At 43.0% G+C, this 144179-nt stretch overlaps 1 protein-coding gene across 1 annotated transcript; it reads right to left on the bottom strand.

The window, feature by feature from the left end:
• Window positions 1-29163: 29163 nt before the first annotated feature.
• Window positions 29164-135005, bottom strand: LOC124561379. Its single transcript, XM_047130936.1, has 11 exons — window positions 134982-135005; window positions 134558-134597; window positions 128476-128610; window positions 88262-88398; window positions 66698-66898; window positions 59503-59582; window positions 59188-59451; window positions 56457-56676; window positions 46861-48512; window positions 36851-37072; window positions 29164-29245 (listed from the first exon to the last, which is right to left on the bottom strand). The coding sequence occupies exons 1-11, from the start codon at window positions 135003-135005 to the stop codon at window positions 29164-29166; spliced, it is 3057 nt and encodes a 1018-aa protein (XP_046986892.1).
• Window positions 135006-144179: the final 9174 nt, after the last annotated feature.

Here is a 144179-nt window from a genome sequence, read left to right as displayed (position 1 = left end):
GGTGGCCTGTATAAGACGTCGTTTAGCAGCCTGCCGTCAGTTCTGAGTGGGACTCATCAGCAGAAGCAGTATTCTCCTGATGATGGCGACCAGTTGGATCGCCGAAATTTCGAATCGAGTTTCTCTCAGGATCCGGCAGCAAACACGACGACACTATCAGGAAGGGAAACTAACCAGAAGAAGGATGATTGCAATAAGACAGGTATCATCATTTCAATGAATATGAAGCTGTAGAGGATAAATCTGTAGGACAGGCAGAGATTGGTATACATCCAATAAACTTAAGGGCTCGCAGGATGGAAGTGTGCTCTGGTATGAAATGATTGGTGCAAAAGAGCTGAATTCGTGGCGGGCCGCCTCGAAACATTCAGAGTACAAATGATTCTAATTAATTAACTAATATGCTTAGTCGGTGTAGGCGGTCTTTGGGAACCCAGGGCCCCGTGGCTGGCGTCGCAGCTGGTCGTGTCAGCAGGCTGTCCCAGCGCGGACCGAGCCGGTCCGCAGCAGTCGAGGCAGGCCGTGTTGACACAGCGGCGCGTACCGTCACCCGCCGCTCGATGGACCGCAGTGTCCTCATCAATCACGCGGCCAACAGCGCCAGAAAAACCTGTCCACGCACTCCGCCTGTTTGTTCGCGCCCGTCGCGACCGACGTCTGAGCCACTCCACAGCGCCAGAGATCTCGGAGTTCCTGTTTACGTCCACAACTGAAGCCATGTTGAGTTCCCTGCTCCAGAAACAGCCCATCCCCACTCCTTTACCCACAGAGTGCCTGCATCCGAAGCCGCCATAGCCGCTGTCTTTCTAGCAGTCACATTGTTCGAACGGTGGGCCTTTATTTTCTGTTACGTCACATCACCTTTTCTTCCTTCATATGCTTATGAGGGCAAGGAGAGAATTTCTTGGCCTGGCAGAAAAAGGCAATATTCTTCTTTGGTCAACTGCTCAAATATTTGTCGATATAGACCACGCTGCCTACTTTACTCTATGTTTTGCGAGGGCCGAGGTGATCATAATTATGACCGACTAGCCTCTTCGTTTCTTTCTATCGAGTGTGTTGTTCAGGCTAGTTGTTTTATCTCACATACATTCTAACATTTGAAACCTACTTCCCCATTTATTTGATATACGTATTTCAATCTCTGTCTTCCTCTACACATCCCGCTACTACCATGGAAGTTATTCTGTGACGTCTTAACAAATGTCCTACCGTCCTGCCCCTTTTTCCTGTCAAGGTTTTCCATATATTACTTCCATCATCGATTCTGTGGAGACGCTCGTCATTCCTTACTTTATCAGTTCACCTAATTTTCAACATTCTTCTGTAAGACCACATCTCAAACACTTCAATTCTCCTCTGTTCCGGTTTTCCCTCAGTCCATGTTTCACTACCAAACAATGCTGTGCTCCAAATGAAATTTCTTCCTCAAATTAAGGCCTATGTCTGATACTAGTAGTCTTCTCTTGGCGAGGAATGTCCATTTTGCCAGTGTTAGTCTGCTTTTTATGTCCTCCTTCCTCCGTCCGTCATCGGTTATTTTGTAGCCTATGTACCAGAATCTTTAACTTCATCTAGTTCGTGATCACCAATTTTGATGTTAAGAGTTTTTCTGTTCTCATTTCTACTGCTTCTCATTACTTTTGTCTTTCTTAGATTTATTCTTCCATGTTCTGCACTCATTACTCTGTTCGCTCCATTCGGCAGATCCTGTAGTTCCTCTTCACATTCGCTGAGGATAGCAATTTCACTAGGGAATCTTACAAAGAAATCTTTTCACCTTGAATGTCAATTTCACTATGAAATTTAATTTTTATTCCCTTGTTATATTATGTATCCGCCACTGTGCCACTTATCTGTTAGAAAGAATAAGAATACGCAATGAAATTAATGTGCCCCCAATCCGTAATAATGTAGTTTGAACTTTGCTCAATGAATTCTGAGTAAGTGGATTCCATTCCAAAAGTGGGACCGTGGAAGGGTTGCAAAATTTCCGCCCATATTCGCCATACCTCTCAAATGCAATCCAGATTTTGTCTAGCTAGAAATTACTTTACATTTGGGAATTGCCAGTAGGAAGATAGGTGGCTTAATGAAATATGATTTTTGTATCTTCTGCTCTCAAGTTCTCTTCGCATACATTTTCACATCCATATGGACTACATGATTTGTGTAATATTCGCCTGTCATGGTTTTACAACCGTTATTTTGTAAGAACCACTCAATTTGAATGCTAGAATCACTCACCATAGCTCTCTGAGCCCAACCTGGCGCAATGCCACCAGATTGCACCAAACGGTTTCATAACAAGTACTAATTCTCTACCGATGGCTTTGTCATACAAGAAGTTATCGGTGAATTGGTCACTGTCATTGCTGTTTGGTTACTGAAGTGAGGTTATCAATCTACTCCAAAACCACAGTAATACACTCCTGGAAATTGAAATAAGAACACCGTGAATTCATTGTCCCAGGAAGGGGAAACTTTATTGACACATTCCTGGGGTCAGATACATCACATGATCACACTGACAGAACCACAGGCACGTAGACACAGGCAACAGAGCATGCACAATGTCGGCACTAGTACAGTGTATATCCACCTTTCGCAGCAATGCAGGGTGCTATTCTCCCATGGAGACGATCGTAGAGATGCTGGATGTAGTCCTGTGGAACGGCTTGCCATGCCATTTCCACCTAGCGCCTCAGTTGGACCAGCGTTCGTGCTGGACGTGCAGACCGCGTGAGACGACGCTTCATCCAGTCCCAAACATGCTCAATGGGGGACAGATCCGGAGATCTTGCTGGCCAGGGTAGTTGACTCACACCTTCTAGAGCACGTTGGGTGGCACGGGATACATGCGGACGTGCATTGTCCTGTTGGAACAGCAAGTTCCCTTGCCGGTCTAGGAATGGTAGAACGATGGGTTCGATGACGGTTTGGATGTACCGTGCACTATTCAGTGTCCCCTCGACGATCACCAGTGGTGTACGGCCAGTGTAGGAGATCGCTCCCCACACCATGATGCCGGGTGTTGGCCCTGTGTGCCTCGGTCGTATGCAGTCCTGATTGTGGCGCTCACCTGCACGGCGCCAAACACACATACGACCATCATTGGCACCAAGGCAGAAGCGACTCTCATCGCTGAAGACGACACGTCTCCATTCGTCCCTCCATTCACGCCTGTCGCGACACCACTGGAGGCGGGCTGCACGATGTTGGGGCGTGAGCGGAAGACGGCCTAACGGTGTGCGGGACCGTAGCCCAGCTTCATGGAGACGGTTGCGAATGGTCCTCGCCGATACCCCAGGAGCAACAGTGTCCCTAATTTGCTGGGAAGTGGCGGTGCGGTCCCCTACGGCACTGCGTGGGATCCTACGGTCTTGGCGTGCATCCGTGCGTCGCTGCGGTCCGGTCCCAGGTCGACGGGCACGTGCACCTTCCGCCGACCACTGGCGACAACATCGATGTACTGTGGAGACCTCACGCCCCACGTGTTGAGCAATTCGGCGGTACGTCCACCCGGCCTCCCGCATGCCCACTATACGCCTCAAAGTCCGTCAACTGCACATACGGTTCACGTCCACGCTGTCGCGGCATGCTACCAGTGTTAAAGACTGCGATGGAGCTCCGTATGCAACGGCAAACTGGCTTACACTGACGGCGGCGGTGCACAAATGCTGCCCAGCTAGCGCCATTCGACGGCCAACACCGCGGTTCCTGGTGTGTCCGCTGTGCCGTGCGTGTGATCATTGCTTGTACAGCCCTCTCGCAGTGTCCGGAGCAAGTATGGTGGGTCTGACACACCGGTGTCAATGTGTTCTTTTTTCCATTTCCAGGAGTGTACATTAGGGAACGAACAATGTTACGTTGCTTATAAAGCAGTCCCATTAAATTTGGTGATATGATTCTGACGTTTGGTTTTGTTGAACGCACAACTTACGCAACGGACATCTTGCACAAAACCTTCTCATAATTTATTCTTTAGATGAATTTCAACATTCTTTTATACCTGAGTTATGAACTTATTAGACGCCATTGTCCGACAACCATCGATCGTGAAAATGTTCTTATCTTCGCGTTTTCGTATGGCTTACCGTTTTTCAACGTCCTTAACTTGAATGATATTCAAGAGGGGTTCATCGACATACACTTTGGCTGCTCATATTTTAACCATTCGAATGTTAAACTAGTCAACATAGCCACCTGTGAATGAAATTTCCTTGGCGAATTATAGAGCTCTATGATGATATTTCATTACAATTTGGACACGCGAAATAAACATCCGGAACACAACGGCTTTCAACTGCCATATGAACAAAGCAACGCCGCATGTGACGTTAATGCTTGAATTATTGTATTGTGATCAAGTACGAGGGTGAGTCAAATGAAAACCTAAATTTTAATAACAAATCGAAATTTCGCGCCGTTATCCTGTAAGTTGGTAAGCGAGTTACAAACAGCGTGAAGAATGGCCTGTAGGTGGCAGCATAGCGCACATGCACACATACTGCCGCAGTATTAGTATAAAGACGGTCGCCCCACTTGCGACTTGCACCAGGGAAGAATAGCATTCTGTTATTCGGTTTTTGCGTAGTGAAGGTGTGAGACCGATTGAAATTCATCGACGAATGAAGGTTCAGTACGGTGATGCATGTTCGTCACAGCAGCAAGTCTACGAATGTAGTAGGAAGTTCGCAAATGGTGTGAATTCAGTGGAAGTTGCTCCTCGTCTAGGTCAGGAACAAAGAGTTGTGATTCCACAGAACATTGCGGCAGTTGAAGCCATAGTGAAGGAAAACCGCCGAGTGACACTGAATAATGCGGCAGCATGTTTACAGATTAGTCATGGGTCAGCACACCAAAATGTGCATGACGTGCTCCAGTTTCACAAAGTGTCTGTATGATGGGTGTCACGGCAGCTGACTCCTGAAATGAGAGAATGATATGTTGATGCTTGTGAAGAACTTCTTCGGCGCTTTGAACGAGAAGGTGATGGCTTCTTTGCAAGAATCGTTACTGGGGACGAAACCTGGTTTCACTCCCACCAACCGGAAACGAAGAGAGCGATCAAGAAATGGCGCCATTCCTCATCACCAAAACCAAAGAAGTTTCGAACAGAACCATCAGCAGGGATGGTTATGCTGGGTCTCTTTTGGGGCGAAAAAGGCGTCATTTTGGAGCGTTACATGCCTAGAGGGATCACAGTCACCAGTGCATCATACACAGAACTCCAAAAAATCATCTGCGGCCTGCAATCAAATTAAAGAGACGTGGATTGCTGTCAGTAGGTGTCCTTTTGCAACATGACAATGCAAGGCCCCACACTGCCCGTACAACAGTTGCAACAATCACAGACCTGCATTTTGAGTCTCTTTCTCATCCACCATACTCACCCGACCTTGCCCCAAGTGATTTCGATATGTTTGGACCACTCAAAGGCGCAATGGGGGGAAAGAAGTTCGGTTCTGATGAAGAGGTGCGCCACGCGCGGATTACCAAAGGAATTTTTTCTAAAGTAATTCATCCACTTTGTAAGCGCTGGAGGACTCGCATTGAGCGGGGGGGAGATTATGTTGAAAAGTGATACAGCTTTGTACCACTTCTGCACAATAAAAAATATTTAAAAAAAATTAAGGTTTTCATTTGACTGACCCTCGTATCTACTGATATTTTCTCGTTATAGTTTCTACTAGTTTTACCTCTGTTTACTAGTAATCCTTAATTCATTACTACTGCAATTATAGTCATTGATGGAGTCTGACAACCTTACGGAACGTTATTGTGTCTGACCTGTGCACTCGAAATCGCTCACAAGATATAAATTAAACATTATGCTACAGTAATTCATCTCCATAGAGCAGAATCGCAAAAGCTTAAAACAAATCCGTTTCAATTCCTTATGGGAAGGATATGTTTAGCGATAATGTTTATTTAAAGTTGAAAAAATGTGAAGCAATCGGCAGCTAATAATGAGTTTATTACAAACATAGATTTCAACAACTGTGTGGTTATCATGAGTGAGATAAGACGTAAGCCAATCATCATCATTGCTTCTCTACACAAATGTGCCTTACTTTAATGTACACGTCAGTGTTCCACTTCACACGAGTGGAACCGCAAACTAATGGAGCACACGAGAGGAAATCACATTCACCAATTCTATTGCTGTTACAAAGTATGTTCTTATTGAAAGATTTTGTAGCAACCCGACATGAAAGAGAGACTATATTACTGACATATCGAAGCCTTGCGAAGAATGGAGCCAACGGTTGAGACAAAAGTGTATCTTGTACTGTGACGTTGTAAAATGAAGTGGCAGAAGTCATAGGAAAGCGATGTGCACATATGCAGATAGCGGTAGTATCGCCTACTCAAGGTATGTTGTTGTTGCTGTTGTCTTCAGTCCTGAGACTGGTTCGATGCAGCTCTCCATGCTATTCTATCCTGTGCAAGCTTCTTCATCTCCCAGTACTTACTGCAACCAACATCCTTCTGATTGTGCTTAGTGTATTCACCTCTTGGTCTCCCTCTACGATTTTTACCCTCCACGCTGCCCTCCAGTGCTAAATTTGTGATCCCTTGATGCCTCAGAACATGTCCTACCAACCGGTCCCTTCTTCTTGTCAAGTTGTGCCACAAACTTCTCTTCTCCCCAATTCTATTGAATACCTCCTCATAAGTTATGTGATCTATCCATCTAATCTTCAGCATTCTTCTGTAGCACCACATTTCGAAAGCTTCCATTCTCTTCTTGTCCAAACTATTTATCGTCCACGTTTCACTTCCATACTTGTCTACATGGGCAATACCTTGGCAGAGCTGTCATTTATACTCAGGTGAATCACTTGGAAAGGTCTCCGAAGGTATTATCACTGCACGACGGGATTTATCAACCTTTGAACGTCGAGTGGTTGGTGGAGCTAGACGTATGGGACATGCCATTTCGGAAATCGTTAGGGCATTCAACATTCCGAGATCCACAGTGTCAAGAGCGTGCCGAGAATACCAAATTCCAGGCATCTCACTACTGGCAAGCAGTGGCCGACGGGCTTCACTTAACGATCAAGAGCAGCAGAGTTCGCATAGAATTGTCAGTGCTAACAGAAAAGCAACGGCGCGTGAAATAACCGCAGAAATCAATGTGGGATGTACGACGAACGTATCCATGGACAGCGCGGCAGAAGTAATGTGCTATGTCACCAGACGACTGAAGCAAGTACCTTGCAAACTGCACGACATAGCCTGCAGCGCCTCTTTGTGGTCGTGACCGTATTGGTTGGCCCCTAGACAATCGGAAAGTCGTGGCAAGATCAGATGAGTCCCGATATGGAACGGTTCGAGTGTGGTGCAGCCTCCACGAATCTATGGACCTAGGTAGTCAACAAGGCACTGAACAAGCTGAGGGTATCTCTATAACGGTGAGGACTGTGTTAACAGATCGTTGACTGTAAATGATTATGTTCGGCACCTTGGAGACCATTTTCAGCCATTCATGGACGTCATCTTCCCAAACAAGGATGGAATTTTTATGAGTGACAACCCGCCTTGTCACCGGGTCACGGATGTTGCTTTGAAGAACAATTGGAAATCTGTCGTAATCTAACATCAACAAACTTGTGCTAAGGACGACACACACACATACACACACACACACACACACACACACACACACACACACACACGCACACCAATCCCCGAGGGAGGACTCGAACTGTCGACGGAGGGAGCCCCGTTTGAAGAACATTCTGGATAATTCGAGCGAATGATTTTTTCATCCAGATCACCCGAAATATGGTCAGTTCGTGCAAAAAATCGTGCACTTGCATCACTTTCGCAACTGTCGACGGCTATAGAGGCCGAACGCTCGATATTTTGACAGGGGACTTCCAGCGACTTCTTGAGTCCGTGCCTCGTGGAGCTGCTGTATAACCCTCGCCAAAAGAAGGTGCGACAGGGTATTAGTAGGTATCCCATGACTCTTGTCATCTTAGCCTCCGAAGAGGATGAGGAGGAGGAGATTAGTGTTTAACGTCCCATCGACAACGAGTACATTAGAGACGGAGGACGTGCTAGGATTAGGGAAGGGTTTGGAAAGGAATGCGGCAGTGGCCTGTAGAAGGAACCGTCCGGGCATTTTCTTAGTTATTGAAAACCTACATCAGGATTGCCGGACGCGGCTTTGAGGCATCGTCCTCCCGAAAACCAGCCTTGGCTGCTAACTTCTGCCCTAAGCCACTCGGTCTTAGTCTAAGTATCCTGATTGGTTATTAAATACTGAAACGAAAATAATTCTTCATTTTTACGTAAGATACCCTTTAATCCATGCAAAGCGTTATTTGTGTAAAGTGTTTCTTTTGATACATGCAGTATGCGTAATACAAGAACGACGGGACAAGTGAGCATATCTTTTGTATCTGGATGTTTGGTTTCTTATTAGGACAGTGTTAACAAGTACAGATAAACAGAATTATTACTCAAGTGGTGTAAGCTTGAACAGATGGGCATAAGTATTTTGTAACATGTGACAAGAGTGAGGAAAAACGATCTTAATTTTCGATATAACATTAATTTGATTAGACAGAATATTTGTGAAGTGATATGACATGTTGCGATTGATCTAGGAACCATATTGAGTTGATAAAAGATCGCCACTTGTTGTAAATGTACTGAGTTCTAATGACCTGATCGTACAACATGTGACGAGCTACAGTCTGTAACGATATTTTATGATGTGAAGATAATTGTCAGCACAATCAAAACCGCTCATATGATCTTATAATCTCGAAATATAGTCCAATAATTTTTTCTGATTAACATTTTGGTTATGCATTTCCTGTAAGGAGTCATCAAATAGACGCCTGGTAGGTACTGAAGTTGAAAATAACACGCTTGCTTTCTGTGTCGAGTGAGGGCGTCAGGCCTGTCACACATTTTAGCTGAGAGATATCGTTGGCTCCCCACCATGAAAAGGTAAAACCACTCTTGTTTTCACCCCGTGATAAGTTCACTAATCTCGCACGCCGACGCATCCACAAACTTGGCAGGACCGCGTGCAAAATTTATTGGATCGTAAATTACCGTACGCGTTTTCCGGGCGTGTCACCGCTTAATCACTGGTGATTGTCGGGGCCTGTTTGCCGCGTACGACTGCATGCAAATCAATAGCTGCAAGCGAACGGGTGCGTGCGTTCCATTACGTTTTAGCACCCAAATGCGTGCATGGCGACGACTGAAAAACGACGGCGCCGAAGCAGAGCGCCACGAATAGGCTGTAATCGGGTGACTCACATTACAACCGTCAATCGATGCCTATGGATAGCGAGTTTTGTATCTTGGTGGAGGCGGCTTTATAATAGTCTCCAAAGAGTCGACGTGTCCTAGAATGGCTTACCTTACTAACCACAAAACATGTTAGTGGTTTTGATGTCGTTCATACACGGAGACAAATTATATTTTCAATGTAAACTCTAAGTTTCCAGAATGAACTTCCTCTCTGCAGTACATTGTAACCTGATTTGAAACTTTCAGGCAGATTAAAACTGGGTCATGGAATGGGAATCTGAAATATCGCCCTTCGCAGGCAGAACTACTAACGTCAGTTGAAATGTAGGGAGGATTCCCTTGCAAAGGTAGAACTGTGAGTGCGGATCGTCATTCTTGCCTGGCTAGCTCTTTCAGAAGAGCATTTGCTGTGAAAGGCGTTGCTTCCTGACTCGAATCTCTGTACGGCAGAGATTTAAAATGCAAGGATATTTCAAATAGTGACCTGGTTATGGGTTGTTGTACTTACGCTATGACAACGCACCTGATGTTTCCAGCCACCTTCGCTAATAGGAGCATTTCATGTCAGAATATCAAAGTGAGTTCCGTATTTATCAGTCAGCTTTGCCTACGATGCGAAAATCCTGTTTTGCCATGTTGGGCCATGGCCTGGTGATGGTGATTAGTCGCAACATTAACCAGCGTTATGTTCATGACAGATGAGTTCTTCTGTACTATAGTGCTAAACGTGTGATGTTACGGACTAGTATCGACTAAAATGTACACCATCGAGAATCGTTTTCATCATGTGCGTTACCACAGCCGTTTATTTTGAGAAGGATATTGTAATAGTTCCAACCTGGCTATTGCTAACACGTATTTATTTTATTTTATTGGCCACTTTCGGCGTTACAGATCATTCTCAAGTGCTATAGTTGCAAAAATGTCTTAATATATCGAATTTGTAGTCCAAATTCCGACAGACGTGTCCTCAACAGCAGCATCAAAAACGAAACGAAACTCATTTCATATGTAGTCACAGGTCGAATAGGAAAGACACACAATCAGTTTCGAATACAGTAAATTCATATGAAAACACAATTGAGCTTCTAATAAACACGTTGTTACGAATCGAGTTCAAAAACCGATATATTTGATTGAAAAGCGGCATTCTGACGCAGTAGTCAGTTATCTCTTTTATTATTCAATGAACGAAACAGATTAGATTAAGCTTTATTATCTGTTACAATCCGTTTCAGCCGAATTAGACCATCTTCAGATTTGTAACTTCATTACATGACGGTCTGTACAGTTTCTTAAACACTTCTGGTAGTCGCAAATCTATTTGTATTATAGACTTATCAATGCAGTGCACACAGTTCATGACGAGTCGATCTTGGTACATTGCAACTGAATGAAGTATCGTTTCCACGATTCCCTGAAAGACATTTTCTCTCATTAACCTTATTCTTATCGCCATCCCATTGTTGTCTTCAAATGACTAATTATAAGATGTACATTATTTTCTGTATTAAATATTCATTCGTGGCACTGAGCGCATTATAATAAGACTGAATCCACGTTTTCATTTAATTAAGTATGGGAGAGTTGTCCATAATGTAATTTAGGTTCCCGAATTTGCTTCGCTGTTTAAGTTTTTATGACGATAGATTCGTTAAATACGGAAAAATACTTCGAATGTGGCAACGTGTTTTAAATATGGAAAGAACGTAAACAGTAAGCAACGCTGCAGGTCAGTGTGTTACCACAACTCTAAATTTGTCATTCATGTTCGTCGGCTTGCCTACTCACAGCATGACTATCACACACTTTATTCAGACGAATACGGTCTAAGGGGACATTGGCTACCTCTCCAGTTTGCTGTGAATATTGCGAATTATCTTTATTTCGAATGAATGAAAATGTAGTTCAGATACTTGTCAGCAGCATAAAGCAGTTAGAATTTCATTTTGTTTTGCCTTTGTCTCGCACCGGCATAGAGTCGGCGTAGTATTTAGAGGATTTTTCAGGGTCATCTGTAACGGTTGGCTGTATGCCATTCTTGGCGCTGCCCCGTTATCCCACTGGATGGGATATGTGCACTCCAGGGACCTGCGCTTAGTGTAATCCGTGTGAAAGTGAGCGAAAGTTTTCTAACGTCTGGTATTCATATACTGCGATGTGGAAAACCACCTAAAAACCACATCCCGCTTGGACGACACTGCAACACACGTTAATCCACCCAGTTGATTCGATTCGTCCCATCTCCCAGTGCCGGAAGCGGTGCTTTGAAACTCTGGGATATGTAGGTGGGAAAGCAGATAGAATCTGCATTCTGAACAAGACTTAACTCTGTACGTGCCACAGTTTACGGTATCATTCTCAATATTACAGCATAAATATTTTCGCAGAATCGAAGTGTGTTTTTGTCATTAAATTTTCTTTGTGCACAAGCGTGTCCCATCCTCGAGTTATTTTTGTTGATCAAGTAGCAACTAAGGAAGGATAGTTGCAGCTATCAACAATACCATCTCACGTAACGTTTCGTCCACTGGGGTAATAAAGAAGCTAACCTTGGGTATTGTCTTGTAATCGCCTATAGAGGGGAGAATATGTGACTGCCATAGCAGTGACACAGTTTACCTCGCCAGTTATACCAGTTAGCAGATATATTTATCACTGCCTGCTAGTTGTTATTTGTGACTAATCAGAATTTAACAGCTACACTGATAAATAGCACAAGGAAAAGTTTAACGATGGAGGAGTGCTGAATAGTTATATATCTATTTTGTCATCGATCTTCTCACTGGTTAGATGCAGACCGCCACGAATTACTCTCCTATGTTAACCTTCTCATCTCAGAGTAGCGCTCTCAATTGTTTGCTGGATGTATTCCAAGCTCGCCTTCCTCTACAGTTTTTACCATCTACAGCTCCCTCTAGTACCATGATTCTCTGATGTCGTAATAGATCTCCTGTCAGCCTGTCCCTTCTTCTTGCCAATGTTTTCCATACATTCTTTTCCGTCTGGTCCCGGCGGAGGTTCGAGTCCTCCCTCGGGCATGGGTTTGTGTGTTTGTCCTTAGGATAATTTAGCCTAAGTAGTGTGTAAGCTTCGGGACTGATGACCTTAGCAGTTAAGTCCCATAAGATTTCACACACACATTCTTTTCCTCGACGATTCGGCGCACAGTCTCTTCAGTTCATGGTTTGTTTATCCACCTCATTTTCAACATTTTTCTGTACAAACACATATCAAATGCTTCGATTCTCTTCTGTTGTGGTATACCCAAAATCCATGTTCCACTAGTATGCAAGGCTCCGCTCTAGACGAACATTCTACGAAATTTCTTCCTACAGTTAAGCTAATAGACATCTCTTAGCCAGGAACGTTAGTTAAGCCAGTGCGAGCCTGCTTTTTATGTCCTCCTTACTATGTCCGTCATGGGTTATTTTGGTGCTTAGGTAGAAATTTTTAGAAATTTGTGGTAATGTCTTAAGCGACCAAACTGCTGAGGGCATCGGTCCCTAAGCTTACACAGTACTTAACCAAACTTAAACGAACTTACGCTAAGGACGACACACACACACACACACACACACACACACACACACACACACACACACACATGTGCGTGGGGGGACTCGAACCTCGGACAGGGGGAGCCGTACGGGCCGTGACAAGACGCCCCAGACCGCGCGGCTACCCTGCGTGGCTGCTTGGGTAGAAGGATGTCTAAACTTCGTCTACTTCGTGAGCCAAAATTCTGATGTTATTTTTCTTGCTATTATCATTATTGCTACTTCTCATTACCTTCCACTTCCTTCAATTGTCTCTCAGTCCATATTCTGTACTCATTTGACTGCTCAATACATTAAGCCAGTCCTGTTATCACTATCACTGAGGTCAGCAATGCCATTAGTAAATCTTTCCATTGATATTCTTTCACCAAGAATTTTAAACCCACTCTTGAAACTTACTTTCATTTTGGTCATTAGTTCTTCGTGCTATAGGTTAAATATTAGGGGCGAAAGACTACGTGTTCTTCCAGTCCAATGGTTCTCTCTTAATTTTTGTACATATTGTATATTACCTCTTCTCTATAGATTACCGCTACTTTTCGCAGAATTTCGAACATCTTTAACCATTTCACATTCTGGAACATTTTTCTCACGTGGTCACATCCTATTAATGCGTCTTGATTTTTCTTGTGCGTGACATCAAGAATGGATCTGTTGTGTCTTTACCTCTCCTAAAGCCAAACTGATCGTCATCTAACAGTTGCACAATTATCATTTCCTTTCTTCTGTAGATTATTCTTGTCAGAAACTTCTATGCATCAGATGTTAAGTTGATTGTGCTGTAACTCTCGTACTTGTCGGCACTTGCAGCCCTCGGCACTGTGGGATGACTTTTTTTCCCAAAGTCTGGTGGCATATCGCCACACTCAAACACGCTGCTTACCAACTTGAATCGCCGTTTTGTTGCCACTTACCCTAGTGATTTCAGAAATTCAGATAGAATGTTATCTATCCCCTCTACCTTATTCGATCTCAAGTCGTCCACAGTTATTTTAAATTCTGATTCTAATAATGGATCCGCTACCTCTTCCACGTCGACTCCTCTTTCTTCTTTTACCATGCCATCAGACAAGTAATCCACCTCATAGAGGCATTCAGTGTACTCACTCCACCTATCTGCTCTCTCTCTCTCTCCACTGCATTTAATAGTGGAGTTCCAATTGGACTCTTATTGGTTCTGGCATTCCTTTTAATTTCACCGAATTTTGTTTTGACATTTCTGTATACTGACTCAGTCCTTTCTGACATATTTCATGTAGCCTTTTCACCTTAGCTCACTGCACTTCCTATTTATTTTATTCCTAAGTGACTAGTATTTCTGTATTCCTGAATTTACCTGGACATTTGTGCACTTCCTCTTTTCGTCGACCAACTGAAGTATTTCTTCTGTTACCCATGGTTCCTTCGCAAATACCTTCATAGTATCCATGTTCTTCTTTCAGATATCAGTGATTGCCTTTTTAAGAGATGTCCACTCTTCTTTAACCGGATTGCCTAGTCTGGTGTTCCTTATTTCAGTATCCATAATCTTAGCAAAGTTCAAACGCATCTCGTCATTCATCAGTACATCAGAGTCCCACATCCCCCCACATTGAATTTTTCGGACGACTCTCTTAAACCTCAGTGTACTTTTCATCATTGTTAAACTGTGAACTGATCTATATCTCCTCCTGTGAGCGTTTTACATTTCAGTATCTGAATTCGGAGTTTCTGAAGTCTTCCAGTAACTCTCTGCCTTTTCCTAGTGTACCTCCTCCACTTGTGATCACTGAACACAGTACTCATTGTTATTAGCTGAAGTTTACTGCAGAACTGAATTAGACTTTCTTCTCCCTCATTCCCACTAACAAACCAATATTCTCTCGTATACTCCTTGCTGATCCTTCCCCGACAACCGCATTCAAACACCCATTGCTGTTTCATTTTCATCTCCCTTTACGTACTGAATTACTTGTCAATACCCTCACATACTTCCCCTATCGCTTCATACTCAGCCTGCGACGTCGGCATGTATACCTGACCTACCGTTTTCGGTGTTGGTTAGCTGATTCTTATGAAAACAAACCTATCACTGAACTGCTCACAGCAGTTCACTATTTGTCCTACCTTCCTACTCATAAGGAATTCTACTCCCATTATACCATTTTCTGCTGCTGTTGATATTACTCCATACCCCTACGACCACAAATCCTCGTCTTCTTCCCATTTTACTTCACTAACCTCCGGTATATCTATGTTGAGCCTTCGCATTTCCATTTTCTAATTTTCTAGCCTCCCAACCATGTGCAAACGTCTGACATTCCACTCCCCGACTCGTAGAACGTAACCCTTTCGTTTGTTATTCAATCTTTTCCTCATGTTCACCTGCCCTTGGCAGTCCCGTCCCGGAGATCAGAAACCTTCGCCAGTGGAGATATCCTCACTAAACTTTTTCAAAAAAGCGTACCACATGTCCTGTGGATACACAGTGGTTTCCGCTGCCTACTGCATCCTCATCCCGTTGAAAGTTGCCGAATGTTCCTTCATTTAGGGGAAGTTTCTCACTCCAAGAGAGTTCCCTAAATCCTTGACTGATCGTCAGTCCTCTTTGACAAGACCGTTGGCAGAATGATGGTAGTTCTTATGCCAGAAGTCTTCGACCACCATTTCCCATGATTTTCATTCAAAATGTATGCTGGGACCTAGTTCTAACCGGGCGCCGACGACGTTGTAATTAGTAGTCAAGGACGCTACATGTAGACCATGGGTCAAGGGGTGCAGGTTGTAAATTCTTAAATGTGATTGGAAACTATAACGAATCACAAATAAAAATGCCTTTTACAGAAACACAGAATTCGCAGAAGCCACTGTTATCGCAGAGTTGTAGTTTAATACGTCCGTAATAGGTATGATGGTGGTTGGACGGTGGATGCTGCGATTTTCCTGAGACCCGAATGTACGAACTTGCTGAAGGATCGCAATGACTCAGTGGACGATAGGAAAGATGAATATTATATTTTCAACGAAACTACATTACGTTCTCTACAAATATGAGGCAGATAAACCAAGCCAATCACAAAAATGCCAGTAACGGGATGACATAGCGATTTCAAACATGATGATATGATTAACATAAAAAAAAATTCAGCTGCTTTTATTTTTGACAGATTATAAAATGATTAAAGGCAGGACCACTAGAGATATCTGATTATTTGAGGTATCAAATAAAATCTGATGATGTTAGTAAACACCCAGAGAAACATCGTTTCAAATATAAGGCACATCCTTACCTCATCTTCCTAGTTGGCGCGTATACACGATTTGCCATTTGATATGTTAACAGTAAACAGTTCTATAAATAACCATTAATGAAACAGTGTAGAAGCGCCAAGGAGCCACGAATTATGTTAGATAGTAGAAGGACACTCATTGTTCAAACCGACCATATGTGTCATTAATTTTATTAATTTCTAATCATGTTGTGATACCTGATGTAAATATGATTTATGAATTTTGTTAACAACTTGTTTGATACTGTGTTTTGATTTTTCATTGAAATGTTGCACAATAGCTTCCGTTATTTTAACAGTATTTTAATGCCTCTTGTCTATGTTCAGTTGGCCTTACAACAGAATAGTGATCATCATTTAAGCATCTAACGTGGATTCAATATTGTGTGTGACGTTACGAAAGTATTTCAATACGAGCTGTAAGACGCACCCGGGTGTTACGCTGGTCCTTAGTAATTATGATTTGGTCGGACATTGTTGGTTAGTCCGTCCTGAGGGCTTTGTTATCGAGTACTCATGTGAATCATGCACTCTAACGTTTTATAAGATTAATTTGGCGAGCGCACGTTTCATACTATAACTTTTCGTTGGATGATTCGCAACTCATCTTCAGTATGTTAAATAAGCTGGCCCAAAAACACATCAACAAAAATATTTAGAACAACAAGTGACCAGTTTATTTCAAAGCGATCCATTTATCATTTACATAAGTGCTGTCTGTCATGATCGAATATTTCACGAAAATACCTTGAAACGGGCAGACAGACAGTAGAAACATAGTTTCCGAACATTAGGGACAGGAATATAAAACACTATGCACGACGCCTGTAAGTGAGCTAGAGTAACTGAAAAGTAAAGCTGTCAGACTTTCTTAGTTGTCATGTTGTCACGGGTACGTTTCGCGTTCGCTCCTCTCGCCATGCAAGGGTTCCTCCAGTATTGTAAAACACAATCGTTTTGGTGGTACAGCTGTTACTGTGTAACCGCCAAGTTTTTTTAACACGGTACACCCACCGGTCAATGTTACTGTGACGTTATACTCCTTCCCCATATGCACCTTTTCAATGATGCATTCGGCCCTGCCGTCATTTTTATAGATGATGAAACGCGTATGTAATCTATAGCAGCGATGGCGAGGCATTGCAGAGTCTCTGACCAGAGAGCTATTTGTCGTTCCTAGTCTGCGCTTGACCGCGCGAGAGTTCAGTTCTGTGGCAGTCGAGTTACGAGACAGTTCAGTTGCGGGTTAGCAGTTGTGTGTGAGGAGTCGGCGGGCGTCGACATGGCATTCTGGTCAAGATTCAGGACGAGGTATATTATTTTTAAATAAGGTAATGAAGCAGCATTGCGCTCAGCTAATGATGTAAATTAACTGTAACTAATTTGTCCAAGAATCGCCCCAATAATAATTTTGTTTTCAAAGTAATTTTTTTACAAAGAATCCATTAATGAAAGAAATATTTCCCTTGCTATTCCTTAAAGAAAAGTTTCCCTTAAATTCAAAATTTTTGCGACGAATTTCCTCCAAGCTAAGGCGAAAAATAAGAGCAGATGCAGTTTGACTAAGGTAAGAATTACAGTTTAATTAGTGAAGAGGGCCTAAGATCGACATTTCGGTCTATTTGCATTTTCATTGTGACTGAGATTTCATTATCATTGAATTGTGTTATAATTTTTTTGTGGGCAGCTTACATTAGGGTCAGATTGCTAATTTTTATTTAATTGCCATTGTCAATAAATCATTTTATTTTGCGGGGAGGTTACACTTAGCTCTATGCCTATTCTCATTTAAAATGTTATTATAAAATTTCTCTGGGGAGGTTACAATGATAATGCACGACCGCATCGAATAGTGCTGGTGGAGGAGCGCTTGGAACGAGAGGATATTCGTGTCATTAGTGTACATCTCATTCTGTACGTGATCTACTTATTTTCTGTACTGTATTACACTATAACAAATCTTTCTTGGTATGGTTCATGTTTCATCCAACTGTGTCACTTGACAGTGTCACATCGTGCGAAAGGTATTTTTGTACTCTAGTTTTTCACACCAGCGTGTTCCGCAGAGCAGCTTCCGTTGACAAACGATTTGATGCCAATGTTCATCAACAGTGCAAGGAAAAAAATCTGAGCCGACAGTATTATATTGCCAGTTCATAAAATTAACAGCTGACTTTTGTGGTACAGCAGAGATAAATCACTTGTGTTGAGTCCTTGTCGCGAAATGTGAGGTCCTGTCCACTCATCTCGAATAGGGTGCCTGAAGGATACCGCGATCTCGGAATACTATACAACAATTCAAGCAAATAACATTAACAGCTCTATTTGAATAAAGCAGGTCGATAATACTTAACTTGAATGTACAAAGGTGTCGCAAGCGATGGATGACATGCAACAAAAATCTGAGTCCTTGCTATACACGATGTTCAAACAAGCAATGAATATAAATCACTAAAATCTGATATTGAAGCACTCTCTACTAAGCTGTGCTAATACTCTGCGCATCCTGTGCACTAAGGTCCGGCCGACGCTGGCAGGAGCGGCGCTTATATTCACTCCTTGCAGAGGTCGCTCCTGTCGTGGAGCGGTCCTTGTCAGGGGTCTATTGGCTGACGTCGCCTCAACACTTTCTCTGGTCTTTCGTTCTTTGTCTTCGTTCCGGGTTTTTGTGGTTACGCCAGAACAAGTTGATCCCATGTGAACTACGTAAAACATGGTCTAATACGGTGAAAGAGACGGAAGAAACAGTTAAGACAATGTACCATTTAAAAGCTGGAAAATACAAACCTCTCAAAGACCTTGATATGCTCGACCCAGTACTTCACAATTACTGCATCATAATGCGCACATAATCCTAAACAGTGTAAAATAATAACTGGTAGCCCAGATCACAGGAATTCTTTTTATTCCATGATTACCGGTTTCAGCGGAACTAAAGCCTTCCTCATCGGATCTTAGGACACATACAGTTTACAGCATCAATGCAAACAATGGTGAAATTAATAGTTGCCTATAACACGCAGGCCTTACAAAATTGTCGTAAGTAGCACATAGGCGTCCAAGACAGCTGACTTTATAAGTGTTAAGTGTCTCCATCACATACAATCACAAGGTAGTACTGTCAGTTTAAAAAATTACTGCTGATACGCAGCGCTTAAAGAAGAGTCGGCGTTAGACATGAACCGTACGGTACTCTCGTGATCAAGATGTTGTGGTTGCACTCACTATTAACTATGACATAAATGGTCAAGGAAAGAAGCTGCTCCGAGAAAGCCGGTCACCAGTGTAAAGTGACGGAAACGATTCTATTAACTCAAAAATTTAGTTATACACAGCACACATAGTCAAAAAAAGCCGCGAGAACTGTTGGCATATGTATCGCATTGCGACACTACCCGATCGATTCCGTACTTGAAGAATGTAGTAGGTTGCTGTCGGATTCAGGCCTGGACCCAACCACACACTTCGTCGTCCGTTGCAAATCGATGTCCACGAATAGCTTGTTTTAGTGTTCCAAAAACATGTAAGTCACACCGTGAAACGTCGCGACTGTAAGGTGGATGTTCCAGCGTTTCCCACAGAAACTGCTGCAATCTCGTCTTCAAATGGTTCAAATGGCTCTAAGCACTTTGTGACTTAACATCTGAGGTCATCAGTCCCCTAGACTTAGAACTATTTAAACCTACATAGCCTAAGGACATCACACACATCCATGCGTGAGGCAGAATTCGAACCTGCAACCGTAGCAGCAGCGCGGCTCGGACTTAAGCGCCTAGAACCGCTGGGCCACAGCGGCCCGCTCGTCTTCAACGCACTGGCTGGGTGTAGGCGGGCATTATCATTCAGGAGGACAACGCCACTGGACAACCAACATGCCTCGGCGTTTCGACTTGATGGCTCATCTAAGGTTCTGTAAAGTGGCTTGATAACGCTGGGCATTGGTGGTGGTTCCCCGTTCCAGGAACTCGACAAGCAGAGGGCCCTTGTGGTCAAGCAAGAAGGGCCTCATGACCTGACCATAACAGGTGTGCACGGCCTTTGATTTCTTTGGAGGTGATGAAGTCGCGTGTTTCTACTACTTGCTCTGACTCTTGCTTTCTGGTTCAAAATGGTGTCACCATGGCAATATGCAACAGAAAGCCGTATTTCTCCTAATGATGACATTGTAGATGAATCAAAGACGGCACTATTCGAGTGTAGCGCTGTTCGGCTATCACTTGGTGGGAACCCACTGCGCACACATTTTTCGAAAGTTCAAGTGTTGATGCATTATGATGCGGGCGGTGCCCACGCTAATACCCATTTACCGATGGACATGTCCACGGTGATTCTGTGGTTGTCCAAGGCTAAGGCATTCACTTCCGTAACCAATTCCGGTGTGAAGACACGATGAGCCTGTCCTGGACGAGCATCTTCTTCCAGTGACTCGCGTCCCTCAAGGAACCGTTTGCGCCATTCCACAACACTGAACGACTCAGACTCTATTCACCGTACACAGCCTTCATCCGTCGATACATTTCACGACCTCCAAATCCCTCCGCCGATAACAATCGAAACACTCCTCGTTGTTCCTGCTTACTAGCCTGTATGTCGGTAGTGGACGATGTGTGACCACCTTCTCTTCGGCGTGAAACCACAATAGCGCTACGCAACATCAAACGGTACACATGCGTCAGTCTCTCTATCAATAGATGTGCTCCACCATACCCACAGTTACCTGGTGCCACGTTACGTTTAAGGCAATGGTAGACGCACTGACCACGTTTTGTTTAATTGAACCTCATAGTATTATTAAGTTCAAATGGTTCAAATGGCTCTGAGCACTATGGGACTTAACATCTATGGTCATCAGTCCCCTAGAACTTAGAACTACTTAAACCTAACTAACCTAAGGACATCACACAACACCCAGCCATCACGAGGCAGAGAAAATCCCTGACCACGCCGGGAATCGAACCCGGGAACCCGGGCGCGGGAAGCGAGAACGCTATTATCAAGTAGCGTGAAAGCCTAAGGACCGATGACGTCAGCAGTTTGGTCCCATAGGAACATACAGAAAAAAGTAGTGACTGCGTTGACTGCGTATCACGTCCTCATGTTTCACTTCCTCAATGAGCTTACTTTTTTTCTCCCTTTAGATGTAACAGGTCCATGATGTATCACAGATTTTGAAATATTCTACTTGTATTTCCATCATGTCTATCCGAGGACAGCTGTGAAGGTCTGATTCTTTATCTGGAATTCCTCGATTTATTCACAAATCAGTGTACCAAGTTTCCTCCAAAGGTCAGAGGAATATAATTTCAAGTACTAACGATGTATACGATGATGAGCCAAAACCTTAAAACCGGCTTAATAACGCACAGATCCACCTTTGGAACCCATTGAAGCAGCGATTTTGTGTGGCATGCTTACAACAATTCCTTGGTAGATTTCCGGAGGTCTGTGGCACCAGACGTCTATGCAATAAATCACGCAGTTCGCAAAATTTACCTTTCAGTGGGTGGGTGTTTAGTGGCTAAGACCACAGCGTGAGTTCACTATCACGGTCCTCAAACTGGTATAGTACGATCCTGGGCTTCTGAGAAGGAAAGTTATCCTGCTATAAGACGCCATACTCGTCAAGGAAGGCATAAAGCGTGAACGGATGCAGGTGGTCCACATAAGGTTTACGTTGTCTACTGCTGTTACGGAGCTTTCGATGTTGTTGTTGTTGTGGTCTTCAGTCCTGAGACTGGTTTGATGCAGCTCTCCATGCTACTCTATCCTGTGCAAGCTTCTTCATCTCCCAGTACCTACTGCAACCTACATCCTTCTCAATCTGCTTAGTGTATTCATCTCTTGGTCTCCCTCTACGATTTTTACCCTCCACGCTGTCCTCCAAGCTAAATTGGTGATCCCTTAATGCCTCAAAACATGTCCTACCAACCGATCCCCTCTTCTAGTCAAGTTGTGCCACAAACTTCTTTCTCCCCAATCCTATTCAATACCTCCTCATTAGTTACGTGATCTACCCACCTTATCTTCAGCATTCTTCTGTAGCACCACATTTAAAAAGCTTCTATTCTCTTCTTGTCCATACTAGTTATCGTCCATGTTTCACTTCCATACATGGCTACACTCCATACAAAAACTTTCAGAAACGACTTCCTGACACTTAAATCTATACTCGATGTTAACAAATTTCTCTTCTTCAGAAACTATTTCCTTGCCATTGCCAGTCTACATTTTATATCCTCTCTACTTCGACAATCATCAGTTATTTTACTCCCTAAATAGCAAAACTCCTTTACTACTTTAAGTGTCTCATTTCCTAATCTGATTCATTCACCATCACCCGACTTAATTCGACTACATTCCATTATCCTCGTTTTGCTTTTGTTGATGTTCATCTTATATCCTCCTTTCTAGACACTGTCCATTCCGTTCAACTGCTCTTCCAAGTCCTTTGCTGTCTCTGACAGAATTACAATTTCATCGGCGTACCTCATAGTTTTTACTTCTTCTCCATGAATTTTAATACCTACTCCGAATTTTTCTTTTGTTTCCTTTACTGCTTGCTCAATATACAGATTGAATAACATCGAGGAGAGGCTACAACCCTGTCTCACTCCTTTCCCAACCACTGCTTCCCTTTCATGCCCCTCGACTCTTATAACTGCCATCTGGTTTCTGTACAAATTGTAAATAGTCTTTCGCTCCCTGTATTTTACCCCTGCCACCTTCTGAATGTGAAAGAGAGTATTCCAGTCAATATTGTCAAAAGCTTTCTCCAAGTCTACAAATGCTAGAAACGTAGGTTTGCCTTTTCTTAATCTTTCTTCCAAGATAAGTCGTAAGGTTAGTATTGCCTCACGTGTTCCAACATTTCTACGGAATCCAAACTGATCTTCCCCGAGGTGCGCTTCTACCAGTTTTTCCATTCGTCTGTAAAGAATTCGCGTTAGTATTTTGCAGCTGTGACTTATTAAACTGATAGTTCGGTAATTTTCACATCTGTCAACACCTGCTTTCTTTGGGATTGGAATTATTATATACTTCTTGAAGTCTGTGGGTATTTCACCTGTCTCATACATCTTGCTCACCAGATGGTAGAGTTTTTTCAGGACTGGCTCTCCCAAGACCGTCAGTAGCTCTAATGGAATGTTGTCTACTCCCGGGGCCTTGTTTCGACTCAGGTCTTTCAGTGCTCTGTCAAACTCTTCACGCAGTATCGTATCTCCCATTTCATCTTCACCTACATCCTCTTTCATTTCCATAATATTGTCCTCAAGTACATCGCCCTTGTATAAACCCTCTATATACTCCTTCCACCTTTCTGCCTTCCCTTCTTTGCTTAGAACTGGGTTGCCATCTGAGCTCTTGATATTCATACAAGTGGTTCTCTTCTCTCCAAAGGTCTCTTTAATTTTCCTGTAGGCAGTAGTCTATCTTACCCCTAGTGAGACAAGCCTCTACATCCTTACATTTGTCCTCTAGCCATCCCTGCTTAGCCATTTTGCACTTCCTGTCGATGTCATTTTTGAGACGTTTGTATTCCTTTTTGTCTGATTCATTTACCGCATTTTTATATTTTCTCCTTTCACCAATTAAATTCAATATTTCTTCTGTTACCCAAGGATTTCTATTAGCCCTCGTCTTTTTACCTACTTAATCGTCTGCTGCTTTCACTACTTCATCCGTCAGAGCTACCAATTCTTCTTCTACTGTATTTCTTTCCCCCATTCCTGTCAAATGTTCCCTTATGCTCTCCCTGAAACTCTCTACAACCTCTCGTTCTTTCAGTTTATCCAGGTCCCATCTCCATAAATTCCCACCTTTTTGCAGTTTCTTCAGTTTCAATCTGCAGTCCATAACCAAGAGATTGTGGTCAGAATCCATATCTGCCCCTGGAAATGTCTTACAATTTAAAACCTGGTTCCTAAATCTCTGTCTTACCATTATATAATCTATCTGATACCTTTTAGTATCTCCAGGATTCTTCCAGGTATACAACCTTCTTTTATGATTCTTGAACCAAGTGTTAGCTATGATTAATTTATGCTCTGTGCAAAATTCTACAAGGTGGCTTCCTCTTTCATTTCTTCCCCCCAATCCATATTCACCTACTATGTTTCCTTCTCTCCCTTTTCCTACAGACGAATTCCAGTCACCCATGACTATTAAATTTTCGTCTCCCTTCACTACCTGAATAATTTCTTTTATCTCGTCATACATTTCATCAATTTCTTCATCATCTGCAGAGCTAGTTGGCATATAAACTTGTACTATTGTAGTAGGCATGGGCTTTGTGTCTATCTTGGCCACAATAATGCGTTCACTATTCTGTTTGTAGTAGGTAACCCGCACTCCTGTTTTTTTTTATTCATTATTAAACCTGCTCCTGCATTACCTCTACTTCATTTTGTATTTATAACCCTGTAATCACCTGAACAAAAGTCTTTTTCCTCCTGCCACCGAACTTCACTAATTCCCACTATATCTAACTTTAACTTATCCATTTCCCTTTTTAAATTTTCTGACCTACCTGCCCGGTTAAGGGATCTGACATTCCACGCTCCGATCCGTAGAACGCCAGTTTTCTTTCTCCTGATAACGACGTCCTCTTGAGTAGTCCCCTCCCGGAGATCCGAATGGGGGACTATTTTACCTCCGGAATATTTTACCCAAGAGGACGCCATCATCATTTAATCACACAGTACAGCTGCATGTCCTCGGGAAAAATTACGGCTGTAGTTTCCCCTTGCTTTCAGCCGTTCGCAGTACCAGCACAGCAAGGCCGTTTTGGTTAATGTTACAAGGCCAGATCAGTCAATCATCCAGACTGTTGCCCCTGCAACTACTGAAAAGGCTGCTGCTCCTCTTCAGGAACCACATGTTTGTCTGGCCTCTCAACAGATACCCCTCCGTTGTGGTTGCACCTACGGTACAGCCATCTGTATCGCTGAGGCACGCAAGCCTTCCCACCAACGGCAAGGTCCATGGTTCATGGGGGGGGGGGGGGGGGGGGGGGCTTTCGATACTACCACAGTTTTCTAGACGATTCAGTCTGGAACCGTATGACCGCTACGGTCGCAGGTTCGAATCCTGACTCGGTCATGGATGTGTGTGATGTCCTTCGGTTAGTTAGGTTTAAGCAGTTCTTAGTCTAGGGGACTGATGACCTCAGATGTTAAGTCCCTAGTACTCAGAGCCATTTGAACCATGTTTTGACTACCACAGCTCTGATGGAAAACTAGAAGAATATCCCCCACAGCACATTATAGCCTCCACCAGTTCACGTCAATGGCGCAGTAGATGTTCCGAACAGCCGTCCGTCTAGGTAATACCGGATCCGGACACGAGTGTCGACCTCGCGCAACGAGAAACGTTATTTATCCGATCAGGCGACACGTTTCCTATGATACACCCCGCTGCCAAGACTGGTCGACTAAATAAGATAACTTCAGAAAACATACGGCCGTTTGTCAATTTCTCTTTGGTTAAAAGCCAAATTGAAGTTCTTTTTCACTTATGCACAATGCCTGACAAAAAAAATCAAAGAAAACAGATGATATGGTAAGATTTCAACGTAACCTCATACACGTAGAAGCTATTAGCAGCTATTTAAATAACAGCTGCGATTTTCTGTGAAAGACAGAACGATCACTAAAGTGCATCAGTATACTTCGTGTTTAGTGCTGTTTTCAGGTTGGGTCAGGCATTATTTATTTCATTATTTGTTGATGAAAGTATTTTCTCTTGAGTCTTCGGTATCCTGACTGATTTCATGCGACTCACCATGAATGCTTGTTCCCAGCTTTTCATCTCAGAGTACCACTTGCGATCTACGTTCTTAATATTATTTGTTTGACGAGTTACAGTCACTGTCTTCCTCTACCGTTTTCATCGTTTCCAGCTTCCTCTAGAGCCTTGGAGGTTACTCCCTAATGTCTTAACACATGTTTTATTATAGTGTCTCTTCTTCTAGTCAGTATTTACAACGTGTTCCTTTCTTCGTCAGTTTTGCAAAGGACCACCTGGGTCTTCATGTTATCTCTTCATGTCGTCGTAGTCGTCGGCTGATACTCGTATCCGAGTTTGTGTTTCTCTTCTGAGATTTTCTGTGTCATGGTTCAGGCGTTGAAATGTCTCTAATGGCTTAGTAGATCAATCCTAACATGGAACATGCGACCAAAGAAGTAACAAATGATGGAAGGTTGAGGAAGTTGCTAGGCCTGAAGGAGTTTATATCTCCGGCTATGTCATTCTCCAGTATTCGACGTTCACGCTCAAAGTTCTGAAGAGCATTTGAGGTAGTTGAGTGCCAGCGACTGCGATCTTCTGCTCTGGTGGACCAGTTACTCGGATCGATGTTCAAGGTTTTTAGATTTTTCCTATGCTGATCCTTATGGCTTTTAAGAGAGGCTCCTCGCGGTCTTTTACCTGTGCTCACTTCACTGTACAGCATTTGACATGGAAGTCTGTCATCTGTCATCCGCTGAACATGGCCAATCCATCTTCCTTGGTGCCAATAATGAGAGCTTGTATCCTGTTCATTTTCACCTTCTCAGGAACGGTGGTATTTTATACAAGGTCATCCTATTTCATGTTCATGATGTATCTTACCTTCTGTTGGTTGAAGCGTTCGAGTTTCTTCAGATCGCGGGTGTATAATGTCCTAGTTTAGCAACAATAGACCAGCGTTGAGATGCCAATTTACTTACTTTACTTACTTTTTCATGTCCAGAAACCAGGTCACAATCATTCAGCCCAGTATAGGGTCATGTGCAAGGCTTCTTTCTTGTCCAGCCATAAATCATCGGGGTTGCACCTGCAAGGGGAGTTTGGGCTGGCGAGCAGATGCTCCATGTCCTAAACAGCGCCACATTTACGCTTATTTCGTGGTTCCGAGACCCCAGTGGCCACCCCTGTACTTATTCGGTTCAGTATTCTCCATGTCTTTCAGTTTGTGCTAAATTCGAACAACTGGTGGATCTTCTACTGTCTTGGCTCGAAACCTTTTACGGGGTTCCAATCGCCCGTGTTTACTCTCACCGCCAAAAAGGGGGATGCCGATTGTCAATAGTTTGTCTGAGCCTCTCTGAATTCATGTGATGTTCTCCGAGAGTTGGAATTCGCAAGCCCGGCAGCTCTATATAGTTTTAGTAGGGAAGTAGGTCTCATGCGTCCCGTTGTTAATCGACATTTCTCATTAAGATATATGTCGATCTTCTTTGCATGGGTTGATATGGACCACACTGGGCAGGTATACCCGGCTGTTGAAAAGGAAGGTGCAGCATTCCATTTGCTGTTAGTTAGTTTCCAAGGAATATTATTTCCGGCAGTACCTTTTGTCGCGTCTTTTCACAGTGGTCCCTGTATGTCAGAGATCTGCCAGCCAGGCTAGCCGAGAATGCTAATGCGCTGCTTCCTGAACTCGGGTAGGGGCGCCGGCACTGGATCGAGTGCGCCCAGCGGATTAACGACGACGGCCTCTGTGCCGGCCAGCCTGGATGTGGTTTTTAGGCGGTTTTCCACATCCCCATAGGTGAATACTGGGCTGGTTCACACGTTCTGCCTCAGTTACACGACTCATAGACATCTGAACACGTTCGCACTTTTCCAGGGATTACACTAGACACATACAGCTGGGGTACACTAATTCCATCCCTGGGAATACAAGGTGGTGGCAGGAAGGGCATCCGGCTACCTCTTAACATTAACCTTGCCAAATCCGTACCTAACGGTGCCGAATCTTCCAACCACGGGATACACGCGCAAGCAAAAGAAGAATATGACCTGTATCTCAGAATTCTGTAGAGCATAAGTCCCTGGTAAGTTGGTTTGTCGGTATGCTCCAATGTCTTATTATATCAAGGTTAAGGTTAGATTGCGAAGATCGAAAGTGGAAGGCGCTGGTTTGGACGGGTTTGGCTTGAGAAAGTTGTTTTCATAATACTCTGATATTTCTCTAATAGCTTTCTCCAGCTTCTGATCTACATCCGCAAATCTCCTTCCCTACCTGTGCTGTAATTGCCAGATCATCCGCATACAGAAAACGTTTTGTAAGCTTAGGCATCGGTTGGTCGTTGGTGTACTGATTAAATAGGGAGGGCGCCAAAACGATACCTTCGGTAAGACCATTTTTATGGTTTCTACGTCTACTCTTTTTGTCATTGAGGACAACATAAAATTGTCTATTTTGTAATAGGGACTCGATAATCTTAAGAAATTGATAGTCTCTTAGTTCATTATAGAGCTTCTGGAGCAGCAGCCTGTGGTAAATTTTATCATTTGCAGAGCTAATGTCGACCAGGGTTAGCCCCGTTATCATTGTATTTTCGTATCCTTTTTCTATGTGTTTTGTTAAGCACAGAATTTGGCTAGTACATGATTTTTCAAGCCTAAAACCAGGTTGTTGAAGAATAACTGTCATCTCAATAGAGTGTATCATACGATTTGAAATAAGTCTCTCATACAGTTTATAAAGATGACACAGGAGAGATATTGGGCGATAGTTCTTTGGTGAATCAGGTACCTTCCCGGGTTTCAAAAGTGTCACTATCCTTGCCTTCCTCCACATCTTGGGGATTTTACATGTTTCGCGACATTGATTGAAAAGTTGCAGGATCTTTGTGCCCAGTCCAAAGCGTTTGATCAGCTCTGTGGACATGTCATTCTCCCCAGCGGCTTTGCCGCTTTTCATATTCCTGAGACCGTGTTGAAATCCTTGATTGTAAAGGGTGTTAAAATATTTTTAGTTTCTGATGCTAAAATCGTGTTAATTTTTACTTTCTGTTGTTTTGTATTAGTCTTTCCATTCAGGAGCAGTTGATCAGCCACTTGATTAGGTGTTACCGTGGCAGACTATTTGGGACCATTTGGCTCTCCGTCTAGTTTTTTAATAAGGTTCCAGTCTATTTTGCTGCTATGTGTCATATCTATCCTCTCCAGAGTCTCCATCCATCTAATTTGCCGAGCTTCACTTGGCATTTCCATCAAAGCTGTACCACATGCTACTGTTTCTTATCTAAAGGGGTCCTTTTGGTATAATTCCTCGTACTCGGCTAGGAGATGCCTTGAGTCATGTGAGAGACCTGGGATGTACTGCTGTCGGCATCCTTGTGATATATCTTGTCCGCAGATTCTCTGTAGCATTGACACAAAAGTCACGTTGTTCTCTGGCGTTGGGTCGATGTTTACTACGACTTTATCCAGTTCCTCTGCGAATGTTTCCAAATTGACCTTGTTAAAATTAAATCTTCTGCGAAGCGGTACTGTATTGGTCTTGACTGCTGCGTACGCCTACGCTGTGTTCGAGGTATAGGTTGGTATACTACTTTAGTACAGTAGTCTTTTATGTTTGAGCTGGGCTGGTAATGCAGTTATCGAGGTTGTAACTTAGCGAATGATGTTTTTCCTCTTTCCCTGTATGCTGCATAAATGACCGTTACGGTGCCTCTTGAAACACCATCACTTCGAATTCCTTCTTTAAGGATGTATCAATCGTTCGAACACCAACAATTTACCCACCTTCCAATTCAGTTAACTGTGACATAATGCAGACAATAACGCATAAGCTCAAGACATAATGCACACCACAGTGCACAAGCACTCGGCTCTACCTCTTTGAACACCCCCCCTCCGGGAGAAACACTTTCCTCCAGCAGATTTCACCCCGGCTGAGCTGGCTTTTTATCTGTTCACAGTAAGTGCTCCGTTGCAGAAGCTCACCTCACGCACTGGATGACCTCGGGAAGGTCGCTACAGTAGGTAGAGACTGGCTTCAGCAGAACGTGTAGAGCACTTTGTGGACGGAATGGGCAGGTGGATTCTGATAAGCAAAAGGGCGTGTTAACTTTGTACTCTTATGCAGTATGTGAATGTTTGCACATGAAACAGTGAGCCGGCCTTGGTGACTGACCGGTTCTAGGCGCTTCAGTCCGGAACCGTGCAACTGCTACGGTCGCAGGTTCGAATGCTGCCTCGGGCATGGATGTGTATGATGTTCTTAGGTTAGTTAGGTTTAAGTAGTTGTAAGTTCTAGGGGACTGATGACCTCAGATGTTAAGTCCCACAGTGCTCAGAGCCATTTGAACCATTTGAAACAGTGGACTTTGTGTTTTTCCTATCTATAGAACATGAAATAGGATCGAGACTTTCCGAAACAAACTGTGTCCCTAAATTAAATGAATCACACTTTTGGACAGCTGGTGCGCCACAGTGTCCGTAATGATATCGTCATACAGGTGCACTATGGCTTCACAACAGTTGTTGAGTAAGAGCCCAAGAATGGAAGTCTAAAATGGTACGAGGGCCGGAACTTAAATAGTGGCAACTACTTGTTCACAACAGGTACAAAAGAGTTGTAAGTTTGCTTCTGTTACTGTCCTTCAAAGTAGTCACCAGCGTTGTGTAGAATCCGTTGCCAGCGATGTGGAAGGCGTAGTATACCATTAGTAGAACCCGTTATGTTGATGGAGGAAATGGAGTGGTCTTGTCTGTCGAATCTCTGGAACATTTCTGAAGCGAATGCCACCAAGTCGTTCCTTCATCTTTGGAATAAAATCAAAGTCTCAAGGACTTAAGTCCGGGGAGTATGGCGGATGGTACCAGTACTTCTAAGTCCCATCAACCGAAAAGAGCAGCCACGGCTTGCGCTATATGCGCCCGTGCATTGTCGTGCAAATTGATGGGTGAGTTGCACAGAAAGTGTCACCGCTTCTTTCGCAAAGCTGGTAGCAGATAACGCTCCAAAAACGAACAGTAATACTGTGCATTGACGGTCTGCCGTGGAAGAACGTAATGTGTTAGGATAACACCATCACATTCGTACACGAGAATCACCATAACTTTCACCATACTGGGGCTCTGATGCACTTTCGACCTTCGCCGCGACCCATAATGACACCATTCGTTGGATTGGCTTTTCAGTTTTGGCTTGATGGCATTCACTTCGGAACTGTTCCAGGGATTCGACAAGTAGTAGATCGTTCCATTAGCACCACCAACAAAACAGGCTCTGCTAACGGTACACTACGCCCTCCATATCGCTGGTGGCTACTTTTAAGGACAGTAACAGGTGCAAGCATACAACTCTTTTGTGTCGCTTGTGAATAAATAGTTGCCACTATTTAAGTTCCAACCCTCGTACGAAGAAATACACTATGTGATATAAAGTATCCGGGCACCCCCGAGAACATACGTTTCTCATATTAAGTTCATTGTGCTGCCACCTACTGCCAGGTACTCCATATCAGCGACCTCAGTAGTCATTAGACATCATGAGGGGGAAGCAGAATGGGGCGCTCAGCGGAACTTGTGGACTTCCAACGTGGTCAGGTGACTGGGTGTCACTTGTTTCATACGTCTGTACGTGAGATTCCCACACTCCTAAACATCCCTAGGTCCACTGTTTCAGTCATGGACTGTGCGGTTGGTCCCGACGGAGGTTCGAGTCCTCCCTCGGGCACTGGTGTGTGCGTTTGTCCTTAGTATAATTTAGGTTAAGTAGTGTGTAAGCTTAGGGACTGATGACCATAGCAGTTAAGTCCCACGAGATTTCACACACATTAGAACATCCGCTGTTTCAGATGTGACAGTGAAGTAGAAACGTGAATGGACACGCACCGCACAAAACCATACATGTCGACCTCGTCTGTTGACTGACAGAGACCACAGACAGTTGAAGAGGGTTGTAATGTGTAATAGGCAGACATTTATCCAGACCATTACACAGGAATTCCAAACTGCATCAGGATCCACTTCGAATAGCATGACAGGCGGGAGGTGAGAAAACTTGGATTTCATGGTCGATCGGCTGCTCATATGCCACACATCACGCTGGTAAATGCCAAACGACGCCTCACTTGGTAAGGTGCGTAAACATTGGGCGATTGAACAGTGGAAGAACGTAGCGTAGAGTGACGAATCACGTTACGAAATTTAGTGATCAGATGGCAGGCTGTGGGTGTGGCGAATGCCCGGTGAACGTCATCTATCAGAGTGTGTAGTGCCAACAGTAAAATTCGGAGGCGGTGGTGTTATGGTGTGGTCGTATTTTTCATGGACAGGGCTTGCACCCCTTGTTGTTTTGCGTGGCACTATCACAGCACAGGCCTACATTGATGTTTTAAGCACCTTCTTGCTTCTCAGCGTAGAAGAGCAATACGGGGATGGCGATTGCAACACGATGGAAGAACTGATTCTAATGTACGACGTATGTTGGTTACTCGACAATAACATCCCTGTAGTGGACTGGCCTGGACAAAGTCCTTACCTCAGTCCTATAGAAGACCTTTGGGATGTTTTGGAACGCGACTTCGTGCCAGCCCTCACCGACCCACATCAATACATATCCTCAATGCAGCACTCGGTGAAGAATGGGCAGCCATTCCTCTAGAAATCTTACAGCAGGTGATTAAACGTATGCCTGCGAAAGGGGATGCTATCATCAAGGCTAAGGGTGGGCCAACTTAATATTGAATTCCAATTTTAGCGATGGAGGACGCCACGAACTTGTAAGTCATTTTCAGCAGGTGTCCAGATACTTTGATCACATAGTGTACCAATAAAGTATAGGGTTAAAACGGAAGTGTCAGCAAATACCAAACTTATAAGAGGAAAACACGAACTAATAGCTGATATTTTGAAGTGTGTTTGATTATAGTTCCTTGGAGAAGGAAGTCTGCCTTCTTTCCAAAAAGTTGAATAAAAATGAGAACTCGTTTGCAGTTATGAAACCTTTGGCTTCTTAAAGATACTGAATGTGATTCATGTTAGATTTACTTTTTCTTTTACAAGGTAAAGTATGAAATTCAAGACACATTTTTCAAGCTATTTATTCTTTCTTTTTATAAACTTCAATTACACATTAAACAATAGTAAATTATTGAAACAGTTTTTTATCTATTCATGATTGGCACAGATCATCAGTCTACACAGAAAGAAGAAGGCAAAGTCGTTGTATTCTTAGCTGTTGGGAATGCTGTCAATCGTTTCTCCACAGCGTAACAATATCGATTAGCCATACACGTATACCAACAACGAAGCGTTCAGACGTCACAGATCAGCCAAGAATCATCACAGTGGCTTTGTATGGCTGCAGAAGCCATGTTTAAAATCGATGCAGAACCTGATTTGTTGGTCTAGCGCATATCAGTCGGTGCTTGCTAATCACCAAACACTTCGTATCCAGACTCGTTTCGTAACAGTTTCAATGGAAAGGCGGGACGCACACAAAGGAAGCACAGCGACTGTTCAAAGCTGTTTGTATACTGGCTGATGGTTCAGTCTCTATATGTAAGAGTCACTATGTGAACTTGCAAATAGCTGTGATAATCAGTTGTAGAGGAGAGCGGATAGTACACGAACTTGTGACAATCAGGCGTGTAGTTGCTTTCAGAAAGGTGTTCAAATTGTGGAAGGGGTGGACAATATTATAATCTTAGTTACACCCTTTCCTGTTTTGATGTCTTTATTTTACAATATTACTATATGTCGAAGGAGTTCGGGCTCGCATTAATGTCACCATGGTTAGAGAATCTCTGAAACAACATTATAGGCCGCCGGTAGATCAGGTTTCACTGTCGAAACATATCCTACCTGTTTATATTGTTGCTTGTATCATCTTTTCAGAGAGAACGAACTGGGACAAAAAATACACTGTCTATCTTCCATTATGCTTCACACTGACTGTAAGAAATTGGTCCAGTTTTACAGCTTAAATATCAGCGTCATGACTGATTTTGTGGACAGAGGTTCTCACAACTTTCAGTAGTGAAAGTGCTTATCTATGCCTTCACATAGAGTGCAGTCGTGCCAACCAAGCCCTGTACGTATTGGAAGTTTCGGTAGTTGAAAAAGTTCTTCTTTATAGGGTGACCTTACAATGTGTAGGGAAATCTCAGCTGCAGAAATGACAGACAGTCAAATGACGAATGTTATTCTTAAATTGTTTGATTTCGTTAACGGCTTACTAAGCAATTAACATAATTTTTATTTGAGAGAAAAGACATCTGGAACCCGCCTGTACCACATAATGCAGCCATTAGGAGGAACAAGTAACTTGTGTGAGAGTTCCCAGTTTATTTTCATCACGAAGCGGATAAGTATAAAAATTTGCTTGGCAATGTTCACCACCTTGGTCAGCCAGCCAATGGAGAGAAATTATAGTGATTCCAAATTTATGACATTGTATCGCTTGGTTCAATACTGAAATTTGCTACCAATGTGATGTGTTCAGACACGCAACTGCATGAACTATTCCTGTATGAAGTCCCAACGTACTGATGGAGGACAGGACTAGTATCTTGATATTAAACACTTTCATTTTCTTCCAGCTTCCATCATACTTGTGTTAACAGTAATTTCCTTGCGGCGACTAGTATTGAACCATCACGTCCATTTTGAAACTAGAGCTTGATAAATATTTTATGATGTTAAAAACGTAAAAATTACAGTGTATTTCCATAGTTGTACATGTAAGTGGAACGTTACGTATAGCATCACAAAATTTTTCAACACGTGTTTGTTCATACCTTAGATGTAAGTGTAGTCATCAGTCCATCAGTGCACATGTGAGTAAGCAAATGTTCATTATTCTTCAGCAGAAATCAGAATACAAAATTTGAAACTTCATGCGAGTATATAAATCGATTTCTTGGCAACTGAATGAAGCAAATTGAAACACTACGTTGTCCTAATCGCCTCTTAACCTCCGTAGAGGCTACTACAGACCACTGACGTTTGGTCAGTGGTAACAAACTACATTTAATGCCACAATCCTTCATTACTGTTTCTAAAATTAGTTACAATCATTTACATGTTTTACGAGCATAATTATGATACCTCATGCATTTTAATAAAACCAACGCAACGCCGAACACGTCGTGCCCAAAACAAGCGTCTGTCATCTGCCATTTTGCATTGATGTAATGATATCTAGCGACGTGTAATGAAAATCTGGTTACTCACATGTACATCAAAGTATGTAAAAGCATGTACTGCTTTGATAGAAGCAAATGTATAATGCTTGATGTGACGTTCAACTTGTATGTACAACTGTGGAAGTACATTGTAATTTTTACCTTTCTTAACACCACAAAATATTTTGCTTGCTATGGTTTCTAAAAAATGGATGTGATGGTTGGACACTAGTAGCCACAAAGAAATTATTAACGCAACTGTGATGGATAGTGGAAGAAAATAAAAATACGGGGCGTGTTTGGCAAGTAAGGTCCGATTGGGCACGAAATGAAAACCACTGTGAAAATTCGATGGAGCTTTGCACTGATGTGTTGGGGAGTGTCCTTAGTGTACCTGTCGATCGCTTCACGTCACTGTTTTCAGTTCAGAGCGCAGAGTAACCTCGTATAAATGTGTAAAACAACAGTGCCTCCCGCCAAGTATGTGGATCTGGTCGATCTGGTATGAGATTTTGCCTGAAGCTATGTAGCCCACATAACATAGATGTCATGTGGTTCTTTCTTCAAGACAATTGTCAGCCGCATTCTGCAGTGGCAATGAAGACGCTCCTGCAGCGTTTTCTATGGCAAGTGTTTGAGCACCCGAAATAATGCCCTTAATTGGCTCTCTTGGTTGTTTATCTCTGCTCACATGATCCGCTGGGCACGAAGACATTTGGGCACAAACAACAAATGGCATATCAGAGAAGAAAATTGACGGAAAGCATAAGCGGCTGCTTTCTTTGACGAGGGGTTGGGGGTTAGTTGGGAAAGGAGACCAGACAGAGAGGTCATCGGTCTCATTGGATTGGGGAAGGACGGGGAAGGAAGTCGTCCGTGCCCTTTCAAAGGAACCATCCCAGCATTTGCCTGGAGCGATTTAGGGAAATCACGGAAAACTAAATCAGGATGGCTGGACGCGGGATTCAACCGTCGTCCTCCAGAATGCGAGTCCAGTGTCTAACCACTGCGCCACCTTTCTCGGTTTTGTATGACGAGGTTACTGGAAAGTTTCTATAAGGTCACGACAGATGTCTCAGTCGAAGTGGCGGCTATTTAGAAAGGTAGCTGGAAGGTGTGGGTAACTGTTGCGAATAAAGTAAATTTTGATTTCAGTGTGGTTTTCATTTCGCAACTGACCGGAACTTACTTTCGGAAAAGCCATCGTATTTCTTTATTGATTTCACATATGAATTACTACTTTTTATAACTTTGCAACGTGTTGATTGTGAGCAACAGAATAGTGGAAAGAGCTGTGTAAATATTGGTTTGCGTGGATTAAAGGTACGTATCTCTTCGGCTTATTGGCACTTCATTCCATTTTCCATACACGTCGAAAAGTCACCCTACGTTGGATAAAGATTCCGTGGTTGTTCCCAACTTCAACAATCGTCTCCTGAGTAAGCCAGTGCCACATCGAGTAAAGTGTCACCCGAGTAAAGATGCTCTGCAGCGCTGACGAAATTAAATTCGTTTACAACCTCACACACACAGAACACTTGGCCTGCAAAGAGCGTGGCAATATTCGTAACACCAGCACAATAGATCACCAACTTTGACGGTCTCCACTTTAAGAGCATTGTATGTTATCAGCGTTTTGTGTAATGTACCGTATTTGAACAGGTTTCTCCTTTGCACGAAGTTTGGCACTCGGTGTTACGTCACGGGTCGGGAGACGGGGAAAACTCAGCAGAGGCCGGCGTCCTTGGCGTCGAGGAAGAGCGGGTCGGTGTGGAAGTGCCTGCCGTTGGGGCGGCGGCCGGCGGCGGAGACGAGCTGCGGGGGCGGCTTGTGGGAGCGCGCGCGGCGCCGCCTCCAGACGCGCACCAGCAGCGTCGCCGTGACGAGCAGCACGAGCGCCGCCAGCGCCGCGCCGCCGATGGCCGCGTACAGCACCGGCACCGCCGCCTGGTACGCGCAGTTGGCGTCGTCCTCGTCGAAGCCGGACGGGCAGTGGCGCGCGCCGTCGCACCACAGCGCCGCGCTGATGCAGGCGTTCAGCTCCGGACACCTGTCGCAAGAGCAGCAGCTTGCACTGTAGCGACTTAAAACGCTTTTTAATGCGAGACAAATGTGACGATCGAATTGTTTGAATAGCGAACGGTTTTCCAGCTTTCGTCTCTGAAGGGTCATCATCAAAACCAGTCTCTCATACCGAGAGTGACATTGTCACAAGATTACGCTGAACTCACCGCTCTGCTAATAAATCTATGTTTGATTGCGGCCAATCACTGTCTGATAAGAAGTACCCTGACAGTCTTCTGGTCCAGATTGTGAGCCCTTTTGGCTCGTATCAAATGGTTCAAATGGCTCCGAGCACAATGCGACTTAACTTCTGAGGTCATCAGTCGCCTAGAACTTAGAACTAATTAAACCCAACTAACCTAAGAACATCACACACATCCATGCCTGAGGCAGGATTGGAACCTGCGACCGTAGCGGTCACTCGGCTCCAGACTGTGGCGCCCAGAACCGCACGGCCACTCCGGCCGGCGGCTCGTATCCATTGATCGATCGGGTCGGCATGTTGTGATCTTTGGGCTCGGCCGTTTGACGTGGTTTTTGGCCGCGACGGGTGTGGGGGCTATTTCTAGCCGGAGAGCCGCGCGGCGCGCGAGAATCGGAGGCGAGCGTGGCTGACACGTTTGCAAGACCGAACCTAGTTTGTAGTGTGGGAACTGGATTCGGCCACATTAGCCGAATCGAGTCGTGCGGACCTGATTTGGATCTGTAAAGGCTTTTATAAAAGATTTGGTGAGAATTGCTTGTCATGTTCTCGGTGCGCATATTATACTGATCCTTGCTTCCCAAGTATCGGCACCACGACTAGAACTGTTGTCTTGCCAACCAAAAGGTCCCCTCTATTTAGTGCTGTATAAGTAAACACATGTTATTGTGTGTGGTTAAAGGTTTATCTGGATTTTGTGATTTGATACAGTCCGAGTAAGCGAGGTGTATTAATTGTTACTATTGCTGTTCGGAGTGATGGACGGCATAAGACAGTGTGGTGAAACTGTAATATTTTTGCCGGCCGATGTGGCCGAGCGGTTCTAGGCGCGTCAGTCTTGAATCGGGCGACTGCTACGGTCACAGGTTAAAATTCTGCCTCCGGCATGGATGTGTGTGAGCATATGTTAACCTACTAGTGTAGTTTAAATTTCTAAGCTGACTTGGTGTTGTGCTATTCGCCCTCGTCCTTTAATATTACGTCAAGGGCATTAGTTATTGATTCACCCTTACTATTTTATTTCAATGTTCGTGAAATAGGCTGTTATTATATACATCAAAGTTATTTTACGTTTGAGGAATTAATGTTTGCCGTTTTCTCCCCCCCCCCCCCCCCCACACCTTTCTCTGATGTTGCATAGTAGCACGGGCTCTAATACCTTTTTTCCAGTGTGTTGTAGTGTACTGTGTGCGGCACCCTGTCCAGTTCGCCCGCCTGCTGTGGTTTCTGGGCCTAGCCGCCTCGGGTCTGGGTCCAATGGGCCCCCCTTCTGCAACTTGAATTTGCCCGTGCCTATGTTACGTCACCTGTTTTGAAAATGTGTCACGAAGGGGTGTATCTGTTTGTATTTTCTTTTATGTTACAAAAGAAATTGTGATATCCATTACTGGTTAAACTTTATCTCATTATTGTAGTCTCTTTTTGGTAGCTTCACTGTGTATAGAATTTAATTAACTTGCAAGTCACTTAATGCTTGGTTAAAGATTAATGTTGTTGTTTGAATAGGGCGGAAGCCTGTGCTTGTAAGGATTTTGAATTTTAAAGATAAAATTTTATTTGGCCAAAGAAATGTTTAATAAAAGTCTTGTGGTTATAGACTGAGAATGTTGCTTGCGTGGCCCGGCCCTCCAGCTCAACAGCACTTGGCTAATTAGGGTGAATTAACCACCACAGACTGTATACCAATTTGGTTCCTTTTCGAGTATGCTGAAGCATTAGCTCCATACATAACAATCATATACAACCGTTCGCTCGACGAAAGATCCGTACCCAAAGACTGGAAAGTTGCACAGGTCACGCCAATATTCAAGAAGGGTAATAGGAGAAATCCAGTAAATTACAGGCCCATATCGTTAACGTCGATATGCAGCAGGATTTTAAAATATATATTGTGTTCAAACATTATGAATTACCTCAAAGGAAAAGGTCTGTTGACACACAGTCAACACGGGCTTAGAAAACATCGTTCCTGTGAAACACAACTAGCTATTTATTCACATGAAGTGCTGAGTGCTATTGACAAGGGATTTCAGATCGATTCCGTATTCCTGGATTTCTGGAAGGCTTTTGACACTGTACCACACAAGCGGCTCGTAGTGAAATTGCGTGCTTATGGAATATCATCTCACTTATGTGATTAGATTTGCGATTTCCTGTCAGAGAGGTCACAGTTCGTAGTAATTGACGGGAAGTGATCGAGTAAAATAGAAGTGATTTCTGGCGTTCCCCAAGGTAGTTTTATAGGCCCTTTGCTGTTCCTTATCTATATAAATGATTTGGGAGACAATCTGAGCAGCCGTCTTCGGTTGTTTGCAGATGACGCTATCGTTTATCGACTAATAAAGTCATCAGAAGATCAAAACAAACTGCAAAACCATAAAAATATCTGAGTGGTGCGAAAAATGGCAGCTGACTCTAAATAACGAAAAGTGTGAGGTCATACACATGAGTGCTAAAAGGAACTCCTTAAACTTCGGTTACACGATAAATGAGTCTATTCTAAAAGCCGTAAATTCAACTAAATTCCTACGTATTACAATTATGAACAACTTAAATTGGAAAAAAAACATAGAAAATGTTGTGGCGGAAGGCTAACCAAAGGTTGCGTTTTATTGGCAGGACACTTATAAAATGTAACAGCCCTACGAAGGAGACTGCCTACACTACGCTTGTCCGACCTCTTTTGGAATACTACTGCGCGGTGTGGGATCCTTACCAGGTAGGACTGACGGAGAACATGGAAAAAGTTCAAAGAAATGCAGCACGTTTTGTATTATCCCGAAATATGGGAGAGAGTGTCACAGAAATGATACAGGATTTGGGCTGGAAATCATTAAAATAAAGGAGTTTTTCGTTTCTCACCAAATTCCAATCACCAATTTTCTCCTTCGAAAGCGAAAACCTTTTGTTGACACCGACCTACTTAGGGAGGAACGATCACCTCGATAAAATAAGGGAAATCAGAGTCCGTACGGAAAGGTATAGGTGTTCGTTCTTACCGCGTGCTATACGAATTGGAATAATAGAGATTTGTGAAGGTGGTTCGATGGACCCTCTGCCAGGCACTTAAATGTGGTTTGAAGAGTATCCATGTAGACGTAGATGTAGACAGTTAAATGTGTTGCGGATTTGGTCTGATGTAATTACTTCTTACTGGAGATACGTTAAGTCTCAGCTTTATCTTCAATATGGATAAAAGCTAAAGCAATGAATTAAATTTTGTAGTAATGCCTGGATTTTAACATGAACTACTTAGCTATATTGTCCAGTAAATGACCACAGCATTATTGCTAACATAACTGCATGGATTTCCCTAGTCCAGTGCCCTCCCAAACACAAACTTCTGCTCACGCTGCATCCCATCTTGAATTTCCCTTTCTTAAATCGCTAATACTGCTAGGCTATATGATATAGAAATAACACCCCAGCTTTCTATGTAATGGGTAAATCGTGCCTATACCTCAGGCGTAGGGACCTACTGACTTGACGTAACTACAATTTCCTGGAAACGCAAATTTTAATTGATAACTTCAGCTTCTATCCTTTTCAAATAAAAAGCTGAGACTCTATTTGTATCTAGGAAAATTACAACAACAACATCATCTCAATAGATCACTTACAGCTCGGTTGCAGACAGGATTTCCCCATTACGCACAAAGTTGGGGTACTATTCCAATATCGGAGAGCCTCGGCAATGCTGACCATTTAAGAAAAGGAATATTATGGTGGCTGAGGTTCGAACTGAAGTTTTGGTTAGAGATGGCGGTGGAGTAGGATATTCCGTGCAGCTGCAGGGTAGCACATACCCATAATAAACACGAGACCTCGGTTCAAGTCCAGCGCTTGGCACAAATTTTAATTCATTACCTCAGCTACTATCTTTACTGCGGAATTGACCTCTAGATGTCACAAAAGGTGGACTCACCAATATAAATCTTTCATTTTGTATTTTGTGAATCTTGGTACACCTGCACTCCAACCTGAGTCCTTTCCCATTCACAGGTAATTTCTCTGCAGACTGAGCTACCCAAGCACGACTCATGACCCGCCTTCACATATTTCCTCCAGTACCTCATCTGCAATACGTTGTCAGTAGAAAAGCAGAACCAGCAGAATGGGTCGGTCTGGAATGATTTTAGACTTTCAACGTGGACTAGACGACACCTGACCAACAAATCCATTACGGACGTTTCAGCCTTCCCAAATCTGCCATGTCGACAATTTGGTGAAGCAAATGTGAAGTGAAAACGCGAAGAATGGGATAAAATGATCCTAATTGAAACGAGTGACTGCAGAAAGACTCACGCTACATCCTGTGATAATCCGATGGAAGGCTCTGGGTTTGACGAATTACTGCAGAATGTTACCTGCCACCACATGTAGTGCAAAAAATGAAGCACGGTAGATGTGGTGTTACGGAAAAGGGTGCTTTTCGCGACTCATGATTGGGCCAATTATTGCACTGAAGAAACCACAAATTCTGCAACGGTATGAAAACATTTTACAGCACTAAGTTCTACTTACTGTGGGGGAACAGGGGAGACGATGATCTTATCAGCATAACGATGCACCCACTCACTAAATAGGATCTGTGAGGCGATGGTTTGTGGCCAATAGCTTTCCTACAGTAGACCTGCCTGCCGTTAGTCTAGACCTAGAACGAATGGAACTCCTTTGGAATGACTTAGAACGTCCACTTAGCCCAAGAATCCAGCGTCCAACATCATTATATTGTATGCTTTCGGTTACTGAGCAAGAATGGGTTGCCATTCCTCCACCGACATTGAGACTCCAGTTGAAAATGTCTTTTTGCAGACCCTAAATTATCATAAAGGCGAAGGATGGACACACCCCATATTAATGACAACTAATAGCTGTCCGGATGCTTTTGATAAGATAGTGTACTCTAAATCGATAGTTCCAGATAAAAACTGCTTTGCAATGTAGCCTAAAATTGTATGTACTAAGACTCTAATGTAACATAACAGACACTCCAGGCCCCTAGATAAAAAAAAATGGTTCAAATGGCTCTGAGCACCATGGGACTTAACATCTCTGGTCATCAGTCCCCTAGAACTTAGAACTACTTAAACCTAACTAACCTAAGGACATCATACACATCCATGCTCGAGGCAGGATTCGAACCTGCGGTCGTAGCAGTCGCGCGGTTCCGGACTGAGCGCCTGAACCGCTAGACCACCGCGGCCGGCCCCTAGATAAAATGGCATGAAATTATCCGCCCGTTTCCGTATCGATATTTTTACGTATATTCCTTTTATCAGTTATTTTGTGTAGTTAATATTTCGTATCTGGTTCCTATTTTACAAATTATCTTCAGGTTTACTAATTTTAATTGGAAGTCAGGACCAATCAGATTCGCAGTGGCATATTAACTTTTGTGGAAAATAGCAGTCCAGAAGAAATTGGATGTCGTCAATATTTGAATTACACAAAGGATAGGCCTCTGCACTGCTACCCACAAACGTACTTGCTTACAATGGGCGAAGAGACAGTAAGAAGTTATCATGCGGACGCGGAATAGCGCTGTATCATCAAACGAATCTCATATCTCTGTGTAAATTACTCTTACACCTCAGCAGTCTTTCCAGCTGGTCTGCATGCAGGGAATGACTAAACAGGAGGTGTATTTTCCTATGCCTATTTTAATTAGAGATGTTTTCTTCCACTACTAGTAATGTCATCAGGAAGACTGTATCAAATGAATGACTTTCAATTCCCCCATGTGCAAATAAATACTAAATCACTCGCGGTTGCATAATGATAACATTATCCTCCTCCAGCCGTCTAACTACCGCTGTATAGAATCAGCAGAATCTTGGAGCAGTCGCACATCCACTCTGACTCGTCAAGTTCTCGGATTTCAGCGTCATCAAAAATCTGTGGAACCGCCTGGAACAGTTACTTCTGTCTCGAACGATATCCACAGATCTGGCTGATAGCGAGAGTCGGATACTGACGTCTTCCACCTCCACTACTTCGTACTGTCTATGCTATAGTGACTAACAGCTGTTATCAACGCTCATTAAAGCATTACTCGAATTGTGACTTTATTTTTTCGTACGAAGATCACCCAACTCGAGTCATCAGAGGACGGCTTGATGACACATTTAGAAAGACCATTGCGTAATACGTGCAGAAAATGGCTTTAGTATTCGACAGTCAGTACTTTCCGAATCCACTGGTTGCCTCTTCAAAGTAACAGCTCTAGTTTCATCCGCTTTAACGGTAAAAGTTAAATATGTAAAGAGATTTTCGAACGTTCAGAACGTATTATCGATGACATGTATGCATTTGATGTGTCTGACGTTTAAATCACGACCATACGGCATAATTGTCAAAATGACTAGAACGCAGATTCCAGTGGCAGCGATCTTTCATCAGTAACGGTAAGGATGGGCTTGAGAAGCTGGACATTGTAACTTACCCGTTACTATCAAGCAACTTAGCACCCATTTTGTAGAGACATAATGAACTTGGTAATCCCAAAAGACCACTGTGGAGAAGATTCGGGATTCCCAGTGCAAATGTTAGGCGATCTTTGATAATGTTCACGATCTGGCTCAGTACAAAACGTAAGTTACGGGAGTTGTTTGATCATTAATCTGCTACGGTCGCAGGTTAGAATCCTGCCTCGGGCATGGATGTGTGCGATATCCTTAGGTTATTTAGGTTTAAGTAGTTCTGAGTTCTAGGGGACTGATGACCTAAGATGTTAAGTCCCATAGTGCTCAGAGCCATTTGAACCGTTTGATCATTAATCTTGCTTCCGCCAATTTCCGGCTCTAATAACGTGGGACGATATTTCTATCTGACAGAAACACTTGTTCAGTCGACAGGTGGTGGACTTGTGTCTCATAGAAAGACCCCGTGTCTTTCAAACCATATATTTTTGAGCCACTGTGGTGAACACCGGTAGATTCTCCTCAGCGTTTTCTGTAGCTGTTATAACAAATAGCTTCAGAAAATTATGTTTTCTTTCAGAAAATGTACTGTCTGGATGAAAGTAAATTTCTACTCATCCTCATAAGTGGCTTGCACATTACATTGGTTGTATTACAGGGCTGTGATTATAGGGCTGGAATGCCAGGAGGCAGGTTGTGGGATGATGTGCAGAAGCTAGTAACAGTGTAACATAATGTTCCTGCCAGCAGTATCACTCAGCTGCGTCTCTATTGTGAGCTCCATGGTGCGGTTAGAATATTTACAGCTGATGTTCGTGTTGGTGCGCGTGTGGTTGGGGAACTTAGCCACTGTAGTGTCATTATGGATTGCATGAGGCTAACACGGTCAGTATCACTTTTAGAAGCGACAGTGAGAGTTTTCCAAGAATACAATTTTTTGTACGGCGAGTCAGAAGCAGATGATTTGACCTATATGGTGCTCACCCCAGTGTCGACAGTTAACAAAGTAAGCAAGAACTGAAGTGTGAAATGTTGGACAGAGACTGTTAGTACATTGGAAATCCCACGAAGTATTCTCCATACATCTCTCAGTAAAAAGCATGACGCAGCACATCACTGGTCCTACTGAAAGTTTTCCACCTTTTGAACTTGACTTATCCTATCTGTCATCCAGAAGTGAAAATGACAAAATGATAGAGAAAGTGCTAAGGCAAACAGAAGACTGAACCCTAGACCTGTGGATTATGGTTCTGACAGTTATACACAACGTTGAGGAGGCACTTTCTGCACATCCCTTGTCTATGGCAAGTGACCAATTCGGAGGAATATGACAGATTTCTCTGCCACGATATGTAGTTTCATTTCAATATTTTTTGACTGATGTTTGTATTTATTTTTCATGGACTATGTTACAGGTTAATTTACGTGTCACACAGCCATAAGTAGGCAGATTAGGATAACGTGAGTACAAGTTGAATGTACTTTTTCATTTGACAACGTAGCTCATTGGTGCTTTTAGCCTACGGTTTACGACAATGTTTACGACACTGCATCTGTTATGGCTTACTCAGTACTCAAGACGATTTGAGCATGTCCTCTGTTAACTGTATGTCGAGGAACTTGGACGCAGGTCGACTTTTGAAGGTATGCTCTGACCTTTTAAGTATGTGTCGTTAGAACACACCGGATAATTATTTCATTAGACCTATGTTACTTTTTCATGAGGGACACGTATGTCAAACTTCTTTTCTACATCTGCATCTACATCGCTACTCTGGAAATCACACCTAAGTGCCTGGCAGTGGAGTCATCGAACCATCTTCACTCAAATTCTCTGTTATTACACTCGAACAGGGAGCTCCGATTTTTCCTTATTTTATTACGATGATCGTTTCTCCCTCTGTATGTCGACGCCAACGAAATCGGAGGAGAAAGCTGGTGATATAAATTTTGTGAGAAGACTCCGCTTCAAAGAAAAACGTCTTTGTTTTAATTATGTCCACACTAAATCGTGTATCACATCCGTTACTCCTTCTCCCCTATTTCTCGATAATACAAAACGTGCTTCCCTTCTTTGAACAATGTCGATGTATTCCGTTGATCTTATCTGGTAGGGATCCTACACTACGCAGCAGTACTCCGAATTTAACGTATTAAATGTTAGTGACAAGCAAATGTCACTGAAAGCTGTCATTAGAATTATGTTGGTGTAGATTCGTTAATACGAATGTAGCAGTACATATTTTTTACATATTTTGAGTATGTAAGTTTTGATAATGGAGCAAACATTGCCATACGTTATTTTTCATGCAAGGTTTGTGCTATATAAATATGCGCGTTGACAGTTTGGATTTGAGATGCGATTCACCGCTGGCTGTAAGCGCGCGCGTGGGTGCTGAACGAGACACTAGTGACATCAGCTGTTTTCCTCTGGAAGTGAATCTAGCGCCAATACTTTATCTAGTTCAGCATTCTTCATGAATACATTTACACTGTCAAATTGGCCTGACGTTATATGTGACTATGTATCGTGTGTGTTACCACTCTGTCAATCGACTGTCGCATAACCAAGCACTATCTGTGCAGCTACATATGTTACAGTTCAGTGGACAACTATTGAAATTTAAAAAAAAAACTATGTTTCCTAGTTTATTTTTGTTTTGTCATAATTTTTTTGTATTTCGGCTTTAATAGGCCTGGCTTGAAAATTAACTTGGTTGTTCGAAGCCGTCCCCAGCATAATGACACGGAACTGCGACGGAATTAGAATAAGGAATGCATAGAATAGTTTGTGACAGTATTATGAGAAGGACATCGCTAGTCACCGTATAGTGGAAATGTTGAGTCGCAGGCAGGCACAACAGAAAGACTGCTATACAAGTAACATTCGGCCAAAAGACGTTCTTCTGAATTAGACAACACACACACACACACACACACACACACACACACACACACACACACACACACATTCACTCAAACACAACTCATACACACACGACCACTGTCTCTGGCTGGATTCAGCAGTTACAGACTGTGGTCATGTGATGGTTGAGGTGTTTGAGTGAATGTGTGAATGTGTGTAGTTGTTTCGTAACTTTGTTATTATTCCGCCTTAAGTTTTCCATAGAATAGTTTGTGGTATATTACCGATATAAGCATTCCGAAGGCGCTGCAGAGGAGGCAGTGAGCAGGTAGCTGGATGCCGAGAGCAGAGGTCGCCGTGACACCTCCATCCACGTGACGGCATAGCTGGTGCCGGGCCGCCTCTCCAGGAACTCGACCACCAGACTGCGCGCGTGTGGCGACCGCAGCGCAGGAAGGATATCTGCCGGTTGCACTGGACTGCGGTGGTCCCAGCCGTCCGAAAACACGTCCACAACGCCCCCTCCGGACACCTCGTTGTCTGCTGCAGCGCCAGCACTGGCGGGACACACCACTACCGAGGGCCGGTGACCGTCTCCAGAGTGCACGAGTATGCGGTTCGGCGTCGGACAGTCGCGTCTGTCACCAGTGAGCTCCCAGCCTGCGATCTTTACGTACAGGTAGTTATTGAGCGCGTCCTCCGGTTGTATGAGCCACGGGAGGTGTATGCACCGCGATGGCAGGACGTCGTTCGAGTCGCTCTGGACACCCTCCTCCACCTTCAGCTTAGGCAGTTCGGAAGTGGTGGGAGGTTTGACAGCCGCGCCGCCCAAGAGTATTTCGCCACTGGAGCCGCGAAGTACGACGTTTTCCTTGGACTGTCCACAGGCAGGTGTGCTGGCGTCGGAGCTGGAGATGAATTCGTACTCTCCGTCGAAGAAGAAGTCTTTGAAGTCCTGTGTGATGTTCATGAACGTTACGGTGAAGTTGACCTCTACGGTTGATGCGGTCAGTGTGTCGATCACGACCGGTTCGAGCACTGGAGAGCAAAAGCAGTCTCTCTGTATCTTTACGCCCGTCCAGGGGTACTCCGACAGGGAGAGCTCCGCCACCCCGACGCGCTTCCTCCTGGGAAATTTCTTGAGCGGCAGTTTGGGCGGGACGGCGCACGACCAGCGGTCGGTGTCGGCGTCGCGGCGCGTCTGGCACGGCCGGCCACCGAACCTGGCGCGCGCCAGCGTGAGGCGCACGCGCTCGCCCGGCGCCGCCTCGAAGCGCAGCACGCAGCTGAGGTTGTGCGCGCCGCCGCGGCCGTACAGGAAGACGCTGCCCGGCGACTGGAAGCGGCCGGCGCGCGGCGACAGCGGCGACGAGCGGAAGACGCGGTCGCAGGGGCCGGCCTCGGCGCCGGCGGCGGGCGCGCCCTCCAGCGACGTGTCGACGAACTCGTAGCGCAGCAGGAACGACAGCGGGAAGAGCGCGCTAGCCTGGAACGTGTCGAGCGTCAGCTCCGGGCCCGACGACACGTAGCTCTCAGGCAGCGCGCAGGGCCGCGTGTGGCGCGTGCTGTTGCTGAGCAGGCTGTGGTCGCAGAGGCGCGGCGCCTCCTCCTTGCAGAACTCGCCCAGCAGCTGCACCGCCCCCGCGCCGCCCCCGCCGCTGCTGTTGGTCACCGGGTCGAGCCGGCCGTCCCACAGGCGCACGCAGCCCGCCACCGCCGCCCCCGTGTCCCAGTCGGCGCGGTGGAACTTGAGGAACGACAGCCACACCGTCTCGTGGCGCCGGCCCTGGAAGTGGTAGCGGCACGTCGTGTTGGGCGGCAGCGAGTGCTGCGGGCTCTCCACCTCGCCCCACGGCGCGTCGAAGCTCGTCAGCAGGAACTCGCAGTGCCTTCGGTCGCGCACGTAGCTATGCGACCGGGCGTCCACAAACACCACCTGCGGAACAGGTCAAAATCAGCGATCTCCTACGCATGCACGAGGGCTATCCGAAAAGTAAGATCCGAGCGGTCGCGAAATGGGAACCACAATGAACATCCGCTGAAGCTTTGCATAACTGTGTTGGACATTGTCTCTACTATACCAGCCGATCGCTTCACGCCACTCTTTTCAGTTCTGAGCGCACAGTGATCACTTATAGATACCTACAAAATAGTCTCTCCCACCAGGTATCATTGCTGGCAGAGACTTCGCTTGATTTCATGCAGTTCATACAAGTATATTGCATGCAACTGAAAGAAAATTAGCCCTCGGTCACTATTTTTAACAAATTAAACTGGTTTCGACACTGCTAGGAGTGTCTGCCTCAGAATTTAAATGAAAGAATGGTCTATATTCTATAACATATGTATATAGACCATTATTTGATCTAAATCACAGAATGGTCTATATTCTATAACATATATATATATACACTCCTGGAAATGGAAAAAAGAACACATTGACACCGGTGTGTCAGACCCACCAAACTTGCTCCGGACACTGCGAGAGGACTGTACAAGCAATGATCACACGCACGGCACAGCGGACACAGCAGGATCCGCGGTGTTGGCCGTCGAATGGCGCTAGCTGCGCAGCATTTGTGCACCGCCGCCGTCAGTGTCAGCCAGTTTGCCGTGGCATACGGAGCTCCATCGCAGTGTTTAACACTGGTAGCATGCCGCGACAGCGTGGACGTGAACCGTATGTGCAGTTGACGGACTTTGAGCGAGGGCGTATAGTGGGCATGCGGGAGGCCGGGTGGACGTACCGCCGAATTGCTCAACACGTGGGGCGTGAGGTCTCCACAGTACATCGATGTTGTCGCCAGTGGTCGGCAGAAGGTGCACGTGCCCGTCGACCTGGGACCGGACCGCAGCGACGCACAGATGCACGCCAAGACCGTAGGATCCTACGCAGTGCCGTAGGGGACCGCACCGCCACTTCCCAGCAAATTAGGGACACTGTTGCTCCTGGGGTATCGGCGAGGACTATTCGCAACCGTCTCCATGAAGCTGGGCTACGGTCCCGCACACCGATAGGCCGTCTTCCGCTCACGCCCCAACATCGTGCAGCCCGCCTCCAGTGGTGTCGCGACAGGCGTGAATGGAGGGACGAATGGAGACATGTCGTCTTCAGCGATGAGAGTCGCTTCTGCCTTGGTGCCAATGATGGTCGTATGCGTGTTTGGCGCCGTGCAGGTGAGCGCCACAATCAGGACTGCATACGACCGAGACACACAGGGCCAACACCCGGCATCATGGTGTGGGGAGCGATCTCCTACACTGGCCGTACACCACTGGTGATCGTCGAGGGGACACTGAATAGTGCACGGTACATCCAAACCGTCATCGAACCCATCGTTCTACCATTCCTAGACCGGCAATGGAACTTGCTGTTCCAACAGGGCAATGCACGTCCGCATGTATCCCGTGCCACCCAACGTGCTCTAGAAGGTGTAAGTCAACTACCCTGGCCAGCAAGATCTCCGGATCTGTCCCCCATTGAGCATGTTTGGGACTGGATGAAGCGTCGTCTCACGCGGTCTGCACGTCCAGCACGAACGCTGGTCCAACTGAGGCGCCAGGTGGAAATGGCATGGCAAGCCGTTCCACAGGACTACATCCAGCATCTCTACGATCGTCTCCATGGGAGAATAGCAGCCTGCATTGCTGCGAAAGGTGGATATACACTGTACTAGTGCCGACATTGTGCATGCTCTGTTGCCTGTGTCTATGTGCCTGTGGTTCTGTCAGTGTGATCATGTGATGTATCTGACCCCAGGAATGTGTCAATAAAGTTTCCCCTTCCTGGGACAATGAATTCATGGTGTTCTTATTTCAATTTCCAGGAGTGTATATATATATATATATATATATATATATATATAGACCATTCTTTGATTTAAATTCTGAGGAAGACACTCCTAGCAGTGTCGAAACCAGGTTAAGTTATTAAAAATAGAGACCGAGGGCTAATTTTCTTTCAATTGTAACTATTCACGGTCTCAAAATGTGCAGCCATGTACAAGATTTTGATATTGTATGCATTTTCTTCTTCATTACAGGTCTCGGCCGCACCATGCAGGTGCAATGAGAACGTTGCTGCAGCGTTTACGATGTGAAGTGTTTCATCATCCACCATACATTCCGGAATTGGCTCGGTCAAATTTTCTTCTCTGCTCACATGAATCGTTGGCGCAGATAGCAAACTGCAGTCAGTGTAGGGAATTGGCAGAAAATACAAGCGGCTGCCTTCTTTAACGAGGTTATTGAAACTTTGGTACAATCCTACGACAAATGCCCCAGTCGGAGCGGCGATGTGTAAAGATATAGCTGGAAGATGTAGGTAACTGTCACAAATAAAACATGTTTGGTTGTGAAACTTCCTGGCAGATTAAAACTCGAGACCTTTGCCTTTCGCGGGCAAGTGCTCTACCATCTGAGCTACCGAAACACGACTCACGCCCGGTCCTCACAGCTCTACTTCTGCCAGTATCTCGTCTCCTACCCTCCAAACTTTACAGAAGCTCTCCTCCGAACCTTGCAGAGACGAGATACTGCCAGATGTAGAGCTGTGAGGACTGGGCGTGATTCGGGTTTCGGTAGCTCAGATGGTAGAGCACTTGCCCGCGAAAGGCCGAGGTCCCGAGTTCGAGTCTCGGTCGGGTACACAGTTTTAATCTGTCAGGATGTTTCATATCAGCCCACACTCCGCTGCAGAATAAAAATCTCATTCTGGAAACATCCCCCAGGCTGTGGCTAAGCCATGTCTCCGCAGTATCCATTCTTTCAGGAGTGCTAGTTCCGCAAGGTTCGCAGGAGAGCTTCTGTAAAGTTTGGAAGGTAGGAGACGAGATACTGGCAGAAGTAGAGCTGTGAGGACCGGGCGTGAGTCGTGTTTCGGTAGCTCGGATGGTAGATCACTTGCCCGCGAAAAGCAAAGGTCCCGAGTTCGAGTCTCGGTCGGGCACACAGTTTTAATCTGCCAGGATGTTTCATATCAGCGTACACTCCGCTGCAGAGTGAAAATCTCAGCCGGCCGAAGTGGCCGTGCGGTTAAAGGCGCTGCAGTCTGGAACCGCAAGACCGCTACGGTCGCAGGTTCGAATCCTGCCTCGGGCATGGATGTTTGTGATGTCCTTAGGTTAGTTAGGTTTAACTAGTTCTAAGTTCTAGGGGACTAATGACCTCAGCAGTTGAGTCCCATAGTGCTCAGAGCCATTTGAACCATTTGAAAATCTCATTTTGCATGTTTGGTTGTTTCTGTGGTTTCCATTTCGCGATCCATCGGATCTTACGCTCCGAATATCCTTCATGTGTAGTCAATCCTCTCAACATATTGTATGAGAAAAACTACACATACCATTCATTGGGAACTTGCCACTGTGAAAGGCTGCTCTTGTCGATTTGGCAGTGCTGTTGTAACTTTCTTGTAGCCTTGACAGTATGCAGTCACTCACTCAGTTTCGTAGCGAGTAATGTGACGGTTCTTTATTTTATTTTTTCTTTATTTCTTTTTTTTTGTTGCTGAATGCTGAAAACGTTTTTTATTCCCCCGTTGGCAGTGAGACGTACAATGAAACGCATTTTGCCGTAGCAATTTCATTTGAAAATAGCAAACCCCACAGCTGTCCCGTACTATAATACAAAATATAGTAAAGCTTATCTATCTTTCTGACAGTCTACAGTGGGCACAAAAATTGATTTCAGCATTCATAAATGACGTCATGGCTGAGGACGCACACTTGACTCTTATGTGATAGTTCTTCTTCACTTAGTAATACTGTTTAAGGGAAACTGTTATTGTTTACACTGAAGTACCGCCATTTGACTGTATAGATTGTTTTTCTATTGTATAATCATGATTTTGGCCTTTGCCCGTTTTCAAGTACCACAGTGTTAAGCTTGATCAGACTTCTGTTAAACGAATTCATCGTCGAAATATATTTAACATAATTATATAATAAAGATTTCACAGCATATAAATGAAAATATATTCACAAAGGGTCTGACAGATATAGAACTTATATTTCGACGATTACTTCGTTTATGGTAGTATGATGGTGCTTAACATTGTGGTTCTTGAAAACAGCAAAAGGCCGAAATCGTAATTGTGTAACAGCATAAAGATTCTATACAGTAAAATGTCAGAACATCCATTCAGACATTTTTGTTTGACTATGGTCCCAAGCTTCGTGTAGTGAAAATTATTGTTCCTGGTTTCCTAATAATTTCATGTTCCCTAAGAATCAAATATGTGTAACGAAGAGAACAGTGTAATGAAGAGTGGTAAGAGGAATTTCCTTTTGTGGCGAGAGGGTATATACCAGCTTGTCTAGTGTCAAATGACACTGTAACAGTTCGTGGCTAGTAATCTGAAAAGCCATTACGACGTTAACCACAGTGCACAGTGTTTCCGGTAACGGCTGTCCTTATGACTTACACTTCAAGAAGACAGCTGACGTCGCTGAAGGACAATATTGACCATCAGACTAACGTTAATGTTTGCGAAGAAACCACGTTTAGCAACCAAAGCTAGCTTCGCCTTTGCTTTTCATACTATGCAGACAGAGGAAGATTACACCAAGACGAAGTTTACGAAGAAGAATATTGCATAAACTGTTTTTTTACACATCTCTTACTGTGGCAAGTGCCGAATGCATTGTAGGTGTAGTTATTCTCATATAATTTGTTGAGAGGGCTGACAATACAAGAGGGCAATTCGGAAAGAAAAATCCGATCGATCGTGAAATGAGAAAATGTACGTGACGGTTGCACATACGTCAGATACTAGACATACAACAGAGAGGCAATTGAAAATACATACTTCTTCATAAAGAAAAGGATTTATTTGATAATGTAAACTACAGTTTCCAAATAATGTAGCTTCCTTTGAATTGATTCCATAGGTTTTCAGTTTCCGGAGTTACCATTAGTGCAAACATCTGCAATACACTGGGCACATTAGAGCTAATGTACGTGGAGCCCTTACATCAAATTGAAATTAAATGAATCAATAGTGTTTCACACTGAGTCCTTTGAAACTTTTAGCTCAGATGTTCGTCGTGACATGTTTACATAGCCAATAAAGCGTAAAAACCGGACAACAGCAATGCAAAAGCGTAGAAAATGTATGTAAAAAAAGTGACTTTCACAAACGTCCATAACCGATGATTACTTCATTCAACACCAGGCAAATCCACTTTTTCAATTCTTACACACAGATTATTCGTTTGGACGGAAACTATTTTATTTCCAGTTTTTCTTATTGTGCCTCTCGATGTCAACTTCATCACATCAATAACACAAAGATACAAGAAAAATGTTGCATCATTGTGGTTCCCCGAAGAATGCTATGTCCTGCACAGTAAGTGTTAACCCTATTCACGCTTCGCCCCCACCTGTGAAGTTACTGTTCCACATCTAGTACCCTCGGCACCGAACCCACGTCAGCCTCTAACCATTCATTTTTGAACTTAGCTACTAACTAGTAGTTGCCGAGTTATGAGATAATGCCCTTTCAGTATGGCTAATCGTCAATGGTATTACGGGGGTGGATGGGAATACAGACTTAGCAATCTATCTATTTTCAACTCTTTGCAGGGACTAAGATTGCCACTTTTTCCCACTCTAATTGTTTGTGGAGGTTTTGTTCTTTCATGAACACTAGGTGCGTTGTCTGCGTGGAAGAATCCACAAGCCACCAAGGGGTTTCCAAATGCTGTCAACGTTATAGAGGAAAGAACACTTTCCTCTCTTTTGCAAAATGTGATCCTCAGCTCTAATAAATCTGAATGAATTCGGACAGCTCTTAGTGAAAAACGCTTTATTCACGATTAGTTTCGATGGGAAGTGCGATATCAAATATACGTATAAATACATTGAAATTAAAACATCTTGGTAGTATATGTGAACACTGTTCAGGAGTCGGCATATTTATTTAATTAACCCTAAATTAGTGGGAAACGAAGCTTTCCTTCGATCACTCGGCTAAGGCCGTCCAATCCATAATCATGTAGCAGCTCTTACCTAGAATTTGAAACTGGACCTGTTAATCTCTCCTACCACGGTGTTTTTGTTAGAACGTAATTTTTCGTCGGCTTGGAAATATTACTTTCTACAAAACTAGTCCCCAATAAAACATTATTAACTGAACGCAACTTGTAGTTGAAATATAAATTACTTCGAACTCTCTAGACATTTGTGAACAGTTAGTTACATGAATGTCAATTATAATAAACCATATTTTCAATTTGTGTAATATCACAGTGTATGAACATATATGTATAGGAATTTTCTCAAGTTCGCTAAGTTAGAAAATTGTATCAGACTTTTTATCAGCCAATAAATCACCAGTAGGAATAACGAGTTCAGAAAGATGACTTGAAACAGTTCTCCTGTTCATTTTTTTCCATTGGTCTTATAAATCATGACAGGAGAAGCAATGACTATCATCTTCCAGCTGATTTCGTTCGTAATACGAGGGTTGTCCAGAAAGTAAGCTCCGTTCAGCCACGAAATGGACACCACAATGAAAACCCCATGAATCTTTGCACATATGTGTTGGGTGGTGTCTGTAGTATGACCGTCGACGCATCAAGACGCTCTTTTCAGTTGTGAGCGCACTGTGAGCGAGTAAAGGTGCCTAGAACAACGACGTCTCCCGCCAAGTAGGAGGGCCAGCTGAGAGGCTTCGCCTTAATGAATGCAGCCCACCTAACACAACTGCCACGCACTTCTTTCTTCATGGCATTTCTCAGCCGCACTCTGCAGGGGCAGTGAAGATGCTCCTGCAGCTTTTTCGATGAGAAGTATTCGATCACCCACAACACAGTCCAAATTGGCTCGTCCTGAGTATCATCTCTGTTCACATGACACACTGGATACGAAGACAATACTTGTGGCGCAGGCTACGCGCAATAGACAAGCGTAGAGAATTATCGGAAAGCATGGGCAGCGCCGTTTTATGACGATGGTGTTGGAAATTTGGTATAACACCCCGACAAATGTCTAAGTCGGAACGGCGACAATGTAGAGAAATATCTAGAAATTGTAGTTAACTCTTGAAAATAAAATGTTTTTGATTTTCACTGTGGTTTCCATTTAGCGTCCGATCGGAACATACTTTCTGGACAACCCTCGTAGCTTCACTTACGACAGAGCGAATTTCTGAAGTTACCACAGCAGACAACAATATCTGCAGGCAGTGAGATATGGCCAGTTACAGAGAGCTGGGAAATCCGATAGCCCTTATTAGGATCTCGCGCTGTTCGGTTTTGGTGATTGAAACTGGACCAGTCAGCAGCAAGTGGATCGACAACGACATAAAAAGTTACCACGAAGTTATGAGACGGCAGCACGAATGGCAATAAATACTGCCGCCGATATTGCCCAAAGCACACTTCAAAGTCACACTGTGACCAGGACTGAGCGGCCATGGTACCAACTATGGCAACTGTTACTGCATTCGCTTCGTACTTTTTGTCAATAGAGAGAAATAACCTTCTTCAGGTAGTTGAACAATAAAAGTGATGTGAAGCACGAGGTTCCTCGGCGTAATGAATGCTCAAGTAACAATTCCCCGTTTCCTCATAGGCACTAATGAAACTAGATATCGCTATGCATTGTAATTTAAACATTTGGTGCCCAGGTAAGACAACCCAGGAAACAAAAAAAGGAGTATTCAGAAAGATAAGAACCACTGCAGATAACTTACACCGTCTCGCAAACGAAGATGGATTTGTTGTGCCTTAGAAATGAGGGGGCGTTCAGATGACATAATGTCGGCAGTTATCTAGGACGTTGTCCACGGGTTTCCTCGAATTATAAAAGACGTACTGGTTCCTCTTTACTTGTGTACCGATAGCCACAGCTAATAGCAGTGAAACCTGGCGGGACTTGCCTCAACTTGCAGTTCGAAGCCCGGCAGGTAGCTGAGCGGCACGGGGTGGAAGGGGTTGTCGTAGGGCGAGGTGTGGAACTCGAGCAGCATGTTGGGCCCGCTGCTGACGATGTCGGGCACCGCGTCGCCGCCGCACAGCCTCACCAGCACCGGATCCGTCGTCGACGAGCCGTCGTAAATCGTCAGGTAGTCCTGCACCACGTTACACTGCTCCCAGACCCTGTAATGTACACCAGGGTTACCGTTAACGACTCAGGTGAGTTATAGAAGAAAGTGCGTATCGGGAGTGTCATTCATTGCTGCTGACCAGTTTGCTAAGACTGAAACACTCGTTCACAAGATGTGGGAAGTGTGTCACTGCAGCCGTCAGCCACGTGTTCATTTCTCGTGGGCCGATATGAAGAGACCCTGTACGTCTCCCACGTTGCCTCTAACCTCTGACGTACTGTGTAGAGCTCAACTGGATATTTTCAGGGCTTTCGTGCTCCTCTAGAACTGACGTATATGGCGCAATAATTCAGTATCGAAAAACTCGGAGCTGGTGGAGAGGGTCCCTAGAAGAACAAAATTTGTGAAAGAAATCCCTGTTCAATAATGCAACAGAACTATCGACCGCCGAAGTAATAGGAACAAAGGCCTGGCTCATTGTCGCCTCGTCTGCAGCATAAGTGAAATCGTCGAATGGCGGATCGATTCTGTTAATGGGCCTGAAACTATTCGTTACCTTAGACGAGGCTGGAAACGTACCGACTTCCACGACAACAGTGTGGAGCGTAGAAACCCTCGTTTACTCCAGAAGGCGTGACCCTGAAGAGCGCAGGCTTTTGCAACAAGTGGAAGATAACTAACTGATTATAAATAATGCGATATGGACTGACGAATGTTGCTTCATTGTGAAGGTGTTTTTACGTGCACAAGAGCCGTTATTGATCGGAACACAAGCAGCGTACGTGGCTTTTAGGCACGCTTTGGCATAAACCTGTGGGCTAGATTCGTGAGAGGATTGCTTTGGGGACCTTACCTATTGCCGCGCAAATTGAATGAGCCCTTTCGTCTTACGTATCTTTGCAATATATTTAGCCGTGCGGGATTAGCCGAGCGGTCTAGGGCGCTGCAGTCATGGAGTGTGCGGCTGGTCCCGGCGGAGGTTCGAGTCCTCCCTCGGGCATGGGTGTGTGTGTTTGTGTTTAGGATAATTTAGGTTAAGTAGTGTGTAAGCTTAGGGACTGATGACCTTAGCAGTTAAGCCCCAAAAGATTTCACACAGTATTGAACATTTTTTTGCAATATTTTGCCTGACGCATTAGAAAACATTCCACTTGTTGCTCAGTGGCAGCTATGGTTTCAGCGTGATGGTGCACCGCCATGCATCGGAATGAATGTGGGTAACTATTTCAATGAAGCGTTTCCATGGAAATGAACTGGTCGTGGAGGTCGAAATTTCTTGCCTCCATGTTTCACGGAATTTAATCCAGCACACTTTTATTTCCGTAGACACTTAAAGTAAGAAGTTCACAGTATTCTACCCATAGACGTGCATGATTTAATAGCTTGCTTGCATGTTACTTCAGCAACGGTGAATGAAGGTGTGTTGCGTACGATCGAGAAAAGTAAGGTGCACCGAGTGGCGAAGCGTTTACAGATACATGGTGGTCGCTTTGAACATATTCTCAAAAGTGAATTTTCCTTGTACATTTACGTTCAGGCTCTGTGAAGGTAAATATGGACGTCAAATGTACAAAATGGCATTATTGTGCGTATCATAATGTGCAATCTAGTGTAGCCTACCTATTGTGTTATTTTCACCTCATTGGATACAGACGACGTTATTGTATACATTAACATTTTCGGTTGGCTTTATTTGTGTCACGGACGAAATGAAGTTGTCGTTTACGTCTGTAAGAAGTTCGTGTTATGTCTTAATGTCCAAATAAAGGCAACAGTAACAGGGAAGATATACAAAAGTTACCGCACTGTGAAGATGTAAATTGGAAATATTCGAATGCATTTATTGAAAATGTTCGCGCGAAGACGATTCCACCATCAAGCAGTCATCGTTTCCGTCCTTCATGGGGTTGCCTTGACTCACTAAGCAACTGAATCAGCTCTGGCATAGCGCAGAGTTCATGCCACTGTTTTCGGCCACCCTGCGTGGAGTTACGGAGTTGCTAGCGCTCCGTTTTTTAAATCGCATTTGTATTAAAGCTACTGGGAAGACTAGGTTTTGCCAAATACACATTTCTCTTGAACTGGGATGAGAAATTGCATGCCGATCACCAAATGTGGCCTTTTTCTTGAACGTGTATATAAAACCCGTAGCATAGATACAATGAATCATCTCAAAAATTATACTTTAATGTAGAACGCCACACTGTATGTAAATCAACGAACTGCTGTGGGAGATGCAGTAAGAAAGGCACTGTGCATCGAGGAAAGACTAATCTAAACATATATAGAACCAACACTCCAAGTAATACCATTAACTCCACCTTATTTTTGTCGTAATATCCACTGTCACAAAATTCGTTGGACTTGAGCGTATGTAGAATGACACTGATAGCATCTCTTCCATTGGACCTGCCATGAACGGAAAAGGAGGGTTGTGTTGCAGGAGGAGTGAGGGTGATTCAGGTAAGATGTGGCACAATAGTACGGTGGGTGGCGATGTAAAACTATAGATGACAATTCTGCAGGAACGGTAGTGCGTTTTCTGGAACGGCAGCGAGCGTACCTGAGCACGCGCTGCGTGCGGTCGTACTCGGCGACCTGGTCCTTGATGTGCACCTTGTGCGAGTGGCGCTGGCTGACGGCGATGAGCGCGTGCCGGCCGCTGGGCACGGGCCGCTGCTCCACGCGGAAGTAGCAGGTGGCGTTGCGCGGGTACACGCCCGGGTAGTTGGGCGACTGCACGCGGCAGGCGCGCGCGTCGCAGCGCTCCAGCACGCGGTCGCAGTACGAGCCGGGCACCAGGTCGCCGCGCCACGCCGGCACGCCGCTACCGCTGCCACTGGCGCCGCCGCTGCCGCTGCTGTTGGAAGCTGCCGACAGGTTGCCGTAACGCACCCGCGCTTCCTCCTCGCGCAGCACCTTGTACGACAACTTAAAGTTGAAGTTGTAGCCGATTCCCTGCGAAAAATAAAACAACGCGTCTCACTCCAAGCAATAAGGCTGATGCTGTTTTATGAACCAGAAGCACCTAAACTAAAATAGATTTTTGGGCGATTTCAGAAGTTTCTATTTCCATGAGTATTGAATAGAGTTGCTATCTACCAGAAGTATGGTTCGATATTTTGATGCACTACGTAAATGACGTACTAAGTGGTAGGATTACCGGTAGCTTTTTTTTTTTGTTGGTTATTTTGCACATAATTAGAAACGCACGCCATTCACTGTTAGTCCAGCGTGTATTTTATATCCTTACAGATTGTAAATGGCAGTTTATTAATAATAGAAATTACTTGATCCACTAACTTCTAAGCTTTAATGTAAGCAAACAACGGCCGTCCGGAGTGGCCGTGCGGTTCTAGGCGCTACAGTCTGGAGCCGCATGACCGCTACGGTCGCAGGTTCGAATCCTGCCTCGGGCATGGGTGTGTGTGATGTCCTTAGGTTGGTTAGGTTTAAGTAGTTCTAAGTTATAGGGGACTGATGACCACAGTAGTTAAGTCCCATAGTGCTCAGAGCCATTTGAACCATTTTTTATTCGAATCCTGCCTCGGGCATGGACGTGTGTGATGTCCTTAGGTTAGTTAGGTTTAAGTTGTTCGAAGTTCTAGGGGACTGATGACCACAGCAGTTAAGTCCCTTAGTGCTCAGAGCCATTTGAACAATTTTTTAAGCAAACAAAGCAATTACTTTTATTGCAAATAGATCAAATGGTTCAAATGGCTCTGAGCACTAAGGGACTTAACATCTGTGGTCATCAGTCCCCTAGAACTCAGAACTACTTAAACGTAACAAACCTAAGGACATCACACACATCCATGCCCGAGGCAGGATTCGAACCTGCGACCGTAGCGGTCGCGCGGTTCCAAACTCAAGCGCCTAGAACCGCTCGGCCACTCTGGCCGGCTAATAGGAACATATTCCACTTAAATTCGGTGATGTACTGAAGAAATGTTTGATATATTTTCGTTTTTTATTTTGCCTTTTCTACTGCTCTATGCTAAAACTGCATTGTTTTCTTCATTTTTACAGCATCATTCCTCTGTTTCGCTTTACAGATGAACAATTTTTGAAACAAACCGTAATTAAATGTTGACAATTTAATTTTGTTATAAATACTGCTTACTTTAAAGGTTACGTGGATAACCTTGTGGAACAAAAATGTCCCGCAATTAACCAGTTCTTTGTATAAACCCATTAAGTTTCTTGAATGGTTCACACTTACTGGTTTTAGGGGAATCTAGAAAAAAGCTGATTGCACACGTGAAGAAAGCGACCGTTCTGAGGTAACACGACTCACTTAACCTACAGGTAAATGCACTTATGTCCTCAAGTGATCAAAGCTACTTGGAAAATTAGCGAAGTCAACGCTTAGTTACGACATTGTACTGTACGCTATTGTGGTCATACAACTATAGTGTTGAACGTCTTTCCACGACCTCAGATTTGATGACTTAAATAGTTTTCGATCTACTAGAAATGAGTACAGAATGCAAGGTTACAGATTATTACTAGGTAACAATGTTCCCGTCCTGGTCTCCCAAACTCAGTTCTGACGTCGCCAATGGAAATGCAGCCATAAAGATTACATCTTTGGAATCCAAAACAAGTCACCTGTTGTCGAAGACCTGTCAGTTCTGTTGTTGTGATTACAAACCGAGCAACGAAGGTATAGTCTTTGCGTTCCCAAACAAGCCCCCGGTTCTCGAAGACCTGCCAGTTTTGGCGTCTTCACAAGAAATGATGTCATACAAATTTAGTCTTTGATTCATCGTGGAGCAAAAAATAAGCAATGAGAGACTTAGAGAACAGAATGGTTAAACTGAATTATGTGTTCTGTGCATCTGGCATTCATTCGGTACAACGATTTGGCAGGTGTTGCTTCCTCTTTACAAATCTCTCACAAAAAATTCATGCACCACGTGAAGAATATCTTTACTTATCTACACTTGGTCTCTCAACGGGTCCTTGACGACAAATGTACTTATAGCCTTCACATTTTTTTTTGTCGGAATGGCGCCAAAAACGGAATACAATGCTAAAAACTGAGTCTGAATGTGCAACCAACCACAAAAGACAACAAAGTCTCTCATTACTAATTCCAGAAAAAAGACAATTTATAGCTGTTGTCTTCAAATTCTGAAAAAACGCGATGTGTATTTTCCCCGCTTGACAGCATATGAATCAAATACCAAATCAGAAACTCACACTTCCCTCTCTCGATTCTTTGTAAAATAATGTATTTTGGTTACTGTACCCGCAAATGGGGCCTCATTAATCCAGTAGTAATTACAGACAGACCAACGTAATAACTCTCTGGTCATGCATTCACGCACACACTCTATGCGGATATATTAACTAGACTGAGTCCTAAAACGTAATATCATTATGTCACGGCCTTATCTCAATACCCTCTGACATTTGATGGGGCATTATGGATATAATTTTGCTGTAGCTGAGAGCGTAGCTGTAGAACTGAAGCCCACATTTTATTGGGTCATACATCATTATGAGCCGTCTACTGTGAGAGGTACACGAGTTTCCTGGAAAAATACTAATGAAGTTTTCGGAAACTTTCTTCCGTAGTCATGTAATCTTTATTGTGAGTTTCCCGTACAGTCACGGTAATAGGTGGCTGCACTGATTAAAGGTTTGCTGTAAATCATACATGCTGTTTTTGATCAAATCATTCAGAAATTATCCTTCATTTACAGTTTTTGGGAGGACCACGATGATCGGCACATGGAGCACTTTCTGTAATTGACTACATAACAAATTTCCATAATGCGGCAAAACGTGCACCCGGTGCCGAGGGAATTAGAAAATGCTACACTACAGGACATAGATGAGTTTTTATGTTTGGGCGACCATTTAACTAATGACGGCCGAAGCAGAGAGGATACAAAATGCAGAGAGGCTATAGCAACGAAAGCATATCTGAGAAAGAAGAATTCGTTAGAAAGTAATATAAGTTGAAATGCCGGGAAGTCTTTTGAGAAGGTAGTCTTAATCGAAAGTGGAAAATAGACTATAAAAAGAACATACTAGACGAAAATAGAAGCTTTTGAAATGTGCTGCTACAGAAGAATGATCAAGATTAGTAGATTGAATAACTAATGAAGAGGCAATGGATCAAACTGGGAAAATAAGAAGTTTATGGGACGATTTAATCAAACGAACTTGATAGGACAAGCACATCGAGCTGTGGGACAAAGGAATGATCTATCTGAAAATGGAGGGAAGTGTAAGGGTAGAAACTGTAAACAAAGGTACAGATACAGTAAGCAGGATCAAAAGGATGTGGGTTGCAGGTAGTTATTGGGAGACCCATGATCTAGGGGTAGCGTCTTTGAATCATAATCAAAACGTCTTCGGTCCCGGGTTCGATCCCCGCCACTGCCTAAATTTTGATAAATAATCAGCATTGGTGGCCAAAGACATCCGGCATAAGAAGTCAGCCTCATTCTGCCAACGGCCTTGTCAAAGAGGGCGGAGGAGCGGATAGAGGTTCAGGGCACTCTCTTGTCCTAGGGGTGGGAAATTTCCCCTAAAGGCGGAAGAATCAGCAATGATCAACGACATGAGGATGCAGAAGGCAATGGAAACCACTGCATTAAAGACACGTAACGTGTATCCACAGGACATGTGGCCTGTAATTGAAAAAGTGTCATGATGATCTCTCCATAGGCAAAAGATTCCGGAATAGTCCCCCATTGGGATCTCCGGGAGGGGACTGCCAAGGAGGAGGTTACCATGAGAAAAAGATTGAATAATCAACGAAAGGACAACGTTCTACGAGTCGGGGCGTGGAATGTCAGAAGCTTGAACGTGGTAGGAAAACTAGAAAATCTGAAAAGGGAAATGCAAAGGCTCAATCTAGATATAGTAGGGGTCAATGAAGTGAAGTGGAAGGAAGACAAGGATTTCTGGTCAGATATCGGGTAATATCAACAGCAGCAGAAAATGATATAACAGGTGTAGGATTCGTTATGAATAGGAAGGTAGGGCAGAGGGTGTGTTACTGTGAACAGTTCAGTGACCGGGTTGTTCTAATCAGAATCGACAGCAGACCAACACCGACAACGATAGTTCAGGTATACATGTCGACGTCGCAAGCTGAAGATGAACAGACAGAGAAATTGTATGAGGATGTTGAAAGGGTAATGCAGTATGTAAAGGGGGACGAAAATCTAATAGTCATGGGTGACTGGAATGCAGTTGTAGAGGAAGGAGTGGAAGAAAAGGTTACAGGAGAATATGGGCTTGGGACAAGGAATGAAAGAGGAGAAAGACTAATTGAGTTCCGTAACAAGTTTCAGCTAGTAACAGCGAATACCCTGTACAAGAATCACAAGAGGAGGAGGTCTACTTGGAAAAGGCCGAGAGATACGGGAAGATTTCAATTAGATTACATCATGGTCAGACAGAGATCCCGAAATCAGATACTGGATTGTAAGGCGTACCCATGAGCAGATATAGACTCAGATCACAATATAGTAGTGGTGAAGAGTAGGCTGAAGTTCAAGACATTAGTCAGGAAGAATCAATGCGCAAGGAAGTGGGATACAGAAGTACTAAGGAATGACGAGATACGTTTGAAGTTCTCTAACGCTATAGATAGAACAATAAGGAATAGCGCAGTAGGCAGTACAGTTGAAGAGGAATGGACATCTCTAAAAAGGGCCATCACAGAAGTTGGGAAGGAAAACATAGGTACAAAGAAGGTAGCTGCGAAGAAACCACTGGTAACAGAAGAAATACTTCAGTTGATTGATGAAAGGAGGCAGTACAAACACGTTCTGGGAAAATCAGGAATACAGAAATACAAGTCGCTGAGGAAGGAAATAAATAGGAAGTGCAGGGAAGCTAAGACGAAATGGCTGCAGAAAAAATGTGAAGACATCGAAAAAGATGTGATTGTCGGAAGGACAGACTCAGCATACAGGAAAGTCAAAACAACCTTTGGTGACATTAAAAGCAACGGTGGTAACATTAAGAGTGCAACGGGAATTCTATTGTTAAATGCAGAGGAGAGAACAGATCGGCGGAAAGAATACATTGAAAGCCTCTATGAGGCTGAAGACTTCTCTGTTGTGATAGAAGAAGAAACAGGAGTCGATTTAGAAGAGATAAGGGATCCAGTATTAGAATAGGAATTTAAAAGAGCTTTGGAGGACTTACGGTCAAATAAGGCAGACGGGATAGATAACATTCCATCAGAATTTCTAAAATCATTGGGGGAAGTGGAAACAAAACGACTATTGACGTTGGTGTGTAGAATATATGAGTCTGGCGATATACCATCTGACTTTCGGAAAAGCATCATCCACACAATTCCGAAGACGGCAAGAGCTGACAAGTGCGAGAATTGTCGCACAATCAGCCTATCAGCTCATCCATCGAAGCTGCTTACAAGAATAATATACAGAAGAATGGAAAAGAAAATTGTGAATGCGCTAGGTGACGATCAGTTTGGCTTCAAGGAAGGAAAGGGTCGAGAGGGGCAATTCTGACGTTACGGCTAATAATGGAAGCAAGGCTAAAGAAAAATCAAGACACTTACATAGGATTTGTCGACCTGGAAAAATCGTTCGACAATATAAAATGGTGCAAGCTGTTCGAGATTCTGAAAAAAGTAGGGGTAAGCTATAGGGAGAGACGGGTCATATACAATATGTACAACAACCAAGAGGGAATAATAAGAATGGACGATCAAGAACGAAGTGCTCGTATTGAGAAAGGTGTAAGACAAGGCTGTAGCCTTTCGCCCCTACTCTTCAATCTATACATCGAGGAAACAATGATGAAAATAAAAGAAAGGTTCGGGAGTGGAATTAAAATACAAGGTGAAAGGATATCAATGATACGATTCGCTGATGACATTGCTATCCTGAGTGAAAGTGACGAAGAATTAAATGATCTGCTGAACGGAGTGAACAGTCTAATGATTACACAGTATGGTTTGTGAGTAAATCGGAGAAAGACGAAGGTAATGAGAAGTAGTAGAAATGAGAACAGCGAGAAACTTAACATCAGGGTTGATGGTCACGAAGTCAAAGAAGTTAAGGAGTTCTGCTACCTAGGCAGTAAAATAACCAATGACGGACGGAGTAAGGAGGACATCAAAAGCAGACTCGCTATGGCAAAAAAGGCATTTCTGGCCAAGAGAAGTCTACTAATATCAAATACCGGCCGTAATTTGAGGAAGAAATTTCTGAGGATGTACGTCTGGAGTACAGCATTGTATGGTAGTGAAACATGGACTGTGGGAAAACCGGAACAGAAGAGAATCGAAGCATTTGAGATGTGGTGCTATAGACGAATGTTGAAAATTAGGTGGACTGATAAGGTAAGGAATGAGGAGGTCCTACGCAGAATCGGAGAGGAAAGGAATATGTGGAAAACACTGATAAGGAGAAGGGACAGGATGATAGGACATCTGCTAAGACATGAGGGAATGACTTCCATGGTACTAGAGGGAGCTGTAGAGGGCAAAAACTGTAGAGGAAGACAGAGGTTGGAATACGTGAAGCAAATAACTTGGGACGTAGGTTGCAAGTGCTACTCTGAGATGAAGAGGTCAGCACAGGAAAGGAATTCGTGGCAGGCCGCATCATACCAGTCTGTAGACTGACGACCAAAAAAAAAATTCGGAGATGAAGAGGCTTGCAAACTATATACCTGCCTGCAGAGCTTTATCAGAATAGACTGAAGACCATGACAGCAGCAATTACACGCTGCTATAGCTGCCGGATGGAGGAGTCGCCTTGAAGGTTCCAAATCACTTTCATATTTCGTGGCAGAGAATCTCTGAAAGAGAGATATTTGTAGTCTGCTTTGTACGCTTTGTCCTACCTCTGGTGCTCTGACATTCGGCCACATCACTAAGGTATCTTGCATTGCAGACTTTAAATGTCACTTAGCTTTAAGAGCACTACGCGAATTAAAAATGAATTACTTGACCTTCCTCGTTTAATATAAGCTCTTAACAGTTAATTTAGTTTAAAATTTTGGCTGGATGGTTTGCGTATCGATATTTCCTTAGCTTAAGACTGAAAGTTATTGCAGACACTGACCTGCTCGGACAGCTTGTAGAGCAGCAGGGTGAGGTTGATGGAGGGCGTCTCGCTGTAGTAGACGGTGTAGCCCCAGGCGCTGCCGCACCACTGCCCGCCCGTGGAGGGCCGGCCCGCCTCCCGGATGCTCATGTGGCCGTCCGGGCAGCCGTCGCTCGTGAACGACACGAACTTGCCCACCGTGAACGTGTCGAACGTCAGCTGAAAGCCATGCAACTCCGATACAATGCTAGTAGTGGCTACTTCATCCTTAGAGTGTACGCAGGAAACGTTGGTGTTGTCAGCTCTCCCATACGGAGGTTTACAGAAGAGGAAGGTATCTGCCTGGTGCAGTACGACTGCAGCAGAGTCGGGCCTTATTAGTGAATACGCCACCTTCGAGTATATAGGAGAGCCGTTTCTTTTACTGGGAATGTCTTCATTACTGAAGGTGGCTTCAACATATCTCTATTGGTTTCCCTGCACTGTAATACAACTCATTCAACTTTAGCTTTGTAAGACCCGTTAAGGACATTATGCTTAAAATAGTAAAAAACATTGATAGCATCAACATTAATCATAAGAACTGGGTGATACACAGTAAGAAATTTACACGTCAAGAGAAAGGAGAGCACAAAAGTAGGATTAGTGAGAATAGAAGAGGGTTATACATTGCAGCGTAATGAAAATGATGAATGTATTACACAATACCTAAACATATATAAAGTGAATGAGGAAATAGGAGAGTCGTTCAATAAGTAATGCAGCACATTTTTTTCTGTGTCAATTTGGATTTAAAAAATACTAAGTTTGCTGTGGTACGTCGTGGAATGCTTCCGCTTCAGCACCCATAGTTTCATGATGTTCCGATAGTGGTGGCGGAACACGTACGCTTCAAAATGGGAAGCACAACAGAGGTAAATAAGTGTAAATGTCGTGTGACTATGGGCTCCCATCGGGTACACCGATGGTCGGGTGCAAGTCTTTCGATTTGACACCACTTCGGCTACTTGCGTGTCGATAGGGATGATATGATGAAGCTTAAAATACCCAACACCCAGTCCCTGAGCGGAAAAAATCTTCGACCCAGCCTGCAATCGAACCCGGGCCCTTAGGACTGACATTCTGTTGAGCTGACCACTCAGCTACCGAGGGGCAGACACAACAGAGCTGCTTTCTAAGTAGAGACAGTCATTGAGTTTCTTTTGGCGGAATACCGAAGCACCGCAGATATTCACAGACACTTGCACAATGTCTAGGGAGACTTGGTAGTGAAGAAAAGCACGGTGAGTCGTTGGGTGAGTCGTTTGTCACTATCGCAACAGAGTCGCGCAAACCTGTCCCATCTTCCGCGTGCCCGACGGCCACACACAGCTGTGACTCCTGCGGTGTTGGAACGTGGAGACACTCTCACTTCAGGTAATCGATGGATCATTGCTCAAAGAAGGAAGGAAGGAAGATTGGGATTAACGACTCGTCGACATGGAGATCATTAAGAGACGAAGTGTAAGCTCTGTTAGTGTCTAGGATGGCGATGAAAGTCGGCCATGCCCTTTCAAGGGAACCATACCGGCATTTTCTTCGAGCAATCTAGGGGAATGGCGGGAAAACCTAAATCTGGATGGCTGGACGCGGGTTTGAAACGTCATCCTCCCGAATGTGAGTCCAGTGTGTTAACTACTGCGCCATCCCGCTCGGTCACTGCTCAGTTGGAAGTCTCCGTTGGTAGTGCTGACACACTAGTCCGTCAGTTTGGGTTCATCACTTGAAACCGGAATTATACCGGCAACCCACGGAGTGGAGCGCCACACCACCAATCCTTCGAAGAAAATGTTCGAAGCTGCATTCGCAGCCGACAGAGTCATGGGCACGATCTTCTGGAACTAAGAAGCGAATATTCTGATGTCCTCCCTCATGGTGCAACGATCGACTCTGAAGTATATTCTGCTACCCTCAGTAAATCGTGGACACTAACAATGCAAGGCCTCACACAATTCTGCGCACCCGAGAGGAGCTCACAAAACTTCATTGGACTCTCCTTCCTCACCCTACAGCCTGTATGTCGCAACCTCCATCTGTTTGGTCCAATGAAGGATGCACTCCCTGGGGAGCAGTAAGTGGTTGATAGTGGACGATACTGATGGAGCAAGACGTTGGCTCTGACATCGACCAGTAAACTGGTATCATTCGGGCATACAGGCCGTCTCAGGAAGGTGGCGTAAAGCCCTCTCATTGAAAGGAAACTGTGTTGAAAACTAGGCTTTTGTACCCGAAATATGAGGAATAAAATGGTGTATTGCAGTCTTGAATAGAACAAACCCGTTTTCAGAAAAAATATTTGTTGCGTTACTTGTTGAACACCCTTCATAGTAAAGTAAATACGCAAACTTCAAGATCATGTACCTAGAAAGCTTGGAGTCAGAATATTGCATTCGTTGCTACATTACAAGCCAGATTTGTATTGTAAAAAAATTGGATGGTTAACTATTGTTCTCTTTTTAGGGCAGAACAAATTGTTGCTGATGCAGGTGGTGATGACAGTTTCATTGTCATCAACCAATCAGAGGTGACTAACAAAAGCCTACAGGAAGTATGAACTGGTATTCAGGTAGAGTCCAATCATTTGAGTTAATCCCCGAAATTTGTAGGAAATGTAGCAAATTACATGACTAGGTTGAATCCTAGCCGGTTTCCATCCTTAACATGACCCAGGAAGCACTACAAGAAGGTAACTAAACGCTTTCTCCATTTTCTCTCCATTTAGCAAGCGTACCGGTACCGGAACTGTGTACGTCTATTGTCAAGAAACTGATGCTCATAGACACGACGAACATGTCTTCCATTGCCTACGTAAAACGTGATCATGTCACCAAGCTTAAGTACTTCTTACTTTTTACTTTGTCTGGATTCTTACATGTGAAATTGCTAAAGCGATAAAAGTACTTCGCAGCTTGTGAAGAGTCTGCTACTGTGCTTGAAGCTGAGTAATTAATAAGGATGCCTTAAGCATGTCAATCCGTGAAGGCTTCGAGATGATATCGAAAGCGTAATGTAATTTCTCTGTGAATTTCCAGCATGCTGGGTTAGTAACGAGACAGCACGTTGTGTTAAGAAGTTTCGGCTTACCTGAACCCATTTTCAGTTATTTGGAAGTGCGTTTAGGTAACCCAAAACTAGATATCAGTTGAACAACAAAACTGAATCTTGCAACTTTGGCTACTTTTCACGAGAAACTGGTAATCTGTTCGCCTGTCTAATTAAGCAACCGCCTCCTTTGCACACCGCCAGCGGCCGTGTTGCTCTCTACCCTGCCGAGTTAACGGAAATGCGAGTTAGCTCGCTCTCACTCGTTTTCCACCAATAACTGCAGGATAGTCGTCCGAGGACAAGTGCTGCCAGTTGTGTGAACGCGGACACTACGAGCATTTTCTGTGTACTAATTTTACTGTTTGTTGTTTCAGTAGAAGCCTCGTGAGTGTTACTCAATATCATTTAGAGTCTATGTATGATTATCGTCCACTATACCAAATGAAATGCCCTAGAAGAAAGTCGCCATGATTTGGTGGGAGACGGCCGTGGATATCGATCTGATGTTTCTTGCTATAGGATTCATGTGGAAAGTGTGGTCACAGAGCCGATGGCACCGGCGATGGTGACCTCATAGTGTGTAGGTAGCGTGAATTGTAATTCGGATAGATCCACTGTGCCAGAAAGTCATTTATATTCTTTGTGTTCCATTTTAGCTAAACCCGTTTTTAATCAAGTGGTTCGCCGGTTTCTGCTTGGCTGACTTTCACTCCTAAATGTTGCTGTCTATTTTTGTCGTATTAATTCCTGTCTGTTGTATGTGAGCCCGGTCTGCAATTCATGAAACATTTCTTGTGGTCACATTGTGTGATTTCTTTTTGTAATAATTTTACCACTTCTTGTTTTATTTGAAGCATTTTGGGCGTAATTGTGTATATTTTCTACATTCTCTCATAGAACTAGCTTGAGTCATTCGGATCCAACTTAAAGATTGGAGGTAATATCTCTCTGGAATAATATATTCCATATTACTTTATAAGTGTACATTGCTTGTTGTAATTTTCTGGGGATGCAGCTGTAAGTTGACGTGTTGATAGATGTTAAGTGTTGACTGATGAATTCTTCTATGAAATACGTGTTAAGTGAAATCTCTTTGGCTGTTATTCGATTTGATTGACATAGAAACTTTACGTAATATAACGCTGTGAAACCTCGCTGAAAGTTTCTCGATTAAATCATTTACCCCTTTCCTTACATTCCTTTGAAAATGTTAAGTTCCATGTGTTTAAATGTGAAAGAAAAATAATTTCTTACAGTTGTTAAATGATGTCTTTTCTGGGTGACTTGTTACATTTCATCCGTGCCACCTTTCCAATTCCTGCTCCTCGCATGATAAAACATTTCACGCACCTTAAAACGAGACATCCCTTAATATTGCGGCTCTGTTTATGGCCGATAGTCTTTCAAAGTTCGTCTACCTCATGCCAAAGCACCTTATTATATAAATACATTGAGACGATCGTCTCTATTAACCTACAGTTGATTTTATACTATATTAGTAATCGAAGTAAAAATTAAAATACTAGTAATGAGTTACAATTTTTAAGAGGCTAAAATATTTCGAGAAAAACTGCTTGGTCTAAAAGGAATACGCACAAACAGCACTTGAGAAAAAACAAACCTAGCTGTATCTGGACCATTAACAATGTATTTTACAGTACAATTTCATCAAAATTTAAAATAAACAGATATTCAGAATTAAAAATGGATTGATATGCAGTTTTCTTCCAACAAAAACCAATTTACTTCTGTCTTAAGGGGACATGCACGTGAAAATGAACAAAAACTTGAAAAAAATATTCTTGGTGTATAGAAAAGAACTTTTCATGCAGATTTCAAAAATGTCTACTTTATAAGCATTATCATTTTCCATTCGTTCTAAAATTGAGGTTGAACGTAATGTTGTACAGGGGCTACACCCATCTGTCAGTTTGAAGTGCGTCTGAATACGTGATGCATTATTTTGTTCTTCGGTTTCTTCCGTCGTTAATTATGGATCGTTAACACAGGTGTATTGTAGAAGGCACTGATTCCCAGAACCAAAGTACAAGCATGTCTATAAGGCTAGCGTTCGAATGTAAAGAAAGATCTGAGAATGTATGATTTCTGAATATCATACGCGTGTGGTTTTGTAGTTATTGAGTGATGCTTTGTTCGTGTGTGTGTGTGTGTGTGTGTGTGTGTGTGTGTGTTTCCTGTACTACAAATGCCGAGACTAAAGAAATATAGCGCCAAACCAAAGTTTCTCGGCAACCAGTTACAAACACAACCGAATAATACACATCAGTTGCTTCAAAAGTCGCTCGCGGAAATTGTGCCCACAGCCAGTGCATCTAGACGTAAGCTTTCGCTTTCTGAAGGTAATAACAACAAAACTAGTTGTATTGTGAGCAGCAGTAACGACGGAAATGTTATTGTGAACCTAAATATGGTTTCAAGGCTTTTGAAGAGTGCTTTGAGATGTAAGTACTGCAATTGTGAAGATAGTATTGACGTTTCTGAGAACATTTCAGCAACGAAGGGTCTTTCAAGTTGGTTAGTGATTTCCTGTAACTCGTGTAGGATGCACATTGATACTATGACACCGCCAGTAACTGATAGTCGACATTACAGTGTAAATATTCAGTTTGCTTATGCAATGCGAGGTATTGGAAGGGGGAGGAGAGCTGCCCAGACTTTCTGTTCAGTGGTGGATTTGGCTCCACCCCCACTGAGGTTTGACAGATACAGTAGATTAATACTAATGCTTTATGTGATACAAGTGAACATTCAATGAAAAGAGCAGAAGAAGAAGCAGTAGCCTCGTCTGAGGATACAGACATTGTAGCAGCATTTGATAGATCTTGGCAGAAGAGAGGTCATACTGCTCTGTATGGGGTTTTAACTGCCATGTTTATGAAAACAGGTGAGATACTATACTATCAATGTATAGCAAAGAACTGCCAGGGTTGTTTAAGTAAATTTATTGGCATCCATGTTTGTACAAAGAACTTTGATGGCCTAAGTGGAAAGACGGAAACGATAGGAGTTTTAAACATTTTTGGAAGATCAGAGGTCAGTCGTGGTGTTGGGTATGTAGGCTACCTTGGGGATGGAGACTGTAAAGGTCACACTATTGTTGTTAATGACAGACCATATGGGGACACTCTGATAGAAAAGCTTGAATGTGCTGGGCATGTACAAGAAAGAATGGGAGCTCGCCTGAGAAAATAATGTAGTGACTTCAGGGGAAAAAAACGCTCAGACGCAAAACACATAGATGGACCTGGCCGTCTTACAAAGAGTGAAATTGATTCTTTGACTCAATATTAGGGACTAGCAATAAGGAGAAATGTGGGAGATTTGGAGAACATGAGACGAGCTGTTTGGGCAACTTGATTTCACAGAGTGTCAACAGATGAAACTCCACAGCATGGTTGTATCCGAAAGGGAAAGATTTGTGCTGCAAGTACTGGTTGAGCAATGTCACAGGCACACTATATATCCACAAGCATTCCTTACCACTTGCTGTACTGGAGGCAATGAGGCCTATGTATAGGGATCTGGCAAATAAAAATTTAATTAGGAAATGTATCCATGATCTCTCTACGAATGCAAATGAAAGCTTCATCAGCTGTACATGGGAGAGAATACCCAAAACTGTATTTGTTGGGCTGACAGTGCTGAAAATTGGTGTAATGGATGCAGTAATAGCATTCAATGCTGGTGCAATTTCAAGGATCAATCTTATGAAGAAGGAATATGATTTCAGCTCTAACTGCTACTGATAAGCGAAGGCTAACCGAAGCAGAAACAGCTGCAGAAGCTGCTACCAAGGAGTCAAGGATAAAGAAAAGAATGAAGAGAAAGAGTATGGAGGATAAGAAAACAGGAGGACAACCGGAGTTTGCAGCTAGAATGTTCTAAACGAGCATAGTGGTAAGTTAATAAATTTGTAAACCTTGTTTTGCGATTTACTAAAAAACTGAATTTTCATTGTTCAGGTACACTTTTCTCCTAAATGACTGAAGTTAATCTGACTAAAATTGGTACAGATGTACAGAATGACTTCCTGTACTTCCATTTTCTACTATTTCCTGAAAAATTTATAACATAATAATGTCGGTGATATTTGAGCTACATTTTTAAATATTTTTGTAGTAGTAAAATAAATTACTTGTCGTTTCCACAGATCAGCATGAGGGAAGGAAATTGGAGGCATGAAACACCTAAGTGGTTTCAAAATAAACGGCACTCCAGTGAAATAGTGTTCAGTTTTGTATACTATTATAAATATTATTGTCAGCAACAAAATACAATAACATCTCAATGATTTTTTGGGAAATGCTTTGACTAATGACCCTAATAGGGTGTAAGAATTTAGAGCTATCTCTCATTTATAGATCAGTTGCAATATAGTGGTGAAGGGAATGATATAAATGCTGCCCATTCAAAGGCGCGTCCCTTTAAAGCATCTGTAAGGTCAATACACAGAGATAAAGGAAAGTTACGCAACAATACGTATTTTGATTTCTGAAACTACAATAACTATTGTGCACAGATGGATTAAAATCAATTAAACAATGTCTACTCACTATTCTCGAGGATTATCCAGTGTTGGTTCCTCTATTCATGCAGTCACCCATGCCTCATATTCGTATTTTATTTTGAGACTAAAAGGTTTTACACAATTTCTGCTTTTTCTTTAAGTACTGTGTAACTTATATTTCTATTTCTTGCACTTAATTTCGTTTACAACTAGTAGTTAAGATAATTATATGCAACACAGCAGTTCTGGGGAACTAAAATGTTCAACCTTTTCAGATTATTGCCAATTATTGTGTTAGATCTCACATGTACAAGGGAGTGGTGAAAAGTAATGCCTCCGAATTTTTTATTTGAAAACTCTGAAAGTTTTTTTGAATGAAACAGACGTTATTATCATTCTACTTCTTCATGCCTATATATCTATTTGCCAACATAGTCACCCTGGTGACTGACAAATTTCTCACAATGTGAGACCAGCCTGTCGATACCTTCACTGCAGAACATTTGACATTTTTGACGGAGCGATAATCACATCTACGCTTTTCCCGCTTCAACACTATCAAAGTGAAGTCCTTTAAAAGTGCCAATTAAGTTTTCGAAACAGACGGAAGTCAGAGGGAGTTAAGTCTGGCTGTATGGAGGATGATCGATGACAGTCAACTCAAGACGTCGGATCGCCGCAAATGTCGCGGTGCTCGCTTGGGGTCTGGCATTGTCATGCTGAAGTAGAGGGTGTTCCGTGGGGGCGAACTCTTTTGATTCGAAACTCGGTTAGAACACTCTGTTTCTGTCGCACTGACATAACTAGGTTACATTCTGTCATGTTAACCGCTACAATTCCGAGCCCTCTAGTGACTGGAATTTTGTGGACATGAAGAATAAACATGTAGAATATTAACGTTTTATTTGAAATGTGTAGGAGACTTCAAATAAAAAAATTCGTAGGAATTTATTTTCAGCACGCCCTCATATTCGGGCAAATAACATGTTTCAGTAAGTAAGGATTAATTTTAAAAAATTTTAATTTTAGATTTAGCGTTATCTTCCGCCCTTACGTTTGCAGTTTACAGGGTCTCATAACTGATTGGCCTGGAATTGATGGCAATTTCGCAAACCCACTCAGGTGAGGGGGGGAGCGGCCAGGAGGGGACGGGGGGATATTTGCCAGGGAATGGAAAATCAAATGTTTTTTCTAGTTCCTAGTATCACAAGCAATTGACATCAGGAACCTTTACCAATAGAAACAAAATCACTACAGACGTACAATATAAATGCATTCTTATATGAATTAATACTATCTATTTATACTATACATGGGTTGTATAATTTAGGTTTTCTCCTAAGTTCCTAGATACATAGTATTCAATTCAGAACTTTCACTAAAACACAGGGGTGATATTACTTTTGGGGAGAAGGGTAAAACACCATGCTATTCTACCTTTCAAAACAGACTGAAAGGTTACGCCATGTCGAAATTTCTGAAAACAAAGTCTGAGTTCTACAAAAACGTGCAGATGCAGTCTTGGGTATACACGTAGATACTGTAATTTGAATTTCCTTTGAATTCAATAAAGCAATACAAAAGAACTGTTCTTAGTCTATTACAGAAATAGTAGTCTTTATAGGGTCAAGTATAAAAAAAGAGCGCTTGACACGGTAGTATCTTTGAGCAATCTTATTTGTACGAGTCACACCTAAATTGTGTGTACGCGAAATTTTCAGTGCTCGTGTACACGACTGAATTCAGTCACAAATTTCTATATGTCGTTGAAAGACAGTTAACAAAATTCATGACCATCGAAAGAAGTCATTTACTGCCCTGTCGTCAAAAATTAATACTGCTTCCAGATCTATTTCTTTTAATATCGTTTCAGACATTACATTTACTTCCCCTAAGAGAGACAAGAAATAAGAAGAGTTGCAGTCAGACTCTCATTAACATTTTGGTCATCAGAGACTACCTTAGTTGTACGAGGTAGGGGGAGGATGCAACTAAATGAATTATCTGCTGAAATTATGTGAAGAACTTTACTCACGGATTCGGCGAACTGTAATAGTAATGGGGGATTGGATTGTGGTTGTAGATGAAAGAGTAGAAGAAAGGATTGCGAGGGAATACGGTCTTAGTAGCAGAAACGGGAGAGGAGAAAGAAAGAAATTGCAGCTACTTACAGCAAATACTCTATTCAAGAGTCACAATAGGTGGGGCTATACTGAGCGGTTATCGCTACTGCAATAACGAATAACTTAGTGGGTGGTCAATCTGAGAGGAACGGACGTTTCTAAAATGAGTAATCGCAGAAATTGCAAAGAAAACACTAGTACAAAGAAAGTAACTGCGAGAAACCAAGGGTAAAAGAAGAAATACTTCTGTTGATCGATGAAAGAAGGAAGTACAGAAATGTTCTTGGAAGTCCAAGAACATATAAGTAAAGGACTTAGGAATAAAATAAATAGGAAATGCAAGGAAGCTACGGCGAAACGTGTGCTCCAAAAATATGAACAAATCGAAAGTGAAATGACCGTCGGAAACGCTGAAAAGTCTAAACTATCTTCTGTGAAATTAAAATTGCAATAGTAATAGTCCTTTTAAATGCAGAAGAGAGAGAAAGCAGTGGTGGAAAGAACACATCGAAAGCCTCTATGAGAAGGAGGATGTGTCTGATGACGTGAGAGAAGAAGAAACAGGAGTCGACATAGACCAGATAGGAGGGACTGGAATTTAAAAGAGCTTTGGAAGACTTAAGATGATTAAGGTAGAAGGGACTGATAATATTCCTTCACAATTTCTAAAATAATTGGAGGAAGTGGCAACAAAACGATTATTCACGTTGGTGTGTCGAATATATGAGGCTAGCGATATACCATCTGTCTTTCGCAAAAACATGAACACAAGAAGGTACCAAGAACCGACAAGGTTGACAGCACATGCACCCTAATCGCTGACAAGAATAATAAGCAGAAGAACGGAAAAGAAAATTGAGGATGTGTTAGATGACGGTCAGTTTTTCTTTAGGAAAGGTAAGGGAACGAGAGCGACACTTCTGAGATTGCTATTGATAATGGAAGCTAGACTGTAGAAAAATCAATAAATTTTCATAGGGTTTTTCGACCTGAAAAAGTATTCGACAGCATCAAATGATTTACATATACATATACAATATGTACAAAAGCCAAGAGGGAACAACAAGAGGTAGGTCAAGAACAAAGTACTTGGATTAAATAGGAGTAAGACAGGGATGTAGTCTCTCAACACTACTGTTCAACGTAAACATAGAAGCAATAAAGGAAATCAAAGGAAAGTTCAAGAGTGGATTTGAAATTCAAGGTGAAGGGATATCAGTCATAAGATTTGCTGGTACCAACGCTATCCGCAGTGAGAGTAAGGAAGACTTACAGTACCTGCTGAATGGAGTGAACAACCCAATGAGTACAGAATATCGTTTGGGAGTGAGTCTAAGAAAGTCGAAGGTAATGATAACTAGCACAACTGAGAGTGACGAGAAACTTAAGATCGGGATCTGTGGTCACGAAGCAGGTAAAGTTGCTGAATTCTGATACCTAGGCAGCAAAGTAACTGACGACGTATGGAGCAACGAGGACATCAGCAGCAGAATAGCACAGCAAAAAGGGAATTCCTGGCCAAGAGAAGTCTACTAGCATCAAACGCATGCCTTAATCTGAGGAAAAAATTTCTGAGAATGTACGTCTGGAGCGCAGCATTATATAGTAACGAAATATTGACTGTGGGAAACCCGGAAAAGAAGAGAATCGAAGTATTTGAGACATGGTGCTACAGAAGAATGTTGAAAATGAGGTGTCACTATAAGGTAGGAAATGGTGAGGTTCTCCGGCTAATCGGCGAGGAAAGAAATGTGTGGAAAACACTGAAAAGATGAAGTAGCAGGATGTTAGGAAATCTGTTAAGACAGCAAGAAGTAACTTCCATACTTCCTTGGTGCTAGTGGGAGCTATAGAGAGTTAAATACAAAGGAAAACATCACTTTCTTTTGGCGGAGTGCGAGTGCACGAAGGCCTTTGATAGTCTGCTGCAGCTGGCCGTGTTACTGGGGCTGTACAGATAAACTCACGTACTTTTGTCACGCGCTAACCTCAGCTGATCTCAGTAGCTGTGTTTTAAAGCCTTTTCCTTACGCTGTCCAAAGATCATATTTCTATTTAGTGTACTTCACCTGCCTTAGAACAATTAATTAATCGAATTAGATGTCCTATCATACATCTACAAGGGCCACACTTAAAAGTAATGCCTCCGCATTTTTTGTGTGAAAACTCTTAAAATACAGGCATTATTAACATTCTACATCTTTGTAATTCGCGTCTAAATATTTATCTCTTAACGAACGCATTTCTCCTACCGTTAGACCAGTTCGTTGATACCGTCATTGTAGAAGATTTGATGGTGCCATTAGCTTACCTATACTTGTACCGCTTCATCACTTTCCAAGTGCTGTCATCGAAGGTGTTCTTTAACTTATGGGAAAAGATGATAATCAGATTGGTCCATGTCATGTTACCATTAATTACAGTGACCCCAAGGCGTCGGATGGTTGTAGATATTGCAGCGATTGCGTGTGGTGGCATTATCGTGCTGAAGCAGAGGTGCTCCATGTGTGGATGAACTCTTCGAGCTCGAAACTCGATTAGGATACGGTGTTTCTCACGCACCTGCAGTAGTTACGTTAAACACCGTCATGAGAAACGCTACAATTCGAAGCTCTCTAGTGGCAGAGGACAAGTAATATTTAGACATGAAGAATAAAGGCTATTAATGTTAATAACATTTGCTTTATTGAAAAAGTTTCAAGAGTTTTCAGAAAGAAAATTAGGAGGGATTACTTTTCATCACGCTCTCATCTGTGACCAATTGACGTGTTTCTGTCAGTCACGATTTATTCAAAGAAATTTAAGTTTAGATCTATTCTTACCTTCCGCTCTTACATTCGAAATTTACAAGTATTCGTAATTAATTAGGACTAAAATTGATGTCATATTCGTAAATCCTTTCAGGGCTAAAAATATTCGACAGTCAATGGAAAACGAAATGTGTTTTCTAGTTTCCAGGTATCACATGCAATAGACATTGGAGACGTTTACCACAAGAGATGAAATCACGACAAGTGTACAGTATAAATGCATTCTTATATAAGAAAGACTATCCATTTACACCACATGCGGGACTGGTAAATGTTTCTTCAAGTGTGATATGTTAGTTGCACGGTAATTAGATTAGTATTTTCACTAAAACGCAGTTGTGAGACTATTTTTGGGGTGAAGCACCATGTGTTTCCACCTTACCCGCACAAAACCGTTTGAACAGGGTACGTCAGTCAATAAAAGTTTGATATATCAGAACCGAGGTCAACGTAAAGTTACAAATAAGAGTGCCTGCTTCCTACTAGGTTAAAAAGAGTCATTCTTGATCAAGTGTCTAAAACCAATAGACTAGTAATTTAATTCCTTTATTCTGTAAAAATTTCTCTCAACAATGCCTTAGTAACGGAAATTAATTGAGCTCACTAATGGTCCTGGTGACAGCCAGTATGAAGAGTATAACAACGTAAGCCATACTTCAGTGGCAGGTGCCATTCGCTCCTCAAAAGGAAAATGGGCGCATCGTGAGAAACTCCAGGTGCCTGAGAAAACTCATTTCGATATGAATAGGACAGGGCTGAATAGAAAATGGAAGGCTGCGCAGACTATTTCTAGAAAGACGACTAACGAAGGGGAATTCTCTTTATTGAGCTGGAAGATTGAGAGAATCGATTAAATCGCCGTTGGAGGCAGTCGAGCCCTTTCATGAGCTGAAGGGCTTTTATGCCGTTCGACCATTGACAGAGACACGATTATTTCTTGGATGGAATATCATTCGGAGATGGAATCCCTCCACTTGAGCCCTCGTAGTTTCTTTCGTGACCTTGGTATGAGAAAAAACGAACTGCAGATTGTTAAATGTTTGTGCTCCCAAGAAAACGTGTTGACACAGTCGTTAGCAAAAACTGTCAATAACAGGGAAAAGAAAGCTGCCTGAGAGCGGAAATTAGGAAAAAGAATCCTATTGACGTCAAGTTTCCTTCAGCTCTACTTCATCCGTACACAAATTTATGAAAATGTTTGGATCTGTATACTTCGCCTTACACATGATCACCCAAACAGAAACAAGTGTAGTCAGTATTCAAACAGGTTCAACGAAGTACATTAACTTGAAAAAAAGGTCTTAGTTCTCTTCCCTGAGTAGCTGGATACTCAAACGGTGCTTTGGTACCGTAAAATATTGCTAATGTGGAGGTGGTATAACAAATTGACACCAAAATTAGAAAAAAAAATCCTAAAAATATATGAAGTATCGAATAACTCGAACATCAAATATTGCTTAGCTAAAGCTAATGAAGTGATGTTACAGAACGAGGTGACGTCATTTGGGTTTGAGTAAAATTTAAATCCAAATCAGAATATGAAAGGGAGCTTTTCTAGCAGGAATAGGTGACGGAAGAGATCTGTAAGGTTTATTATTACTAATAACGGAGGTAGGTTAGTGCTGCAGCATCCAAGAATAGTTCATATTGCGTTGGAAGTTAAATAGAATAGCGATTAGAATTTGAAAACAAATTATTGATTAGGTGTGGTGTAGCGGAGATGAAATATTAGGTCCAGAAAAGGACAAAGAAGTCGAAAGTTTTTGTAATTAAAAGAAGTCAACGTATTAAGGAAGAATCTTTGACATATTTTTTCTACCTGTTTAGTTATGTCTTTCAGCAAATTGGACACTGACTTTTTAAACTCTGTCTGTTCTTTGTGTGCTTTACGTAGCAAGTGCAATATGTCGGAGTACATACTGCATTCTCTGTCTTCCCTGTCAAAGTCTTTCTTAACTCTCAAAACTGGTAGTTCCCAAGCCATAGCAGTCGTAGCTGAGCAACACGTCATTTAACTATCAGATTGTGGTAAACGTTTCCAGCAGTCTTCTTCCCGTACATCCTCCGTTTAGTACATTTTCATTTAATTCGGTGATCTTCCCACAGATCTTTCAGTGAACTAATGTGAGATCACATAAAGAATAGTTTTTGAATGTTCTTAATCACTTACGCTCATCGCATTTAGATCAGTGATGCACAATGTAATTGTCGTTCTTCCCCTAACTAAGAGTATTATTAATTGACGCTGCGTTGGCTTTTTAAATGAACGTCTGTTCCACTGGGAGTCTACATCACGTGGACGCATGCCTCTTCTTGTATATTGAGCCGGCCGCGGTGGCCGAGCGTTTCTAGGCGCTTCAGTCCGGAACCGCGCGACTGCTACGGTAGCAGGTTCTAATCCTGCCTCGGGCATGGATGTGTGTGATGTCCTTAGGTTAGTTAGGTTTAAGTAGTTCTAAGTTCTAGGGGACTGATGACCTCAGATATTAAGTCCCATAGTGCTCAGAGCCATTGAACCATCTTTATTTCATTTTGATTTCTTAAAAGTCGTCGTCTTCGCATTTTCTGTGTGTCACAAGGTTTTGATTTTCCTAATTATTCATTCTATCCTCGACCGTTTAATTTTTTTTTTTTTACTAACAGCAGTCAACGCAAAAAGTCCTAACAGTTAAATCTAATGTTCGTTTTCTTGGTGTATATTGTTTACTGACAGGTATTTCAGCTTGCAAACCTTAGCCTTTATAATGCTCTTTGTGTATTTTTGGCAAGTTCTAAATTTCCTGCTTATGTCCTTATTCGGCATAAAAGTGGTAGAGTTGATACATTATAACCCCTATGTGGTATTTAAACATGACACTTTTATTTAGACTAGAGGGTTTCACTATTTTTGCTTGCTGTGTGTGAATCAAATCATTCGGCTATCAATGTACTTACTTCATACTACTTTCGTCACACAAATATCAGCCGTAACTGGGAAATGTTGATCCCACCTGGGGTGTATTTGCCGAACCGCTTCTTTGAAAGTAATGACACATCATATAGAATTCAATATTTAATGAAATATAAACACTTAATGAAATTTTCCACTAATGAAACGTAAGACATTGTCTTGAGATGTGGTATGTTGTTCTTCAAAGAAACGTATGTACAACAACGTTTCCTTTACGTTTCTTTATTCGTTAATTTTACTCCACCGCTCCCCAGTATCATAGGAGAAGGAATAGTAATTAGCGAATAATAAAGAAATAGCACAAAATAATTCAAACGTTGTGACTTACGACGTATACAGTGTGAAGATACCCCACAGTCGACCAAAATCGGTTATGATTATCACTCTGTGTGATTATCCATAAAATTAAATAAAGTGCAATATGACGATTGATTTTATTGTAGACACACAGAAGCGAGATTTTATTGCTGTGGGTTGAAACACATTGAACACTAAAGTTACTCTCACGTAAGTGAAGTTTTTGTCAACATTTGGTGCCTTAACACTTCCCCTTTGCTGTTGACCTTGTGCTTCTTTCTGTCTTTGGAAGCAAAATATTATGTTTCCGTATTAAGATTTCATTAGTGATGAAGTCATCAGAGGGAGATACGTTACACACTAGAAGCGAATAATGATTCCATGACAATAGCTCCACATATTCCGATCAGCTGTCTTTATTTTTGCCTTTTATATTTCAGTAGTTTCGTTTGTAGAGATCCAAATGACTATCCACTCAATCGACAATACAACACAGTGAGAGAAACAATGGTCTTACATGTATAAAAATTGTTTTGTAAGCTACTTTTACAAGCGAGTAGGTCAAGAAGACATTACTAACAGATATGCTGATGTCGACAGACTGACAAACTAACAAAAAATGTGTTACAAAGTACTGCAGGTTACCTGTTGCGACTTCCACGTTATCAATATTTACGGATGTGTTTCTCACGATCAGTCAGTCTTTGCTGTTATATCTGTTCCCACTAGTCAATGTCTGCGTAATTTCTCCTGCCTCATCTGTGCTGGTTTGTCTCAACTGCTGTGTTTGGGGCGAGCGGTGGATCAACATTGAGAAATAGAGGTGGCCAAGTAGACAGCGTGGATTGTTTTTGCTTTTTTTTTTTTTTTTTTTTTTAACAAGAATGGAGAATCCTACTCTGTTCTTGCCCCTGACAGTTCGGTTCTTGTGCGTGCTTCGATGGTTGCTCTGGATTGTATTGACAAAGATGTAGATTGCAGCTAGGGTTTGTATGCGTGACGAGCTCCGGAAAGAAAGGTAATATTTGCTGCAAATGCTTACTTGGCACCGCGCGGGATTAGCCCAGCGCTCGCCGGCACGGTAGCTCAGCGTGTTCGGTCAGAGGGTTGACTGCCCTCTGTAATAAAAAAAACTGAGTGAATGGATCAATAGCGAACTACAACGGGCGTCATGGGACGTCCGCCACGAACAATTGCACCGAACAATAACGAACAAAAATGAGATTAAAAAAAAAAGCAGATACAACGAACCAAAGCGAACAAAATGAGACTTAAAAATAAAAAAGCGGTCTAAGGCGCTGCAGTCATGGACTGTGCGGCTGATCCCGGCGGAGTTTCGAGTCCTCCCTCGGGCATGGATGTGTGCGTTTGTCCTTAGGATAGTTTAGGTAAAGTAGTGTGTAAGCTTAGGGACTGATAACCTTAGAAGTTAAATCCCATAAGATTTCACACAAATTTCAACATTATTTTGAGCTTACTTGACGAGCCTAATTGAGGCGAGGGCTTCTTGTCTGTGCTGAGCCGTATGAGTAAAAAATGTAGGACTTGCAGTTCTTATTAATGTGGGACAGATCTCATACTCTCTGTACGCCGTAATTGATTTGCAACTGGTCAGAGTAAACAAGTTCTTCATTTGCCTAAATTTCTTAGCGCTTCTATCAGTTTCAGGAATACTTCGTAAACTAAGTCCTTGTCTTACCGAGGCATAGCTACCACGTGGCACATGAAAGATTAATTACGGTTTTCAATAAAATGCCTGCATCAATTGCACTTTTCTTTTTATTTTAAAAACCGTAACCGTCCTTGGTCCTCAGGGCCATAATTCAGTCGTATCTGCATAGTGTGCGGCAGACTTATCAAATGAAGAAGATGTAGCAATAGCCATCATAAATGACGAACGTAATTCAAAACAACTTGTTCACACAGTGCAATAAACAATATACTGTGAACTTGTCTAACATTAAAATGGATTCGTTTCTTGTAAACTAATTGACGTTGAAAAACAAACTGCAAGCAAAGACACCTTTGTTGAAGTCCCAGCTGTGGCACAAATTTTTAATTCATTTCTCGAGCTTCTATTATTATCGTCATCAAATATCTTAAAAACACCATAGTGGTCAAGTATTTGCGAAGTCGTATACAGTCTAGGAAATTGACATATTTCACGTGAACTTACGCGTAGGACGTCCTGGGAGAAGGCAGAACGATAGCTGGTACGTTCCCGGAGGTGAAACATACGAAGGGAATAATAAGTTACAGAGACGGCCTGCAGCGGGCAGGTAAGTTCAAATGGTTCAAATGGCTCTGAGCATTATGGGATTTAACATCTGAGGTCATCAGTCCCCTAGAACTTAGAACTACTTAAACCTAACTAACCTGCCGTCCGAGGCAGGGTTCGAACCTGCGAACGTAGCGGTCGTGCGGTTCCAGACTGAAGCGCCTAGAACCGCTCCGCCACTCCAGCCGGCGGGCAGGTAGGTAAGTTGGCAGAGGCGAGTGATGAGCTTCAGAGGTAAAACAAAATACAGACCAAAATTTTATTAGAATGACGCTCAGAGACCGTACGATGAACGAAACCAATATGACAAATAACTGGAAGCAGCAAAGAGCATCTCTGCGCGCAGACACGACGTTACAACGATATGCAGGCATGAGAAACTGAACGTGGTTTGTTAGTTAGAACAAATAGGCCTACCATACTATGTACTGAAATGTAATATCGGTGAAATTAATAACACTGCGATACATTAATCATAAGCTTGACGGTATCCATCACAACAATGTTTTTATGCATTATTACAGTTAAGAATATCGTTCTTAATATAGTGAACAGGACTGTAAATTCAGTTTCCTGATAGATGATCTGATGGGATCTTTTCTGCATTTTATGATATCAGGGAGAATGTTGGAAATTTTAGTGAGACTGTATCCTTTTGAAATTAGTTGAAAGGCAATGGTATTCTACAATTTTCGTCCCTATTGCTGTATGCTCTTTGAGTTAAGGTTTATGCCTGTTTGGCCAATGTAAAAGGTTTTACAATCTGTGCAGAAAATTTCATGAATACCTGCAGTTGTAAATCAGTTTTTTTTTGTTTTGAAGTTGTGAACAAGTAGCTGACTGGAGTGTTATTGGTGCTAAAGGCGATCCTATCATTAAATCTGCGGAACAGAAAAACTGAAATGAATTCTAACCTTTCTGCAACATTGTCACTAAATTCGTTGCCTTTATTTTGCATAATCAAGAGTTTAGAATTATATGCCCAATTATCTATGGAAAATTGACAACCTGGTTGGGAAGCATTATGGTTTAGAACATTCATTGTTTTCCGTATTATTAAGGCGTAATTTAAGTACTCTGTTTATCATTGCTTCGAAAAAGATTTCTTTTGTTGCGCTGGGTGTCAAAAAGTTTGTGAACTAAGGACATCACACGCTTTAGGCTCACAATAAATACCAAAATAAAGCCTCTGATTTACTTAGTAATGCATAATCGAGAAAATTAATGGACGCATTTGCCTCAGCTCCACAACAAAGTGAACACTTGGATGAACATCATTCACATATGAGCTAACATTTTACTGTCATCCAATGTCAACATTTATTTTCTACAGTTTTAAACATGACTGTTTCTCAGCAACCGTATGCTAGTTTGAACATAGGATTATACAGCCAACCGGCTCCAAATAACTGGTACATTGACCTAGGTTTCGACACCTACTAACTGTGTCTTCGTCAGAATGAACTTTTGAAAACCGTAAAATCACATTGAGAGGAAGCAATGCTCAGAATTTAGAGGAATTATGCTCAAGTCAATAATAAAATACAACACGTTCCAGCCTCTGCCTCGTGTGCCTACGTAGCACCAACATCATACATATTAGGCAAATGCTGGAACGTATTTTATTTTATTTTTCACTTAGGGATGATTGCTCTAAATTCTGAGCGTTGCTTCCTCGCAATGCCATTTTATGGACTTCGAAAGTTCATTCAGATGAAGACACTGTTAGCAGATGTCGAAACTTAAGGCAGTGTACCAAACAATTATTTGCAACAGATTAGCTGTTTAATCCTATGTTCAAATTTATTTTGCAATACGTCACTTTCTATGTCTATTATGAATGGTTAATGAAAACTGGTTTTCAAAGTGACTGATAAGTACATTGGCAGCAGTGCCAGCTAGTACAGAGACTATGTCTAGTCCTTCTATCTGCATAAAAAAATTTTACTGCAGGAAAGGTAGTTATAACGAAGCACTAATATTAAGAACCAGCAAGCCGCGCAGTCTAACGCGCTGCTTCCTGAGCGGGAAGGCGCGCCGGTACCAGGCACAAATCTGCCCGGCGTATTAGTGACGAGGTCCGGTGTTCCAGCCTGCCAGTGGATGGTTTTAAGACAGTTTTCCATCTGCCTCGGCGAATGCGGGCTGGTTCCCCTTATTCCGCCTCAGTTACACTGTGTCAGCGATTGCTGCGCAAACACTGTCTCCACGTACGCCTACACAATAATTACTCTACCAAGCAAACATTTGCGGTTACACTCGTCTGGTATGAGAAATTCCCGAGGGGCCCACTGGGGGCCGAACCACACAATAGTTCTGGGTTCGGTGTGGGGCGGCGGTGGGGGTGGGTGGACAGCTGCGGCCTGTTGTGGTGTTGTGAACCACTGAGGGCTACGGTTGAACGCAGCCTCTCCGTCGTTTCTAGGTACCCGGTTTAAAACACATACATACTCATATTAAGAAATAGATAAATTCCATTATTGCAGCCCATGATAATGTTTTGTGGGTGAGGAGAATATTTTGAATCATATAAATGGTTTCATCCACAAGGATGTTGGACTAAAAATCGTTAATTTCGAACTAAGCAATAGCAATGTGTCTGAGTGACTCATCTATCTGGTAGCAGTTCGTTAGTGAGTCATTTTTACGAAAAATTTACTGTTTGCAGAAGCGTAATTAATTTTTGTACAGTGAAATAGTCGAGGTTATTAACTGCATTATGTATCAGTCTTATTGGCACATTTTCTTTATGCATTTTAAATTGGGCTTTCTACCTTGATGTGAATGGGTTCATTATTTTTAGATAACTTCTTTCATATGTATTAATCACAATATTATGTTTTGAATAGTCTTTCTGTTTGCAGTGCATTTTTCTGCATATAAGATGGAATATAGGAATTTTGTATCATCAATTCTTAGTTTTTTGATAAGAGACTATCTCGCTAAGCCCACTTAAATAATATATATACCCGATTTATCCGTTTGGTGATGTAAGTTTGTCTGTGTTAAATTTTTGTTAAATGAAGTCAGACAGCACTGTATTAGTATTACTGTAGGTCAACACTCATTGAGGAAAAGGGCGAATTTTTATCAGGGTCATTTTCTATGGGATTGTAGCGTCCACTAAATTCAATCCTAAACCACAGACAGTTTACATCTTCAAAATCAAGAAGTCACACTTCCATGCACCGTAACACTGCCAACTTGTCAGGGAAACGTATGTATCCCGACGTCAACATATTTCTTGGTAATTTCTACTTTACCTACATTAAGGTAAGGTGAGCTTGCAGAATATTTCCAATATGGACGCTACTTAACTTACACGCTGTATTTCCCGATTAGCTTGAGAGTGAGATGAATGTACAAGGCAGGACTTATGTCGTCTGAAGTCTATCACGTATTGTTCATACAAACGGCAAAGAGAGAAACAGTTTATTGGAACAATTAGATTGCACAAAAACAGTAAGAGAGTAGGTCATGGTATATCTGTGAAGGCATTCCGCTGTGCTCACCTGCACAATGTCCCCATAGTCACCGCCGGCGGCCGTGAAGTTGAGGTGACAGAGAAAGGGCAGGCGGTCTTCCCGCGGTCGTCGTACCTCCAACTCGTACGTGCGGCCCACGTCGCCGTAGTACGTCCTGTTGCACGCTGAAATAATCAAACATAGCACCCTGAGCGCGGCCCCTGCCTCTTTACTACGGCATGTATTTTTTTTGAGTCATCATTCTCCTGACAGGTTTGATGTGGGCCTCCGGCAGTTCCGCTCCTGCTCCCATCTCCTCATTTCAAAAGAGTACTTGCACCCTACGTCCTCACTTGTTTGTGTTCCAGTCTCTACCTTCCCCCACAGTATTTACCCTCTGCAGTTTCCTCGAGCACCATGGAGGTTAACTAGTGATGCTTTAACCCGTAGCGTCCGAATTTATTTTTGGTGTGAATGTCTTTAAAATTTTTTAATAAATGTTTAAAAGGTCTAAAATAACATATAGCTGAAATTTAAATCTATTCTCTCTGACAGAAATAAAAATAATCACTGTCCTGTAAATAGGATGCTGGGTGCCTGTGGTGTCCTATAAAGAAAACAATCTTTGTTCAACTTTATTTCCTGTTTTACATTTTTGTTCCGCTTTATTCTTAAGGAAAGAAAATCAAGAACAAAACACTAAATTTCGAAGTGGGAAAGATTTATCTAAGTGCTCAAATTACAAAATGAATTCAGTACCCTTGAAAGATTTTGAGAAATAATTAATGACAGATTTTAGTTAGCCTCTAAATTGAGTCACATCATTTACACACTTGATGAAAAATTGTAATTATAATTATGTACTAAAGTTAGTGATTAAAACCTGCAAGGTCAATGAATTACACTTACTAAAAATATTGAATCTAATAACTATCGATGTAAGGGTTGGAAACATATATTCATAGAAATTAGTAGCTAGTTAGATGGCACAGTTACAACCAAACCATTTACTTGGGAAGTCTAGTTGATTATGAAATTTAGAAAAACTAAGAGTTCATGAAGTTACATCACTCTTACTACCAAATTTTTTCCAATAACGAGACCTCTCCCATGCTGACTCACTGTGTCCAGAGCTTCCTTCCTGAAGGTCTACGATGGTACTGGTCTGCTAATTCGTCTTTCATTCTGCCCGATTTTCAGATAATAGGTGGGAATGCATCTTCAAATATCCTTAATTTTTTCGTCTCCTGAGATACGTTGTTGTATGTATGTACCTCAGCCACGTCAACAATTCTAATGAAAATTTGTCAGTATCATTTTTTCTCTTGAACTGCGATCGCATGTTCTGCAGAAGCTACTAATGATGGTCTACGAAGTCCATATATTTGCTGTACTGAGTCACAAGATAAGGGTGTTCGACGAGCTTCTATTCATTTTGGCTCTTTTGCCATCTAGAAACACAAACCAGTGGCTCACTCAGATGAAAATGTGTTGCCAATGAAACACATGTCTTGTAATTCCACTTAATCGCGGTGGCTTGACAAAATGCATTACTCTGTGCTGTCTGTGACTGTAAAATTTATTCTGTTACCGGTTTCGGTCTTAAACCATCTTCAACGTGTTGTACATGCTTTGGCATACGCTACTACTGAAAACCAACATAAATGGAATGTCGTAGCAAGATGATTTAAGACCGGTAGCGGAATAAATATCATTTTCACAGACAGCACAGTGTAATGAATTTTCTAAAATTCTTACATGCTGTTGACTAAAGCCTAAACAAGATGTTCATGGTGATATGCTTGTTTGTATCAAAATATCATAATTTCCTCGCTATTTCTTTGCTAAGATTTTATCTACTTCGCAAGTGCAATCAAGAGTCCGGATTTGTCTTATTCTACTTGTGGCATGGAAACTCATCTGTTTTAGTTGTACAAACAGATAAAATGAACAAAAAAAGTTATAAAAATATATGGTACTGCTATTTGGGTCAGCGAAACACTGGCATTGTTGTCACGACTCTATTTCCCAAACGTTGAGAATCTCCAGAGACATCCTTCCCACAGAACAAATCAAAGTTATAACAATAGCCACCACTTCCATGCAAAGCTCAAAATTTATATCCAAACATAACGAGTTTCCTTTTAGAAACTGCTTCGGAGAATGACGACCGTAGTACCTGACCATCATATCGCCGCTCGAGAGAATTTCATCAGAAATTCCCTTCTTGAAATGATGATCAAATTTCTGACCTTGAATACTCGATCACTTCCTCCATTCTTTGCTACAAAATGAGACACTGATTTTAATTCAGAGTATTGATTACGTAGAGTGGCACTTTTTACAAGGCGCGCCATCGATTGTCATGTTCAAAGCAATAATCTCTCTGGTTGGGCAATGTATGGAGTCCGAGTTAAGTAACGAAACCAAAAAGTAATTTCAGTTCATCTACTGAGGTAGAATGCGGCGCCTTTTTGTTCCACTGTTCTGCACACTTTTCATTTTCTGCCACAACGCTATTTAGCAACTTAGAAGTACGCAGTCCCTCAAAAATTCCCATCGACGTATAACATTGTACAGCGTTCACAGCAGTCTCACGGTTAGTTTCTGTCAGACTACGTACTTCCCGAAACGACAATTAGGATATGTCTTAGACAATACTACCGAAGGTTCACTCTCTTCCTGTTTAGAAGAACGGGTCTTCAGGTGTGACTGATATTCAGTTTCCTGACACAAGGTGAAATTGCTGTATAACAGCTTGTAATGTCGTCGTCCTCCGGCACGTTGACTTCTACTGTGCCTGGATTATCCTGCACCATAGTACACACTGTTACATCATCATCGAAACTTTCTTCATCTGTCAGTTCATCGACATCAAGTGATAATGTAACCATGTCTTCCACTTTATCTCCTCAGAAAACAAATATTCTACGTCCTCTTCGGCCAATCTGAATATATTCAGCCGATACATAACAGAATTCCTGAAAGAAAAGGATACTGAGGCTGGATGTTTTAAGAACTCAGTCCATAGTACACCCTGTTTCATCATCATCGAAACTCTCCTCATCTGTCAGTTCATCGACATCAGATGAATCAGAGAATATGGGCTTTTAAGGCGATTAGTGTTCTAAACTGTATTTTCCTCATTGAGAAACGTACAGATGTAAGACGGAAATTACTAATACTGAACGAAGGACAGTCACACGTATCAAAGAACAATCTGAAGTGGAAGATATAATCACGACAGTGGAGGCGTGTGGGTCAGATCACCAAGACAGTTAATGGTAGATGGATATTAGGAGTTCTTTGTCTGTGTCTATGAAATACGAAATGTGTGAGGCCATAACCTCATGGGAAATAGGTTGATGACATTAGAAAGTGTGCTGGAGCTATGTATATGATTCTATCTGTAAAGCGCCCGTGCGCAGAAAATTCGAGAGAACAGATAATTATAAAACGAGGGCAGCCTCAGATAAAGCAACTATACTTTATTGATTGACCAGTTCATACAATGTAACGGGTGTCTGCAGACAGGTGTTAGATCTCTTAAAATATAAAACTCAATTTAAAGTTCAATATTGCAGTTGCTGTATTTATCTAATTGGTTTTGATCCTCTAATGTCATAAAAAAAGTTATTATTTGAGTAACAACATGTTACACTGCTAGTACCTGTCATTAACATTAGTTTGTTACTTGGGCCTTCTAATGCTCCTTGTAATTCTTCCGCTGTGCCACGACTGTTGTGATGTTGAAATGCTACTTCACTCTCACGGGCCATCGCTGAAAAACACTTAAAAATGAAAATATATTTCCTCTCTTTTGTTCTACAAACAGATACTAATTACTACCTGTGACAAAAGAAGACGCTCAAGGCGGTGGGGCTATGTACTCACGCCGTGTGTACTTCCACTCAGAATCCGAATTCTCTCTCTCTTTTTTTCTCTCTCGGTCTTTCTTTCAACCTCATCCGGTCACTCTTTCTTATTCTTCTCTTCCTCTCTCTCTTTCTCTCTGTCCGTGTCTCTCATTCTATATTTATCTCCTTTTCTTTCATATGAACACGCGAGTGTGTGCAGTGTTTGCCCATTAATCGTAATTCGTATCACTATTCGCATTTCTAAATTCTTTGATGAATTACAATAAGTTTCCCTTTTGTGACTGTAGTTCCCATCGCATTGTAATGTTTGTTTTTCACCTGCCCTAATGATACGATTAAGTACTATCTTCATTTGCCTTTTCGGAGAAGACAACGTTTCGCACTACAGTTATCATATTTTGCGTAGTTAACAAATGTATTTGTCCCTCTGAATTTAGTTTGGATGCCATTTACAACGTAAAAAGACTTTCATCAAGCATCCACGTTCTATTATAAGCATGATACGTACTGAGTAAATGTACGGATACAGCGTGTGTAATGAAAGCATCAGGTGGCATACACAAAAGTTGAAACAGTAGGAAATATGTAGTCCACACTTTAAGTGCGGGTAATAACTTAGGAAGGACGATATGCATCAGTCGGGTAGTGAGATACTCTGAGAAAGTTGATAATTCCTCCAATTGTTTAGTCAAACTGCCCATTATATTATTTATTTGATAGTGTACTCAGTTACCATAGTGATCGTGACTATCACAACAATAATCGTGATGTTAGCCATCAGACACAATAAGTCTAATAGTCTAAGACGCAGAGAGACAAGAGTATCAGAAAAAAGTCATAACTGTGCAGTTTGTACACGCACGATGAAAGAGCACGCCGTGCAACTGGACCCCCTCGTCCAATCCATTGACCATGGAAGGTACGATTGACATGCGTCCGGACGTTAACGACGTAGTGGTCTGCAGGACCGTCATGTAGCGGCCACACAGCCCTTCGAATCATTAGTGGCACTTCTTCCACCAGGGGAGTCAAACTATCCAACAAGAAATGCCGACAGTTCCGGCCTGTTAGGCGGCGTGGAAGGAAGACTCGTCCCAAAACACGTCACCAATTATCCCTAGCCACACATTCCGGTAACACCGACGCCTATAACTCGCTGTCACCATATCATGGGGGTTCCGCTTACTATCCCACAGAGGACTGCTATGAAAAATGAAGATACCACTTCACGTAAGGATGGCCTCAACTGTGCATAGCTTGGATGACACAAATGCCTGAATCGTGGTTTTGGCGAAGAAACCAGTGACAGGACTGCTTCCGGTGTGGAAAGGCTGTCGCTAGTAAACCCTGCACACGCTGCAAGTGATAAGGGTAGTAGCACTTGTCATCGAGAGTATTCCACATGGTCGTCTGCTTACCATTTACAGGTGGGCCAACTGCCTGGTACTGAAATGGCAGTCGCCTTACATAGTGTATGTCACATTTTCCTCCAGGTCTGCTGTCCGAAAATTTCAGACATGTCCTTCATGATTTCCTGCTTCCTGAAACGATCCTGTCTCAGACAAACGACGAAACACTATAGCCAACATTAAATGCTATGGTTGTTATCGGCAGGGATAGATCTCTGGATATAGCCTTGCTGCCTGCCACCCATTTCCATTTTCCTTTCCGTAAGTAAACACCATGTCGGCAAGCTTTTGCTTTTAATACGGAACCATTCTGTACAGCACTGTATCACATCCACTACAAGGTGAACCAGCAAGAGAAGTGAACCGGACACAACATTACCAATGACTATGACAGGAGAGGGCGCTAGGGCATGACGTATGAGGAACAATACCGTCCTTAAGGAAGAAACCTTGCATAATATAACTGTGGCTGAATGGTACAGCTCGTACTAGACCACAGTCTCTGTAAGAAATTATGACTGAATAAACGGTATCTAATTTGTAAACTATGCATTTCCGGACATGACCATTACACCTTCTTTGTTGATTATCCTCTCATCGATCAGCCGCTAGAGTTTGTACATGGTGGAAAGATCTACCCAGTATATTAAATAAAGTAGCACCAACCCTTAAAAGCGTCCAGTTTCTCATCGATGGTGACGTCTTCATCCGCTTGATAACTCTCTTGACGAATTTTACAACAATTTCACTGACCTGGACAAGGTGATCCAGCGCTTTTCGCTCTTCTCTGGTTTGCCTGTCATCGAATCTTAGACCCTGCAGTAAGAAACGAAGCCTGTTGATGTGCATGGTGACACGGAATCTGTCATTCCCGAATCCATTGCCAACCCATAAATCTGTAAGGTTTAGTTCCCATGTTTTACAATTTTCATGCATATAGAGAGCGGCAATAAACGCTTTTGTCTCGTTTTTCTTGGTCTTTTTAGCGTCTCCGTCACGTGAATAATTATATCGACTGCTATCGATATTTTTGTAAGTGAAAATTACAACCATTGCTAACATGCTGTCATCAAATAAACAGAGCCAGTTTTCCAGAATGATCTGTGACTGTTTTACCTTTCCTCCTAGGCCTGGGAATCGTCTTATAAGTCTGCGTTTGCCACTCCCATTAGTGGATAAGGTGTTTTTCTTCATGAGATGGAATCCAATACTTTTTTTCTTTGTTTTTTTGAGACAAAAAAGAGGTGTCATCGTCTTCTGAATCAGATGGTGTGTCTAAATCACTTTGTTCAGTGTCAGAGTTGTCTTCGAGTTCTCGAACCTCTTCTTCTGCATCAGTATCAAATGCATCTCCTGGAACCTCTGGAATTAGGTTTGGTATTCCTTCAGGAGCTGAAGCTAATGAAGGTTGACTTACATCGTCATCACTCTTATCAAAGGCATCAAGCTGGAGTTGGTGAATTTGTCGTATGTTGGCGAGGTTACCGAGACCATACTGAACTATTTTTGACGTCATTTTGAACCTGACAATAAAAAATACTGATTGTGGAAAAACAGATTATGTACGAGTAACTTGGACATATGGAAGTTACTCAGAACATTTGGAATAGTCACACTAACATAAATATTCACGCTTCATCAGATAGATACATGAATATTTATCAGGCGCACATATCAGTTTTCACAAAAATAATTATAATCACAAGGTATCACAACTTGCACTAAAAAGAAAATTGAGGGGTAAAATCAAAAATGAAACATCTAAAATGCTTACTGAAAAACACGTGACGTGTCTGTCAGGTACAAAAGAAAAATTAATCGCTTCTCGTGCATGTGACGCGCGAGAACGTCCGACTAACCCGTTGAGGAACACGCGCTGGAGTAATAGGAGAGAGGAAGACAACGTAGCCCCGACGCGGCTAATCCTGCCATCAAACACCCTCAGCCTGTATCTGTCAGACACATAGAGTGTAATGGAGTGTTAAATTTACTGCCCCAAAACTCGCTATGTCAGAAGACATCTATCTTGTACATCTTATTCCATACCATGATAGGCTAATTGGTACAGCAACCGGTTTTCATTATTACATAAAGAAACGCTCTCGGTAGAAACGCTCTAGGTTGAAAAGTTATTTTTATTATAAATAACACCTTTGCCTTGTTGATGCTTAAACATTATGAAAGAAAAGGAAACAAGAAGGATGTATTTTTATAAATTACAAATTAAGGAGGATAAATGTAAATTTAAATAAATTATTTAAATTTTTTTTAAAAACAGATCAACACTCACAAAGGGCTATAGGAGCAATGCTTGTCACCAGCTGTTAGGGCTATTAATCAGAAGCATGGTGACAAACCATCTAAAGGAAGAACCGAAGGAAAAATTGCATTTGAAGAAAACCAAGTGTATAAACGCAAAAGGACGGCATGTCAACGAAAGGCACTAGTGTGGGTAAAAATTAGCTAATCTGGACGTAAGACTAGAAAAGCAGTTACAGGAAATAGGTAAAAGTTATTGGGTATCACGTTAATCGACAATGTATGATAGTGCATAGCAAAAAACATTCAAAGTGCTTAGAAATTAAAGGAACATAAAGAATAAGAAATACTGTAAAATCAAGTGTTGCCATAAAAACAATACAGATCGCAGGGAGTTACAAATTGGTGTACATAAAGTACAGCCAAAATGACTATATATATATGCGAAAGTAATAAGAGAATCGAAACCGTAGCAGTACATTGTGCAAAATAATAAAAACAAACTGGGAGGAAATTAATTAGATGGATTTTGAAAGAGGTATCACAACATCGTAGAAAGTCAAATTCTTTCTGACCAATTGATGATTCAGAAGCCTAACATTATTATCACTTAAACGAAGTGAAATTGTTATCTCTTCAAGTACTTCAGTTTTTCTCCTGGTTTCCTTTTTCTCCAAATTGAAGACTATTTAAATTATTTAAATAAAGAAAAGTAACTATGACAGCTGTATACTGAAACAAATTTATTGCGAACGACTACTTTCGGCTCAGCACTTACACCAACTTCGGGTACTTTCATTCCTTGGCCCATTTGTATTAAAACCCATACAATACTAGTTGTCGTGGATTGAATACATGAGGAGAATATCACTGCTGTGATCACATGTACATATGCAGAATCTCGTCTTGAACATGCTACCTGTTTGCCCGATGTATGATGCATCGCATTCAGTGAAAGTAATCATCTACACCGCAGAACCACTAAGTTTGTCTCTGTATGGTTATTTATTATGAATAAAACAGTTTTTTAATTTCTTAGCTGATGAATGTAGAATGTTAATATCGTGTTTTTTAAAGAGTTTGACTAATTTATGATAAAGACTCTCTACAAAGGCGGTTCTCACGAATTTGGAGAAAACGGTTGGTGTTGCAAGGGGAATGTTGTTGCCATTTGGTGTAGTGTTGTTTCCGTACAACTTGTCAATTATCATCGTATTATGGGGTTTACCAACGGTACTGGGTCGGGGTGCTGCCAGTGTGGTCTCAGACCACTGTTGTCAGCAAAAGGCAGCCAGTGAATCTCGTTAGGAGAGGCACGTGTCCCCAACGAGTCAGGCAGCTGCTACCTTCTTCGTTCTGTTGTGGAAAAAGCCAGCACCGTGTCATAGCAGTGGGAACGGGGCACTGTACCACCACAGCAGGTCCCTAAAGAATAACTGAGTTTGATATTTCTGCATTCTCTGCACGAATATCAAAGGGAGTGCACTGCCCATTTAGCGTGAGAACGACAACTGATTCTGCGTCTTACTTTTGGTTATCCAGTGAAAATGAGTCCCATGGCCATCACGCTTGGTCCTAAGGGTTCGAACAATAGTGGAAAATACCTGCTGCGGTCGCCAGTTTCTTCATGAAATAAGCGATATTCTCGTCCATCACATTCGCAAAAGCACAGAATCCTCCCCTCACTGTAGAGCTTTTTTCCTTTCCTTCTTTTTTTTTGGTAGATGGTGTTGTGCTGGGAGCTTAGATTCGTAGCATTCAGGGTCCAGGCCCTTGTTCAGAAGGAGTTGTCTCCTGCTGCCGTAAGGTGCTGATTAGTGCACGCTAGCTCACTTGGAGTAATTTAAGTCTCAGAAATTGCGGTAGTGCGATCTATATCCTGAGCAGTTCTTCATTTGCTGATTGAAAGATGAGCAGATCTTGTAGTGCTTTCTCCTTACAGTCTTCCACACGTACGTACAGTATTAGAGTCAATTTGTGCGTTAATTTTTTAGTTTTACGTAACTTTGCTATCTAGAGATTTTATTCTGATTTATGTCAATCATAAAAGCAAGTAAATGGCTCTTAATCTCATTCTTGACCTAGATATCCACAGTCCAGCAACACTTAAGCAACCCACGAATAACTAAATTTTTTGTTCTCACTCTGGCGGTGTTTCCGTTGTGTACAGTGGCCAAACTCAGCCATCACTTATATTAAGAATTCAGAGGAGAGAACTAGCATTGCAGTCGCCCACCTTATATGAAAAAGGGTTTTCGGTGCACACGCGATCTTCGAGTCAGATCTGACGCACACCAGACAACACTTTCACGTCTTACAACGTCTTCTATTTCACGCCGTAACATTTACTTGTGTACTATGTGATCAAAAGTATCTGGACACCTGGCTTAAAATAACTGACAAGTTCGTGGCGCCTTCCATCGGTAATGCTTGAATTCAATATGGTGTTGCCCCAACATTAGCGCTGATGACAGCTTCCACTATCGCAGTTATACGTTCAATCACGTGCTGGAACGTTTCTTGGGGAATGGCAGCCCATTCCTCACGGAATGCTGCACTGAGGCGAGGTATAGATGTAAATCGGTAAGGCCTGGCACGAAGTCGCTTTCCAAAACGTCACTGATATGCTCCGTATGATTCAGGTCAGGCTCTGTACAGGCCAGTCCATTACATGGATGTTACTGTCGTTTAACCATTCCGCCACAGGCCGTGCGTTATGAACAGGTGCTCGATCGTGTTGAAGCATGCGATAACCATCCCCGAATTGATCTTCAACAGTGGGAAACATCAATGTAGGCCTGTGCTGTGATGTTGTTGTTGTGGTCCTCAGTCCTGAGACTGGTTTGATGCAGCTGTCCATGATACTCTATCCTGTGCAAGCTTCATCATCTCCCAGTACCTACTGCAGCCTACATCCTTCTGGATCTGCTTAGTGTACTCATCTCTTGGTCTCCCTCTATGATTTTTACCCTTATGGCTGCCCTCCAGTACAAAATTGGTGATCCCTTGATGTCTCAGAACATGTCCTACCAACCGATCCCTTCCTCTGTTCAAGTTGTGCTGTGATAGTATCACGCAAAAAAAGGGGTGCCAGCCCCCTCCATGAAAAACGCCTCCACACCATAACACCACCGCCTCCGAAATTTTCTGTTGGCACTAAACACGCTGGCAGATGACGTTCACTGCGCGTACGCCATACCCACAACCTGCCATCGGATCGACACATTGTGAACCGTGATTTGCCACTCGACACAACGTTTCGCCACTTTCCAATCGTCCAATGTTTACGCTCCTTGCAGCAAGCGAGGCGTCGTTTGGCACTTACCGGCGTGATGTGTGGCTTATGAGCTGCCGTTCGACCACTAAATCGATGTTTTCTCACCTCACGCCTAACTGTCATAGTACTTGCAGAGGATCCTGATGCAGTTTGGAATTCCCGTGTGATAGTCTGGATAGATGTCTGCCTATTACACATTACGACCCTCTTCAGTGGTCGGCGGTCTCTGTCAGTCAACAGACGAGGTCGGCTAGTACGCTTTTGTGCGGTACGTGTTCCTCCACGTTTCCACTTCACTATCACATCGGAAACAGTGGACCTAGGTACGTTTAGGAATCCGGCAATCTCGCGTATAGACGTATGACACATGTTACAGCCAATCACCTGAGCACGTCAGTGAGTTCAGCGGAGGGCCCCATTCTGCTCTCTCACGATGTCTAATGATAGGTGGCTAATATGGAATACCTGGCAGTAGGTGGCAGCACAATGCAGCTAATATGAAAAACGTATGTTTTGGGGGTGTCCGGATACTTTTGATCTCATAGAGTATATGGTGTTCAACGGAGAACCTGAAAATGGTTGTCAATAAAACGCGGTAATTGTTCCAATGGCACAGCCCTTGACTGAGAAGAAGCCATAAAACTAAGTTCCACAACACGTCATTACTCGACGTAATGGAATATGGTTTTTCTTATACGTTTGTATTTACAGAAAGCATTGTACACTAACTATTACACTATTTAAATGGGTTCTTTCTTTCTTGCTTTCCTTCGCTTACGCCATAGTCCCACAGCGATCGCAGGGTTACAACGGATTTGGCGGTGTTAGTGTGAGGGATGGCTTGATGCTCTTCCTGCCAGCACCCCGTACCCCCCAGGATGGAATCAGTATACTCAACTGCCTGCATCCAGTATAATTCGTGAAATAGTGCGGACGTGTTTCAGATGTCTACGACGCGTCTAACTGAGGCGGAACGTGGGGACCAGCCCAGCATTCACTTAGCAGGATGTGGAAAACCGCCTAAAAACCACATCCAGGCTGGGTGACACACCGGCCCTCGTCGTTAATCCGCCGGGCGGATTCGATCCGGGGCCGGCGTGCCTACTCGAGTCCAGGAAGCAGCGCGTCAGCGAGCACGGCTACCCTGGCGGGTCTACACTATTTAAGTAGGTTATCCTGCAGCAAAAATCATGAATACGATATTCACACGGGCACTGTGCACTTTAAGCTTAACCGCGGTGTATTGATTTTATATTTTGATGTCATACAGATGCTAATTTTGTCGTATGAGGCACATTAGCTCCGCCATGGACGACCGCTTACTTACAGACGTCTAGTGAAGTGATGGTGTTTTGTGGCATAAAGTCACAAGGTACTTTAATTTTTGGCATTTAGAAGTTGCTATAACCTCCAAATAGCTGGCCATAATCGTAAACTGAACGATGAAATAGGAGAAGCATAGTGCTCCTCGCCGGGTAGGAGTTCTAGAAATTACTCACCCTATGGTGATATCATCTAAAAAGCTGTTAATAAGCAGGTACGACAATGGTGAACCATCGCCATCACTCGCCTTGCTGCCTATACGAGTAATGGTCTCCGTATTTATTTATCAATGAAGTGTAAAAAAAGTCATAAAATGCTCACAGCTTTCAGTCATATTGTCAGCTTTCTGCTTTGAGGTCCGACAGCAGCACAATGCTCACAAAAGCCGCCGGATGCGCTGTTTGCTTCACTTGTTTTCCGAAAACATCTGTTCTGCATGTCACGTGCAGACCATTGATCTCTGTTTGTATCCAGTGTTTCACTCGATTTTCAGATAACAATACCTTTCTGTTTGGAAAAGTACTCTCAATGTCAACTGCAGCTTTTGTTCTCTGACGTCTCGTTTAAAAAGTGACCAGCTTTTGTTATTAAAAAGAGGCACTTCTGTTTTATACAGTTTAATCTTATAACATTATAATAACTGTGCAGAATGTTCTCCCAGTTGCTCAGACGATTTAAAGAGCTTTTACGAAGTGTTTACTATGAATAAATACATCATTCTTTGTTACGGTATGGCTCGACGTATTGCCTTTCAGCAAGAGCACTATTCTTCTTTTGGCATTTAATTAAAATTATTAATTTTTATTTATTTATGGATGCATTTACTTTATCAGAATGGGAACGGAAAGCCTTCGTTTACATTTAGACCGACCTATTCATAGCTCTATGACTCTATTTGTAGTGAAACAAGGTATATCTCCATACGTATTTTACAAAGCAATGTGACGTGACGTGTTCCCTTTGTACCTCTTTAGGAATTCTTCCCGTTACATCTTATCAAGCGTAGAGCGAGGGGAGAATGACTGCTTCACCACCTCTGTGCACACTGTTATCGAATCTTGTTTCACGATCCCCACGGTAACAATAAGTAAGATGTTATAGTATATTCCTAGGGTCATTGTTGGTTTCTAAAGCTTTGTAGAAGCCTTTCTGGGAATATGCGGCGTCTCTTTTCAAGCGTTCGCCAGTCCGTTTTCTTTTGCAACTTCTTGACACTCCCAATGGTTCAGATAAACCTGTGACCATTCGTGCCGCCCGTTTCTGTAAAAGTATTAGTCGTATATTGAACTATTCCCCCACACACGAGCAATATTTTAGGGAGAGTTCCAGGAGTGTTTTGTAAGCAATCTCCTTTGCCGTCATGTATTTTAGCAATGAACTATGATCTGCCACATGTTTCACCAACAATGGTGAATATGTGGTCGTTCAGTTTCATATCCCTACACACTGCTACACCAACGTATTTGTATGAGTTGACGATATCAATGATATTGTAGTCATAGGATACTATAACTTTTAGTTTTGAGAAGTGAACACTTTTTCATTTCTGAACATTTAATGTAAGTTATCAATATTCGCAACACTTTCTAAATTTTGTCAAGATACTACTGTAGTATCGTTCCCAGAACCGATCGCAGTCCTCTGGTTTGGAGCCGAGTGGAAGGCTTAAACCAGAGGCTCAGACGATTCTGCGGAGATCTGGGGTGCAAATTTCTCGACCTCCGCTATCGGGTGGAGAAATGTAGGGTCCCCCTGAATAGGTCAGGCGTGCACTACACGCCGGAAGCGGCTACAAGGGTAGCGGAGTACGTGTGGAGTGCACATGGGGTTTTTTAGGTTAGAGAATCCCCTCCCTAGGCCCTACAAGATGCCTCCTGAGACGCAGCAAGGTAGAAGTAGGCAAAATGCAACAGGGAATAACAATATTAATGTGCTAATAGTAAACTGCAGGAGCGTCTACAGAAAGGTCCCAGAACTGCTCTCATTAATAAACGGTCACAACGCTCATATTGTACTAGGGACAGAAAGTTGGCTGAAACCAGACGTAAATAGTAATGAAATCCTAAACTCAGATTGGAATGTATACCGCAGAGACAGGCTGGACAGTGAAGGGGGAGGCGTGTTTATAGCGATAAGAAGTGCAATAGTATCGAAGGAAATTGATGGAGATCCGAAATGTGAAATGATTTGGGTGAAGGTCACGGTTAAAGCAGGCTCAGACATGGTAATTGGATGTCTCTATAGGCCTCCTGGCTCAGCAGCTGTTGTGGCAGAGCACCTGAAGGATAATTTGAAAAATATTTCGAGTAAATTTCCCCACCATGTTCTAGTTCTGGGTGGAGATTTTAATTTGCCGGATATAGACTGGGAGACTCAGACGTTCATAACGGGTGGCAGGGACAAAGAATCCAGTGAAATTTTTTTAAGTGCTTTATCTGAAAACTACCTTGAGCAGTTAAACAGAGAACCGACTCGTGGCGATAACATATTAGACCTTCTGGTGACAAACAGACCCGAACTATTTGAAAAAGTTAACGCAGAACAGGGAATCAGCGATCATAAGGCGGTTACGGCATCGATGATTTCAGCCGTAAATAGGAATATTAAAAAGGGTAGCAAGATTTTTCTGTTTAGAAAAAGTAACAAAAAGCAGATTTCAGAGTACCTGTTGGCTCAGCACAAAAGTTTTGTCTCAAGTACAGATAGTGTTGAGGATCAGTGGACAAAGTTCAAAACCATCGTACAATATCCGTTAAATGAGTATGTGCCAAGCAAGATCGTAAGAGATGGAAAAGAGCCACCGTGGTACAACAACCGAGTTAGAAAACTGCTGCGGAAGCAAAGGGAACTTCACAGCAAACATAAACATAGCCAAAGCCTTGCAGACAAACAAAAATTACGCGAAGCGGAATGTAGTGTGAGGAGGGCTATGCGAGAGGCGTTCAATGAATTCGAAAGTAAAGTTCTATGTACTGACTTGGCAGAAAATCCTAAGAAATTTAGGTCTTATGTCAAAGCGGTAGGTGAATCAAAACAAAATGTCCAGACACTCTGTGACCAAAATGGTACTAAAACAGAGGATGACAGACTAAAGGCCGAAATACTAAATGTCTTTTTCCAAAGTTGTTTCACAGAGGAAGATTGCACTGTAGTTCCTTCTCTAGATTGTCGCACAGAAGACAAAATGGTAGATATCGAAATAGACGACAGAGGGATAGAGAAACAATTAAAATCGCTCAAAAGAGGAAAGGCCTCTGGACCTGATGGGATACCAGTTCAATTTTACACAGAGTACGCGAAGGAACTTGCCCCCCTTCTTGCAGCGGTGTACCGTTGGTATCTAGAAGAGCGTAGCGTTCCAAAGGATTGGAAAAGGGCACAGGTCATCCCCGTTTTCAAGAAGGGACGTCGAGCAGATGTGCAGAACTATAGACCTATATCTCTAACGTCGATCAGTTGTAGAATTTTGGAACACGTATAGTGTTCGAGTATAATGACTTTTCTGGAGACTAGAAATCTACTCTGTAGGAATCAGCATGGGTTTCGAAAAAGACGGTCATGTGAAACCCAGCTCGCGCTATTCGTCCACGAGACTCAGAGGGCCATAGACACGGGTTCACAGGTAGATGCCGTGTTTCTCGACTTCCGCAAGGCGTTCGATACAGTTCCCCACAGTCGTTCAATGAACTAAGTAAGAGCATATGGACTAACAGACCAATTGTGTGATTGGATTGAGGAGTTCCTAGATAACAGGACGCAGCATGTCATTCTCAATGGGGAGAAGTCTTCAGAAGTAAGAGTGATTTCAGGTGTGCCGCAGGGGAGTGTCATAGGACCGTTGCTATTCACAATATACATAAATGACATTGTGGATGACATCGGAAGTTCACTGAGGCTTTTTGCAGATGATGCTGTGGTGTATCCAGAGGCTGTAACAATGGAAAATTGTACTGAAATGCAGGAGGATCTGCAGCGAATTGACGCATGGTGCAGGGAATGGCAATTGAATCTCAATGTAGACAAGTGTAATGTGCTGCGAATACACAGAAAGATAGATCCTTTATCATTTAGCTACAAAATAGCAGGTCAGCAACTGGAAGCAGTTAATACCATAAATTATCTGGGAGTACGCATTAGGAGTGATTTAAAATGGAATGATCATATAAAGTTGATCGTCGGTAAAGCAGATGCCAGACTGAGATTCATTGGAAGAATCCTAAGGAAATGCAATCCGAAAACAAAGGAAGTAGGTTACAGTACGCTTGTTCGCCCACTGCTTGAATACTGCTCAGCAGTGTGGGATCCGTACCAGATAGGGTTGATAGAAGAGATAGAGAAGATCCAACGGAGAACAGCGCGCTTCGTTACAGGATCATTTAGTAATCGCGAAAGCGTTACGGAGATGATAGATAAACCCCAGTGGAAGACTCTGCAGGAGAGACGCTCAGTAGCTCGGTACGGGCTTTTGTCAAAGTTTCGAGAACATACCTTCACCGAAGAGTCGAGCAGTATATTGCTCCCTCCTACGTAAATCTCGCGAAGAAACCATGAGGATATAATCAGAGAGATTAGAGCCCACACAGAGGCATACCGACAATGCTTCTTTCCACGAACAATACGAGACTGGAATAGAAGGGAGAACCGATAGAGGTACTCAAGGTACCCTCCGCCACACACCGTCAGGTGGCTTGCGGAGTATGGATGTAGATGTAGATGTAGATGTAGAATATTTTTTCAGACTTATTAAAGGAAGCTTCATCACCCGAAAAAGATCTGTAGTTGCTATCGATATCTTTTGTAAGGTCATTAATATACAGCATGGACATCGAGAGCCTTACCTAACTTCCCTAGTGCACACTTCAAGTTTTTTCTTCATCTGTCAATTACTCGCCATCCCAGGTAACACGCTACGTCCTCCCTATGAGCACTCAGCAATCCAGTAACAAATTTCACGCGATACCCATATCAAAGTACTTTTGATAAGAAGGGTACATATGGTGCTGACAATCAGTCAAAGGTTTTTGGGGCTGCCTTGCTCCATTGTTTTAGGATGTAATGTGAAAATTGGGATTCACATGACTGATGTTTTCAGAATCCTTGTGGCTGGAATGGAGGAGTCATAGTGTTCGAGATACTGCATTAAAGAGGAGTTCACACTACACAGGACAGTAGGAGTATAGTCACTGATATGGTGATAAGTGTTACCATAATATATGCCAACTTCAGTGCGTTAGGTGTTTTTCCTCTGTGTCTAACAGGTTTCCAATAAAACACCTCACATATTTTACTGGCTGGAGTTTTCTGCGCGATGGTAGCTTCACCATGAAGTGGAATACACCTATCGGTATTGACTGTCCGTGTTGCATCCACGTTTCGCCATTTCAGTACCTGATCTGCCCAGGGGAAAGTAAATATTAATGGCTTGCTTACGCTGTTCATACGTGAAGGTACTAATCAACCTAAAATCATGCTGCTCTTAACAGCTATAATTATTAATGTGCAAATGAAGTAAATACTGATGTAATGTTATTCGTTACAGCTTCAATCACAATAGAAATATACGCTGTATATTGCAAGATGCTACAGCAAATGAACGTTAAGACATTAAACAGCAGTTTTGTAGACAGTCGTCACCTGCGACTTCTTCCAATTTTTTGTCACTGTCTTCTGTTCGAGGGATCTACGATTTATTACGAGCCATTGCGGATTTCAACATATGTGGCTTAAAAGCAGACCACATTGAACCCAACTAAGGAGGGCAGCATTGAGATTCTTAACTGGGCCTCTCGAGTTCGATACCTAACCTCTGCATCATGTGGTTGGTTACACCGAAAATACAGTTTCTCAAAAGCCACTAATGAAGGAATAACATGAAACTAAAAGGATACCTATGGTGATCTTCAATCAAAGAGGATAAGAATATGGTCTCCCAAAAGCTTCTTGGGGAACACAAGCGAACGTTCCGTACCAATAAGACCTTCCATACGCACAAAATATTTGTCATCACCGTGACTGACGTCATTCCAGAGAGCATAACTACAACCACCTTCGTTCATTGAAACGTTGGTGTAGGTGACACTTGTGTTTCTTCAGTTGTAGAGATATTCACTCGAAAATACGCAATCATTTAGGTATCCATACTAAAAAACTTAGTCTCATACGGCGACACGACATTCTGATCTGATAACCTGGAGCATGTTGGTCTTTGAACAAGTTAACTTCTTTTGATAAAAGGGTTATGGTCCTATATTCTCTATACTCTTTAACAAGAGAGAAAGAAGGCTTTTGTTGAGACGATATCACTATGTAGAGTGCAGGCCAATCACAGCTGTCTTACAGTATATGATGTTGTATGAGACAAGTTCTAAGTTCTAGGGGACTGATTACCTCAGAAGTTAAGCCCCATAGTGCTCAAAGCCATTTGAACCATTTACCCGCAGCTTTCCCAAGACAAATACATACACAATCAAGTAATGGTATAACCAGAATCCTGTATCGACATCCACTTTACAATTATTACCCGCGATGCAGAGAAATAGATTGATCTGTATTTCACAGTTCTCGGCAGCATCTGTGAAATTTGCCTTTCATCGATATTTACGATCACCTTGAAACCTCTGATATTTCACTTCTGCCCTTCGTAGAGCCCAAGAAACAATTTATCTTCGAGAGAGATCCTGTGTATTGTAAGGAGCTGAAGGGAAAAGTTTTCTTCTCCATGGCACAGCTTGATTTGTCTTCTGCAGGACACCAGATAGAATCGTGCGAGATCAGTAATTACATATGTCGTCGGGGTACTGCAAAACATACTTTGTAACAGAGTGTAGTATACGTCGTAAGTAACTGTATTGGAGAGTATGCGTGGTAACTAACCTCTTCGGTAGTCCTTTGCTTGTCGTCCATGGCCCATTACTACAAATAATCTAGTGGAAGTAGGTGAATATGTTTTCTCACGTCGTAAATGTATTTTCGGATAAATGAGGGTGTGCTTTAGTTTAGTTCTTCCAGGAAGCGCCTCAGAAAGAGGAACTGTTGTTGATCTGAGATAGGATGTTTGTGCTATCAAATGCACATTGCAGTCCTACATTTTAACGATTTGCCAACTTTCTCTAGTTTCACATATTACATGCGCCGATGAAGGTCACGGGTAATAGGGGCTCTAATATTGGTTCCTGATTTTACAATACGACACGGTCTGCGATCTGGAAGAATTGTTGGAAAATATTCTCTTAAACAGTTAGCATAAGAAGGAATGCTACATCTAAATAAGTTGAATGTGGTACATTTAACTATGAACGAACGTTGAACCTCTAATGTAAGCATTTTTCATGTGAACGAATTCTTCTGTTGCTTCTTGAAGAACAAATTCGTAATTGTAAATTAAAACTAATTACTTGTTGAAGTTCTACGGTATCACCGTAGAGCATCCCAAATGAATGCTGTATATTTATAAAACAAATATTTCTTTGCACTTGTGAAGGACTTTATTGTTACAGCAAAAGATCAATAAAAATCAAACCCTTCAGCATAAGCCATGTGGTATACAATGCGCTCAACTGACCAGTGCTGTTGGTCGAAATATTTGTAAGACACAATCACTCTCCATTCGTTAAAAAGCAGAGTATTTCCACACATCATCTGTTACAAAAATCTTAAAGTGATATTCCGTTTCGCGAAAATCAGCTTCGAAGTATCCGAATGTGTAGCAAATTCTGTAGGTTTTAGCATCATAGAGTACGCCTAACTGCGTTAGAAAGGCATGTACCATCTTACCATGTGGTTAAGCTCTCCCATGCTTCTGTCTTCAGAGCCTCTCATTGCGTAAACACATTGCAAAGGAGACAAAGTATTAGTAACCCAAATTGAAATTTAAGCATACTAACTGTTTTGATATCTTTTGTAACGTGGCCATTTTGCTCTCAAAAGTCTAGCGTAATTCAGAGGATGATATGCAAGTTCCTTTGTCATCTAGTCGTTCACTACACTGTTCTGTACTTCCAGAACTGGAGCAGCATAGCCAGTGGCTCTTTTCGCTTCGCTTTCTGCTTTGGTGGAAGTTTATTAGGTATGAAGGCTCACAAGTTGGATGAGTGAAGTAAATTTCCCTGTATAAAATTACTGTACTCTGGGCAAGCACTCTTCCGCAGGTGGCTAGGATGGCCTTGTCATTTCCCCTGCCCATTCCGTAGGAGGGTTGCGGGATAGGCATCCCCTTCTCGAAGGAAACATGAAACTTCACACAGAAATCCTTTCAGCCAGGTAAAGATCTCTAGGTAAAGCTTCACTCAAGACGTGTGACTATTCATTACGGTGCTCCAACTTCTCGTTGGATCATTATATATTTTACGGCAGAGCTCGTGCTTATGCACTATGCCCACATGCAAAGTTTTTCATTGGTCAATTTCAGAACCGTACCTACATCTACATCTACATCTACATCCATACACCGCAAGCCACCTGACGGTGTGTGGCGGAAGGTACCCTGAGTACCTCTATCGGTTCTCCCTTCTATTGCAGTCTCGTATTGTTCGTGGAAAGAAGGATTGTCGGTATGCCTCTGTGTGGGCTCTAATCTCTCTGATTTTATCCCCATGGTCTCTTCGCAAGATATACGTAGGAGGGAGCAATATACTGCTTGACTCTTCAGTAAAGGTATGTTCTCGAAACTTTAACCAAAGCCCGTACCGAGCTACTGAGCGTCTCTCCTGCAGAGCCTTCCACTGGAGTTTATCATCTCCGTAACGCTTTCGCGATTACTAAATGATCCTGTAACGAAGCGCGCTGCTCTACGTTGGATCTTCTCTATCTCTTCTATCAACCCTGTCTGGTACGGATCCCACACTACTGAGCAGTATTCAAACAGTGGGCGAATTAGCGTACTGTAACCTACTTCCTTTGTTTCCGGACTGCATTTCCTTAGGATTCTTCCAATGAATCTCAGTCTGGCATCTGCTTTACCGACGATCAACTTTATATGATCATTCCATTTTAAATCACTCCTAATGCGTACTCCCAGATAATTTATAGAATTAACTGCTTCCAGCTGCTGACTTGCTATTTTGTAGCTAAATGATAAGGGATCTATCTTTCTATGTATTCGCAGCACATTACACTTGTCTACATTGATATTCGATTGCCATTCCCTGCACCATGCGTCAAATAGCTGCAGATCCTCCTGCATTTCAGTACAATTGTCCATTGTTACAACCACTCGATACACCACAGCATCATCTGCAAAAAGCCTCAGTGAACTTCCGATGTCATCCACCAGGTCATTTATGTATATTGTGAATAGCAACGGTCCTATGACACTCCCCTGCGGCACACCTGAACTCACTCTTACTTCGGAAAACTTCTCTCCGTTGAGAATGACATCCTGCGTTCTATTATCTAGGAACTACTCAATCCAATCACACAATTGGTCTGATAGTCCATATGCTCTTACTTTGTTCATTAAACGACTGTGCGGAACTGTATCGAAAGCCTTGCGGAAGTCAAGAAACACGGCATCTACCTGTGAACCCGTGTCTATGGCCCTCTGAGGCTCGTGGACGAATAGCGCGAGCTGGGTTTCACATGACCGTCTTTTTCGAAATCGATGCTGATTCCTACAGAGTAGATTTCTAGTCTCCAGAAAAGTCATTATACTCGAACATAATACGTGTTCCAAAATTCTACAACTGATCGACGTATCAAGGAGTCTCCTGGCTGTAGCTGTAGCCTCTGAGCGATCTGCTAAAACATAATGAGACAGAAAAGAGTAGGAGCTTGTTTAAGCGTGTTACGCATTTTTCATGTGTCAGTACTCGGAATCTCCGTGTTCACTAACCCAAAGTTCAGATCTGGCAGCAAAACAGCCAAATTTTAGACGGCTCTTGAAGAACCCACTTCTTGTCAGGTTGTTGTAAACTGTCTGTTTTAAGTTCAGTGGTGACACTATGTCTCAGGCTTTTACAAAGCACATTTCTGCTCAGGGTCTTGTAGAGTATAAACACTTCAGACTAGGACAGGAGAGATGATGGATGAAAGGAACGTTTCTGCCGCTGGAAAGATGTTTGTGCTTAAGCACTAAGAACAAAATGAAGGCTGAAATCATATCTTGCAGCCACTATTCGCGACAGCCTCGTTTTCATCCACGCTGCCCACTTGGTAAGATGCCACATGGTCGCAGCCGCCGAAGCAATATAGGAACGAATCTCATTCGCTCTATTCAGGTGCTGAGTTCGCGAATTTAAAGTCACGCATCCAGAATGTTGCATTCAGTGCACATTTTAGCAGTTTGATAGTGTTCACTCTTATCCTTCTGTAACTCTCTACAACTCATTAAGAACTCACACAGTCACTGGCCATGCCCGGGAAGCACTAACTTTTTATCCTCCCTATACACCTGAGTTGTGTTCCCTTGTTCGATTATTAATGGGTCTTTTTAAGATGTTTGTGGGTAACTTTCACGTTCACAGTCAATAAATCTGTTTGTTATAGTTACTATTTGTTACCATTCTCAGCTACAAGAACCTCCTCCAGTTAATATACCTACGAAAGTGGTGTGGTACTCACATTTTTCGTGCTTAATAGGCATACCCCTATTAATATTCGTTTAAATAAGACATTGTTTTCAATTATTTTGCATGTTCATTTGCGGGTGTTCCCTCAGCGTGTTGGGTACTAGAATATGGTTTTATCGGGTCTAGGGGTATGCTCCGACCACAGCCTGCACCTCGCACTGTCATCCAAGCTACAAAGATGACCGTAGCTTTTACAGTGACCACTGGCAAACTCTGAAAGGAAACTTACCTGCTTCACAGTAAAGATATTACCAGTGAACTTTCAACTACGAAAGTAGAGCGAAAGAAACGTATATTTACTCATTCTGACTGGTGTGTAAAAGGAGAAATGATGAAGCCAACGAAGCAATTAGGAGACGTGCTGCTGGATTGGTTACCGCTAGGTTCGATGAACATGCGAGCACTACGGAAATTCTCCATGCATTCAAAAACAATGGTTCAAATGGTTCAAATGGCTCTGAGCACTATGGGACTTAGCATCTGAGATCATCAGTCCCCTAGAACTTAGAACTACTTAAACCTAACTAACCTAAGGACATCACACACATCCATGTCCGAGGCAGGATTCGAACCTGCAACCGCTCGGCCACACCGGCCGGCTCCATGCATTCAAATAGGAATTTGTGCCGAGAAGAAGACATCCTTTTCGCGAAACTATTGAGACAGTTTAGAGAAGCGACATTTCTGGAAAACTGCAGAACGGTATTGTTAACCAGCTACGTACGTGTTATGACAGTGCCGTGAATAGAAGATGAGAGGATTTTGCGGCAGTGTATGGAAAGTGATTTTTGCCGGCCGCTGTGACCGAGCGTTTCTAGGCGCTTCTGTCCGGAACCGCACGCCTGCTACGGTCGCTGATTCGAATCCTGCCTTTTTGAAAGGTATTTTTCCCTCGCTCGATTCGCTAGTAGAACAGGAAAGTTCATGACTAGCAATGGTAAAAGGTACCTTCCGCCATGTTTGTAGAGTATGTATGCAGATGTAGGTGTAGCCTACACTAACTTCTGTCACATAGAGTGGGTTATACCATGATGTCGTCCCATCTGCGGCATGCAGTAATGTAACTGGGCAGTCAGCGTCAGAAAAGAAGTTAAGATATTCTACAGAGTAGCTAGAAACAAATAAATAAATTCTGGTTATATTTTCGTCCCATAATCGGTCTACTAAATTGTCCTTTTTCAGTGTAGGAGAGGAGTTCAAAAGGAAATGCAACACATTGTTTTCTGAAAGCAGGTTGATTTTATTTGAGATTCCGATAGACAATATTATTCTCCACTCTTTCAGCTAAAAAACCCTACTTTTCAACATCATCTCCGTTCAATGCGACAGCCTCACACCATCTTCCTGAGAGGACCTGGTGTCACATGGTGTCACTGAACTGGTCGACGTCTGAGCAAACGTCTTGCTGCATCAATAACTTCCTCATTATCCACGTACTGCATCCCGCGGAGTGCATCCCTCATACAGCCAAATCGGAAGGTGCGAGTCCCGTGCTGAAGGGTTGATGAGGAAGAACACTCCAATGATTTTATGAGCTCTTCTAGGGTGCATAAACTTGTTTGGGGGGCTTATTCTGTCATGGAGGTGTTTCACTGTGATTCGTCGATCACCTCCAATGAGAGTGTTCGCACATTCCAATACTGCAGGAGTCACATCTGTATGCAACCGGCCGGCACGCGGGAGAACGGACAGGTCTAAGTGACCTTGTTGCGATGATGACAGACGCCTGGATCAACGACTGACCGTGCTTTTGTTCACTGCCAGGTCTCCACAGACATTCTACAAGCGCCTTTGTATATCAACGATGCTCTGATTTTTCCGCCCAGATGTTTGGATCACATCCTCATTACAGACGTCATTTTGAAGACTTCGTACAGCGCCGCCACCTGTCTGAACTTCACGAAAATATTCCACGATGCCCAGCAACAAATTCTGAATTTTTTCAGCTGAAACTGGCTGAGAAGAAATATAAGTTCCAATGCTTATTGAACGTCCCTTGTATATTCCTACTACTCATGAATATCGTATACGGCATTTTTCCATGTGACATATATGTTTGTTTTTGGCTGCAAAGGGGAAGGCAAAAAGCAGCGATCTACGTGCAGTAGAGAAATGATTAAATTTAATATTTTATGTTCACAGTACATTCTTCTATGAGGTGTTTCATCTTTGTTGTATGAACTGCGACGCCATTGTATAAAAGTGGGGGATCTGGTGCATCTTACAGTCCCAGCGACCAAAAACCTGCGGCTCCACAGCACCAGATTTTCCGTAGCCGCGCATGTGAAAAGCTGTTTCATATACAGGATGAGGCAAATAAAAGTTCCACGGACGAGTGGGTACGACTGAACTATTGTGGCAGCTTCATCGGAGGAGAGAAAGACCGACAAGTACTTCCAAAACGATGGAGCAACTGCCCATACAGCCGGTCGAATCTTAGAGCACGTTTACACAGGCTACACGCCTGATAGAGTTGTTTGTTAGCAGAGGTCACGTATGTCGCTGCCCTAGCTGGCCACCCAGGTCACCTGACCTCTCATCGTACGATTGCTTTGTGTGTGGAGGTCACAAGTCTTCAAGAATTGCAGACTATGTAATTCCAGCAGTCCAGCTTCGATCCTCCTTCAGTAACGTGCTGGTCATGGATAAAAGTGCCCCGAGGTGAATGGTGTCCACTTTAAACATCTGTTATAGTCAGGTAATTAATGCATTTCCTTTGCTCTGTTGTGTTTCTTTTTACCCTGGAACTCTGTTGGGCCACTTTTATTTACCCCACCCTGTAGAAACGTAAGTGCTATATGCGTTAGACTGTCAGAATAACCAGTATAGCGGGGATTACGTGACTGAATCTCGGAACTAATCCATCAGTCTGGCCACATCAGACAAAAACTTCACGTGGAAGTATTCTGTGAAATGTGCACCTGGAAACGGAATTATCATTTCATACCTTAACCTCTTGTGATCCACAAGCAACCAAAGACTGTTCATTAAGTTTGATGTAGTTTTTTATTTATTTATCTTTTGTTATCAGTATTCTGACTAGGTTGATGCGGACGACCACGAATTCCGTTATTGTGCCAACCTCTTCATCTCAGAGTAGCACTTGCAACCTACGTCCCCAATTATTCGCTGGAAGTACTCCAATCTCTGTCTTCCTTTGCAGTATATTGCCCTCTACAGTTCCCTGTAGTACCATGGAAGTCATTCCCTGATGCCTTAACAGATGTCCTATCATCCTATCCCTTCTTATTGACAAAGTTTTCCATATATTGATTCCCTCACAAGCTCTCCGAAGAAGCTCCTCAATTCATACTTTGCAAGCCCACCTAATTTTCAACATTCTTCCACAGCACCTCATCTCAAACTCTTCAATTCTCTTCTGTTCTAGTTTTCCCACAGTCCATGTTTCACTACCATATAATGCTGTGCTACAAACGCAAATTTTCAGAACTTTTTTCTCAAATTAAGGCCTATGTAAACTTATTTGGGCCAGGAGTGTCTTTCTTTGCCAGTGCTAGTCTGCTTTCTATGCCCTCCTTGCTCCGTCTATCATGGTTTATATTGCTACATAGGTAGCAGAATTCCGTAACTTCATCTCCTTCGTGATATCAAACCCCGCTATTAAGTTTCTAGCTGTTCCCATTTGTGCTACTTCTCATTCTGTGGTCTTTCTTCGATTTCCCCTCAACCCATATTCTGTATTCTTTAGACTCTTCACTCCATTCAACACTGATGATAACAGTCCCATCAGTGAATCTTATCATTCATACCCTTTCTCCCTGAATTTTAATTTTAATTTTACCCTTAAAACTTTCTTTCATTTCCATCATTGCTTTCTCGATATATAGATTGAACAGTAGGGACGGAACACTACATTTCTGTCTTACACCCTTTATAATCCGAAAACGTCGTTCCAGGACTTCCACGCTTATTGCTCCCTCTTGGCTCCTGCCCAAATTGAATATTATCCATGTTTCGTTATAGCTTACAAATCCAATTCCTGTGTATGTGTTTTGATTTGCCTTTAGTCTCGCTTCCATTATCAACAAAACCGTCAGAACTGCCTCTCTGCTGCCACAAACTTCCCTATAGCCAAACTGATCGTCATCTAACACGTCTTAAACTTCTTTTCCTTTGTTCTGCATATTATTTTTGTCATAAAGTTGGATGCCTAAGGTATTAAGGAGAATATGGTATAATATTCGCATTTGTTAAGTATTGCAATCTTTGGTAATTGTGTGGATGATGTTTCTCCGACCGTCAGACGGTATATCGTCAGATTCATGCATTCTACCCATCAAATTCAGTGGTCGCTTTGTTGACAATTCCCCCAATGAATTCTGATAGAATGTTATCTATTCCGTCTGAAGTATATCATCTTAAGTCTTCCATAGCTCTTTTAAATTCTAATATCGGATCCCCTATCTCTTCTATATCGACTCAAGTGTGTCCTTCTGTCTCGTCATCAGATAAGTTTATCCTCATAGAGACATTTGAAGTACTATTTCCATCTATTTACTCTCTCGTCTGCATTTTACAGTGAAATATCCGTTGAACTCTTAACCACTTTTGCTTTTAATTTCATCTAAGGTTATTTTTACTTTAATATATGCTGTCTCAGTTCATATGGCAATCAGTTCTTTTTGCATTTCATTTTTGATGTTTCCATGTCGCCCTAGGTTACATGCTCTTCCGTTTTGTTTCATTACTAAGTGATTTATATTCCTGTATTCCTAAATTCCCTGAACATGTTTGTACTTCCTTCTTTCATCAATCAACTGAAGTATTTCACTTATCACCCACGGTTTCTTCGCAGTTATCTTCTTTGTACCAATTCGTGTCCTGAGACAGGATAGAGTGAAAACAGGGGGTTTAAGGTCAGTCTACAATTTCCGAGCGAGTAGTAGAAAATGCAGAAAGACAAAGTCCCTGGGAAGGCACGTTGATGACTTGGATCGGCGGCAAATATTCTCACAGGGCATCTACGAAGACGTGAGTTCTGGGACGCTACTGGATGCTTATAGCAGGAGAGTCATGGAGTCCATAGATCTGATTAGTGGTATTTATTTGCGATCAGACTAACTACTACAATTAAGGCTAATTCTGAACATTAGAAAAAGCAAAAGGAATTAGCTGCACAACACAAGCCAGTGTCTGAAGCCACGGGGTGGGGGTGCTGATAGAAGTAATGGACACCAGCAGCACGTTAGGTGCTAACTTGAGAGCGGCACTCCAAGTGAGAGACGTGTCGGAGCTCACTGAGGCCCGCCGCAAGCGATACGGAGTCGGTGCCCTAGCGGTCTGACTGGGGACTTCCTCGGAATTGAAAAACATGGGTTTTTAATGAATCGTGCCACCACACCATTTCTGTTTCCTTTAGTCGACCCACCGATTCACTGGAACTTACCAAGTTTTAGCAAATATGGCGAGTTTTGCTGTACCTAAGGGTGCCTCTGGTCAACCACACTTAGATTCCTCGCCTACTCCTGCTCAGTATCAACAGCGTTCCACTGAAAGCTAAACGTCATTGGTAGTCCTATTATGGCCAGCAACAATATTGTTTTACGTCACTGGGCCGAGTCCTCCGCCCTTCTGTGGGAGGAAACTGCTGTAGTAGCTCTCTAACCTTTGTAAACCCACCGACGTTGCAGTTCTCAGGGGCTTGCAGCCTCCGCTAAGACGTGCCTTTTCGTGCCCACCTTGTACAGTGACGCCTTACGAGAGCGTGTGGGCTGTGCACGGAATTACCAGCTATTTCTCTGAGGTGAAACTTCTCCTCTGGTACAGCTGTACGGAGCATCCGCTGTTTGCACGTCTTCAGTGTTACTGTTTATCTCTGGTAACACTACCACTTTTGCCTGCTCTCTACATTGTGTTTCTAGGTTGCTACCTTGGAGCGCCTTTGAAGGCTCCAAATAGGCTAAAGCGTAACAATGTACAAGTCATTATGTCATCAATATACGACACCATGTTTTTATTTACAACTGCGGTGATTCACCGTTTCAGAGATTTCCAGCCCCTGACAACTTAACTGCCTACTGAGCTGTTCCTTATTGCTGTACTGTAGCCTCAGAGAACTTCAAGTGTATCTCGTCATTCCTTAGTACTTCCGTATCCCACTTCTTGGCGTACTGATTCTCCCTGACTAATATCTTAAACTTCAGCTTACTCTTCATGACTATTAAATTGTGATCTGAATCTATATCTGCTCCTGAGTACCCCTTACAATCCAGCATCTAATTTTGGAATCTCTGCTTGATCATGATGTCATGAAACAGAAATATTCCTGTACCTCCAGGCCTTTTCCACATAATACCCCTCCTCTTGTGATTCTCCAATAGGGTATTCTCTATTACCTGCTGACATTTATTGCAGACCTCAATTAGTCCTTCTCGTCTCCCATTCCTAGCAAGAATCCCATTTCCTCCTATTACTCTTTCTTTTACTCCTTCTACTGTAACCGCATTCCAGCCGGCCATGACTATTAAATTTTCATTTCCCTTTACGTATTGAATCATCGCTTCAAAATCCTCTCATACTTCTCTAGCTCTTCATCTTCAGCTCACCACGTCGGCATGCCTGGCCTATCGTTATTAGTGTTGTTTTGCTGTCTATTCTGATGGGAACAGCCACTGAACTCTTCACTCTCTGCCCCTCCTTACCATTCATAATCAATGCAGTTATACCATTTTCCGCTGTTGTTGACATTACGGTTTAGTCATCAAAATGGTTCAAATGGCTCTGAGCACTATGGGGTTTAACATCTATGGTCATCAGTCCCCTAGAACTTAGAACTACTTAAACCTAACTAACCTAAGGACATCACACAACAACCAGTCATCACGAGACAGAGAAAGTTTATTCATCCAACTGTAAATACTTGTCTACTTTCCTTTCACTTCATTTCAATTTTCATATTTCCTGTCTTGCCTACGATGCTCAAACTTCTGCCATTCCACGCCCCGACATGTAGAAACTTATACTTTCCTTGGTAACTTGTTGCACTAAATATGATCCCGTATGAAGTGCAAGCTACAATCTGAAACGTTCTCAAAATAAAACAAATACTTTTATGCAACGTTCAGAAAAGACTTGAAGTGATATTTATTGTGTAGACATGAGACGCTCATTCTGTTGGGTTGTTGGGTTTTTTTGTGGGAAGAGACCAAACAGCGAGGTCATCGGTCTCATCGGATTAGTGAAGGATAGGGAAGGAATTCGGCCGTGTCCTTTCAAAGGAACCATCCCGCCATTTGGCTGGAGCGATTTAGGGAAATCACGGAAAACCTAAATCAGGATGGCCGGACGCGGGAGTGAACCGTCGTCCTCCCGAATGCGAGTCCAGTGTGCTAACCACTGCGCCACCTCGCTCGGTGCTCATTCTGTACCCCAAGTATTCGTCTAGTCGTAGCAGCAATGTTTGCTTACCAACATTCTGTAAACGTATTCGCTTCATGTTACATTAACTGTTAATCATAGCGCATTTTCTGCCATTAAACGCAGGAAAATGAAAACGCAGATGTGTTATCTGTGAACGTCATTTTAACTTACTCTATTTACCTACAGCTAAATTTTAGAGAGGACTTTTCTAATGGGTGTACTCTATCAAATTACCGTGATGTCTGTAGCATAATCTAGTAATTAATACACTGAAATATCAAGTTCAGAGGTAACGTGCTTCAAATCGTTTGAGGTCGATTACAAGTGGTAACGGAATAATATTGTTACACTCAGCAACTGAAGACGGCAGACGTTGTAAATAATCATCCATTTTTTGATAAATATCCAAAATTAAGACAACAAGTCAATGATATGTTACCTCGCGGAACATGTCGGACATATTTGAATTACTTCCCAAAAGAATTCCAACGGCGACGCTTTCATACAGGACACACGTCACCGGCGAATATATATTCTAATACAGGCAGCTGCTGCTGGATATGTACGACCCGGGGAAGGAGAGCTCCAGTACGGTATACGGTTACAAATGAAACATTCCACCGGCATTTGAATTACATTTTATTCTCTTCCATATATTTTCCTCCGCATTCACATTTATAGTGGCCCGGTTCTACGGCCGCTGGTGCAGCCATCTGCGACACCTCCCTCCCTCCCCTACCCACCCCATACTCCCAATAATTGCGATCGCCGCGCGGTTGCGTCTGCAGATCGACCAGCACGAGCCCTTGTATTTGCATTGAATCGAGAGCGGACTCGAGGGCAGCGGTCGATACATCGATGCACCTGCCAGGTCCGGGCTCGCTCGCCTCGGCACGTGTTCCTCCCGTCGCAGGATTACTTCCGACGTCGCGATAAGACATGACCGCCTTCTTGTTTCCACTGCTATCTCCCTCGTCTTGTATCGCAGTCGTAAATATGTGTCCCGGCAGCGAGTTCTGCCGGTATCTCTCTCTCTGTCTCTGTCCTGTCTCTCTCTCTCTCTCTCTCTCTCTCCCTTCTCTGCGTATTAAAGACATAAATATTTCCCCTGATAAACCGGAGTTTCCCTACCTGAGGCAGCAAGAATAATGTGCGCATCTACGGGGTACGGCAACAGCTGGAATAAATGGAAATTCTTGAGATATCAAGACGTCTGCTTGCTACACAGACTCAGCAACAGGCATGCGCTGTCCGAGTATTAATCCTGACAGGAGACGATGTTTTGCCAAGATAGCTTGGCTCGCATTCCCGTGGAATGACGAGTGCTCATTGTGCGTCTGGTGCTCTAGTGTGAGGAATAACTCACGTATTTAAACAAATTAAATTATCGAAATGTCCTTACTAAAACCATAAATTAGTGAAATCACACTTTTCTTGTTCTGATGATTTTCTTACGAATATATTGGAAGACACTGAAGTCAATGAAGGGAACAGTAAATCAGCTGGAGAAAAATCAAATAAGTTTTCAAGAAGATCATACGAAACGTGGGGCAAACATATCTGATAATAACTAGTCCCCAGTTTCCCTCGATTCTGGTACACCTATTGGGCGATGATCAAATCAATAAATTCATTTAATAAGATCCACTTGGATGAGCCTTACGTGGCTGTCTAAGCACATGTCTTGAGATAAAATTACTTTTCTATCGCAAAGCTCCGTTGTCCTTTGTCAGTGTTTGCTTTTATCCTTATTTCGTGGAAAGATGTTCTAAGTGTGACAATTATGCTACCAGTCTCATTCTGGGAAAAACTTACCTTTGCATGTACTCTGTACATGTGCTCTACAGTTAATGGTATCGTGCGTTGAGGTGGGTGTGTAGTGTAAGAGCACCACTTCTCACCTTGACTGCAGCGTTACACAAACCCAGATCACGCTTTAACATGACCTCTGAAAGTGACAGGAAAATTTTTCTGAAATAATTCTTTCCTTTAAATTTTTATAGGCTTTTACCGAATTGATATGTTAGCATCATACGATAGGGTCACTCAGAAGTTTGATACGCACTAATCTTCTTTATCTTAGGGAGATGCTTACTGAATTGGTGCAAATCTGGTGTGAAGGTATACATTATCCTTGACCACAGATTGTAGGAGGTCTATCTACTAACAAAGCGTTCTAAGATTCTCGGTTGTTTTTGCACTTGGGTATCAGCTACATGTCTGCAAATATAGATCCAGAAAATATGCATCGAATAAAATAATCTAAAGACCTAGCGACTTTTCGACTAACTTATTCTCACGTTCTAAAAATCTTAACAACTCTCGTAAGCGCGAGACCACACTGTAAAAGAGCCAGCTATATCTCGCCACAAGAGATGTGGTACAAATTTCGTCGAGGTGAACATCCTCTCTTCAGTATCTGCCATAAATATATATTCTACAAAACGGGACACGGCCTATCCCCAGAAACAATGTCACTAGGTTTGAAATTCTTATTGTTTCATTTACTTCTGTTAGACCTTGCATAAGTATACTATCTAAGAGACTTGTATCTTGCCACAACTGTCGTGGTGGCACCAGATATGAACTGCAGTTCCTATCTCGCTGGAACGGTTTTTCCTAAAGACGAGTCTCAAATATTTACATTCATACTGCAGATAGTATTCGTCAGATATTATCATATCTTTGTGTGCTATTGTGCTCTAGATTTGTTTTCTACAGCACGGTTAACAAATTATTTATACTAGTAGTTGTGCGATGGTTTCCTAGACACTGAATGACGAAATCGGACAGATTTACCCTGTACAGTTCCCTCTAGCTATTCTCTGATGTTTGAACACATGTCCCGTCATCCTGAATTTCGTCTTGCCAGTGGTTTGTGTATGTTCCTTTCTTCGCGGTTTCTGCGGAGCGGAGAACCTCGTCACTCAATATCTTATAAGTCCATCTGATTTTCAACATTCTTGTGGTATGTAATGGGCGAAAAATACCGGTGTCGTGTTCAGATCTTGCACCTCAAAGTATTCCCTGAAGAAATTCGCTATTGCTGGTGACTGTTGAGATATCATCGCTTTGCCGTCCATCCCATAATATACTTCGGTGGACGTAAAAGAAGTTGTCGGTAATGTATGATAGAACAATTTGACGGGACAGTTTGTCCAATAAAAGTACACTGCGTAAAAATTCGGTCAATTGTTTTGTTAAATGATTTGTCTGAACTCATGAAATAAAATTGAATAGGCTATCATTTGACGTACCTCATTTGATGTACTCAACTTTAATAATCACATAAAGTTGTGTAAAAATTTTTTTCTAACCTGTTTTTCTTCTTAATGATGATCACTTATATTTGACCAACTTATTCAGTCTTCTTTTTAAATTTTCTAGTTTTGTTCAGAAAACGTGATTTTACTGTTACCTCATTTGCTTTCCAACCGTCTCCTCTTTGCTAAATGTTCTAAATTTAATAACTGATTCGGATGAAACATTTTAACGGTTAAATATTACACCAATGAAACTTTTGCGCTCAGAATAACTAGGCTGTGAAAAGATGAACTCTTTGAAACCTCATTTCTCTTCCTAACGTTTGCTTTCTAGAAATGTCCTAAATGTAGCACTTAATCCGAAGTAAGCCGTTTTAAAAATCAAATGTCTCACCATTCGTTAAATTTTAACGAGAATTAGCTGCATCTTGAAATGCTAAGCTTTTTGCCATGTTTGCCTCATAGTGTCTTCTGTTCTTGAAATTTAGTGCTTGATCGAGGAGAGACTTCTCGACAGTTAAGTATCACACCTACATAATTTTACATGTGAAGAGTAGCTAAGCCTCGAAGAGAATTTTTTGACTCTCTATCTATTTAGCAGCTTGCAGCGGTTCGTAAACTACTTTAGTTGTCCCTAATTATATTTTTCTCAATTGCTCTGATTATTTTCAGGCAATTAAATACATTTTTACAATGCTACACACCATTTTGATAGTCTATTTCTACATTTCCCACTCTTCGTCAGGCTATGAGAATTGTGGCACAAATTTTTCCTAAAATCGCTAACTAATTTTTATTGATTACCTGGATTACTTTCAAGTAAAAAAAATCGTGTTTTGCAAAACTAAGTTTCACGCTGGTCAGTTTAACACACCATTTGTCTACTTTACAATGTTCTTTTGTCTATGAAAATTCAGACTAAAATCCGTTGTGTAATTTGTAAGAAGATTTGTTCGCGCTACGCTCAAATAATTGACGAAAGAGATCCGGCATATCTTCCACAGTAACCTTGTAGAAATATAACCTAAACGTTGATTTCGTCTGTCATAATCTTCTTGAGTAGTTCAATATACGCCTGCAAATTAACGAAGTCAGAAACTCTGTCCGATGCAATTAGATTACCTTTTAGCACCTACAGTGAACAGAAGATCTGCCTTCAGGAATCCAAAAGGTTTCAGTGGCTGGGGATCACGTGTTATTAATGTCTTCACCCGTTCATCAGGTATACTAGTAGCCTGTAAAGTCTTCCCTGGTTTTCTAAAGACTGTTGGATCGCCACTGAGCTTCCTGTATGTATTACGCTCCAATCAATATAACATTTTCTGACGATAGGCTGGCTCTGAGCGCTATGGGACTCAACATCTTAGGTCATAAGTCCCCTAGAACTTAGAACTACTTAAACCTAACTAACCTAAGGACATCACACACACCCATGCCCGAGGCAGGATTCGAACCTGCGACCGTAGCAGTCCCGCGGTTCTGGACTGCAGCGCCAGAACCGTTAGACTACCGCGGCCGGCTCTGACGATAGTTGTCAGTCTTAATAATCAACGTAGCATTTTCTTTATCGGTCGGAAAGACAATCAGACTCTCGTTACCACCTAATAACCGTCACACCCGTCGGTCTCCCTGTCTGGCATTGTATTTCGGTAGCTTATCTTTCGCTGGGATTCGTGTAGTAGTCAGCTTGACGTTCTCCGCTGCGTCGTGCGTGAGTTGAGTAATGAATGCACTGTGCTGTTCTGTCAAAAATAAAATCAGTATTCATCGCTAGAGTGTACATAATGAAGGACCTTTGTTCACTGCGGAACCATTGACTTTGCATAGATTTTGGCTGGAAAGAAATTTCCTTTACTGCTTAACCGTCATAGTTTACATACTCGTAGGAACGCGTTACCCTTACGCATTGACAGTTAGTTGACAAGCTCTAAGATAGAAATTACATACATACAGCTCCATTAATGACGTCGACTGACCAACTGTTCGTGTATGAAACTGCGATCTGTCCAGTTGATGCAGTATTTTCACAAAGACATCATATAAACAATACACTAATTGATCCGTTATAATCTTTGAGAACTGTGATTTCTAAATCCTGGACTTGACATTGCTTACCATTCCTTTCAAGATGAACACTTCCCCTAGGTAAACTGTCCCGATTTCCGTGTTTATACGTCGTAGTTGTTTCAGTTTCTATAAACGTATCAAATTTTTATCATCATGCTCAAAAAAAATTTCTGATCACTCTACCTGCTCAATATATTAGCAGTTAAGGGAATCTCTGACAAAGACAGATTTCCTTGTCCACGACCCCTCATTCCGAACTTCAGCTCCGTTTGCAATGACCTCGTTGTTAACAGGTTGATATTCCCTTGTATTACTTTACGTCGTGCCTCCGACATGACTTTTCCTAATACATGGGGAGGGCAAGATAAAAGTGGCCCGGAAAATATTTACAGTGAGACTGAAGCGAGATCTAGCTTTGCTCATGAACATCACAAGTTTTATTCGCTATGCAATCCCTTTCTCACATTTGACGCTATGTTTTGCTTTGCCTACAAATATTTTCTACTAATTGTGTTCAGCATAGAGAGTGGAAATGAGCGTTTGACGTCGTTGGCCGGGAGGCCCCTTGCGGGGCAGGTCCGGCCGCCTTGGTGCAGGTCTTATTACATTAGACACCACCTTGGCCGACCTGCGCTCCGAATGAGAATGAAGACAACACAACACCCAGTCCCTGAGCGGAGAAAATCTCCGACCTAGCCGGGAATCGAACCCGGGCCCGTAGGACGGCAATCCGTCACGCTGACCACTCAGCTACCGGGGCGGACTGGATAGAGAATGAACACTTGCTATTTTCTCTTGAGCACCATTTTCTATTGCATTCACTAAATACATCAGTTCCTCTCACTTGTTAAAACGTAATGACAGCGAAGCCTTGGAACAGAGCACTCTGGAGACGCGCATATGTAGGCACATGACAGTAGGACACTGATGCATCAATTTACTATTTTCTGTGACTGGTTGTCCTCCTTCACTGAACAAGGGCCATTTTCGAGTCAAATTTGTAAATATTTTCCGAGCCAGTATCATTTTTCCAATGCTGTGCGATGGAACTTGACGATCGAAATGACCCAGTACGCTACGACTGGAACACCGGTATGGAAAACTTGAGGCCGGAAGTACTTTTTACATGATGTGCCACTGCCAAATAACTTAGCGCAATAAAACGTGGAACATACACAGAAACAACTACTACAGTACAGTATGATACAGAACGTAAATGATAGAAACACCTAATGAGACGAATGGAAATGACAGTTTTATTCAAAGACAACAATGTCACTCAAGTTACCGCGATTGATAATGGTCTCCTGCCCATAACGAACAGCGGGATATGGTTTTTAAGACACTGCTGCTCATTCAAAATCGCAACAAAGTAATCATCTAACTCAGGTGAAATTTTCTGCGCGCGTTTGTGGAGACGAGAGATGCACACGGTTAGAATTTCAGCGCAGACGTAGAGCACGGGCACCAATAGTCCCAAGTCCGAGCGCTATGTAAAGGGGAACAGATGGCCGTTGGGGCAAACTTAGGTTATTTTGCGTAATCAGCTTCAGTATGCCTCGTAGAAGCCAGCGAGCGTCTTTCGAGAATGCCTCGGGGTTCGACCGAGCAAGAAATACTTTGGTTGCTAAATTGTCTTTGTTGTTGGTTTTATTTAAGGTTTATGATTTTTCTAACACTTTGTATTTCCCTTTATTGGTTGATTTGGGTTCTTATTATTTTATACTTTATGTCTTTATAATTCTGGCCTTTTTAGTTAAAATGACAATATTTTTAGTTCATTTATGACTATAGTGATTTCCCATTATGACTCAGAGAAATTGGTGGTCGTGTCGGACGGAACCAAGCAACAGTGATGCGCGTCTGTAATCGCTGGATGCAGGAGAGAACGACGGACCGCTACACGTAGGGACAGGCATACCGTGTGCGTGTCAGTGACGGATCGCTCAGCAGCATTACGAACCAAATCACAACAAATTCAGTCTTTTCCACAAGAAGCAGTGTCCGCGCGTGCCACTCGAAGTCGTTTGCAGCAGAGTGGACATTCCACAAGGTGTCCATTGGTGCTAAGAACGGCGGATGGGGACAACCGAATAGAGCGACATCGCTTTTAACAATGAATCTCGATTCTGCCTGCACCACCACGACGTTCGAATTAGAGTCTGGAGATACCGTGGTGAGAGACTCTTGAATTCTTGCCTTATGCATCGCCATACTGGTACTGCATCCGTTAATATGGTTTGTGTGGTATTGGATTCCACTCTCGCATATCCCTGGTAAGCACTGCGGGAAACCTAACCAGTCAGCGTTACATCCCGAAGTGTTGGAGCCTGTCGTCCTCCCATAACTTCGGAACTTGCCGACGGACACAATGCAACACGATAATGCTCTGCCACATAGGGAGCGCAGTGTTCAAAACTTCTTCGTTGCCCGTCGAACTGCATATGTGCCTTGGCGTCGCTATTCTCCTTATCTCCCACCTGTCGGAAACGTCTGCTCGATGATACGGAATGACTGGCCCGGTATTCACCACCCACTGCTACACCAGATCACCTTTGGCAGTACATGGAAGCAGCATTGCTGTTATACCCCAACAACAAATCCAGAGCCTCTTTCATTCACTGTCGAGGCGTGTAGCAGTGGTTAGTGCTTACAGCCAGCAATGGCGACACCACTAATTAGTAATTTCATCATCTTCCGCAATTCTCATGAGGCTGTACTTACAATCATGTGATCTTTGCATGACGTGTTACCTCCCAAATCAAATTGGTTGTGATATCTCCAGTTGTTTTTGGTGTTGCATTTTCTAAGAAGGCAGTGTAACATGTGTGACCAAATAAGCAGCGTGCTCCCATACCGGCCATTGGGTTGGTGAAGAGTACTTGTAGCAGGGCGTTCCATGGCTCCACAAGCGCGATTGGAAACGGATGCCGGCCATTGTGGCCGAGCGGTTCTAGGCGCTTCAGTCCGGAACCGCGCTGCTGCTGCAGTCGCAGGTTCGAATCCTGCCTCGGGCATGGATGTGTGTGATGTCCTTAGGTTAGTTATGTTAAAGTAGTTCTAAGTTCTAGACCTCAGATGTTAAGTCCCATAGTGCTTAGAGCCATTTGAGCCATTGTTTTGAGAACGGCTGCGTGCGCGTCGGTGCATGTAGGAGTGCTCAAATACGTCTCCGCAACGTGGCTGCCAAAGATACATGTTCCCTCCCTCACGGTGTTGAATGTGCCGTCCCCCTCCATGCTGTTACATCCCTCCTGCGTTTTCATGTTATGCGTCAGTGGGAAGAGGAGTGGCTGGCAGTCGGTGAAACTAAGCTGCGTCTGGTCAAGGCCACCACGCGGCCATGGCGTACGTCCTACCAGTCATGCAGGCGGGATGAGGTTCTCCTCACTCGCCTCCGCATCACGCACAGTCCCTTAACGGATGGTTTTTTACTCCGGCGGGAGGACCCCCCAATCTGCAGTGCTTGTGGCGTCTAGATTACCGTCCGCCACATTTTACTTGACTGTCCTTTATTCTGTGACCAGAGGGCGGTGGTTTCCTTGCCACCGGATTTGCCCTCTATTTTGCAAGACGACGCAACGACTATGGTTAAGGTCTTACGGTTTTGTGTCCTGTCCAATTTGTTGCCTCTGATTTTAGGGAGAGGATTTTAATGTGCTGCTGGGTGACTGGCTCACCCAGGTTTTAGGTAAGTGGTCGGCCAGTCACGATTACCTACTTGTTTCACTTCGATTTCTGATCTATTTTCCTTGTGTTTCCTTTCCTTTTTTAGTGCGTTCCTTCTTCTCTTGTTTTGCCTCTGTACGTGAGGATTTGGAACTCTGTCAGGTCTGTATCTTTTAGCCGTTCTCCTTGTTCGCTGTCCGTCTTCGTCCCTTCACCGCATGTGTTCCTGTTTCTATGCGTTTGGGCGCTGATGACCACGCTGTTTAGCGCCCGGAAACCTCAAACCACACACATACACACACACACGCAACGCTTCCCAAACGTACCTGATGGGATTTAAAGTACGGGAACAGGCATGCTAGTGTGTCGGCCGAATATCTTCTTGTTGCAAGACCTCCTGTATCTGTGCGGTTCCATGCGGTTGCGCATTGTGACGCATTAAAATTAAGTTCGGGCCGAATTCAAGCCTGTAAAGACGCACATAGGGGAGGAGTACAGTGTCATAATAGCGTGATTGGGTGAGAGTACGGTGCTCAATGGTTTGGAAGCCAGTATATCTATGTAACGTTACGCTTCTCTCCCTATAACACGTGGGCCATCAAAATTGTCATATTTAACAACTTTTCTGGTTGCATTAATTGTTCCTATATCTCTCTTATATCCATCATGAATCGCTGTTCCATAATTGTAATTCTTGTCTTTGAATTAAAGTGTCTTTCGTGTTTGTCTCAGTACATATTTCTCTGTTGTTTTCAGTTCTGTGCTGTAGCCCTTCTTCAGATGTATGGCCCAAGTTGCGTCTCATTTTCTATCTTGGCAGTGACATATCACGCGAACGCTAATTTGTCCTTAAGTTTCACGTGCCAGTGTACATTCACTGTGTCCCATTGGCGACAGTACAAAGATCTGTTTCATCTTAATGTTTTGGATTGTGGGATGAATATCATTAAAATTGTCCAAGCATCTGAATGTACACACATTTTTCACCCATGAAATATTATTTCATTCTTGTACGTTACCTAAGACGTGACTGCCTTGCAAGCCGGTCACTAATTGTAGAGACAAAAACAAGTCAGGATTCCCCCTTACGGCAACCGTAGTCGGAAGATGTTACTAAAACCGGCCTCAACTAGAGTAGGAGGCAGGACAGAGAGCAGGCAGGCGGCACTCACGAGAGCAGTAGCGCGGCTCGTCCGACTTGTCGCCGCAGTCGTCTGCGCCGTCGCAGAACCTGTCGAGCGCGACGCAAGGGCCGCCACCGCCGCCGCCGCCGCACGGGAACTCGGACAGCCGGCAGCGCGGTGGGGTCGGCGGCGATGGAGGCGGCGGGGGCGACACGGCCGCCAGGCCCGCAGACACCAACGCCAGCGTCATCAGCCAGCGGCCTCCTGCTGCCACGCCGCAGTCCCCGCCGGCTCTCATGTCTGCGGCCGCCACCTCAGCGCTGCAGCAAACCACAACCGTCACAAGACACTGGTCCAATCCTGCAAGAAGTTGAGGTCGCGCGTGTAACAGTTAGTCGAACTGCAAGTCAGGTGCGATTGTAAACAGTTTTTCAACATGCAGTACCTTGTAAAACCTAGATCAGAGTCGGATTTCATTTATACGAGAGGTGTTCCATATTCATTTACAGTTAATTTTTTCCCCGTCATTGGCGGTACGCCCGTCGAATCGTTGTTACAGTGGTACGTGTGTAGTACTTAAGTCCGACAGTAGAATAACAAGGAGTGTAAAACCTAAAATCTAAACTAAACACCGTCCGGAGAAGCCATGAAGCTCCAGCGTTACCGACCGGCCGCTGTGTCATCTTCAGCTCAGAGGCGTGACTGGATGCGTATAAGGAGAGCTATGTGGTGAGCACGCCGCTCTCCCGCCCATATGTCGATACCGATACCGGAACCGATACTTCTCATTCAAGTAGCTCCTAACTTTAAAAGAGGTGCCTGGCCCATTACAAGGAACTGGGAATGGCAGGGCCTGCCCTTTCACCACATAACGTGGACTTTGCTCACAAAAGTGTAACTTTCCAACGTCTAGAACGGAGGACTGGGGTCGAATTTGATACAGAAGTGTCGGCGCATCAGATAGGATTAGGGCCTGGCTCAAGGATCGTCTATCTCACTGCATAAAAAATAACCACCACGATCAAAGAAAAACTACTCATTCGGTTTACAATCAATTTTATCATCTTAAGAGGAGCATTTTCAGTAGGGGGCCTTGCAAGCTAGCATTTCCTTGATTTTTCTATAAATGGGGTTAACACTTTTCATTGAAAGTCGAATTAAAAGCACCACAATTTATTATAAATTGAAATTACACTTGTACAAACGAAGTATAATTATTGAGTATACATTTCTTGTTACCGATGGACGTTAATACAAGAGTGGGGGGCGTAGAGGGATATGACCTCAATTCAGCATTCACCCACAATACTAGCGTTCGAAATGGACAAGGAAAGGTGGGAGCTGACCATTCAGAAAAGAATTTACTCTAATAATCAGTGAAAGGTAAGAGACGGGATCCAATACCTAATACGTAAATATATTGAAAAGGCAAACTGTGAACTACTAGTGGATGCACGTTCTTAAAGCGGCCTCCCGTCCTTAAACTAATAACATTCATAAAACTCATTCTGCAACACATTGATTTACGAATATCAATAACAAGAAACGCGGGCCTCGCTACTTCTGGTTCAATTCAATCGTGTGCAGACCTACTCGCCACGTGTTCACACGTGGGCGACAACGAAGGGAAAACCTAACACACAAAGGCCGTTATGAAATGTTCGCCAATATCATGGAGTATTGGAGAAGGAAAGACATTCGCTGCAGGCAAAGTAGTTACGAAAGTGGTTGAATTATACCGAACGTGATAACTGAGACTCCCGCGTATGTTTTGCATACTGCAACCGACCAGGCTCTGACACCAAGTCCAAAAACAAAATAGCAAAATGACAACGAAATAAAAGCAATGAGATGCAAATCCTCCCGAAATTAAAGATCACCTAACATTTCAATATGTATTCGCGACTCAATCCGCTTCTGAATCTAGCAAGAGCACGCATGCTTACCAGCTTGCAACCGTCTTCTTGTGGATATCGCCACCGACTCTTCACGACTGCTAACCGCCTACCGGCCGTTGCTCCAGCGGTGCCGAGACTTGTGGGGGTGGGAATTGGCGCATTTTTCGCCGGCCAATCCGGATGTACGGATCTGTCGCCGAACTAGCTGCCATTCTAGCAGACATTCCTGACTTGGCGGAATGACTTGTGAGTGGATACAATTTAGTCAGGGAGTTGTCAGGTAGGCCTCTTTACAGAGCCAAAAGTGCTGGAGAAGCTGAGTTTTAGGTTGGTACTCCTACTTAGAAGAATAAGAAGAAGGACTACTTTCACTTCTCCAAGCCGTTCAAACTACCGGCTGATGCTTCCAAGCTAAAAGGTCAGCGCGGGAAAAGGAAAGCCAACACGGCTAGCTGATTGCTGAATATGGAAATAAAATAAAAGTACCTTGCTCCATTCCTCTCTCCAGTTTCATTATGCAGTCATACTGAAATAATCAGCAGAATAGCAGGCATGTTATTGCCGTATTAGTAATGGTAATAAAATGACTACAATATCGTAAATCGTAAATCAGTGAAAGAAATGCTAGGTTCATGCACGTCTTTCAACTTTACCTCACAAGCTCTGAATGCACCGCACTTACCAACAGCGCTCGGCATATCCACCCAAGTGCAAGCCCAGTTCAGCCGTCAGATAACCTCAGTTATCTGACGGGAACCGGTGTTACCACTGCAGCATGCCGTTGGGAGTGTCATTCCTGTACAGCCCAATTTCCCAGCTGAAATCATTATGTGAGTCTGAGCGCCAAGAATAGCGTTGAAAGGGGTGATTTCTGTGGAAGGAGGCTGTAAACACTGGGGGTATTCCAAAACGATCGGTGCCTGTGTGACGAGAGTGTGCACCGTCACTAAAAGTGCTCTTGCAACACGACAGCGCTCTTCCTCATACGAGTCAGAAAACAACGGTTTCCGTAGGATTCCTATTAGCCAGGCCCATCGTATTCTCCAGACGTGGCCCCCCCTGGAGACCACCTGTACTGAATTACGAAGGAACTTCTAAGTGGATATTATCTCAGACTTACAGGAACTGCAAGCGGATGTCTTGCACTGGATGCGACGGAATACGGAAAACAGGTTCGACGAAGATCTACAGAAGTTAAAGAGGCCAAGACCGGAGTCACTTGTAACGGGCTTCAAATGCTCGTCGGGATCACCTAATGTAGGTTTATTGTCGTTACTTTGTAACTTTAAATCTTTCAAGTTAATAGCTTCGTCAAACTTCCGCATCAGAACTGGCGCTCTTCCTCTAAAATAAGTCACAGTGGCTTGCACACTGGACTCGTATTCGGGAGGACGACGGTTCAATCCCGCGTCCGGCCATCCCGATTTAGGTTTTCTGTGATTTCCCTAAATCACTCCAGGCAAATGCCTGGATGGTTCCTTTGGAAGGGTACGGCCGATTTCCTTCCCCGTCCTTCCCTAATCCGATGAGAGAGATGACTTTGCTGTCTGGTCTCCTCCCCCAATATAACCCAACCCAACTGTAAGTCAACGCGATCTATTACAGTGAGCTTCGTTGATTCCTTGAAAGTTCTTGAGATGCTTGTCTTGGTACACAACAGAGAATAAAAAGTAACGGAATAATCTTCCAGAGAATAGTTTCTCCAGTTGTGCGGTGAAGAGCAACAATCGACATGTCGACTCCTCAGTTGAATATAACAATTAGGCTGTAATGATGTACCGATTTAATAGCCTGCATCTGAAACATACATCGCAACTATTAATGACCAACTAAATCGTCTCACTTGGACGTACCGGTGAGTCCAGTGTTTGCAATTAGTCAACTGATCAAATAATGCTCGAACATTGCTTGCTTCCTCATCGCATTGTGTATTCTACTAAAACACTCCATTGTCTTGCAACTCGAATTATGAACCTGAGGCACATTCGTTTCTGCTTCTACGAACTTTTACAGTTATGAAGCACATGTAGTTCAATCAAAGCCAAGCTAAGAGCTCACACGAGTGTAACATTACTATCAACCTGCGACATGGCTTCTTATGAGTTCAGAAGTTTATCGTGATTAGGATTACCTCTTAGCACAAACTGAACTTCCACAACATGTAAAAGAACGTCTGACATTTGATGAAATCACACGGACGAATAGCAATTCGATTTATACAACAACACTTCCGCGTTCCAAGCGAGCGCTACTTCTTACTTAGTGACCCCAGCAGAGATGGACAATCACCTGTGGAAGTGGACGAAACGCGCTATATCTTTTAATTAACTACTTACGTTGTTTGTTCAGTGCAGTTTGTCGACTGATTTTGACAGATATGGCTAATTGCCAACGTATACGAACATGAAGCCACGAAGAAGTCATCAGTTATCGTTTAGCATCTTGTTCGACCCATACTCCACTGAAATAAATATGTTGATTGTCTTTGATTGATGCAAAAAAAGAACCAACGTAGGACTGTACATTTATGTGGAACTGAAGTTAATAAACATCTACCGACTCATAAGTTTTGTATATTGAAGGTCTAGTCTTGTCTTCCGGGGCTGATACTGTTCTTCAAATTGCTACCATGTTCAAAGAGCGGTCATGACCTCATCGTTCACCACCCTAAACCACTGATCATCACCATCATCATCATTACCACATTTAGGGACTGTTAGCTCTAAGTGTATAAGCTTACTTGTGCGTCATATCGTTATGCTATATGTGTCTTACCTATTTAATTCAGTTTTACATAGTCTCCTGGTTGTTATGTAGTTAGAGCACTTGGTGCAAAAACTCCATACAAGCAGAACTACATATCAGCACTACCGTATGTTTACTTTCCATTTGCTCATGGCAACTCTGAGACATTAAACAATATTTTAATGTTTCAGCATAATCACAACGAACATTTTTTTCAGCTAAGGTATATCGTAAGTAACGCACAGAATATAGTGTTATACTAGTGACCTGACTGAACCTTGAACGGGTTGCCCTAAGTAACTACGCCCGTGTCACTTGTCTGGCGTAGCAGCAATATAAGATACACATGAACCTTCCTCGTGAATGAGATTGTTACTCAAAACAGAATCAAAATACCAAAGGTAGTTCCTGACGACAGGTTCAGCATATTTGCACGAAATATTTATAAATTATACACACAAACTTTCCTCGTTAATGAGTCTACTTGCGAAAACGGTATCACAATCCCTACAGTAGTCCCTGAGCTTGCCCTTCACATACAGGCACAAGAAAGCCGTACACACTTACAGTGACCTGAATACCATCAAAACGTGTAACAGCCGCAGGATGCAGAAAAGATTACTCGTTGATACTTATGATGCGCTACTGACGAAGCTCGAAGTCTTTCCGAGACTGCCATGGAACCTAGGACGTACGAAGAACAGTCACGAAATTGTAGCACATAAATGGGGTTTAGTTTCCCCAATTGTTGCTGTGTCTTTACCGATTTAATTTAATTTTGTTTCACTTTCTATGCATATTAGGTTACATTAATCATTTTTTTCAGATATAAGAAACTTTATTATTGAATTTCTACAACGCTTGATTGTGCTTACTGCCACCACGCGTTTTGAATGACCAGTGAAAGGGACTCAGGAGAGAAGACCTCCATGGAACTGTAATAGACGTGTCAATAAAACGTATACCCGTCTAGGAATTTGCAGGTTGTCTCCATCAAGCACGTCCCGACTGGCATTGGCAAAAGCTCACCGCATGGCCGCCAGCAGAGTCCGAGTGTAGTAGGGAAATAAAATACTCAACCTGAAAATATAACTGGACTTCTCCTCCAGGTTGGGGATTGAGCACTGGGTAGACAACAACTCACCCAACGAAAAAAAAAAAAATATTACGAAACGTCAAGACCTTACTCTATATGAAAATGGAAACAAGGAACATCGGAAGCGGTTTACAGACGGCAACTTAAAGATTTGAAACATGGACCGTTAGAACTTCGGCAACAACTTGGGCTCTCAATATATTACCGGAAGAACTCAAGAAATATTAAATTGATGTAGTAGCACTACGAGCAACAAGAAACCGTGGAATAGGAGAACTCTAAATAGATAAACAAATTTCATACTATAGTAGACCGGGTAACAGAAATTTCCAAAACCAAATAGGTTTCATGGTAGGTAAAAGAATAACAGGAAAAGTAATTTGTTTTCAACCGATTGGTGACAGGATAACTGCTCTTAGACTAAGAGGTAGCTTCACCAATATAACAATGGTTACGTCAATGCCTCAATTGTGGTAGCGGAGTATGAAAAGAGGATTCTGTTAAATACACTCCTGGAAATTGAAATAAGAACACCGTGAATTCATTGTCCCAGGAAGGGGAAACTTTATTGACACATTCCTGGGGTCAGATACATCACATGATCACACTGAAAGAACCACAGGCACATAGACACAGGCAACAGAGCATGCACAATGTCGGCACTAGTACAGTGTATATCCACCTTTCGCAGCAATGCAGGCTGCTATTCTCCCATGGAGACGATCGTAGAGATGCTGGATGTAGTCCTGTGGAACGGCTTGCCATGCCATTTCCACCTGGAGCCTCAGTTGGACCAGCGTTCGTGCTGGACGTGCAGACCGCGTGAGACGACGCTTCATCCAGTCCCAAACATGCTCAATGGGGGACAGATCCGGAGATCTTGCTGGCCAGGGTAGTTGACTTACTCCTTCTAGAGCACGTTGGGTGGCACGGGATACATGCGGACGTGCATTGTCCTGTTGGAACAGCAAGTTCCCTTGCCGGTCTAGGAATGGTAGAACGATGGGTTCGATGACGGTTTGGATGTACCGTGCACTATTCAGTGTCCCCTCGACGATCACCAGTGGTGTACGGCCAGTGTAGGAGATCGCTCCCCACACCATGATGCCGGGTGTTGGCCCTGTGTGCCTCGGTCGTATGGAGTCCTGATTGTGGCGCTCACCTGCACGGCGCCAAACACGCATACGACCATCATTGGCACCAAGGCAGAAGCGACTCTCATCGCTGAAGACGACACGTCTCCATTCGTCCCTCCATTCACGCCTGTCGCGACACCACTGGAGGCGGGCTGCACGATGTTGGGGCGTGAGCGGAAGACGGCCTAACGGTGCGCGGGACCGTAGCCCAGCTTCATGGAGACGGTTGCGAATGGTCCTCGCCGATACCCCAGGAGCAACAGTGTCCCTAATTTGCTGAGAAGTGGCGGTGCGGTCCCCTACGGCACTGCGTAGGATCCTACGGTCTTGGCGTGCATCCGTGCGTCGCTGCGGTCCGGTCCCAGGTCGACGGGCATGTGCACCTTCCGCCGACCACTGGCGACAACATCGATGTACTGTGGAGACCTCACGCCCCACGTGTTGAGCAATTCGGCGGTACGTCCACCCGGCCTCCCGCATGCCCACTATACGCCCTCGCTCAAAGTCCGTCAACTGCACATACGGTTCACGTCCACGCTGTCGCGACATGCTACCAGTGTTAAAGACTGCGATGGAGCTCCGTATGCCACGGCAAACTGGCTGACACTGACGGCGGCGGTGCACAAATGCTGCGCAGCTAGCGCCATTCGACGGCCAACACCGCGGTTCCTGGTGTGTCCGCTGTGCCGTGAGTTTGATCATTGCTTGTACAGCCCTCTCGCAGTGTCCAGAGCAAGTATGGTGGGTCTGACACACCGGTGTCAATGTGTTCTTTTTTCCATTTTCAGGAGTGTACTTGGAGATAATTAGTAAGACACCAGGTCACGATATGAAAGTATGGAGCTTTCTAAGTAATATATTGAGGTTCATTTAAATCAAGAAGATGGAAGTACATAAATGGAGGAACAACGAATATATCAGAACATAGACCTGTCAGTTGCACCGCCGACAGTGAAAGAGGCTTTGGCGTAAACAAAATACTAAGAAACAACCAAACCCCAGGGACTTGCGGAGTAGCAGCTAAACTACTTAGAAAGGGAAGAGACGCAGCTATGAAATAAATACGCAAAATCTTGAGTAACATCTAGAACGGAGAAAGAGCGAAAAGAAGCGAGTATGGTACAGTCCACCAAAAGGGCAACAAACCAGAATGCAGAAATTATGGGGGTATTTCATTAAGTAGCACTGCCTACAACGACATGAGGTTCTCCAGAGGCTTAGAAAGATGCGGAAAAGAGGTAATAGATAAGACACAGCGAGATTTATGAAAAATCAACCGACCACCGATCAGATATTTGTACTAAATGGAGCCGTATCAAAATACAGGAAATACAACAGCGTAATCCTAATATTGTTCGTTGATTATATGAAAACCCTCTGTGTTATAGAAAAGAAAAATTATGGGAGATGGTGAAAAAGGTTCTGTAACAAAAGTTACACTGTAAAGCCCAATAACGATAGTGAAAATGGAAGGCAAATATTCTATGGCTTTAAACGTGGAAACAAGAGTCAGGCAACGGCATGGCAGAAAAGCATTCTTGTTCAGCGTGATAATATAGGAAGCACTGGATGCAGCAAGCAATGCAGAAGAGGGAATTAGGCCAGAAATAAAAATTAATATACTTGCATTTTGCAGATGATGCACCATTAATCGCTGAAAATGTAGATAACCTGAAAATACTGGCAAGAAAGCTATTTAAAAAGCAATGGATACTGGACTACAGGTCAATGGCAACAAAACATAATTGAGGAGGGTAGGAAGAAATTGAAAGACAAATAGGCTGGTTAAACTGAAGACTGATAAACACATGTCTGAGGAAGCAGATGAATTTGGATATCTAACAGTTGTAGTAAACAACAGAAATGACGAGAAACCAAATACACATATCAAAAAAGGTTTTGCATCACCTCGGTCCCCACAACTGCACGGTCACCGCCTAGTTTAATGCCAAAAAGACTTCTTGTGCAGAGAGGCTGAAAGCAACGAGGTGGGTTGGGTCAGAATAACGCGTCAAGCTTGTTGGGTTGGTAAGACCCATACGGGTGCGCCACTAACCCAAAACAAATGTACATTAAGCGTGTTTTATTCAGGAAACCGTTCGAAATAGAGAATACGTTCACATGAAATTCTTTCTTCGAATGAACGATTCTGTCTTACCCTTGAATACTGATAATTCCTCGTGGGACACCTCATCTATCCCCTAGATTTCTGCAAGAACATCTTGCTCGTTATACGCGTACCCTCTTTTGACCTCCCTGTTCTTTCTTCGTCGTCATTCTCCACTCTCACAACCTGATCCAAACATCTTCCACAGAATTTTACTTACAAAACCTTTATCTTTTTCTCGGTATTCTTATCTGTTCTCCATATTTCTGCTCCACACAGTAACACTGATTACAGTTTAGTACATCCATATTTTGGTTCCTCTTGAAAGAAGTTGTTATGATGGCAATTTGTTGAGTGAACATGATGCTCTGGATGCCAATTTGATACTCGCTTCTACACACGTCAAAAAAAGTTTTGCATCACCTCGGTTCCTAGAGTTCCAGGACAAGTACATAAAACTGGAGTAGAGAGCAATATAGACGTCATTAGCCCGTTTTATTCTTCATGAAAACCACACACGGTATGTTGTACCACCATACAGCGAGACCTTCAGAGGTGGTTGTCCTGATTGCTGTACACACCGGCACCTCTAACAGCCAGTAGCACGTATTCTTCCAGTGATGCATGCCTGTATTCGTCGTGGCATACTATCTTCAAGTTCATCAAGGTACTGTTGGTGCAGATTGTCCCACTCCTCAAAGGCGATTCGGCGTAGATCCCTCGCAGTGGCTGGTGGGTCAGATCGTCGATAAACAGCCCTTTTCACTCCATCCCAGGCATGTTCGATGGGGTTCATGTCTGGAGAACATGCCCTCTAGTCGAGCAACATCGTTATCCTCGAGGAAGTCATTCACAAGATGAGCACGATGGGGGAACAATATGCTGTCAATATGGTTGCACTCTCGGTCGGAGGATGGCATTCACGTATCGCCCTCCATGACCACCAGCGGCGTACGTCGGCCACACATAATGCCAACCCAAAACAGCACGGTACCTCCACTTTGCTGTACTCACTGGACAGTGTGTGTAAGGCGTTCAGCCTGGCCGAGTAGCCTCCAAACAGGTCTCCGACGATTGTCTGGTTAGAGGCATATACGACACCCATCGGTGAAGAGAACTTGATGTGAACCCTGAGCGGTCCATTCGGCATGTTGTTGGACCCATCTGTACCCCGCAGCGTGGTATCGTGGTTGCAAAGATGGATCTCGCCATGGACGTCGGGTGTGAAGTTGCGCATCATGCAGCCTATTGCGCACAGTTTGAGTCGTAACACCACGTCCTGTGCCTGCATGAAACGAATTGTTCAACATGGTGGCGTTGCTGTCAAGTTTCGTCCGAGACATAAACCGCAGGGAGCGGTCATCCACTTCAGAAGTAGCCCTTCGGCGGCCAGAGCGAGGCATGTCATCGACACTTCCTGCTGTCTCTCTGTACCTCCTCTATGTCCGAACAACATCGCTTTGGTTCACTCCGAGACGCCTGGCCACCCGTCTGGGCATGTTTGAACTACAGACATCAAGGGCCACGTACCTCCTTCCTGGTGCAATCACTGGAACTGATGAGCTGTCAGATCCACATCGTCTAATAGATGCTGCTCATGCATGGTTGTTTACATCTTTGGGCGGCTTTAGTAACATCTCAGAACAGTCAAAGGGACTGTATCTTTGATACAATATCCACAGTCAACGTCTATCTTCAGGTGTTCTGGGAAGCGGGGTGATGCAAAACCTTTTTTGATGTACGTATTTTGTTTCTCGTCATGAAGAAGTGCCAGGGATTGAGACTGTATCAGAGAGAAGCAATGGTGTACTGTGTGTGTACACGCGTTGTTTAAAGTGAGACAAATCTGCACTAATGAAGAACATGAAGATACGGTGTACGTTCTGTCTTTCTTCCATGGTAGTGGCACTGATGCTGTCGAAGAACGCAGTCGGTGCTTTCGGCACGGCGAATTCCTGATCGTTGAGTGTTTGCCTGAGTTTTCAGCACGCTGCGTGAAACAGGTATTTTTCAAATAATACTTTGTAGAAAGCGTGCTATGATGTTTACTAGGTGTTGTATATGGGTGACTGCGCGAAACTGACAATGTACTGAAAACTACAGAAAACATATAGGAATGTACATTAATATGTACTGTCTCGGAAACCGTTCGGAATATGGTGTCAGTCCATATGGAATTTTTTTCCTTCAGATTATGGTTCGTGCCGTATCCCTGAGTAATGACCATTACTGCTGGGATACGACGCATAAAAGAGGAGGGATCTACATCGGGAGAAGTGTTAGAAAAGGAAACCGAGGGATGAATGGAGACTGAAAATAAGATGGGGAACCAGGTGGCCAGGGATCTCCAGACTCTTGGGGTAAGGGAAGAAATTTCCAAGGACAGAACACCGTGGAGGAGGGCTGAACCCTACTGCCGTTTGTGAGGCATTATACTGAAAATGCATTGTTTCCATATCCATTAATCTCTGTCTACGATTTACTTTGTATTCTGTGATTATAAACTACTCAGTTCTGTGTAGCTACGTCTCCAATACAGCACCTGTTCAAAAAAATGGCTCTGAGCACTGTGGGACTTACCATCTATGGTCATCAGTCCCCTAGAACTTAGAACTACTTAAACCTAACCAACCTATGGACATCACACAACACCCAGTCATCACGAGGCAGAGAAAATCCCTGACCCCGCCGGGAATCGAACCCGGGAACCCGGGCGCGGGAAGCGAGAACGCTACCGCACGACCACGAGCAGCGGACCACAACACCTGTCTTTACCCGATGTCTGCCTGCGTAATCATTTGGTACTGTGCCTATTACTTTTGTTGAAGCTTGAGTTCAAGTGTAAGATTCTGCTTTAGAAACAGACATGCGGCGACGATTCTAAGAGGTCCTGATGCAGGTGGCGAGATCACATGTAGCTTCCGTCTATGACTTCCGAAGTAGACACCCTCGTGTTCACGACACTGCTGATAGCAGTTCATTGAAGAGGCCGGACGGTATGTTTAAAGATTGTGTCACTTGTCACATAGCACTTCCGCTGAAAATCTGAAGACTTTTACACACAGCACCCAACGCACTTGAGTTTTCGAAGAAAGTTTTGTCGTAATGCAAATCTTTCGTCCGTCATTTAAGTGTGTATGGGGCGCTTAATCTTACGGTTAGTTCCTCGGAAGCAAAAATTATTTAAATGTTGTTTGCGAGATGCTCATTTTCGTCGCAAGATAAGGACACACGTTACATCGACCTACTCTCTGCCGTCAGCTAAGACGACTTTACAGTTGAATTTCATAGATGATTTTTTTAAAAATAAATGTATTCTTCACTGAATGAAATCTGCATAGAGCAACACTTGCGGGATTTACCAACATTCGTTGCAATTCTAATCCGTATGCATAATTTCCATCATCCTTCATCTCCTAACGCCACTTTATTTTTGAGTCATGTTGTCGTACATATTTATGCGTGGGTGTTTGTGTGTGCGTGTGCACGTGTGTGTGTGTGCGTGTGTGTGTGTGTGTGTGCGGATAGAGAGCAACTCTTTGCGTGGGAGGGGATTCGTTTGCATGAGCGACCGTATTCTGTCGTCCATATTGACGCGCACGATCTGGAAAAAACGACAGTAACGACAGTTGTATGATTTAATTTAAAACTGTGAGTTGGGCGCCATCCCGCTTTTACAGCCCGCATCTCGTGGTCGTGCGGTAGCGTTCTCGCTTCCCACGCCCGGGTTCCCGGGTTCGATTCCCGGCGGGGTCAGGGATTTTCTCTGCCTCGTGATGGCTGGGTGTTGTGTGCTGTCCTTAGGTTAGTTAGGTTTAAGTAGTTCTAAGTTCTAGGGGACTTATGACCACAGCAGTTGAGTCCCATAGCGCTCAGAGCCATTTTGAACCCGCTTTTACAGGGAAGTACTTGGGTGGCTCGCGAGTGCCTCCCATAGATGCCAAGGTGCGGATGTTGTTAGTATAATTTGGTGTGCATCTCATTTTTGTGCTTTGCTTGGATGTATTTTAAAATGTTGAAAAACTGCAAAGTTGATTCATATCATCTTTGAACTTGGCGAGAGCTTTCCTCTCCATTTTAGTCAACCACTACTCTTTTTTAATTTATCGGCTTTCGGGACGTGTCCGTACAACCATCTTAACAGTAGAATGTCAGTTATGACGATACGAACATGAGGATAACACAGCACTCATTCACCAAGCGGAGAAAATCTACGATCCGGCCGGGATTAGAATCCGCGAGCCTTAGGTTAGCAATCCGCCTCGCTGGCTGCGTATTTACCAAGGTGGTCACCCAACGTCCTATCGACAGTGAGAATACCGATTCCCGTCAGATCTTCGAAGGTAAGTGCTGTCTGGTTTGACCAGCACTTGGATGGGTGACCACCCGGATCTGCCAAGTGTCGTTGGTAAGTGGAGTGCACTCATCTTTTGTGAGAAGAGCTCAGGAATTACTTGAGAAGGAACTAGCGGCTCCGGTCACAAATATTGACGAACAGCCGGGAGAGCGGTGCGCTAACAACATGGTCCTCAATGTCCCTATCCATTGACACCTATCGACTGAGGACGCGAAGGTAGTTTATCGGTACCGTTAGGGCTTCCGAGTCCTGATCGGACGGAGTTCCCCTCCATTTTTCTGCTTTCTTCCCCAAAAAGAAGAGACGCAAACTAAATGTACTGCCAGAAAATTTTAGTACCTCCTTTTAGACGTTTCCTATTCGATAAAGATTTATTATAGCAACAGCGCATATGGGGTACATTAACTGATTACATTTACATATCAATAGCACAAGCATTTCGGAGGTACCAGTATCGATCTATGCCGAAACTCCCATATTAGTATGCAATGCAGACGCTGACTCTGGAATCCAGTCTATGATAGAAATGGCAAGTACTGTCGGGCTACACATTATTCCTCGCTTGCTATTTTTTTTTTCACGTAGTTCTGTAAGAGTTGTAGGTCGACGAAATGCATGAGTTACTTCTCGTCCTATCATATGCCAAAAGTGCTCGGCTGGAGACAAATTCTGAGATGGTAATGGCCAGGGAAGTTACTGCACGTTTCGCAGAGCGCGTTGAGTTTCATGGGCAGTGTGTAGGTGAGCATTATCCTATTGGAACATCACCTTCCTGTAGATGGAATAGAACACTCTGCACATACCAAGCGCTGGTAAGTGCCCCCTCCACAAATACCATAGGTGAATGAAAATTGTAGCTTATCGCACCCTAGACCATAAGTTCTGGGTTCACGTACATCTACTTGGATACTCCGCAAATCATATTTAATTGCCTGGCAGAGGGTTCATCGAACCATCTTCGCCTTTCGGGGTGGCCGAGTGGTTCTAGGCGCTACCGTCTGGAACCGCGCGACTGCTACGGTCGCAGGTTAGAATCCTGCCTCGGGCATGGATGTGTGTGATGTCCTTAGGTTAGTTAGCTTTAAGTAGTTCTAAGTTCTAGGGAACTGATGACCTCAGCAGTTAAGTCCCATTGTTCTCAGAGCCATTTGAACTATTTTTGACCCGAATATAAGAATTTGCCGCTCGTTTTGCACATAATTTTTTTTCTTTAGGCATGTCTTTTAACTTCTGGCGAAAATATTCTCACGGTCCGTTTGCCAGACTACCGTAGTTTGACTCCAAACGTCATTTCACTTCATTCGGAAGCCTGCTTTCAGCAGCCAGGACTTCGAAGAACATCACACAATGTGGTTGTTCTCCATGCCCAACAGCAGTACATGTATAATCTAAATCCAATTAACTGTTTTCATTCTTTCTGAATTTTCATCTATTCATGTCTTTGTAACTGTGTGATATGTTAGAAATATTAGGTTTTGTACATATATATAAAGATTACTCCATGCTGACAGAGGAACACATATCACAGAACACCGACAACATTTAAAAGTTATGTGCATTCGATACAACTATCCTTCAACCAAATGGTTACCGTATAAACTCGATTAATTCACGTAATAGGAATCGACCGCCATTTATCACGCTACCACAGCATTTACTTGACGGTGCGTTATATACCACTTCCAGCGCATAAGCTCTTCGTTCAGTGAGCAAGCAAATAAACCAAATTATTATTTTTAATAACCCGCTGCGACGCTTTTACCGTGACGCTGCGATACTCCTGGCATCCGCGACGCACGGTTTGAATATCCCTGCTTTAGGCAATACCAAACACGGCGTACTTGTTTAGCTTTTGTTCACAGACGAATGTTAGGCTAATTTGGTACTACTGTATTAGCGTTTTTCTAATCACAGTTAATTATCTTTGTTATTTCTCCCCTAAGCTGTGGACGCACTTCTAAAGCTAATATGGAAGCGTTGAATACATTTACCACTTACGTAGAAAATTGATCAACTATACGAACACCAACAGTTAGACCTCTTTGTAACTCCGTTAGAGAGACTGACCGGTTGCCGACAGGATTTCCAGAGATGAAATTCCTGGTGGATTAAAAGTGGGTTTACTAAGATATAAAATAGCACCAGTTGGATAGGGATAAGTGGTGGGCCTCATCCCAGTATCAGGATGCTATACACAATTTATAGATCAAACTCCAGAAGAGAGCATTTGGAGCCACTTGTAATGTTATTTACTTTACAGTTCCCTTGATATAATTCTGTCAATAATAATTGTCGAATATGATTAATGTTACTAAAACAATTTTTGTGCAGCAGCTGATCTACAGCAGCAACAACACTTTCATTCTCCGTAGAGAACTAACAGCACTTCTTCTACTTTTCAAACATACTTTAT

This window comes from Schistocerca americana, chromosome 1 (genome assembly GCF_021461395.2).
Source record: "Schistocerca americana isolate TAMUIC-IGC-003095 chromosome 1, iqSchAmer2.1, whole genome shotgun sequence".
NCBI lineage: Eukaryota > Metazoa > Arthropoda > Insecta > Orthoptera > Acrididae > Schistocerca > Schistocerca americana.
The sequence above is the reverse complement of the archived record's forward strand: the minus strand, read 5'-3'. Positions and strand labels throughout refer to the sequence as shown.

Excerpts from the sequence above, each read along its gene's own strand:
- LOC124561379 (XM_047130936.1), bottom strand. The coding sequence starts at position 135,005 with ATGAAGCGTCGTCTCACGCGGTCT. Across the intron at positions 59,583-66,697 it reads TCTACAAGCTGTCCGAGCAG|GGAATCGGCTACAACTTCAA; the intron begins GTCAGTGTCTGC and ends TATTTTTCGCAG. Across the intron at positions 59,452-59,502 it reads CGGGTGCGTTACGGCAACCT|CGGCGTGCCGGCGTGGCGCG; the intron begins GTCGGCAGCTTC and ends TGGCAGCGGTAG.